Raw genomic sequence first — 142,081 nt, 5'->3', positions numbered from 1 at the left:
AGGCCAGAGGGGGCTTGAGATGAGATAAGCCAGGGTTCCCTCCAGACCTACAACTTCCACCCAGGAGGCAGGCCTGCAGTGACCCATGTGGGGTGACACAGCTGGAGAAGTTATTTGCTGTTTCGTGTTCTTCAAATGTCCTGCCCTTATAGGAGAATGAGTAAATTTGAACTTGCCAAAGAGGAAGAAATTCTTAGTGCTTTGCAGTGTTTCCCTTTGCTCTTATATATTATTCCTGACAACCCCTTAAAGTGCCCTTATTTTTAAGAGAATCAGAGGGACAACGTGACTTCCGAGTCAAAGTGTAAAAACCCAGGATTTTTGTGTCTTTTGTGATTTCACCCTGGTCACCCATCCACAGTATCCACACAGGAGGTGTGCAAGCAAGAGAGAGCAGAGCAAGAAATGGTCAGATAATTAGGGGGCTATAGAGCTTTGATCACTGATTTGATTTCCTGATCAGAGGAAAGGACTTTGCCCAGACCGCAGATTCCTCACCCTTGTCAGTGTCTCAGTTTCCCAGTAATTGATTATGTCCTCTTGTTCTGCTTGCAGCATCTGTTCAGAACTTTCTGAATCTGACATCTGAGAGAACAGCTGGGCCAGAGCTAGTCAGACAGTCACCCCAAGGCACAGAGGAGGAGTTGGAGACTGAGGCAAGAAGATGAGAGCTCATTGTAAGTGGCTAGTTTCAGTGATACTTGGCAACAGGAGGAGGTGGGAGCACATCCCCTATTACTCATGAGGCCGTGGGTGCCTGTGTTTCCCAGCTGCTAAATTGGCATTTTCAAGCCTGTCTCTTTATCACTTAGAAGTGGCAGGGCCTTGTTACTGTGGAGAAGAAAGGTGCAGAATGGCTTCTCAGATGAGAATGGGCAACATTTGGCTTTGAATTATAAGCTACTTGCAAAGCACTGGGTCTGGGAAAGGCTAGTGCTCCCTAGCCACCAGTTATCCCATGTCCTGTTCAGGAGCAGTTTTGCATTCAAGCCTTCTTCAGGCCAGGAGACTTCAGGACCTCTGGACCCCACCTTCTGTGAGCCTTGTCTCTCCCTCCTCCCCCTCACCCCCACCAGCCATGCCAACACACATCACACACTTTTTCCCAGCCTCTGCAAAAGTGTTGAGGGCAGAATAAATACTCATGGATTGGGAGTTGGAAGACCCAGTTCCCCATCAGTTACTGACCAACTTCCCCCATGTGACGTTAGGCTAGCTAGCCCCTTCTCTTGGCCTTAGTTTCCTCATTTACTTAGTGAAGGAGGGGCTGAATTAGAGCTTGGAGGGAAGGAGAGGGGATGGAGGACAGGAATGAAGGAAGATAAAGCATTCTTTCCAGCCTCGTTCACTGAGGGCCCTAGCCAGGAGGCCCAAGTGCACTCTAAGTCTGAGACTTTTTGTCTCCCTCAGCTCCCTTTCTTCCTTCTGGCCTGTCTCTGCCTCAGGCCAGCTCATTCTGAGGAGGGAGGATTCCCTGGGTGAGGCTGGGCAGGTATACCCTCAGTGTTTAGAATATGATGCTGTTCCTACTTGTTTCAGGCATGAATTAACCCACCCAGCTCTGATACTTTGTTTCATTAAGGCTATCAGTTCCTGCCCAGAGGCAGCTCCTTGAATGAGCTGGAATTAGGCCCGGGGAAGCAGGAGTGGAATGTGAACACCCAGCAGGAGAGCAGTAGTGGCAGGTGCCCTGTGGCTTTCTGGACAGGAGAACCCTGGAGTTGCAATCATGTAGTGCATTAGAGTCTTTGTATGTCAGAACTTAGACAACCTATAGATTTTATAGTTCCTTCTTCTGTACAGAAGAGGAGACCCAAGCCCAGAATGTCTTCACAGCTTATGTCAGATCACTCTGCCAATGAGCAGTGGAGCCTAGGACCCAACCTAAGGTCACCTAAACCCCAGGCTTGAATGTTTTCTTTAAGGTCAAGCCTGCCTGCCCAGAATTACAGTTTAGTTCAACTCTGCCTCGTTGTGGAGTTCAGGGTAAAATTCAGATCATTTCATTAGCTATATAATGCCTGCTAATAACCAGGCATTAAGTGCTAGGGATGCACGAATGAATAAGGCAACAGCCCCTGCCCTCAGATTGCTCCACCATATTGTGTAGACATGGAAATAAGAGACACCAAGTCTATTTGCTTGTGCAGTGTGCAAAGGCATGTGTTCACACACGCATGCACTCTGTATAATCAGAGGTGGGGAGCTTTCAAGAAAGGCTTTGGAGAGAAAGTGTTATTTGTGCTGGGCCTTTACCTAGTTGGCAAGGATATGAGGGCATTCTGGGTAAAGGAAACAATCTGAGTTACTGGGTTTGAAGCAGAGAAAGCTTTATTATCAGAAGGGCAGCCCAGTGAAAAGATGGGAGAACTTTCCCAAATCTGCCTCGCCAATCCTGAGAGACAGTTTATGTACTATTGGCAAAGGTATGTAAGGGCAGAAACTGGAGGGACCTTGAAACTTCTTGGAATTATGCACCATTCCCACTTTCTTGTCACTGCCCAGGGGGTTTTGGTATGGTTCATTTTGACTCCACTCTTGTATCAGCTCTGCAACACAGATGTTATCATCCAACATGTCCCCTACCCTGTAACCAGCTTCAGGGAAGAGGACAAAGGACAAGACAAGGTTAATGATTCTTCCAAGGTTATGCAGCATGTAAAGTGACTGCAGAGGGAGAGCCTATGGAGGGAGAAGCCTAAGCAAATGAAGAAATGTATGTCCAGGTTCAAAGCTAAGCTGTGAAAGGCCCCAAGGAGTTCAATGTTAGAGTCTGAAAGCAAGGGAAGGATGTGATTAGGTCGGGGTGTGTGACAGTCTACAACATAGAGAATAAGCTGTGGAGGACCTGATTAGAGCTGAGCCAAGTTCTGTCCTGTGAATACTGAACTAGGCCAGGTACAAAGTACTGGGAGCCTGGCCTTGGACAGCAGTCGTGAGGTTGGGAAGAGGATGAAGAGCAAATACATTTTAAAGGATGGAAGGATTTCCTGACTGGCAACATGTAGACATGGCGCAACAGAGATGACCTGCATAACCCCCAATGGAAACTTTTGAGTCAGGAACAGCAGTAGGAACCTGAAAGTCAATACCAGTTGTTACAAAGAAAAACACCAGCCCAACTTCCCCCAGGCCAAGTCACCAAACCTGGGCTTAATGCCTTACCTAACAATGCACTTTCAACCTCTCCCAGGAGTGAAATTTTAAGCCAATCAGTCTCGAATTTCCCAGTCACTAGTGAGGTCATTCACATAAGACCCCTGCTCCTATAAGGGAGGGTGACTTTGCCTGAAGTAATCCCTCTTTTCTTTTGCTAATTACGTTTTGCCCTACCCTCCTGTCTATAAAAACATTCCATTTTGTACAACCCCTCTGAGCATCTCTCTACCTGCTAGAGGGGAAGCTTCCCAGTTCATGAATGGCTTTATAAAACGAATTAGATTTTCAAATTTTTTGGCTGAATTTTGTTTTTAACACAAGGTGATGGGTGAAGCACTGGAAGCAAGTGAGGTTGCTCAGAAACCTAGTGTGGGTTGGGAGGAACCACTTAATTGGCAGAAAAGAAGAAGGGAAGGTAAAGGAAGATGAAGAATAGACAGCAGCTGACTTCCCTGACACAGAGTGAAAAATGGAGCATGGGAGCAGTCTGCATAAGGGCCCAGGAGAAGGGACATCTTACTTTGATTTCAGTCAGTGTGCCACGTGGGTGGTGGTAAGGGCTTTCGCTTCATTAGCCTGCACCAGGCAGCAGGGAGGGAGTCTCTTGGCACTTGATAAATGTTATAATCTGCATGACTGCAAATGACTCAAACTTTGCTCAACACTTTGAAGGGCTAGGGGGCCCTGGCAGCTGTCCATTTTGATTTTCTGGAGATTGACTATTGGCAGCTGAAGTTGCCCCAGGGTGGCTAATCCTGCCTGTGGAGTGAGCGAGTTTAGGGCCATTGGCAGAACTCTGGCGCCCCGCCTCCAGCCCTCCCCTGCCGCCTGTTTCCCGCCTGCTCTCGGGTTGGGTCAGCCTCTTTGTCAGCAGAAGCAGAGGTGTGGACGCTGTGGATGGTGAGTGCCCCGTTCCTAGGTTTGAACTACCTGAGGTTGGGTACTGAAGGACCATGGTGGGGGAGGGAGGTGCTTTGTGAAGCTCCAGGCTGCAGGGAAGAAACACTCTGGAAATTGAAATGAAGGAGGACTGGGTCGAGTTAGGATGAGGAACCAAGAATACAGACTCCAAAGTGAGCAGTTTCTGATAGACCCACACAATGTCATGGGTTTGCTTTAGAAGCCTTTGTGTTCACCTGTCCAGCCCCCTCCTTTTGAAGTTGAGGAAAATGAGGCCAGGGGAAAGATGAACCCTGCCTGGCAGGGGAGCCCAGCTGCGCCTCCTCCCCCTACCGCCATGCTCTTCCCATAGAGAGCTGCCACTCTGAGCTGCCACAGCTGCTGCTTGTGGTTTTATCACGCTTCACCTTCTGTGGGAGACTACCCGATCAGATAAGTCCCACAGTGGGGAACTGAATACCACAGCTGTGGGAGGTGGGGTGGCTCTTTTGTAAACAATCTTGCTGTTATCTTTCAGAGAAAATGACCTATCCTTAACGGAAGGGGATAGAAACGGGAGGAAAGAGAAGGGACATCTGTCATATGGTAAATTTCCTTGAGAGTAAACATGGTTTGACTGTATTTGATGACTGAACAAGTAAGTCGATCTTTAAAAATTCTCTGTAAGACAAAGGGGGTCATCCCTCTTGATCTCCTCATTTTGGAATTTAAACACACAAATGAGTATGTGGGCAGGCGAGGTATGACGTGGGATGCGCATATCCTTTGGAGTTCTAGTAATCAGGTTCCCGGTAGCATTACTGTTGCCTGCTGGCTCTGTGACTCTGGAGATGGTACCAACTTCTCTGAACTTCAGTGTCATCAGCCACAAGATGGGAATAGCTGCCACATTATGACTGCTGAGTGAGTGAAATTAGGCCATGCCTGTCAAGTGACACTAAGAAATGCCGGTTTACTGGCCTCCCTGTCTCTCCACTTAGTAGCCTTAGAGGCCTACATGGAAGTTGTTCCATTTATATATTAAGGCTCCCTCTCTCCTCACCCGTTTTGTGCATGGGAATAGCAGTGATTCACGATCAAGAGTCAGCTCTCGCTGTGCAGCATGTTGTAGCGGTACATGCTCCAGGACACACCAGCATGGGAATTGCTTTGTAGCTCAGGAGTTTTGTAGCCTTGGCTGAGGGACTGTACACCTCTCTAGGTCTTTCCAGAGCCAATTTTCACTTCTTCCCAGTGGCAGAAGCACCAGCTACCAGAGACCCACTGGGAGCATATGCTCATGGAGAAGTCCGTCTCTCACCTCTAGTGCTAATACTGCTCTCACATGTTAGTGCTACATGGCCTGAGGATGAGGCCCATGCTCCCTAGAGGGGTGCTTCTCTGCCCACATGGAGGTGGAGGTGGGTGGTGAACAACGCTTTGGGAGGTTTCGAAGCCCACATCTTATACTCCAGCTCTTGAACTTGAGTTAGAGCTGGGAGCCTTTGCAGCATGGAAGTTTGCATTCTCAGAGTATCTTAAGCATTGACATTTGCCCCCAGTCAGCCTGCTGTTTCCCAGGCTTATTCAGCCCAGCCCTGGCTGACTCTACCATCCTGCCCCCATGAGTCCTACAATGACTCCAGAGCCACTTTCTTCTGGGTGCTTCTGTGGCCACCCAGACCAGATGTAACTGGCTCTCATCCCTGTACTACAATAGCCCTATGTTCACACCTTGCCCAGGCTGCCTCACCTTCCCACTTGAATTTCTGTTACCTGTGTTCTAGGCCTCTATTAATCAATCTCCTTGAGGACTGTATATCCTTTAGTTTTATGTCCTCCCAAATTGCCATTTTTTGAACAGGCCAGTGCTGAATAAATGTTTGGAAATAAATATTCAGTGTAGTTGAGTCTGATTAATTCCTTTGTATTTGTGAGCAAACAAGCTAAATGACTATTGATGGGCTTTGGGGAGATGGAGACTGCTGGCCTCTAAGAACAGCAGTGGTGTGTGGGAAGGATGTGGGGCTGCCTGCAAGGGTCCCTGGACTTCTGAAATGCACTGCTGTGTTCCAGGAGTTGAAGCAAGTCCTTCTGTAGAGAGATGTAAGCTGGCCTTTGCATGCTGATGCAGAAATGTTATCAGATCTGTGATCAGAGACCACACCATGTGCTCCTGAATCATACACATATGTCAGAAATCCAGGGACGTTTTGGAAGTGTATAAAGGTACAAAAATTGTTCCAGGCCCTGGGAAATCTCCTGTGTATAGCAGGCGGGTGAGAGCTGTGGTTTTCCTCCTGATTGTTCTCTGAACTGTAATCCAGAAATGTGTAACTGTGCCATATAAAAGAATTGGAAGCCAGTCTATGGAAGGTTCTTATCTGCTTGGCCCGAGAACCTTGGTCCTCTGTAAGTTGTCATCTTCATCATCATTCCAGTCCTATTGAATTCATTCAACACAGTTATGGAAAGCCTGCTCTGTTAGGGAACAGGCACTGTGTCAGGCACAGGAGATTCAGAGAGAAACTGAAGAACACAGTCAAAGGAGAGAAAACTGGCAGATCTGTCCAGATCTTGTGTCAGGCACATCAGAAGGATGGTGGGTGCAATTTGGGCTCAGTACCAAGATGGAGTGAATAAGCCTCTTCGAGGTGGGAGCATGGGTAGGCAGAGCCTCCAGCAAGACTTCTTGAAGAGGCATTTGAGTCTTGAAGAACAGAACGAACAACGTAGAACTTTCCAGACAGAGGAGTGAAGACGTGTTCACATCTTTAACTCCTGCTGTCACCATCACTGACCTCCCATGATGTGCTGAGGGACCAGCTAGAGGGCCCAGCGCTCCAAGGCCGGTCCGCCCTCTTGGTTGTACTTAAACTGTGACTAATGTCCAACCAAGTGCAAAATCCCAAATTCTTTGTTGTTAGACAATAAGTCTCAGACTTTAATATGTGTGAATTGCCTGCCTGATCTGATTAAAGTTCAGTTCATGATGCCTTAGTCCCGAGGTAAGCTTGAGATGCTGCATTTCTGTGGCATCAAAGCTGCCAGTCCATGAGACCATGTTTTGAGCAGTGAGGTGATAGAAAACCTGCTCTCTCTTCCAGTCCCTCACATCAGAGATACCCTCCCTCAACATACACACCAGCCACCCCTTCTTTTCCTCTTCCCCAGTCTACAGGTGCCAAATTCCTCTTCAGTGCTGTTTTCACTGTCATTCATACCCCCACACTCCCACACCCCCCTTCCTGCAAGTTCCCTTCTACTTCTTAATTCAAATCTGAACGTCCTAGGCTGGCCTCAACACTGGTCTGACTTGCGCTTCTCTTCCCAAAGTCATCTCTACCAAGTTATGCCTGACCCCACCTCATGGGACCTCAGTGGGTCCCTTACAGCCTCTCCCTTGGCAGTGGCAGCACATGCCCAGCCTTTGCTTAATCTGTTGGAGAAATCCTCTCTCTATCCAGGTCCTGCAGGGGAGAGGTACATCTGGTTAGGTGGGCCACACACACGTGTACTCTGAATCTATACCCGGTGATCTTAGCCCACAGAATTGTGCTGGTACTTAAGATAGGAAGGCCCCAGTATAAGTCAGATTTCAGGATGGCGAGGGAGCCAAATGGAAAGAGGTACTGTAAGTGGTTGTCAGAAGAAAGGCTAGATGGGGTACCTACTGCTGTTAAAGGGGTGGGCTGCTTCCAAGAGCTCCCATCCAGAAGTACAAGACTTCCTCCCTTAGTGAGGTGCCCAGTATGAGCTGGGAACACAGCTGGGGTTCCGCAGGACCAGCCTGGAACTCCCTTGCAATGGCAGAGCCCCTGCCCGATGCAGACGTCTTCTGCTCAGTCCCTCTGAAACAGACACCCCAGCACCTGCTCTTCTTTACATAAAGCTACTCTTTCAAACTCAACTTCCATTCTCGGCAGACATCTGTGTATTCTGTCCACAGGGTAAAAATGTGAGCTTCAACACTGGTGTTTAATAGTGGCCATGTCTATCAAACTAGACAGTTTAATAGGTGGCAGATGTTCAGAGGATATTTGTTTTCTTGTCAACTATGTTTTTATGTATTGCTTTATGTTATTTGTTTTGTTTTTACCATGAGCCTGTTTTATTTGTGTAAGTAAAAAAAAAATGAAGCTGTTCTTGGTTAGGAGAAATGCACTGAGATGGCCTCCCTACCATGAGTGAGGCCCTGCTGGGCACTGCCCCGGGCCTGGATGAATAGGGTATGGGCTGTGTCTGAGGGATTCACAAACTGAAAAGGAAGGATAGGGTAACAGAACAGAGTGCTTGGTATTTGAAGTATCCTCTGATCCCAGACGAGAAGGCTGCCCCTCCCCAGGGAGATGATAGCTGAGACTCCTGGACTGAGAAGAAAAAGCAGGCATTGTCAAGGAGGGGAATGAGGGAGTAGTCAGGGCTCTGCTGCCAGGGGACACAGCGGGGCAGCACCACAGAGCTGGGAGGCGAAGAACGAGCAGTGTCCAGGAGGTCTGTCATTCCCTATCATCGCTCCTGGGCTCCTGGGACTGGGAACTTCTGCAGTCTGTGTGTCCCCGGGCTCTTCATTTTGGCCTGTGCTCAGCAGCCCTGTCCAGTCCTCTCTCTGACGCCGGTGTTCCCCCTCCCCTTGCCTCTAGCCTCCCGGTTGGCTGCCCAGCCAGAGCCTTGCACGGAGATCAGATTCCAGCTATCCTAGGAGCAGTAACATCTTCCTCCTCTCAGTCTCCAGGCATGTCTTTCCTCCAGGATACAAGTTTCTTCACCATGGGGATGTGGTCCATTGGTGCGGGAGCTCTGGGGGCTGCTGCCTTGGCACTGCTCCTGGCCAACACAGACGTGTTTCTGTCCAAGACCCAGAAAGCAACGCTGGAGTATCTGGAGGATATAGACCTGAAAACTCTGGAGAAGGGTAAGCAGTGACCCCACTGGCCTCAGTACTTTTCCAAGGTGCTGGGACACAGGCTTACTAATTTTTTCCTTTCCGAGATAGCTCTTTTTTTTTTAATTGAAAAGGCACTATAGCAACATAAGGAAAAACTTAATAACACATTTGAATTACTGATCTATTACCCTATCACAATAATCATTTATATTTTAGCATATTCCTTTCCAGTGTACACATAATAATATGTAGCTGTGATCTTGATGTACATATTTTGCATTTTAGCTTTTTCTTATCAAAAGATTTTCACTTTCTATTGTTGTCTAACTATAATGAAAAGTGGTCCATAATATTTCGTTAATATTATACCACTCTTTACTGAACTCACCCTCCAGAGTGTACTCTGAGGGATTCCAGACTCCTAGATCTTCATAAAAAAGGAGTTCCTGAGTCAAGTAAGTCTGGGAAACACTGTACGGACTTCCATGTTGCGATGCCCAGCACAGGGATTTGCTTATTGAAATGAGGCGTCTGATTGGCATTGGTATAGTGGGCCAGCCCTCACCTGCAGTGCAGCCTCAGCACATTGTGGGAAGCACAGGGCCACACTTGTGGAATGGACCTGCCTGTCTGCCTCATGTTGGGGGCTGCCTGGAGTCCCTGGTGACATGGCATGGGGTAGCCCTGCTGCCTCACTGTGTGCTCTGGGCACTGGAGTAGATCGGTGGGATTCCAATCCTGCTGATGGGGGGCCGCTGGCATGAGAGTTTGGTGAAAGTTGGGGCTCACTGACGGAGTGGTCTCAAGGCGTCTGTTCAGTAAGTGAGGAAGCTTGTCACGGGAAGGTAGGAATTGTGCCTGCAGATTTATGATGTAGGGCACCTTACTAAGAGACTAAGAAGTCTGCAGAGAGAGTCTGTTGAGCTGTGTTCTACCCAGTTTCCCAATCTCATTTAATCACAGCGCCCCTGACTTCTTTTCACATAACACTCCATAGTGACATGGATTCCTCTGAGAAATGCTAGAATAAGAAGGCTTCATAGTTACTGAACCCCCACTAACTGTATAACTAGACACTGTGGTGATCACTTTTATAGCCATCTTTTAATACTGCCTGCAGCCCAAAGTGGAGCCGCTAGATGCCTGCATTTGCAGATAAGGAAACTGAGGCTCAGAGAGGAGACTTAGTGTGCCCAAGGTCACACAGCTAGAGGCAGACTCAGTATGACTGTGGGGCTGGGCTTGAGCTACGCACTGTACTACCCACAGCATCTCCTTTTTGGGCATCCTCTATGCTCCCCTATGGATAATATTGCAGCCAATGCGTTTAGGTTTAAAAAATTACTTTTTAAATCCCTGTTGACTTAATCCTTTAAATGCTTTTTAAAGAATTTAGGTTTTCTTGGCTGAAGAACAAGATCTCTTTCAGGTTTTGGCCATGTGTCTGCCCTAAAGGATTGTTACAGTGTTCATAAATACCAGCAAAGAAATTCGCCACTTTTCCAAGAGTATTCCAGTTTGGGATGTTTAAACTTGCAAATAGCTTTTTATAGGAGTTAGGCCTTTGGGGTATATAGTAGGAGTCTTAGATTATATTAAGTTTCCTCTGAAGGGTGGATATTCCTGGCCTGTGTTTCCTGTCTGCTTTTTCCCATGGGTGAAATGCCTGTCTGGGTCCTCTGCTAGCCCTGGCACCATTTATGGGGCTGCCTCACGGCTGAGCTGGGCTAGCCTGGGCTGGGAGGAGATGATACTGAATTCCCTTTTCTTCTCCCCAGAACCAAGGACTTTCAAAGCAAAGAAGCTCTGGGAAAAGAGTGGGGCTGTGATTATGGCTGTGCGGAGGCCAGGCTGTTTCCTATGTCGAGAGGTGAGTGCATTTGAGAATCTGTTCAAAGGATCCTAGCAAGTGGGGGTCAGTGCATTTCCAGCCAAGACTAAGGACCTGGAAGGCCCACATTAGCCTTTGATCAACACTGGCCCTCTTATTTGCTGTAGAATAACTTACTCTCTCTTTGTGTTCATTTAAAAACTTACCATGTCCTGTTGTGAGCAACACACTTGACTTTCTTTTGATAGTCTGAAGGCCTTTGATTCCAATCGTACAGTCAGTGTCCTGGACTATCTGCCCACTTAATGAAGGACAGGGACCAGGTCCACTTCCATGCTGTGATGCCCAGCACAGGGATTTGCTTATTGAAATGAGGCGTCTGATCGTCACTGGTATAGTAGGCCAGCCCTCACCTGCCGTGCAGCTGCAGCACATGGTGGGAAGCACAGGGCCACACTTGTGGAATGGACCTGCCTGTCTGCCTTCTCTTGGGGGCCACTTGGATTCTCTGGTGACAGGCATGGAGTAGCTCAGTGGGATTCTAGTCCTCTGATAGTGAGGGGCAGCTGGCATGAGAGTTTGGTGAAAATTGGGGCTTACTGAATAGGTGGCCTCCATGTTGCCCCCTCAAAGGGAGGCCATTATGGTCTGTTCAGTAAATGAGGAAGCTTGTCATGGATGGCAGGCTCCAGTCTTGTAGCTGTACAGATAGGTAAACCGAGGGCCACAGTAGTTTCGTGACCTGTCCGTGGTCACAGTCAGTGGCAGAAGACCCAGGTTCTGCAATCACTGCCTTACTGGGCAAAAACTGGGAATGACAGTACTCCTGCTCTTGAGATAACTGCTTCTCGAGTGGGCCTTGGCCCTGACCTAGCTGTCGTCGTCATTCCTGTGGTTGTCCTCCCTGACCCTGAAGTATTTCCTCTCAGCCTTGCAGATCTCTCCCCTGCTTCTGTGGTGGGCCTGGCAAAGAATCTAGCTCTGTTACATGATGCCTTACTATAGCTTACATTCAGGGCACTTTCCTGCCTATTATTTCATTGGTTCCTCACATTCCCTGGAAAATACACCTTGTTGTTACTATTCTTGTCTTGTAGCAGAAAAAACTGAGGTACAGAGCTTGTGACAAAGTAACACTGCTCTGATGAGGTATATTAATTTCCTTTTGCTGCTGTAACAAATTATCACAAACTCAGTGGCTTTAAATAACAGAAATTTATTAGCTTACCAATCTAGAGGTCAGAATTCTGAAATGGGTCTGTTGGGCTAAAATCAAGGTGTCAGCAGGGCTGCATTCCTTCTGAAGGGTCTGGGAGATAAAGAATTTCTTTGCCTCTTCTAGCTTCTACAGGTCCTCTACATTCCTTGGCTCATGGCCCCTTCCTCCATTGTTAAAGCCAGCAGTGCCTGGCCAAGTCTTTCTTACACTGTATCATTATGACACTGACTCTTCTGCTTTCCTCTTCCACACTTAAGGACCCTTTTGATTCTACTTTGGGACCACCTAAATAGTACAAGAGACTCTCCTTTAAGATCAGCTGATTGGCAACCCAAATTTCATCAGCCCAAATTCCTTCTTGCTATGTAACAAAACATACAGGTTCCTGGGATTAGGATATGGACATTCTTGGAGGATCTTATTCTGCCTACCGTCAGAGTGGAAGCTTAAACTTAGGGCTTTTGATTCGATATCTTAGTATTTGTGATGTCTGCAAATACTAATGTGGAAGCTTGCTGGGGCCTGATTTCTCAAGACCAGTTAAGCCCACAAGGTTCCAATAGCTGCTTCCCTCCCTAATTACACCCTGTCCTCCTGGGCTGTGGTCTCTGCCAGGCAGAGCATTTCATGGAAACATGTTCTTAAAAGGATGGTTGGATGGTAGTCGGAATTATTTTGAGTGGCCCAGGGAGGAGGTATGTGACTGAGCTTCCATATTGTACAGTGACATACCAGAGCAGAAAGCCCAGGAGATGTGAGTAAACCCTTTTATCTCACACATTGGTGGTCTTTGACCACAGGACACCTATAGTCCTCTCTGCTGAAGGGCAAAGTTTGCCACTCACTGAAGCTCTTGATAAATGCATTGTAATGAATTCTGCCTCATTAGCCTTTTTTTCCTAGAAAATAAGTGAAAAATATAATGTAGTTGCAATCATACAGCAACATATTTGTATTGGAGGTAAGTGGGCTACATTTTGAAAGGATTTCCTGCAATTACTTTAATTCCGAAAGCATATTTGAAAAAGGAATTTGTTCTTAAATCAAAGCTTTACCATGACACATGCAGTTTCATTTATTCATTCAGAACAGAGTTCATAGAGGCCAGGATGTCTACTTGTCAACTCAGCTGCATTCTTCCCATTGTCCACCTTTACCTTCAAGTCTTTTCAGTATCTAGTACCTTCTGTATATACGGCTGTGTGCTAGGCACTAAGGGGCAAACAAAGTGGAAGACATAGTTTCTAACCATGAGACACATTTGGGAACTTAAATGACAATGCTCAACTTAGCAGTAACACACAGACTCAGTAAAGAAAAAGTCACCAAGCAGAAAAGACTGGGTATGCACAGAGAATCATGGCTTTATTCCAGGCTGGACTAGCCAGGGGGAACTTTTTTAGAACAGGCTGCCTTTCTGGAGCTGGATAAAGAGGGAATGTTACTGCAGTAGTGGGGAAGCCAACTGAGCAAAGGTGTAGAGGTGGCTGTTCACACGGCCTGTGTGGTGTCTGCTTGGTAGGCCCTTGTGCTAGTTCTGTCTAGGGCAGGGGAGGGACTGGGAGATGACACCGGAGTGAAGTGTGGTGGCTGGGGGTGGACCTAACACCCTATACTGAGCCCTAGTACCCACCTGGGTCAGTTTTATACTGGGATGCACAGGCCTTACTTGTTTATGGCATTCTGTGGCCCTTGTTCTGCAGTCAGGGCCAGCCATGCTCTGGGCCTGTAAGGAAGAGGGTGCTGGTTAGCTGCAGAGCCACAGAGTTTGTGTCCCTGAACTTCCCTGTCTTCTGCAGGAGGCTGCAGACCTGTCCTCCCTGAAGCCCAAGTTGGACGAGCTGGGTGTCCCCCTCTATGCAGTGGTGAAGGAGCAGATTAGGACTGAAGTGGAGGACTTCCAGCCTTATTTCAAAGGAGAAATCTTCCTGGATGAAAAGGTACATGTGCCGTGAGCCTGTCTCAGACAGACTGGTGGGGATTGAGCCTAAGTGTGGAGAGTCTGGTGGCCCAGGGTGTGTCTGGCCTGGAGCTGGAGGCTGGCCTCCCTTTCAGCTGCCCTGAACTTGAAGGCACTTTCCCAGCCCTCTGAACTAAGCATGACTGGACACTGAAAAGCTGATCTCTCAGTTATTACTTGGGCCCTTCCTGTAATGTGACCTGGAAAGGGGAGCCTAGGAAATTGCTAAAACCCCATCAGGTTTCCCCACCATGCAGGTGGAGGCCCAGCATAGGCCCCTATCCCTTAATTCATAGCAGCCAAATTTCTCCCCCTTCTCTTGCCTCTGTGGAATATAGGACTGTTACCACCCTGTCAGGGGCAAGAACCCTATGAGTCTCTAGCAAGAGGTTAGAGTCAGAGTTGGAAGCTGCAGATCTCTTCCCCGAGGTTGGGCTGGGCTCCGACTCCTCGGGCAGCAGAGGGTGCTCCTGGGTGGGCACATGAACCACCAGGCTGTGGGCCTTGTCTGGGAACAAACACCCTGTTGGGAACCTTTCCTCCTTGGGAAAGGCAGGTATACAGGCCATTCACATGGGGTCTTTCTTTCTTTTTCCTACAGAAAAAGTTCTATGGTCCCCAGAGGCGGAAGATGATGTTTCTGGGATTTGTCCGTCTGGGTGTCTGGTACAACTTCTTCCGGGCCCGGAATGGAGGCTTCTCCGGAAACCTGGAAGGCGAAGGCTTCATCCTTGGGGGAGTTTTTGTGGTGGGATCAGGAAAGCAGGTGAATTCTGTGTTCACTTGTAGGTCTGTGGGTGTCTGTCTGTGAGTGCAAGACTGTTAGGGAGCGCTGACTTGCCCTGCTTGGAGTCTCCCAGCCTTCTTTCCAGAAAGCCAGGGAACACAGGAAGGGGGAGGAAGGAAATGACCATTTATCACACATCTGCTTTCTTGGCACCTCACATATGAATCTCTCCGCTCATCACAGCAACATGCTGAGATAGTCTGAGAGCTTTGCCCACGAGTAACTAGGGACTTAGAAGGGGTGAGTGAGGGCCCTGAGGAGCACAGCCCACCAGGGTGCCACTGAGGCCCAAACCCCGGTTTTCTGACATCAAGTGCTGTTTTCTCTTCTTGAACAAAAGCGTGGTTTTTATTCCATTAAGAATTGTAATGTTCTAGGCCATCAAGGAGGGACAGCAGGGAAAACTGAAGAGTAAAGAAGGATTAAAAGCAGGCCTAATTAGGGAGCAAAGCAGAGAAGATGTCAGGGGAGATGATGTTTTCCCTGTGGGAGTCTTGGTGTCAGGGCTTCCCTGGAGAGGTACAGACTTCCCTGCAGATAGGGTGTTCTGGGCCCTGGCTGTAGGGATCCAGAGTTAGCATGGGGCACCCAGGGGAAGCTGTGGAGAGATGAGGTCCCTATGGACCAGGAAGCAGGTGAGTGGTTTTGCTCCTTAGCCGACAACGGGCAGCCTGGAGCTGTGGTGACTCACGGCACTGGAAGGCAGTGCCAGCTGATGGCAGATAGATGCAGAGCAGGCAGGCGGGATGTGGATGCAGCCTCAAGGGCCTGGCAGGACCTAGAGACCAGTGGCCTGGCTTCTAGGCTTGCTCTGCCAGCCTTGGGCCTGACCCTGACCTTTGGCCTCATCTGTAAGAGGTGGGCTGACTGCACTGGTGTAGCTCACTATACACCAATAATTGCATACTTTTCCCAATTTGGGAGGAATAAAAGCTGGTGGGAATAGAAATCCTTCAATTTTAAGCTTTATTTTCTAATCTATTCTTTGTAAACCTAGGACACTGCTTGCCTGTATGGTCATCTGATTTAACATAAACCTATTTACTAACTTTCTGGTAAATAAATCAAAATGTGTTAGTGATAATGGCTGCCCTTGAGTGCCTGCCTTGTTCCAGGTGCTCATATCCGTGATCTCATGTCCTCTTCCTCACAACCAATCTGGAATGGGATATTCTTATTCTCATCCACATGTAGGGAAATGGGCCAAGGGTATGAAATAGCTCAGCCGAAGATACACAGCTAGTAAGTAATACAATGGAAATGAAACTCAGGAGCTCTGATCTGACCTGCCCCACAGACCTACCCTTCCCCTGCCCATGGCCTCTCCACAGGGGTGGTTCCCAGAGACCCCTCCAGTTGCCCTAGCTCTCGGGCAGGCCCGTTCCTAAGAGGGTGGCTCCGCCTCTTCTGGCTGTGGCACTCTGGGATTCCTTCCCTCTCCTATCTCTGCCTTGCCTCAGCCTCCAGGGTAGGGCTTGGCTCACCTGCCAGCCTTCTCTTGCCTGGCAGTGACTCACCTGGTGCTCACGGGCTCCCCAGGCCCGGCTGGCATGCTCCTGGTGTTGCTGGGTGTGTTGTTTGGCTTTGTTGGTACTCCCCAGCGCCCCTGCCTTCCTTCCTGGTGGAAGGCTGACCAGGCTGACTGAGCTGCTGGGCTTGTAGCTGTATTTTTTGAGAGCAGAGTCTGTGCAGTCCTGCTGTGCCAGCTGCCAGTTAGTGGGGATTTCCTTTGTCATAATCTTTAAAGCACACTTATTTTAAAGAAGTAATGTGTTTCAACACAGAAAATCTAAAAATGCATCAAGGTGGGGAGAGCTGTTCTGTAAGTTCAACCATCATGAACAACCCATTAGAATGGAGCTAAGAGGCCTTTTATTTTGCTTTTTTTGAAAAGTGTTATATTACTAAGCTAGATGTTCTTTTTCCAATTAACAGTGTACTATGAACATTTCTCCATGTCATTATATATTCTTTCTCATTGTTTTAAATGTCTGCATACTACTTTATTGAGCATGCAAATATAATTTCCTGATTTGCTTCCCTGTAGTCACCATCAGTTGTTTAGCTTTCAGTCTTTATAATAATGGTACAATGAACGTATTTACAGATTTTTATTTTTTATTTAAGATGAGTTCCCAGCTGTTAAGGGTCAAAGAACTCTAGCAAGGATTCCTGGATGCTGATCTCAAACACATTATTTTATCATTTTTACCACTTTAATGTTCTTTAGGGTATCCTGTGTATAGATGAATTTTCTTTCATGTTATCAGAAGGGAGTGGCCTCCAGTTCCTTAGGAAAACTAAAGAGAGGGTCTCCCTTTTCAGATGGTCAGTCTGCATCTGCCAAAGTGTGACCTCTGAGCCCCACTTCTATGCCTTCAGGCTTTCCTGTGTCAGTCCATTGCTCTCTTTGCCTGGAATGTTCTTGCACCTTGCCTCTACCTGATTGCCTTGCCATCCTGATTGCCTTCCATGCTTTATCATCTGTAAGGTTTTTCTGGTCACCCTATTATATTTAAATGCTCCTTACTTCCTGCTCCCAAAGTGCTGCTTGTACACAGCAAACCCTGCGGTATAGCCTTCCTGGATTTAGTCCCCAAAAGATGGAACTCCTCGAGCAGACCCAGACCTGTTCCAGATTGCTGCTCCTTGCTGCCCAAGCCCAGGGCTTGTCTGATAGCTGCCGCTCAATGTCTATCTCATGAACAAATGACTCAGACTGAGGTCTTCTGCTCCCCCTTGTTTCCTTTTAGGGCATTCTTCTTGAGCACCGAGAAAAAGAATTTGGAGACAAAGTAAACCCAATTTCTGTTCTGGAAGCTGCTAGGAAGATCAAAGTACAGACTTCAGCCTCAGAGAAAAAATGATTGTGTGAAACTGCCCAGCTCAGGGATAACAAGGGGCACACATCTGTGTTCACAGGATGTGTTATGTTTCCACTCATGTCCCTAAGAAGTTAGAAGACCACTTACGCCATATTCTCAGTATAGATCATTAATGTACTTTAATACTGTATTCTGTCTAAGCCCAATAAGGCAAAACAGGTCCCAAACAAGACTGATAAAGATGTGAGGAACTAGTGAGGGTTATTTCAGCTAAAACCTGGAAAAGGTGAGGCTTGAAGTTGATTGCTATACCTCACTACAAACATATATAAGGTTTTTGAGTGCTCTTATTTGAAATGAGTTTTATTTTCATGTCTTCAAAAATCTAAGGAAAGTTAATGATTGACTTGAAGATTGAGATTTTTTGTGAGCATTTAGTAATGTAGATAACTGCTGAATCATTATGTTGTACATCCAAAACCAATATAATACTGTGTATCAACTCTACTTCAATTTTAAAAATTTTGTTTAAATAATATAAGATTTTTGGCTTGTGTATTCTCTATTAATGGCTTGTTACATAATGTTAAAGTAATACATAAAGGAATTGATGTGTTCTAGATGGCTTAATAAAAGTAAATTATAAAGGGAAATCTTTTTTCATTGTCTTCCATTCTAATCTCAGAAGTCTGTTTTTCTAGAAGAAATGATCATCTCTGGCTCTAATAATATTATACATCAGAAATTGCCTGTAAAACAAGTTTTTCTAATAAAACCAACAATAAAAATATTTACCATAATGATGGCTGATTTTAAATCATTGGTAACAAAGACATTGAACATGAAAAATCAGTATTCTTCATTCTCTAGTTCAGATGATGTAAGAGGTTTGCAAATGACCAGAAAAATTCTTCTCGTTATTCATGTTTGTGATTTTGCTCTTTCCCAAAGGAACCACTTTGGTATTTAAAATCTGTAGCAAATTTCCTAATTTTAGCCTAATTTGGTGAATGAGGAGAAAGGACAGGGAGGATGAAGTATAATTAACTTTCTATGTTTCGAATGTTGTTATGAGTAAGCATGAGCTCCATGAGAACACAGGGACCTCTGGCCTAGGGAGTCTGCTCAAGGCCCAGACCTGCCCGGGACTAAGGTGGGGATGGGAGTCCACAGGAGAGAGACCAGGGGACAAGAAGAGCCAGGGGCAGGGAGTCCTTACCCAGGAGAGCAGGAATGGAGACTGAGGATGGAGGGAAAGCTGGGAAAGCAGGAGAGCACTGGCACTGAACGTACGGTGAGTAGAAGCAGCTGGTTCAGGACTGGGTCTCACTTCACTTCATGCCCTCGTGGCTGCACGGTGTGTGCACACGCCCAGGAAGGGCTGGGTTTCTGTGGACTTTGAGGCAACCCTCTTCAGTACTTGAACAGGTCAGTACAGTGACTCACACCCCAGGAACTGTGATCCCAGGGACCCCAGCTACTGATAGGATGACTTGGATGACAATTCTTTGGTGCCTAGAAGACACGTGTTTCTGAAACCATTGGGCAATTGCACCTGGGGAGGCCTCTTCCTGCACACTAGGTGAAGCACTAGGAGAAACCTCAGCCTGGATGGGGGTGGATTCTTGACTCTGGGCAAGAAAGAATTCTCGAACAGGTCCGATGAGTGTGGGTAAGGAAGGAATTGATTAAAGTGGGCGTAGCAGTGAATGGCAGCTGCTTTGTGGGCAGCAGAAAGCAACGAAGAGCAGAGGCAGGAAAGGGAAGCTCACTGAACTCCTGAAGCCAGGGTCACCTGGTGTCCAGTGTCCACCTGAATTTGCCCTGTATGGGACCTAAGTCCATACCACCCCAGGATTTGGGGGAGCCACAGAGCACTGGATGGAGTGAGATTATGTTGTGAGAACTTCCCAAAGGCAGAGAAAGGAGGTTCGGGCAGGCTACCAAGGAGCATGTGACTGTACAACTGCGGTCCTGGTGGAAGGTGGGTCACCCAGGTGACAGGAACTTGCAAGCCCAAATCAGAGATCTCAGTAGCCCCTCCCTACTTGTCTGAAGTAGAACAGAGAGAGAGTGAAGACTTGTGCTTAAGACTAGAAATTGAGTGAAATAGCAAAGTAACAAAGACCCTTAGCCACTGGAAAAGTGCAGAGACAAAATGCAGTCAGTTGAGCAGTGAGAAGTCTTTAAGGCAGAAAGTGCACACATGGAAGAAGGGAGTGCGGGCAACCTCAGAGGTGTGCTTAAGGGCTTAGGATTCTGTCTTTTAAGGCTTTCAAGAATGGGGCAAAGGGGGTGCACAGGCTTGACATGTGGCTTCATGTTGTCTCTCTCTAGTGACAGACACATCACCATCCACAGTCAGTCCTGTAGATAATTCTGTAAGATAAACTTAACACAAGGAATTTATTGATCCTGTTCTTCTCCAAGATAGTGGTTTCCCTCAAGCTCTGGGAACATATCAGTTAGGACTGCTTGCTCTGCCTTAAAACAGGTTGTTGGTTGACTATTAAAGAATATTTTAGGAATCCTACTTCCTAACTCCCTGGTCTTTAAAATGGAATCAGCCTTAAGATGGAGTCCCTCCCGTTCTTACTGTACTATTTATATCTTGGCATTTTTCATCATAGGAAGGATAAGTTTATGATGATGCTTGTCCCATTGTCTCTGCTCTACCTCAAAACGGTTCTCTTGCAACTAAAGAGAAGAGCCTGTGAGGACATCACAGCAATAGATGCATACAGAAACTTACCGTGATCTCCTTCACCAACTGTTTTACTCCTGGATTTTTATGTACAGGGTTATCTTCTCTCCAGTTAGCAAGGCACTATGGAAAGGACACTAGGTTTAGTCAAGAGGAGGGAGGATTCAAGTTCCAGTTAACTGTGTGATATTGAGCAAAGCTCTGACCCTCAGCCTTCTCACTAGTAGAATGGGCATAAAAATTCCTGTCTACCAATCAGGGATGCTTATTAGAAGTCACTGAGGGAATGATAAACATTATATAACAATGTTTCTCAAACTTTACATGCAAATCACCTGAGGATCTTGTTAAAATGGAGACAGTTTAAAGCTGGACTCCAGCTGAAGGCAGTAAAGACAGAATTTATTCAGCAACTACTGCAGTAGGGATCAAGGCCTCTGTGTAGATCTGAGCCCAAGTGGGCTCTGTGCAGAGGTGATTGGAATTTCAAAGGGAGAATGAAGATGTAGGGAGGGGAGACAAGCAGGGGCTTTAGCAGAATCAGAGAAGAGCAAAATTATGAAGTAGGGGGATTGGCCAACGTGTTCAGGCTATCTGTGTCTGCTAACTGGACAGCTTATCATGTTAGGCTTCCACCATCCCACTGAGACTGGGAGACAGAGCTCTGTCTAAATGACATTTCAAAAGGACAGCGAACAGGTTCTTCGGAAAGACACTCCTGCTTTCAGCAGATACATAGAACTCAAAGGTATAGAGAAAAAAAAGATTCACAGTTGTAAATTTTATTAAATAAGAAAAGGGAAGTCAGAGGCCTTTGGGCAGGTGTTTGGCTGAAACAAACTGGTAAATTATATTGGCAGCCTAGAGCTTTCATAGACCCAGGGACTCAAGGGGAGCTCAGTTGTCCCAGGGAAACAGCCTTGAGGTGCTAGAAACTATGCTAGTGTTTGTTCAAATCTCCTAGTGGGGGTTTGGGGAGGGGGGCAAAAATCACTTGTGCTGAAAGTTTTACAGTTCTCAAGACTGGGGTGGGCTGAGTTTCTGCATTTCTAATAAACTCTTGGTGAACTGGATGTTCTACTGGTCCATGGCTCACACTTTAGAAGCAGGAATCCCAAAAGTCCTACAAATCAAAGACATTAATATCTGTGGGCTTTGGGCTTGAAGCTTCAGCAGTCTTTGACAAGCATTAGCAGGCTCCCTTTTCTTTATTTGATAAATGAACTGAGAATCCATAATTATGCAAAGCACCGAGAAAATGCAATAAAGAGTTCTTGCTGGAAAGCTGATGGTTCTCAATTTGGATACACAGTAGAACCACCTGGGGAAGTTTATAAAATTCTGATGCCCAGTCCACACTCCCAGGCCCATTATATCAGAATCCCTCAGATGGGATCCAAGCAACAATATTGTTTAAAGCTCCTGGGTAATTCCATTATGCAGCCAAGGTAAAGAGCCATCCTAAAAGAGCTCAGTGGTCTTTTCAGAAGTTTGAAAGACCAGTGCTCACACATTTAAAAGAACCTACCCAGAACCTGGCTGCTCCTGATAATCTCTGTTGAGTTTTGGAAAATAGTCTTTAGATGATAAGGATCAGGGACAATGTCCGCATGGATGCAAGGGGAGCCCGGGCCAGAACTGAACTTTCAAGTTAAAAAAGAGTTTGATAGATGAATAGGGTAAAGAGGTCATTTCAGGAGGATCAAGTCTCTGAACCGAGATGTAGCCAGAGGTAAAGGAAATAGTAGGTCTAATAGGAGAACAGGGAGGAATCTGGTCTGTTTTGTTTACCTGTTTTACGTCCTTTTCCCCAATACACTGTTTGTACAAAAGTAGTGCCCTTTTCACATTGATAACTATCTACAAATTAAAACTATTTTACTAGGGGGAAAAAAGTGCCTGTGGCTACTTTCTCTCTCTTTCCCAGAACCAGACATACCATTGGAGGGTTAGGGGGAGAGGTGGGGAAGGTGAGCTGTGGGGAAGAGGCTTTCAGGGGCTGTGTGTGGAGAGGACGAAGTCAGAGGGTCCAGACCGAACACTGCTCTTCAGCCCTGGCTACCTACCCTCCCACCGTTCTCAGGGGCTAATGTCCCATCGGGGAAGGCAGGTGTGTATTTATGAGTGTATGTTTGGGAGGAAAGGGAAGGAAAAGTTGTCTTGTTCTGGTTTAACCCCTCAAATCCTTTTATGCTTAAAGGAGAAGGGTTTTTTGGTTTTTTGAGCAATTACCATAAAGGATGATAGTGGGAGGGATTCCTGATTTGGGGGTAGGGGAATACATTAAAGGACAAGTTACTTCCTAGGTATATAAACCTGGTCACCTTTCTGTGTTATAAAATGATGGTCTAGGCTAACCCAACAAACTAGTTAAGAGTAGGGTCAGTGTTTCCCATAATTCAGTAAGAGCACAGGGAGGGGTGGGGTGCTTGTACTACCATACAGGTTGGTCAGGAAGGGCCTCTCATAAAATGACATTTGAGCCGACACCTGAAAGAGTAACGGAGACTTGTGAACAGTGGTGGAATAACGTTCTTGGCAGAGAAAACAGCAAGTGCAAAGGCCCAGAGGTGGGAATGGACTGTTACATTCAGGAAACAATAAGAAAGCAAGTGTGGCTAGAGCAACGTGAATGAGGGGGCTGAGGTAGGAGATGAGATGAGAAGGTGGTGAGATGGCAGGAGTGCATGTGAAGTAGCTGGCAGGCCATGGCAAGGACTTTCCATTTTACTGAGAGAGATGGGAACCCACTGGAGAGTTTTAAGAAGAGGAGTGACATGATCTAATTTATCTTACTGAATGCTTTGAGACAATATTACAGAGGATCAGAGGTTCCACTACAGAGACTGCTTGGGATGCTATGCCAATAATACAGGCAAGAAATACTGTGGGTGAAACCAGGTGGTAGCAGTGGAGATGGAGAAATTGTCAGAAGCTGGATGTATTTGAAGGCAGAGCTAAGAGGATCTCCTGAACAACCAGCTGTGGGATGTAAGAGAGGAGTCAAAGATGACTTCAGGGTTTTTGGCCTGAACAACTAATGCCCCTGAATTTTTCAGGAAAAAAAGTAGAAAATGATGGGGGAGAAGGATGATTTTAATGTGCTACAGCAGTTACAATGAATGAACCAGAGGTATAAGTATCAACTAGGGATGCATCACAACAATGTTATAGTAAAAAAAAAACCAGCTTCCAAATGGTAGACTCAGTAGGATACAATTTACATAAATTTTTAAGACATGTACAACAGTATTGTTTAGAGCACCATATATATGCAGTAAAGTGTAAAAACACATATGGAATGAAGAACAATGTGCAGCCATGATTGTTATCTGGTTGCTTCACACTTTTAAAAATCCTATTGATCAGGCCAGAGCCTAGTCCAGTTAAACCAGAATCTCTGGGGATGGATACAGGCATTTGTATTTTTTCAAGTTCCCTTGGGGATTCTAGTATGGAGGCAAGGTGGAAAGCCACTGCCTTAAATTGAGAAAAAACTGAAACCTTAGAGAAGCATAAGTAATTTTCCCTTTTTATATGTAAACTTCAGACCGAGTTTCTGCTTTACAGTTAGGCAAGAGACACCCATGCCCTAATTTCTATGTTGTTCAACCAGGAAATGTGAAGAAACTCTCTCAAGAGGCAGCCGAGCCCAGATTGTGGTTTTCCAATATCCAAGGAACTCCTTAGAGAAATAGCTGATTGCGGGCTTAGGGCAGAAAAATGTACAAGATGAGTCTGAAACATCTTGTCATACCAGATATCAAGCAAGCTCTCAACGACTATTGAAAGCTGGTAGAAATGTTAGGTAGAAAGGTAGACATGAGCGGCCAGGGAAGGGGAAGATATAAGGTTCAAGGAAAAACTGCCCAGTTTGGGGGTCCCCCTTGAAGATGACAAAGGCTTTGCAGGGAGATAACACCTTGCCTATTGGGACCAGGCCAAACCTGTCCCATCCAAGTCCTAACGCTGAGCAATCGAACAAAACTAAGAACCACCCAAGCCACACCTCCTTATAATCTCATTAAAATAAAATGTGGTTTTGATCCCCCTACCACCACCCATGGGCTTTGCTGTGTGCATTTTGGGAAAAGACGTGCACACCAAGAGGAATGGGTGTGCATTTAAGTAGAACTGTCAATCAAATAACCTCACCCTGTCAATCAAAGAGGCACTGCCAGGCTAGGACATGATATATAGACCTTCCCCTAAACATTTAGGGCATCTGTCTACCTTGACTCTGGTTCACTCCTCCTTTGGAGAGTATTTAAATAAAACTTTTGCTCTGCTTCACTTTTGTGTCTCTGCCTTTCAATTCTTTGTTTTGGCAGGAACAAGAACTGAGGAGAATAAACTTGACCTGTAACAGAAAGAAAGGACTCGGATCTACTTTGAAGAGGTTCTTTCTTGCTAAAGATGGGGCACTCTGAGCATCTATATTTGCAATGGATGAAAGCACATCAAATATGTTTATATTCATAGTTTCATAATGATTCCTTAAAAAAAAATCTTTGGATGATGCTAAATCAATTAATTTTAAGAAATAAAAGAAATTTTGTTTTGGAAAACATAAAGAAATAAGCATTTATAAGGCCTTTGTTACTTCAAAGTAACCAAACAGTTGATGAGAGAAGTTTGTCATTACAGAAGTACTGGCTCAGGGCTGGTCCAGCCATAATTAGAATGGGAGTGGATCAGGGAGGCAAGGGGGAGAGGCCAAGTCCCTGGAAATGCCTCTCCAGCTCTGTCTATAAAGCAGCTTCCTGCAGAGCTTTTCTCCCAGCAGGTGATGCACTTTCTTCATCCAGGAAGATGTGCTGATTCTGTCATAGTAGGTAGATAGCTAGACTTGAGCAGGGAAGGGGGAGGGGAGGGGGAATTCAGTCAGATGCTTGCTTACATCCAACACATTCTGTACAAGCTGTTCCCTTGGGATGGGGAATGAGGGTTTAGATAATAGACCAGCCAAAACTGGCTGCTTCCATTATAGAGGAGAATATGACCCAAACTTCACCTCCAATACATTATATACTCATTAACATAGTAGAAATCACACCTTCCCACACCGTGACAGTTCTGAGGAGAACCAAATAGAGTCAAAAGCCCTCCCCAACCCTACACGAGGGTGGAGCAGGTCCAAACTCCAGGAAGACTGCACCTGTCCCCTTTGAAACCTATCTCACATGAATATTCATCTCCCTTCATGCAAAAAAGCTCTTTATTGTTCCCTGCAAGACCCTCTCTGGGTCTGCCCAAATCCCAACTCTCTGGGTGCGTACTCTCTCCTTTCTTTCAACTCTAAACCTCCAAATGAACTCTTAATGCTCAATGGCTTTTCTGTGTCTGTTCTTGAATTCTTTTTTGCAAGGAGACCTGCCTCTGGTAGTAGTTCCACTTCCTACTTTGCTTCCTTGACACAGATTGAGTCAGTTAAAATCTTGATCCTACCCCCTCACTTTATGGGAAGAAAACGGAGTTCTGGGGAGATGATGTTGCAAGATTCAAAGTGGTCAGAAGCAGCTTTTTTTAAAAATTTTATTTTGGTATCATTAATCTACAATTACATGAAGGACATTATGTTTACTAGGCTCCCCCCTTCACCAAGTCCCCCCAACATCCCTGTTCACAGTCACTGTCCATCAACATAGTAAGATGCTGTAAAATCACTACTTGTATTCTCTGTGTTGCACAGCCCTCCCCGTGCCCTCCCAACACTAAACATGCTAATCATAATGCCCCCTTTCTTTTCTTCCTGCCCTTATCCCTCCCTTCCCACCCGTCCTCCCCAGTCTCTTTCCCTTTGGTAACTATTAGTCCATTCTTGGGTTCTGTGCTTCTGCTGCTGTTTTGTTCCTTCAGTTTTCTTTTGTTCTTATACTCCACAGATGAGTGAAATCATTTGGTACTTGTCTTTCTCCACCTGGCTTATTTCACTGAGCATAATACCCTCTAGCTCCATCCATGTTGTTGCGAATGATAGGATTTGTTTTTTTCTTATGGCTGCGTAACATTTCATTGTGTATATGTACCACATCTTCTTTATCCATTCATCTACTGATGGACACTTAGGTTGCTTCCATTTCTTGGCTATTGTAAATAGTGCTGTGGTAAACATAGGGGTGCATCTGTCTTTTTCAAACTGGAGTGCTGCATTCTTAGGGTAAATTCCTAGAAGTGGAATTCCTGGGTCAAATGGTATTTCTATTTTGAGCATTTTGAGGAACCTCCATACTGCTTTCCATAATGGTTGAACTAATTTACATTCCCATCAGCAGTGTAGGAGGGTTCCCCTTTCTCCACAACCTTGCCAACATTTGTTGTTTGTCTTTTGGATGGTAGCCATCCTTACTGGTGTGAGATGATATCTCATTGTGGTTTTAATTTGCATTTCTCTGATGACAAGCGATGTGGAGCATCTTTTCATGTGTCTGTTGGCCATCTGAATTTCTTCTTTAGAGAACTGTCTATTCAGCTCCTCTGCCCATTTTTTAATTGGATTATTTGCTTTTTGTTTGTTGAGGTGTGTGAGCTCTTTATATATTTTGGATGTCAACCCTTTATCGGATCTGTCATTTTTTAATATATTCTCCCATACTGTAGGATACCTTTCTCTTCTATTGATGGTGTCCTTTGCTGTACAGAAGCTTTCAGCTTGATATAGTCCCATTTGTTCATTTTTGCATTTGTTTCCCTTGCCCGGGGAGATATGTTCAAGAAGAGGTCACTCATGTTTATGTCTAAGAGATTTTTGCCTATGTTTTTTTCTAAGAGTTTTATGGTTTCATGACTTACATTCAAGTCTTTGATCCATTTCTAATTTCCTTTTGTGTATGGGGTTAGACAGTGATCCAGTTTCATTCTCTTACATGTAGCTGTCCAGTTTTGCCAGCACCATCTGTTGAAGAGACTGTCATTTCCCCATTGTATGTCCATGGCCCCTTTATCGAATATTAGTTGACCATATATGTTTGGGTTAATGTTTGGAGTCTCTATTCTGTTCCATTGGTCTGTGGCTCTGTTCTTGTGCCAGTACCAAATTGTCTTGATTACTGTGGCTTTGTAGTAGAGCTTGAAGTTGGTGAGTGCGATCCCCCCCACTTTATTCTTCCTTCTCAGGATTGCTTTAGCTATTCGGGGTCTTTGGTGTTTCCATATGAATTTTTGAACTATTTGTTCCAGTTCATTGAAGAAAGCTGTTGGTAATTTGATAGGGATTGCATAGAATCTGTATATTGCTTTGGGCAGGATGGCCATTTTGACTATATTAATTCTTCCTAGCAAAGAGCATGGGATGAGTTTCCGTTTGTTAGTGACCTCTTTAATTTCTCTTAAGAGTGTCTTATAGTTTTCAGGGTATAGGACTTTCACTTCCTTGGTTAGGTTTATTCCTAGGTATTTTATTCTTTTTGATGCTATTGTGAATGGAATTGTCTTCCTGATTTCTCTTTCTATTAGTTTATTGTTAGTGTATAGGAAAGCCACAGATTTCTGTGTGTTAATTTTGTATCCTGCAACTTTGCTGAATTTCGATATCAGCTCTAATAGTCTCAGAGTGGAGTCTTTAGGGCTTTTTATGTACAATATCATGTCATCTGCAAATAGTGACAGTTTAACTTCTTCTTTACCAATCTGGATTCCTTGTATTTTTTTGTTTTGTCTAATTGCCATGGCTAGGACCTCCAGTACTATGTTGAATAACAGTGGGGAGAGTGGGCATCCCTGTCTTGTTCCCGATTGCAGAGGAAAAGCATTCAGCTTCTCGCTGTTCAGTATGATGTTGGCTGTGGGTTTATCATATATGGCCTTTATTATGTTGAGGTACTTGCCCTCTATACCCATTTTGTTAAGAGTTTTTATCATGAATGGATGTTGAATTTTATCGAACGCTTTTTCAGCATCTATGGAGATGATCATGTGGTTTTTGTCTTTCTTTTTGTTGATGTGGTGGATGATGTTGATGGATTTTCGAATGTTGTACCATCCTTGCATCCCTGGGATGAATCCTGCTCATGATGAATCCCATCATGGTGTATGATCCTTTTAGAAGCAGCTTTTTGATAGGGACAAAAGAGCTCTGAACTAAGCCTTCAGAGCTGGGTCACCAAATTGCCATGAAACCTCAGGATGGTCTCTTATTTCTCTAGGCCTGTTTCTTCCCCTGTATCATGTAAAGGCTATTCTAGACTTGGTAGCCACAAGCCCTATAGTTACTTAATCAGGACCAAACCTATGGCCCAGATTTCTGTGCTATTGCTACTGTTACCCATCCTCCTTTGGATCAATGGACTGGACATTCCAGGAAGGCAGGGAAATATTGGTCTTGCTCATCCTAGTTTCCTCAGTACCCAGAGCCTGGCCTTCAATAAATAATAGAGCTTGGATGGTGAAAATAACCATATGCAAAGTCAAAAGACCAACAAACAGCTGGGAAAAAAAACAAACATTTGCATTGCATAGCACGAAGGGTTGGTTTTCTAAATACCAGCTCCTACCAAATCAATAAAAGGTTAACAAGGAGAATTCCAGTTTATGGTCTCACATGTAAGGAGCTTGGAAGGTAACACCCTATTTTAACAAGTGAAAAACTGAACAAACTAGAAAATCTACAACTCTTCTTAGATCTATAAGAGAAGTGAGTTAACAAGGCAAACTTCTGCTCCCCAAACTGAGAGTCCAACAGGCTAATACAGAAAATCACAACCTACTGAAGCAAGAAGAAATTCATGTGCAGAAATCTCTGTATCAGTCCTGGGATAGGAATATCTAAAATATAATTAATCAATTGCTGGAGGCCCAATGAGGACAAGTCTGAGAGTCAAAAACTCCAGGGTACCAAGTTATAAGGAGGTCCTCACACTTTTGTGAATTTTACCTTTAGAAACTTGATGAGGTCCCCACAGTAATATCGGAGAAAAATTGCCTCTTGCTTCTGGCAGAGTCAAGGAGAAAAGCATTGAAATGTGCCAGAGTGTTTTGTTCTTAACAAGGTGTACCTTCAGGAGAAACTATTTAACCAGAGCCTAACCTGATGGAGTTTGAGTCTAACTGACCTGGGGGAAGAGAACTATAGCAGTTTCCCCTTACCCACTTTTGCTTTCCACAGTTTCAGTTACCTGTAATCAACCAAGGTCTCGAAGCAGATGATCCTCAGAAAGTCAATAATAGCCTGACACCAGGTCAAAATGCCTCCATCATTCACCTCACTTCACCTCATCCCACAGGCATTTTAATGTATGTATAAATTAGGTGGTTTAATGTGTGTTTAATTCCACTCCTTCTACATTGCCAAATTTTACCATCATATTACGAAAGGATTCCTAACAGCAATCCCTTTTACCCAGTACATCATGTCCAGCAACCAAGAGAAAAATTACAAGTCATATTAAACAGCAAAAATCATAGTTGGAAGAAATAAAAAGAGCATCAAAACCAGACTCAGATATAACAGGGATGTTGGAACTATCTGATCAGTAATTTAAAACAATTATGATTCACGCTTTAAAGGCTCTAATGGATAAAGTGGGCAGCATGCAAGAACAGATAGACAATGTAAGCAGAGAGACAGAAATTCTAAGAGAAAATAAAAAAGAAAACCTAGAGATGAAAAACACTGAAAAGCCTTTGATGTGTTTACTAGTAGACTGGACACAGCTGAGGTAAAACACTTACAAAACCAAAAAGCAAAGAAAAAAGACTGCAAAAAATAGAACAGAATAGCCAAGAACCACAGACTACAACAAGTTAGGTTAACATACACATAATGGGGATACCAGAAAGAGAAGAGAGAAACAGAAGAAATATTGGAAGCTATAATGACTGAGGGTTTCCCCCAGATAAAGTTCAGACACAAAAACACAGAACCAGGAGACTCAGACCACCTAGCAGGATAAATACAAAAAACAAACATACAAACATTAAACAACACCTAGGCATATTATATTAAAGTTGCAGAACCTCAGAAATAAAGAAAAGTATTTTTAAAAATCAGAGGAAAAACACTTTACCTATAGAGGAACAAAGATAAGAATTACATCCAACTTCTCAGAAACCATGCCTTTATCTGGCTCTCCTCTTTTCCCCAGTCTTTGTGACTCAAGAGAACCTTGGGGCAACTTCAGGCCTGCGTTGGGTGAAGGTGGGGGACCCCAATCAGTGAAACCCTCACCCTAGTGCCATGGGGCAAGCCCCTCCCACTGAACCTGGGTGGGCTGTGGGGCAGAGCCCAGGACAGACACCCTTCCACACTCTGGTGCACAGACAGTGCAGGTGCTGCTCCCCTGACTGGCTCCCAGCACCCCACAGGGCTCCCTGCAGCTGTTCTCTAGTGCCCAAGGGGCTCTGTGCACATTTTGTACAACTACACACTTTGTCTCATGTGCAATGTAGGGAAATCGAGACAGTTAACATCTCTCTATTCACATGCTATTTCTACAAAATACATCGAATTTTTACAATTTTAACAAAGTATATTCCCTGAATGTTTAAACATGACATGTAATCAATTACACTCTTTCCAATTCCAGTGATTCAGAGTCTCATAAATGTCCCCACACCTTTAGAATAGACAAATAAGAATACAGTCATCACAAAACTCAATCTGCATACTCTTACTAAAACCAGTCACAAATGCTAATGCATTGATATAAATTTGTTTCTTTATTATCTGTAGTCAGCAGCCCTGGTAACAGGCAGGACAGATGGTACGTTCCCACGTGCCACACCAACGCCCTCTCCTGGGAATCTTGCAGAGCTGGCCATGCTACACTTCCTGTTGGAGGCCACTCACCATAGCTCTGTTATACAAACCCTCCATCCTGGGCGGAGTGACTGGGCTAGTTGTGGGGCCTTGTGGGCTGGCCAGGCACCTACAAGGCAGGCACAGAAGTTCTGCCTAAGAAGGGGTATGGATGGTGACAGCCAACCAAATCAATCAGCAACTCAATCCAGGGGCACCCGAGTGCACCTCTCAGAAAGAGGAAGGGGACAAAAGCCAGATTCAGAGGAGGCCAAGGGCAGAAGCCAGGCAGGAAACCTGAGGGGAAATTGTGGACCAGTTGGCCAGGAGCAGCTGGAGAACACAAAAAGTGAGACATCAGTGTCAGAGTATGAATGATACTTTCGGAGCCGGTGATGTGAGGACACCCCAGGCCTTTTCTCCTGAAGAGCCTTGCTGAGGGGCTAGGCTGGGTGGTTTTCTACTTCCCTGCATTTCCTTACACAGGCAAAGGGATTGAACAACGTTCTAGCCTGAGGCCTGAGGTGACAGCATGTGCGGAGGCCAAGTGCACAGGAAGCAGACTCACCCAGAGATTTGTGTGCAGGAAGCAAGGGAAACAGGACAGGGTGTGGGGAGAAACTGAACTGTGAGGCCATTCCAAGGGGGGCCCTGGCTGACCTCACGGGGAGGTTGCTGCCCGGAAATGAGGAAAGGGTGAGCCTTGGGTGAGACAGCACCCTTTTGCCGCGGCATTTCCCTCGGGAGTTATCCAATTCCAACACCTGGTCCTGAAGGCGGCCTGTGCAACCTCCACTACACTAGAGATGGCAGGCTTGGTCACCACGTGTGAGGGAGAGAGGCGTGGTCAGAGATGTGGTTATAGTGACCACGCCTGTGGTCACAAGACGTTCAGTGAAATGAACTAGTGGTTTGGGGTTGGAGATGATGGGGTCAGGTTTCCATTCTAGACTGCGGATGGAGCTCAGGAAGAACAATCTGGAAATAGATAAGAAATATGGCCAGTGCACAGTAGGTAGATACAGGAGCGGCTAAGACCTCAGAGAGCCTGTGGAGATGGGGAGGCGGATGCCTTAGTGTGGAGTCTGGGAAAGCAGCAAAGTTTGCAGGGAGGGGAGATGAGGGTACTTGAGGAGGATGGGTGTGAAATATGTGATCCTTTCTTAACGGGTAAACAGGAGAGTAAGAGAAAGAGTGGTCCTGGAAGGAAGGAGAGATCCACAGTGTTCTACAAGGGCTGAATGCCCTCCTCTCCTTTGCCAACACACACACACACACACACACACATACACACCCCTCCTCTCCTTTGCCAGCCAACACACACACACACACGCCCCTCCTCTCCTTTGCCAACACACACACACACACACACACACACTCTCTCTCTCTCTCTCTCTCTCTCCAGCAGCAGCTCGATAAGCTCCAAGTTCAGCCAACTGCCCCTAGATGGCAGTGTAAGCATGTGGCACAGCTGCCTAGAAAAGCTCCTCAGGTACAAGCAGGGTTCTCCCAAGGGACCAGCTAAAATCTCTGCAGCTGTGAGATGGACAGGGAGAAAGAGACACCTGTGATGCCTGCCGCATACGCCTGTGCCCTGCTCTGCTTCAGGTGTGTGGGGGGCACCTCTCTCTGCTTCCTCTCCTTCTCCCTCCTGGGGGCAGGAGGGTCCTCTCAGGGTCCCTCCTGGCAGGGCCTGAGCTCTGTGTCGTGACTCTCCAGGGGCACAGTCTTGGGTGGAAGATTGAGACAAAGAGGGGACTCACGTCTGGACATAAAGCTGACAGTTCTGGTTTACCACTTAGGGCTGAGTGATTCCCTCTGAACCAACTTTTCACATTTGCTTTACAAATGCATAGCTTTGTGAAGGTCAGTTCACAGGAGATGATTCCCTAAGAAACCCTTTTTACAATGTCGAGTGACTTTCACATCTGTGCACATCCACAGTTCTCTGAATGGACATAGCTTTCAGGGGCGGAGCAGGGGCTGAGCCCAGGCAGTCTGATTCACAGGTCTTACTCTTAAACCTCTGACTTACTCCTTCCCTTGATGTCTTCTCTGGCTGCCTCTGGGGCTTCCTTCTTTGGCAAGACCATTTTTCTCCCATGTGGAGTATTTGCACTATGACTGACTCAGAGTTAGGGCTGACAGGGTCTTGCAAGGTCATTACTGAACAACCTTCTCTCTCACCCTCAGTTTATGGATGGGACAACTAAGGTGAGAAAGACAATGGCATTCCTTGTCGCTGCCATCTGTTACCACATAGTCTTTGCCCTGGTGTCTTGTGCTCACATGTGGTCTTCTGTCACAAATCTTTAGAGTTTTGTAGGGGACGCTGTCTGAAGGCAGAGGCCACATAGCTGAGGCTGCAAACACAAATAGGAGAAAGAGGACCTTGAAAGTTTGAAGATTCTATAAAACATTGTTCTGGAACAAACAGGGCAGGGATTGGGTGACTGGCCAAGAAATCTATTTCTTTTCTGTTCACCTCTCCCAAGGGCACTCTGACCTCTTTGTCAAGAAAGGAAACATCAATTCAAAACTGAGCTTGGAGCAAAAGGTCTACCAAAACGTTGGCACCTGGCTCATTGTCATCACCTGTACCTCAAGTGCTGCCATACATTCACAGGGTGACCCATTCTCATACTGATCTCTTGGTCCTGACTTCCTCACCCCAAGGGTCCCTGATGCCTTCACTCCCTCTTGATCACCCACTCCCTCCAACCTTGTACAACCATCCCTGTCTTCTGCAGTCATTGAGGGCCCTCCAGCCCCATCCCATCTTTTCCTTTCTCCCTGTCTACTATCTAAGAAATGTCTAGCTATCACTTCTCTCCCAGCTTTCTACCAGCTGAGGCTCATGATACAAACACCTCAAGTGCTTTCTTTCCAACAGTCTTTAATCCTTTACACCATTGTTTTTCTATCATGCCTTCCTGGCAAAACCCCAAAGTCTGATCAATACTACTGTCTATGTCCTGTGCACCTGTACTTCCCTTGCTGCTGAGTACTGATGAGGGCTGTGTAATCTCAGCTGTCACTCTGATGCTGGGTCTCCTTTCTTGGCTGGGCTCACAATTCTTCCCCAAACTCTCCTGTTTGCCCTGCCTCAAAAGCTTCTCTCATGTTCTGTTTTTCTGAGATCCTTGGATGCCACCAAATTTCCACTTACCTTCAGCAGGTGACCATTCCTCCTAGTTCCAGAAACAATGGAAGCCTTCACCCACCACCCCTCCCCCAAACCCACAAACATTGGCATCCTCACTCACCTTCACCTCCTTCCTTTTATCTCCACAGAGCCCTTTGTTCTGAGCCCTTATCTTTCCCACCTTCCCCAGCAAACATCACTTTTTTCTCCACTCTTCAATCTCTCTTCCATTGTCTCTTCCACTCATCATTTAAACATATCAATTCTCTCTCTTGTAAAAAAAATCTCCCTCAATCCCTCACCTTCATTATCTCCTAGCCAACAACCTCTCTCCTATTTTATTCTTTAGCCCACTGTTAACAGGCCTGTGACCCACTGCTTCACTGAAACAGTTCTCCTAGGCTGACAGCCACAACGGGCACTCTTCAGCCTAGTCTTGCTGGCCCTCTTTGCAGCACTCGAGACTCAGAATCACTCCTTCCTTCCTGAACATTTGTTTGCCTTGACTTCATCTATGCCACCTGTCGGGTTGTGCTCCTACCTCACTGACTGCCCTTTCTCAGTCCTGAGTGCCTTTCCTCTTCCTTTCCCAGGTCCTCCCAATTTTGTATTCACCAGGATTCTGCCTTAGTCCTTTTCCTTCTCATCTCCCAATCCTAGGATAATTTCCTCTACTTCCCCAGTTTGAATTATCATCATGTGCTGCTTTCTCAATATCCATTCTTCTTTCTCTCAAACAGGTTCAGGGATCTAATTTTTTAAAGTTACATTTCCCAGCATCCCTTGGAGCTAAGGTTTGCCATGGGACCAGACTTGGACAATGAGGCATCTGCAGCAGTCTGTGGGGATTCCTGGGAAAGTTTTGCTTTCCTGACACAGGTTCTGCTCCTGCATTCTTTTTGCTCTGTCCTCTGCCTGTCTGGAATGCATGTGGGAAGCTGGAGCTGGAGCAGCCATTGTACGATCACAAGCTGGCACTGAGGATGAAAGCTTCCCAGTAAAAAGAGCCAGAGCAGACCTCCAGAGAGGACCTGGGACCTAAATGACACTATGGAGCTGCTGGCCAGCCTTGTTCTGCTGGCCTTTATACTTTCCTTATGTCAGTTTTCAACAAGAATAGCAACAAAGCCCATTTGGTTAGAGCAATATAGTTGGGTTGTTGTTACAGGAGCTGAACACAAACTCGAATACAAAGTCCAAATTCATAGCTTCTGCTTAGATGTCTCTCCTGAGCTCTGAACAGCAAATTGGGCCTGTCTTCTCTGTTCAGAGACACTTCAATGGTCAAAGAGGTCCAAAGTGTCACCCCTCACCAAACATACATGCAAGGTTACCTGGATTCCTTGTCTCAGTGAATATCACCGCTTAGGCAGCCAGAACATGTTTGTTTGATCTTTCCATCCAGTTAGCCACCCCTCAACTCTACTTCCTAAATGTTTTTGAATCTGTTCATTTCTTTCCATTTGCTCATCACTGACTTCCTGAACCACTGCAACAGTTTCCTTCCTAACTATTCTGTACTGGAATCCTGCTCCCTCCAATCCATGCTTCTCTGCTTTCAGCTATAGCCTTAGGGATGCTCCTAAAGCTGGAATGTAATAATGTTTCTATTCTGCCTAGTAATAGACTAGGGCAGTGACTAGTGACTGCTCCAGGCCTAAGGAATACAGGGATATAAGACTTGGTCAGGAGTTAAGATGTTGGTTCTACACATACTCCCTCTTCTTTGGCATAGGTGCTGCTCCACTGACTGCCCAAGCTAGTCCGAGTGGGTGTTTTCTCACTTCCAGCCAAAGCATCCTAACGTGAAGATACTCAGTAGTCTGGTCCTAAAAAGGCATCATTTCCAAATAACAAATACCCAGTTCCTTACAGTTTACAAATGCTACTTCATTTGATTCTTACTGTAAGTTTGTGAGGCAGGTCTTACTGTTATCTTGATTTTACAGGTAAGAAAACTAGGGCTTAGAGATGTAAAGTATTTTGCCCAAGATCAAGAAGCTGAGAATTAGGAGAACTTGAACACCAAGTTCCTCTTCTATTGAAGTTCCTTGTCCCCAGTGCCCACTGCCTGGCCTAGGCACCTACACAGAGGTCCTGCAGAGTGGAGCCCAGGGTGAGCAAGAGCAGCTCTAGGGCTGGACTGGGGCGGGGGGTGAGGACGGTGTCAGAGAAAATAAAGGCCAAGCTTTCCCACGTTAGATTTTATTTATAGTCAACTCCAGGACTAAGAAAGAGGAAACTCAGCTTCTTTGTGTTCCTCCTTCCTCTATTGTTTTTTGTTCTCTAATCCATACCTCAGGCTTGCAGTCTGCACTGTAATTCAGCTATAGTCTTGGCAATTACAGTTCTTGGGGCTAGTTTCGAAGCTAAGTCACTGGTTACAACCTAGCCTTTTTATGAGTTGGGACTGCCCATATCTCAATTCTTTTTATTTATTCTTTAAATAAGGAAAATAAAATGGGCCTGCTCTGCTGAGTATTCCTGATGCTTTCTGAAGCCACTCCACATTACTGTAAAAATGGGTCAGATAAAGCTTAGCGGGTCTCATACAGCAGCAGGGAATGGCAGATGAGCATTATAAGAGTGGGGGGCAAGGGGTGGAGGCCATGCTGGCCTTGTGGGTATTTTTCTCTCCCCTGTTCATGCCCTGTAGTGGAGTGGCCAACTGGTCCAGAAAGGAGCTGGTCCCCAGAGGTTACCTGGGCTGGCAGGACTTCCAATGTATCTAGTCTGAGGCTCATAAAGTTGGCTTCCCCCCTCTTCTTCCTCCTTGTTCTAAGCTCACAATCTCCTCCACATCCAGGATTGAGCAGAACTCATCAGGTATGAATGGTCATCTTTCCAGTCTCAACCTTCACTGGAAATATCTTCTCTGCTTCCAACACCCCTTTCGTAATAGTGGTTGGGGCATCTGTTAGAGGTGTCCCCTCCACTAGTGCCCATAGCCCATCTCCTTTCACCTTTTCTTCAGAAGCATCACTCCTGGATCATTCCTATCACTCTGCAAACATACACTAGTAACTTCCATATTTTAACAAAACCCTCTGTATTCTAACAAAAGTTACAATTACCCATGGCTACAAGCACCACAAAACAGGAATAAGCAAGACAGAACTTTCTTTCTCTTATATACAAAATCAGGAGGTAAGTAGCCCAGAGCAGGTATGTGCTCCCTAAATATAAGGAATCTGGATTTGTTTTAATTTGTTACACGAAAATCCACAACACACGGTTTTCACTGCAAAGTCTAATATGGCTGTCTGAGCTCCATTTCTATATTTATGTATTTGAGTGAGCAGGAAAGAGCAATGTTAAGGAAAGCACACCTTTCCCTTTAAAGCTAGTTCTCAGGGGTTGCACATGGACACCTCCACTTACTTTCTGTTGGCTAGAACTGAGTTATTTGACCATACCTAGCTGCAAGGGAGTCTGAGAAACTTGCTTTACTTGAGAAGCCATTTGGCCAGCTAGAATAGGAAATTCTATGATGAAGGGAAAGGGGAAGAATGGCTTTTATGGTTGTCTAGCCATCTCTGCCAAAGCCTCCTATGATTCCACATCCCTTTCTAGACCCCTCCAGTTCTCTTTTCCTTGTTAGACAAGTTGTCCAAATGTGATAGCTCTACTATGGTCTAGCTCCCATCCCACTACTCCAGGGACACTGCCCATATCATGTTCACCAATGACTTTCACGTTGCCAATGGATCCTTCCTGTCCTCAGATGATCTCTAGGCAGTAACTAACATAGCTGACCACTCCTTTCTGGAAACACCTTCCTCCCTCAGTCCCTGGGATATAGTGCTCTCTCGGTTCTCCTCTAGCCTCCTAGCCTCTTTCATAGTCTTCCTTTCTGTTCTGGCTCCCCCATTTCCCTTTGGAACCCTCTCCTCTTCTGCATCTACCTCCTCACCCTAGGTGATTTCCTTAGATCCCATCTTTTAGGACCATGCCTCCCAAAGCCCCACTCTAGCCCAGGCCTCCCTTCTGAGCTCTCAGTAACTGGAACACTGTTGGGCATCTCAAACTCAACATGACTAAAACAGGATACTGGATGCTCCTTCCTGAGCTGTGGTCCCTTTCCTCCAGGCTACCCCATCCAATAAATGAGGCTGTTTATCAATTACTCCAGCCAGAAACTTGAAAGCTATCTTTGGTTTCCTCATTTCCTCCCTGCACATTCATTCTATCAATATGTCCTGTCAAGCCCATGTCCAAACTGCTCTCCAGCTGGAATGTCTGCTGGCTTTTCCCAGGGCTATCTTCTCATTCTTTTGACTTCAATTTCAACATCACCACTTCAAAGATGCTCCGTGGAAAGTAGCTCTTATTCTCTATTCCAGTCCCTTGTTTTTGTCCCAGCATTTACTTCAACTTGCAATTACTTGTCTTCTCCACTGAAAACAAGCTTATGGAGCAAGAGGCCTCAGCTGTCTTGTTTACTGCTGTATGCCCAACATCAAAAGAGGGCCTGGCACGGATCAAGCACTCACTATCTGCTGAAAGGTGACTGAATGGACAGGTTCCCAAGGAAGTCTTTGAGCTGCCTGGTATGTCAGAGGACACATCCTCCTTGGTAAAAAATCTGGAAACGGGCTTAACAGTTTCCTTTTCAAGATCTCCTTACACTAGATGTAACCTGATTGCTTGTCCTAGAATGCGGTGCGACTAGTCTGTTGGCCCAGTTTTAGGTAGATCCGTGTTTCCTGTTCCAGCAGAGCAAACCACCTAGCCCTCCTCCACCATCGATGAGTTTAAAGATCAGCAGTGTGCCTGCTGTCTCACTTCACAGCTAGTCGGCTGAGCCCGCAGAGGTCAGTCTTTTTAATACCAGAGGCCACCAGTAGCGAGTACCCCTACACCACAGGCCTTCCCTCCAGTCTCCTCTATGCCCCTCAAGAATCCTCTCAGTTAGACTCAGGATGAAGGTGAGGTACAAACCTCAGGAGGTGGTCAGAAGAAAGCTTGGGATTTTTAGCACTAAGGCTAGAAGTAAGCAAGCCTTTACTGCCCGGTTTGCAAAGAAATAAAAAATGGTTATCACCGTTCTTGAAAACCTTCCCCACCCCCAGCCTGCCAGGCCCGGCAGGAACGCCTTCTCTTTCCAGTACAGCCATTTTTCTAACCCTGCGCTCACCTCTACCCGATCACCCCCGTATCCCTGGAGATGTGGCCTCCCCTCGGCCCCTACAACTCGCGCTTCTCCCGGGCTCTGGGCGAGCAGGGTCAGAGAAAAGGCGGACGCGGCTTCCGCGCGGTGCAACGCCGCCCAGCGCTCGCTGCAGCCTCGCAGCCGGACAAAGGGGCGGGCGGGGGCGGGGGCCCCAGCTTCCGCGCGAGCTGGAGGAGGGGCGCCGTGGGGGCGGTGCGGTGCGGGGGCGGTGCCAGCGCGCGGGGCCGCACCCGGCGGCCCGGGAAGTGGCGCTAGTTTCTCGGCCGCCTCCGGCGCCGCCCCCCGCGCCCCGCCCCCGCCCCTCGGACGGCCTGAGTCGCGCCCTCCCGTCCCGCGCCACCGAACTTGCTCTAACTTCGTCGTCGGCCGAGCACGGCCGTGCTGCACTCGCCGCCACTTCCGCGCCCGGGTGAGTAGAGCGCGGATCCCGGCTGGAGCGATGGGCCCTGCCCCCCTCATTGTCTAAAGGCAGACGCCTCCGAGCGCCCTCTGGGGACTAGGACTGCTCCCCAAGTCCCGACTGGGCCCCTCAGGCTCCCTAGTCCCTGCCCTGGGGCGGCCCTGCGGGCAGCACTGGCTTTGTCTGTCCAGATCGCACTCAAGGGACTGAGGCCTTCGCCCGAACCCCGCTGAGCCGAACTCGGTCCCCGGGAGGAGTGAGAGCCGCAGTGGGTGACCTGGCTGGTGCTCGGGGTTTTGTAGCCCTCGCTTGTCCCGGTCCCCTGACGGGTGCGCTCCGCGGCCGCGCTAGGCTGGGAGCGCACTGGAGGGAAGGGCTGGACCTCTGCCGCCGCCGTCCCCGAGTTCCCAGCAGCCAGCCCTGGAATGGGCACTCCTTACGGCTACGTCGCGGACCCTTGGCGGCCAGGAGCTCGGGCCCGGGGTAGAGGGTGGGTGCGGACCAGGCAGACCCGTCTCCTCCCCCGTCGTCCACTCCGGCTGTGGGTCCCGTACTGCCCTACACGGGCTTGGGAGGCATGCGTTTGAGTAGGCGGTGACCCAGCTTCTCGGTGTTGGTCGCTTGGGGTTGAGCTCGGGAGCAAAGCCTGACTCCTGACCTAACAGGAGCTTCCGTCGAGTTGGGTCTGTGTCCACGGGGTTGGCTGGTTCCGGGCCGGAGGGGTGGTGGTGCGGGTGGGTCGGGAGTGTGAGTGTGTGAGTGTGTGTGTGTGTGTGTGTGTGTGTGTGTGTGTGTGTGTGTGTGTGTGTGTGTGTGTGTGTGAGTGTGTGTGTGTGTGTGTGAGAGTGTGTGTGTGTGAGAGAGTGTGTGTGTGTGTGTGTGTGTGTGTGTGTGTGTGTGTGTGTGTATGTGTGGACTTCGGTCCCAGGACCGCTGTTGTCCTGTCGTATTTCAAGGACGTGAAGTTGGTTTCCACAAGAAGCCAGCCATTCATGCCGTGGAGAGTTGAGGGGAAGTCGTCAGCCCTGGTACTGGCCTGGTGGCTGGCTGCCCAGCAGAGATGAGGGCGGCTGTGTGTACAAGCTCGGTGGCTGTCCTCAGGCGCTGTTGTCTGGGGGTATCAAGTCGTCCTGGGCGGAGTGCAGGGCATTGCATGAAGCCTCTGCAAGTGTGCTCTCTCCAGCGGTCAGCTACCGAGGGGTCTTCCTTCTGAGATGGGGAGCTGCCCCTGGGCTGATATAAGTGGGTGGAACTGTCTGTCAGATCTTTAAAAGTAGCCTTCCCTTTAACCCTGGACCTCAAAGGAGGGGAAGTTAGTGCCTACTGAGGGCCACCCTTCCCTATTTGTGAAGGAAAACCTGGGGCCTAGGCCATCACAGTACGCCAACACCTCTCTATACCCTCTATATTCAGCTAGCCCTGTGGCTGGCTGAAACACCCTTCCAGGGATCCTCCTGGGTCCTGGCACCGTCAGAAAGAAGCACATACCATTACGTCCTGGACCACTGTGCCCTTCTAGCTCCTCTCTCAGCTACCCCCAAGCTTTATCCCGTCCTGAGGATCCCTAATGTCTGGAAGACAAGTCTCGGAAGGCTAGGCCACTAGATGGATTTTCCCCACCCTTCTTACTTTGTCTTCTTTTGACACACCCCATCTTCAGCTAGACATTTTCTTGACCTCTCCATCCCCACATCTCTGAACCCCAGTATTTGGACCGCCAGATGTGATCTTCAGCTCACTTAATAAAGCATAGTTGCGAGTCACGGGTGCCTAGGGTGCCAGGTGCTGTTGCAGGCAGTGTTGCAGGCTCACAGCTCCCTGACTGGCTGTAAGGTCTGTGTGGTCTTAGAGCACACGCTGGACATAGGCAGTAGGTGCTCAGGAATGTTTATTGGTCTGAGCTTGATCTCAGCTTACCAGCATTATTTAGGCAAAGAGGAGTCTTGAGCCCACTGGTGCTTCTAGAGGTTTGTGGCTGTCTCTAGGAAGAAAGGGCATGGAGGGGAGGGGGCCACAGAAGAGTTGGCTGTCCAAGGAAGTTCCCTCCTTCAGCTGGGCAGGAGTGCTAATCTTGGAGGACAGGTGGAGGTGCCTCCCTTCCTGTGTTTGGGAATGGGAGGACAAAGCACATATCTGAGTAGGAAGGGAGGGGGGTGCCTATACTGCAAGTCATAGTGGCAGTGGAGGCTAGGGGGCAGAGATTTCTGGAAGCTTTGGGTTCTAGAAACATTTCCTGAGGCCTCACTCCAGGCCACCATGGGCTTAGGGATTTGTCTTGTTACTTGTTTAACTTCATCTGAAGTAGAATTTAGTTGGCAGTGTCTACAAGGTGTCATTGCCCCAGTCCTGGGAAAGCTCTGCTGGTTTTAAAATCTAGAGGAGGTTATGGAAAAGCTTACAGCAATTATGCAGAAGATTCAAGAGTTCATAATAGTTTATTGAGGCTAGCTGTTGAAGCTCACACCAAGCACTGTCCTAGAAGCTTTACTTGCATTAAGTCATTTAACTCTTGAAATAACACAGCATGGTAGATAAGGTTAAAGTTCCATTTTATGGATGAGAAAACTGTGGCTTAGACAAGTCGGAGAGCAAATTTGCCTACAGTCTTAATGTGATCAGGCTTTCTTGTTTCTAATTTAGATAATGCCTTTGTATTAAAGTTGATTAGTATGCTGAACAAGCCTAGGCCACAGTGAAATTAGTAAGTCCTCAGGTGCCTCTATATCCCCTGCTTCTGAAAGCTGCTCATCTGTCTGGGCACATAGCAGGTGCCCTGCACCCCTGCTGATGGACTGGTGAGGTAGCTTTTGTCCCCCTAAGGCCAGGGAAGGGAAGACCAGCACTGCCGAGCCCAGAAGACCGGGGAGTGAGTCACTGCCTGTATCTGCCTGGATAGATCAGGGTTTGCTGTGGGGGCAATCCCCAGATCTCAGAGGCTTAAAGGAATAGAGGTTTATTTTGTGCTTTACCATATCCATTGCACATCTGCTTTATGTTGCTCTTACTGTGGGATCCATGCTGATTAATTGGAACATTCCTGGTCACTTGTACAGAGGGACAGAGAGCATGATGAATCTCATCCTGGCCCTTAAAGCTTCCACCCAGAAGTGGCATTTCACTGGCTGAAGCAGTCACATGTCCATACTTACCTACAAGGGGGAATAGGGAAAAGAACTGGAAACACTTGGTAAAAGAGCATGAATGCCAACCACCTGCCTGCCGCTGTGCCTTTCCCTGTGACTTCTTTCCATGATCTGGGCCCAAGTGTCATATGATTCTGTGTCGCCAGAAACATTGATCATAAATTAGTTGAAGAATACTATTTAGGTTAAAGATGAATTGAGATGTCACATTCGAAGGGCAGAGGTATGGTTGAACAAGGTGAGGGTCGTAAGAGGTGGTCTGCAGAGGCAGCCTGCTCCTTGGACTCTGGACAAGTTCCCGAAGTTCCTTAGGGCTTTTGCACAGTCATTTATTCATTTGTCCATTTGTGGGCCCAAGGACTAGTGGTGAGTCCCAGGCTAGGGATTCTTACAAGGGGCATGTTCAGCTCCTAACCTGGTGCCCGGGACTGTGAACAGGGATGATGAACCCTGTTCCTTGTGCTGGGTCTGGGTGGCCTATGTAAAGAGGGATGTTAATGCCTGTGGGAAGGGAAGTAGGCTCCTGCTCCCCCTCGCTGCTCTGGCACATCAGCCCTTGGACCTCTTGGCCTTCCTCATGCTCTGCCTGTATGTGGCTAGCAGGGGCGGCCGCTAGAAGCAAGAGCAGGCAGCCACACCCTCCCATAGGCTTTGCCCTTCCCTTTCCATTCCTGGGACTCTGAGGCTGAGCTGGCCAACTGAGGGCTGTGGAAAGGAATGATGGATGGAGTCACATGGAGAACAGGCTGGAGTGTGGGGCTGGGATGGTTCTGTGGCTTATAGAAGGGGGTAGAACCCCTTTGTTAATTGTGTGTTTCCACTTGGGCCACCGTTGCAGGATGTTAAAGAGCTGGTCACACTGTGGACCTTTCTTTTGTGCTTCCTTATCTACTTGAACTCTGGTGACTTCCAGTAGGGCCAGGAAGCACTCGTGGAGGTGGTGATACTGCAAGAGTCTTCTGCATTATGGATAGTTCACTATCCTTACTTATATTTCCTCTCTTTTCAGAGCCTCTGTTTTCCCTTCTAGAATAGAGGAGGAGGCAATGGTGGTCCCACTCTTGGCTAGTCATCAGGGTTCCCAGGGGACTGCATAGACCAGTGCTTTGAGAACCTCTGGTTCAGGTGAGTGCCAGCACTCCTGGTTTGTCTTACCTTCCATTACAGCCGTGTCCTTGCGGACAGAGTTGGTGTGGGGTAGTCATAATGTCTCCACATCCACTTTCCCAACAGCATATTTGGTTCAGATGAGGGCAAATCGCTGTGTTAGAACAGCACAGGGCCTGGCTGGTGGGCAGAGTCCAGTGCCTCTGCCAGTTATATGTGAAGATGAATAACATTGTCCAGCTTGTAGAGTGGACAGTGGCGAGGCCAGCTTTCAAGTTGTGTCTACTTTCTAGACAAGTCTCTGATTTTTGTTTTTCCTACTGAACTTGGTTTTGTCATCTGAAAAGTGAGAAGAATCTGTCCTTCCTGTCTCTCACGGTGAAGCATAAGCACGCATTTCAGGTTTAGAAACAGAATCTGAAGCCTCTAAGGTAGGCTTGACACTCTGTTCTGGGACTTCTGGTGTCACGCTGACGTCCGTCAGTGAGGTGCTCACCAGCAGCTTGTTCTGGGAACCCCACTTCCTCCACTCTTGGGCTTGGTGGGTGGGTGGGGTGGGGCCGGGCTGGGCTAAGCTGTGGTTTTTTTCTTAGAGGCAGTAGGTCTGATAATCTGAGTTTAAGTGGGCCTGGGCAGGCTGGAGTTAAATCTCTTCACTTCTTGAAGTATGTTCTGACTCCCTCCCCGAGCAAAGCTTAGAGCCCTGAAGTCCATGAGCTAGATAGCTGGAGGGACCGGCTCCTGCCTGCTTGGGCTCAGCCTGTGCTGTGCAGCTGAAAGCCAGGCAGCTGCCTCTGAGGTGGACTCTGGGGTCCTGAGTAAGAGCTGAGCTCCTACTGCCTCAGACTTGGTGTGTTGTCTGGAATTTGGGAGAGCTGAGACTGGCCTTTCCCACGTGGGTAAGGTTTGGGAGGGGCTGGTCAGGACAAGGGCTGGGCAGGGGGGAGCCTGAAGGGAGATTTGGTGAAGCCCCTCTCTGGATTTTCCCTGACTGTTTACCAGCTGCTGGGGCCTGTGCTAATCTACTCTGTAGGGCTTAGAAAGCATTAAAAAAGAGGCTTTGAGGAATTCCTTAGTCCTTACACCCAGGAGAGGGGCCTTCAGCAGCTGGAATTAAATGAGTATCTCCTGAATTCCTTTCATCTCCTCCCCAAGTTCTGCATGGTGAACCTAGGGGGGTGGCATATCCCAGGGTGTACATCAGAAGCCCACTGGGGCGCCTCAGAAAACTGGGGCTTACTGGAAGGTGGCAAGGGGAAATAAGGGAAAGGGCCACGTCTGTGTCAAATTTAGGTCTTCCAGCAGGGGCGACTGGGCTCCACACACCTTCTGTAGCAATACAGGCCATAGTGGGACTTTGAGCAACAGGCATGTTGTGATCCCCAGTCTGGGGCACCCGCTCAGCTCTGCTCACAGCCCTGCTGCATCTGTGCCTCCCAGCTGCTGCCACCGGCTGCTCCAAGGGGAGGCTCTGGTTGCCCGCGGAGTGACCATTGCCACGGAGAGGCTCTGCTTCCTCTCCAGATGACCTCCGTAAAGTCTGGCCACCCTGCAGGTTGGCTGTGTTATTTCAGTCCTTCACCCCTGGGCCAGACATATTTATCTGTCCTTGGGGCTTGGTGCGGGAGGCCAGCTAACCGAGTGGTTCACACACTTTGAGTCTGGGGTCTAGGAAGACTTGGAGCCCTGCAGTGTTGAAGAAAATTATTCTTACCCTTGTTAAAACATCAGTGCAGACTTTAATTCAGGACTGTCACAAATGGGGGTTTTGCAGTAGGGGAGAGTGATTGGGCTCAACCCCAAATACAACAAAAGTGGGAATTTATAGCTAAGGAGCAGAGTGTGTGTGAGGGGGTGTGGGGTGGTGTTGGTGGGTGGAAAATTTCTAAGAGGGTGGGGTTGTCTTTTGTTAACTGACCTAACAATTGTTGCTGAAGGCAGCCTAGGGTCATCAGATATCACCTAGGGGTAACAGGATGAGGAATTCGGTCAGATATGGAGGGTGATCACATGTGGAGGGTGGGGATTCCAGCTAAAGGACTCACCAGGACTCTTGCTAAAAGTGGATTCATCTGAAGATGGAAGCCCAAGGTCAGCCCCAGTCAAGCAGAGGGCTCAGAGGAGCCCAACTGAAGTTTGGTCCCGGAGAGACTCTGTCAGCATCCCGAGGCCAGCAGTGGTCTGCATGCTGTCCTGCTCTCACCACTCACACTTGCCCCTCAGGAGGGACATCCCTCCTTGTGGGCATCCCTCCCTTGCTTCTCTGAGTCTGAGCCCTTATCAGCATCTCCTGGCTCCTCCTCACTCTTGGCCGGCTGGACTGCCTCTCAGCACCCAGAAAACAGCGTGGACCTCGGGCTGTGTTCCCTGCTGCCCACCAACACTGGCTTCCGTTGTCAGATCTGTTGGGAGCCAAACCACAGCCGCCTGACCCTGGGCCGCCAGCCCTGCTTAACCCTCTTTCCTTGGCCTCTGTACTCTGTGTTTCCTGCTCTTCCCATCCTGGACAAACCAGTCTAACCACGCACGTTGTTTCTCCCCCCATCAGCCCAGGGGCTGGGCCGCCTCACTGATCTGAGCTGGGCCAGGGAGGTGTTGAGGGGGAGCTTCATCCTTGCCTGGACTGGCTCCTCCTGGGACCTCCAGCTTCCTTTGCCTGTCTGAGGTCTGCCTGTCGCTACATCAAGCCCACCTGGTTCCTCTTCTTTCATGCGTGAAGCTCCTTGTTTTTTCTCTGCCCTTTGGTCAGACTCTGCATGATGACTCTCTTTCGTGTGTCTCTTACTTCTTCTCACCCAACAGCTAGCTTTTTAGGAACCAGGTCACCTACTGTTGTGAGAAAAAAGGGTGTGTGCAGAAAACCTTTTGGCTGCTGGTGGGGGCCTTCCTCACTTCCTGAAGGCTCCCCGCCAGTTGCCACCCCTGCAGGGGAGTGGTGGTGACAGAACTGGCTCTGAACAGCCCTTCTGCCTGCCACATCACTGTCTCCTGTTTTTCAAGCTGCTTCCTGTGAAATACAAGTGATTGTGTAAGCGCCGATGAGTGTTGAGGGGACATGTCAACAAAGAGTCAGTGGTAGTGGTGGAGTATTTATTCCCTAGGGAGCAAGGAGGCGGGATCGGCATGTACCCGGTACAGGGTGATCAGGGCCTTCCTGGTTTAGGGTGGCTCTGAAGCTCTCTCTGTGGGAAGACAGATGAGGAGGTAGGGAGGGTAGTGCTTGCAGGATTTGGGGTGTTGAGGATCCATGCTTACCTGGGTGTGGGGGCCTTGCCTACTTGTATAGCAAGATGGTTCGAGAGGGTCTTGATCTGATGGAGGATTGGAGGATTCTAGGGAAGGGCTAGCTGGGGCTCTTGCTGGGCCCCCTAACAGGGGTTCCCAGCAGCTGAGGTATGAGGGCTCCAAATGCGAGCTGATTCTACTTGTGAAATCTCATCTGTGCTTAATTTGGGGGCTACTTGTTGAACATTGAGCAGTCTTGCAGAACAAGGAGTCAAACGGCTTTCTTTGTGACTGGGCAGTCTGTGAGCTTTAGGGCATTAGGAGATCTTTGTGCTTGCCGGGGTGGTCTGGGGATGGGGCATGAGGTCTGCTAGGTAGGAAGAGCTCCATTCATGAACCACTCCCTGCCTCCCAAACAGTCTGGCCAGTCCTGGCTCTAATAGGCTTGTGTCATACCCCTCAGAAGCTGGAGAGACTGGGATGGTTATTATATTGTTCCTTAGGGAAAATATCACTTGGAGGAAATACATCAGTGCTTCTGAGCACAGAGTATTTATTGATGTGTCCGTTAAAGGAGGCTTTTAAACAACATATATGTATCCCTTTAGTAAGGAATAAATATACAAACCCATTGCACAACTCCATTTTGCAGCTTCCATTTCCTGAAAGGTACATGGAGTTTAATGGTTAAGAGACTGGGGTTTTGAGCTGGGATTTTGAAGAAACTCTTTTTAGTCTGTCCTTGGAGCTGGGCCAGGCCTAGAAATCTGTTCAAATAGCTTTCTTTAGCTGCTGAAATTGGGATGGGTCTGTAACACTAGGATCTTGAGCTTGGGTGATACCTGGGAAGGACCTTGAGGAGGGTCCGTGCTGGGGCCCCGGATGCCTGTGGTTCAGCCTCCCTGACACCTCTTGCCTCACCTTGGTGGGGGTGTCTCACAGTCTGATGACAGAGTGGACCTGCCTGCACATGGTCCTCCTTGTGGAATGACATCAGGTTTCCTTTCTGCCCTTATTAGAATCTGCTCTTGGTCTTCCTAGGAAACTCTATTCTTGGGACTCCGGGAGGAGTTGTGAGCTGCGAGCTCCCTGAGTTGGTAAGCCTTTATTCCAGAGGCTGACACTCCCCTCCTCCCCCAACTATTCCTTGTTCTAGGGAGGTACCAGAAGCTGTCTGCAGAGAGCCACAAGTGAAATTTTTTGTTCCTCCGGCCACAAACTGTAGTGATTTTAAATGTCAATATAGGTTTAACTGTTCTATTTTTTTTAAAAAAGGATACATGATGAGAAACACATAAAGCTGTACAGTGAAGATCAGAGTTTCCATTCCTGATACCTTCAGTTCTGCTCCCCTGAGGCCTGTGCCACCAGATGTTGGGCACCTAGTCAAGCGTTTCTGGCCTCTCTTGTTTATTCCCATGCTGGTATACTAATCACGCAATCACGCTGCTCTGCACTTACTGATTTTTACTCTGAAGTTTATCTTGACATTGTTTCATCTCAGCACACAGTTTAGTCCATTCTTTTTAACAGTGGCTTGTTACTCTGCTGTATGCTAAACCATGGTTTACTGTATCAGCCCCCTATTGATGGACAGTGAGGCTGCTTTCAGTGTTTTGTCTCTATAAGCCAGGGTGCAGGACAGGACAGCCTTGCGTATGCTCATAGGTCTGTAGTAGATAGGGCCAAATGAGGAGTCCGGGCATTGGGTGCTTAACAAGAAAAATAACACTATTTTGATTCCAAGATGAATAATGAAAGTTTTTGCACTTTCCTTCTGGAGGGTTGTTGTGTTTCTGCAGCCAGAGTCTAGAGCTGCAGGGCATACAGTGGAGCTGGTGTCCTGGTTCCCCTCGCAGTCTGTCTTCGGTTCAGCTAAGGTTAGCCTGTCTCCCTGGGCACCTGTTGTTTGCAGGCCTTGGCTGTGCCCTGTGGCCAGGTGTGGCCAAAAGTGTGATACAAGTATGTGAGGAGGCAGCTGGAGCCAGGTGGGGTCAGAGAGTGAGGAGAGGCTTCTCCTATGTGGGTTCTAGCAGGCCTCAGGAGTATGCGGGACTCAGGTGGGGCATGAGGGGAAGTCTTGGCTGAGAAACAAAAGCGGGAGCTGGGTTGGCATCAGCGTTTAGAAGAGCGGATTCTCCCTCAGTTCCAGGGCTTGGTGTGAGGGTCAGGCCTCTTGTCCTGGCCTCACAGGACCTACTGTTGCTCTGGGATCCCCCACTTTCTGCCTGCTCTGCAGATCAGGCTTGGTGCTGCTTCAGGCTGCTTTGGGACTGGCTGTCCTGTGATTTTAAAAGTCTGTGTAGAATGTGCCTGGTGTAAATAGATGGGTTTTCTGTTTTGAGCAGGCAGCTTCCTTTAGAAGAGAAGCAGGAGGTGAGGGCAGATGAGGTTTTCTTCCTGGGCTGGGCTGGGGGGAGCCTCCTGGAAGTCTTGGGTGCTCTCTGGCTCTTTCCCCATCCTCATGGCCACTTTGTCCCGCTGCAAGGTCTGTAGGCTTCCCCTGTGTGGCTCTGGCTGCCCCATACCTGGGCAGGGCAGGGCCAGCAGCAGATTTTAGGGCTGGTTGGCAGGTAGCCCTCCTAAATGGAAAGGTGGCTGACATGACCCTGACCCTGCTGGGTTTAGGCCTGTGTCCTTGCCCCATACCACCAACTATTGCCATTATGGGCTGCCCTGTGAGAAGCCCAGAGCTTTCCATGCCCATAGCTCTGTTGTTTGGAGCTTCGGGCTTCAGCCACACAGAGGTTCCTATTGTGGCTGGGTGGCAGCTAGGGCTGACCTGTGGAGCTGAGGAGGTGGGGTCTTGGTACTCACAGTGGAGCTATTCAGGGGCTGTGCCTTGGTTTCCTGCTGGCCTCCCATTGTGGGTTTTTTGTGGGGGAGGGGAGCAGAGGAGGAGGGAGGTGGCCAGGGCTGCTATTGTTGCCGGCAGCAGGAGCCCATTATGCCTGAAAGAAGTTATTTGGTGGACTGTTCTTAGCACTCCAGAGAGCCCCTCCTGTGTGTTGTGAGGCCACGTGAGCTGCTGTGCCTGGGCTCTGCCCTCTCCCGGCGCCCCCTGCCCCATCCCTGGAGTTCTGGAGGGGCCTTGCCCATTGTGAGTACCTCTGTCTTTCTCCTTCCCACCTCTCTGGTCCCCAAGCTGTGCCTGAAGCCCCTGGGTGTGAGTTCTGAGCAGCTTGGTAAGGAATAGAAGGGCCTGGTGCTGGGTGCCCATCTCGTCAGTTACTGCTTGCTGCTGCCTCTGGGAGTGGGTGCTGCGTGAGCTCTCTACCCAGTTGTGCCCTTGGGTGGGGTGTCTGGGGTGCTGTCAGTCTCCCACTTTCTTTTGTACCTCTGTGTTCAGCCCACTGTCCCTTGTTCTCCCTCGAGCACTCAGCTGCAGAAAAGCCTGCTTGCTGGCAAGCTAGCCCATAGCCTCACTGCCTGAGCCACAGCCATTTTCCTTTGTTCTGCCGTAACCGGGCACTTGAATCTCAGGCAGGCGGCAGGCTGGGCAGGCAGCAGGCAGCGGCTGCAGAGCCCCAGCGAAAGCCCTCATGACATGAATATTCTCACTGAGCCAAAGGCGTGCAGACCCTGGCCATATTCAATTCCCCCAGCTGTACCCCATCTCCCCAGTGGTGCTGAAATTTCTCTGTTTAGAGAGGATCTCCCCTTTACTGGATCAGTGATGGGGACTTGTGCAGTGGGGAGTTAGAGAAGCCTCACCTGTTTGTGGCAGCAGGTGTGTGACAGGCAGGGGAGGGAGGGAGAGAGCATGCACACTGGCCCGTTTGGGAGCACTGGCCTCCTGGTCTGGCGGAAAGAGCCACTCTGGGTGCAAAGTGTGATCTTGATCTTCATTTACCTCTTCATAATGTCCGTTCAGGAAGAGCTTTTAGTTTAGTGGCAGGGGTGGCTGAGAAAAGTTTCTTTTTATTGTGGTCTTTGTGTGGCTGTGGGACTTCTCCAACTGAGGGGAACCATCCCCTGGCCTTTCATGTCCAGATGTCTCTCTTCCCCCTCAGAAGAATTTTTGTCTTCTTAGTGGGGGTCCAGTTTCTCCCAAGTATGGGGTTGCAGGCAGAGCTGAGGGCCACTCTGGCATCTTTATCTGGAGGTGTGCCTGCCCCAACACATAAGTCTCCTGCTTTCCAAACAGCAGCCAGAATCTGAAATAGTTACCTGCCTTGGAAATAGAGTTGTTTTGTATGAGAACTTGTAAATCTCAGTATTTTTCTTGTGTTTAGCATTTTATTTTACCCTTCCAAAACCCATCCATCTTGAGATCAGTGTGGCTGTCTTATCTGATCCTTGTAGGGGATGAAAAATGATTTTCCCTCTGCCCTTTTAGGTTCTTGGCTGATACCCCCACCCCCTTGTAATATAAGATTAACAAGAGAAAAATGGAAGTTTAATAACATGTATACCTGCCATATACATGGGAGAGACCCAGGAAAACTGCATAACCCTCTGAAATGGCCCAAGCCATTACCTTAAGTACCTTCTTCAGCTAAAGACACAAGAAAGATTTGGGGGTGGGGGTGGCGATGTGGGGGTATCACTTGCCAGGAAAAAGCCTGGTAAGCAAGGGTAAGGCTGTTAAGCAGATTTAAGTTGGGTCCCTTCTCCACTGATAAGAATATCTTGTGATTTAGAGTCACCCTTCTCTTTCTGCTGCTGAGAGACATACTTACAAATGGAGATTTCCCTTATAATAGGGTAACTTCTCAGTGTTCAGAGCTCCTCCTGTGACTGCTCTTTTTAAAAAGTAACTAGCTCACAATAATCCTTCTGCCAGAGACATATTTTGGGGTGGCATGTTCTGCTCCCTGTCACTCTCATCAGTCAAGACTGACCAATGAGGAATCAAGCTCTAACCCTGGACAGGGCTGCACCTCAGAGTGCCCTCATTTTGGCAAATGTACGGGACTCAGCAAAAAGCTAAATTCACTGTCAAATGCATTGAAACACAGATGCTACTTTTAGGGTAGCTGGGCCCAGGAAAGGTCATGACTGAGGCAGGTTGATACTCCAGAGAAAACATGGAGGTAGGAGGCCGGGGGAGTGCTGTGCCACTGGCCCTCCGGATGACCTGGGCAAGTCATTTCCTTGGGCATAGGTCTAGAAAATGGAAGGGTGGTTCAGATGAACTTTGGAAACTTTTTAGCTGTAACTGAGTTATATGACTTTAACTCCAGAATGGTTGGTCACTACCTTGAGCACCCCTTGCCAACTCAGGATCTTTTGGGGAAGAAATGTAATCAGATGGGATTAGCAGAGCACATATCTCCTCTGGGATTTTCTTCCTTTGGTTCTTGAGGGGTGGTGGTGGTGATGGTCACCTCCACAGGTGTCCAGTTTTCACATGAAAGCCCCTGCCCCTCCACCCCCAGACCTGACAACACTTTAGTTCTCAGGGCCTGGGTGTGGCAAAAGGAGCCCATTTGTTACGGGTTGCATCTGTTTTCCTCCTTTCTTGTACCTGCTGCAACAAAGAATTGAAAGGCAGAGGCACAATAGTGAAATAGTGGAAGTTTTATTTGAATACACTCCAAGAGAGGAGTGGGCCAGAGTCAAGGTAGATGGACTTTAGGGGAAGGGCTCTTTCTCGTGTCCTAACTGGGAGGCTATAATTTAATTGACAGCTCTAGGTATATACCCATTCCTCCTGGTGCGCATGTCTTTCCTCAAAATGCACACAGAAAAGCCCATGGTGGGGGGAGCAAAACCGCAGTTTTATTTTAATGAAATTATGATGAGTTCTTAGTTTTGTTTGATTGTGCCCATGGTGGGAGCTGGATGAGACCTGTATGGCCTGGTCGCGATAAGCAGAAATTATCTTCCTGCCAAGCCGTTGTTTTCAGGTGGGACCCCCGACCTGGGCAAATTCTGGGCAGTTTTTCCCTTAAACCTTATCTTCCCCTTCCCTGGCTGGTCATGTCTGTCCTTCTACCTAACATATTGATAACATAGTTGTGCCTCAGACCTGGCGATGGGAGTTTGGGACTTGTAGTGAGGAACTCTTGCCTTGGCAAAGCTGCATTGCCAGTCTGGTAAAACTGACCCTGGGGAGAGAGAGTAAAGCCCTTATTTTACCTCCTGCCAAAGTAAGACCAGGCTGTTAAGACTAAAAACAAAAACTAGAAGATAGAGACTCCCTTGTACCTAAATACCTCCTTTCCTTTTCCTGGAGGCCTAGGTTTAAATCTGTGCCAGTTAAATTTTGTCTCCTATTTTGTTACAGATTCCAGGAGGCAAACCTGACTTTTGGCTGATGCCCCTTCAGGGTGGGTTTCTGGACCTTTATCTATCTGTCTTCCCTCTCCCACCCTCCATCCCCAGGGCCTCCCATGTCTGCCCACTCAGATGCTTTCCTCCCATTGTCAGCTGGGCCAGGAACAGCCTCTGTGTCACTGCTTAGGGCTGTGTGTTTCTGCCATGCGTCAGAGGAGGTCTGTGGTCCTGGAAGATGCCCAAGGGGCTGGGAGTCCAGCTTCATGGATCATTTGGTTAGAGTAGCTTCCACAACCGTGAAATGGGAATAAAAATAACCTGTGAGGAGCCAGTGGGATGCACTAAAATACTGAACAAATTCCAAAATCAAAGTATTCCTCCAGAAAAGCTGATTACATCCCTGTAAATCGACCCACAATAAAGGTAGGTGGGCTTTCCTCCCAAGACTGGCCTATAAATAGTGGTTTTCCTTCATCAGTGTTACTGCTTTTCTGTTAGGTATCTCCCACCCTCACTGGTAAAGTATTGCCCCCAAGGCCTGTCAAGGACAGCACTGCAACACCTGGGAGTTTGTTGAGCTGCAAAGTTCCCAGGTCTCACCCCACACCTGCTCAATCAGATTCTACACTTAATAAGGATTCCCAGGTGATTTGCATGTACTTTCAAGTTTGAGAAGCACTGGCTCTGAGGCCTTTAGTCCCGCCCTCTTGTTGCTCTCGTGCTTTCTTCAGGCTGTTCTGTGGTTTTGTGTTCTTCACCCTCTTGCTCTGTTTCAAGTTGGTCGACTTAAAACAGTTCTGGCAGCTCTGGCTCCACGGCTCCTGCCCTCTTGGGTGCACATTTTACAGCAGGTATCTGTGGGCACTGGGGGTGTCCTGGAGGTAGGGCTGGGGACAGAGGAAGCCCTCTCGCGGGCAGCTGTGGGCACCTCCCCCATGCCTGCCGGCGAGGTCATCTTTGGGGCACAGAGCGGAGGGGGTAATTGGATCCTTCCTTTGTGAGAGGTGCAGCACGGAGCCTCCCTCGGCCATCTGGTGCCACTCTCTCGTGCCACTCACCCCACCCCGGCTGTCCCAGCTGGACGAGAAGATCAGAATCAAGTTGTAAATGTTGTTTGCTTTTCATAGAAACATAAAGCATTCTATATAAAGACATTTTGTGTATGTTGAAGTTCAAAGAAATAGTTCAGAAAAGGGGAATATAAATTTATTTTTTGTAGTATTTATGTAGAAGGAAAAAGTTTGAGATGACTCTCTTGATTTCACTAGGATCGCCTACCCACCCCCAGCATTCTGGTGGAGTGGGTGTGGGATGTGGGGTGGGGTGAACTTGTGTCCCCGGCCTGGGGGTGAGCCCCTAGTCCTGGTGATGCCGGGGTTCTTGTTCACGAAGCTGAAGAATGAGCTTCACAAACACTCAAGGTAGGAGAGCAAGGTACAGGCTTTTATTTAGAAATAAAGTGAGAGAATAGAGCTCCTGGCTCACTCCAGGAGGGGACAAGAGAGCCCGTAGTGGTGTGTTGTCTAGGGGGTTTTGTAGGCAGTTGAGGATTTTTCGAGAATTTAGGGGTGTGGACTTGCATCACCTGCCCTGTCAAGGTGGGCTGGGTCATAGCCTTTTGCTAGGGCTTTTGCTAGGGCTGACAGCAGAGTCACGGGGTATACTGATAGATACCCTTGCAGAAAACTTAAACATTCTAGGCCAAGTTACTCCTGGCCTTTTGACCTTTAACTGATCTCACTGAAGATGTCTATATTCTTAGTATCTTTCCCTAGAGAATTAGTGTGACTTTGACTTTGCATAATGCTTGATAGGGTTTCAATGGGGACTTCTTTGCCCATTGTTACATTGCTCTGACTGTAAATATTCCACCCTGCTTTTCCTGGAGGCTCTCACCCTACTCTGACTACACTCATGGTCCCTGTCTCACTGGGGGCTAGAGGAGATCCGGGCTCTGGTGCTGGGGTTGCCCTTGGTCTTCTGGGACTCTGATGGCCTGAGCTACTAATCTGACCGTTTTCACATTCCTCTCAGCCTTTTTCAAAAGTGTCCCACCACTGATTTGCATTTTAAAAATATCTGCTGCTCCTCACACCCAGTCCTTTATTTCTTTTCTCTCTATATTTTCAGTGCCTTTAGTTTTATATTTCTCCAGCAGGCTTCACTTTTTCTAGCTTGTCTGGGAGATTGGTTTTGTATTTTGCTCTGTGAACTTTTTTCCCCAGGCTGTTTGCATTGCTCAGAGGAGGCCAGGAGCTGGGCTCTGCCCTGGCCTTGGAGTGTTCCTGGCCCTGGGCAGGATTAGGGAGTTGCCCTCAATGCTCTCCTTGGAGTGAAAGGGGTTGTTTGTCTTAAAACACAGTATATTGTAGTCAACTCTGCAATTTTGAAGACAAAGATTTTTGACATCCTTAGAGCCATAATCTTTATTCTTTTCAGGCATGGAAAAATGGAGGAAAAGGAGTAAATGTGTATAATTCCAAGTTCTCTTACATAGTTTTGTTGGGGGAGAGGCGTTGTGTGTTTTCCTCGGTTCTTGTCCCCACCGTGACAAAGAATTGAAGGGCAGAGACATAGTAGTGAAACAGTAAAAGTTTTATTTAAAGTTAATTAGAGAGAAAGTGCAGGAGACCTTAGAGAGAGAGGAGTGCCCTGAAAGGTTGGGAAAAGTTAGCTACTCACTCTTAAGTGCAGGCGACCTCAGAGAGAAGCACCTTGAAAGGTTGGGGGATTCCCTCTTTTAAGGATTTTTCAGAAATGTGACAAAGGGCTAGGGGTGTGGACTTGTTAAGTGGTCCCAAGTATCTTTGATGAGACATTAAGTTTCTTATCAGTCCTCTAGGCAATTCTGCAAAATTACCTAAACACAAGGAATATACTGCTTTGGTCCCTTTCCAGAATAACAGCTTCCTGGTTTGGGAGCAGATCAGTCAATCAAAACTGCCTGCCCTTCCTCCATTTGTTTGTTGTTTGCTAAAGAGTATGTTAAGAATCTTTCTTCTTAAATGATTTTGGCTTTAAGGTGGGATCTCCCAGTCTGTATCATGCTGTTTATAGGTGGGCTGGGCCTTTTAGCAGGCTACAGTAAATCTTACAATGGTCTAATTGACATGATGAAGAAATGGGCTGTGCTCAGATACTTCTCTTTATCTTGGGAATATTCAAACATTCAAGGCCAAGTTGCTCTTGACTTTTTGAGCTTTAACCGATTAACTAACTCTGAGTCTTTTCTGACTTTCTAGTTTTAACTGGTTAACTGAGTCCTTTCTAGGGGGCTTTACTGACCTTGTTCTCTTTCCACCCTACTTATATCTATTTTCCTGCATAACAGTTTCTTTGTGTGGGGGGCAAGTGTGGGTAGGCCAATTCCTACAAAGAGAACATTTCAGGTCTGCCTTAGACAGGCAGGTCAAATCCTTGCCCCATCCAGGAGCATCTCCTGTAAGGAATGCTGAAGACTCAGTTACTGGAGCAGAATTCATTTCTCCCCAAGAGCAGGGCTTCCCTCACTCACTATCTGTGGTGTTCAGCAGCGGCTCCCACCCCACCTGTGTCAGCCCTGCGAGGGCAGCCACACCAGCTGTGTCTTGGTACCACCTACAGGGCCCGGCCCAGAGCTGGAGACTTGCTCCTCTCCAGTCAGAGTTGGATGTGGTGACAGCTGGCCACCAAGACAGATGCAGAGCATCCTCATCTTGGGGCGCAGCCATTCCTCCCAACCTGGTGAGCATCTAGATGTGGAACACCATCTAGTTCACACTTACAGCATCTGCTGGGTAGAGCTTTCCTGACCAAATTTTTTGCCGCCTCCTTCCTTTACTGATCCTGCCTCCTGGCACCTGACTCAGCATTTAGTACAAGGAAGTGTGTCCTGAGTCCCCTGAGTCAGGCACAGGTCTCACTCTGAGTTCTTGGTTTCCACAGCCTCATTCTGGGTGACTTAAATGTAACAGGTGTCCAGACACGTAGAAACAAGTCCTGAAGTGTTTGTCTTCCACAACGAAAGCCTTTTCACCCTGAGTGACTCGCAGAGCAGGTTTGTGCGCTGATGGATAGTGGCACACATTGTCTTCAGTCTCCCCGATGTAGGGAGCCCTAGCCTCAGGCTCCTAATTGGGAACTGATAGTGGACAGAGGGCCCAGCCCAATCCTCCCAGGTCTAGAGGTCACAGTCCGTTGGAGATGTTACTGTAAACTGGGCCTGGATTCTCCCCACTGTGTCAACTGGCTTGTGGGTCTGGACATTTCATGCACCCTTAGGTTTTCAGAAACAGAGCTCCATGCCCCATGGCAGCGGGGGCTCCCTCTCCCCTGCGCTCACAGCTTCATCTTCAGGGGCAGAGGGAGGCCAGCACCGTGCCAGGGGTCCTTTCACCCCACTTGAGAAGCTGAAGGGTCTGCCGCTGTGGGTGAGCTGGGTGGGCCTGTCCTGCCTGTACTCCCCTGACGATGTTGTTGCACGTGAACGAGGTACCTGGTGAATCATTCTCAAGATGTCTGTCTGGGCCCCAGGCTTGAGTTTTTTTCCCCCTAATATTTTATTTCCTCATTTTTTTTTTTTTGAAGAAAACGGCCACAAACTCTACATTTTGACTTGAGGCCAGTTATTTTGTTGAATCTCCCTTAATTTGGATTTCTTTCCCAAATTCATATATTGCAATCTTACTGCATGAGTTGATGGGCCATTGGGAGATGCTTAGGTCATGAGGGTGGAGCCCCCATGAATAGGGTTAGTGTTCCCCTGAGAGATCCCACAGAGCTCCCTTGGCTCTTGGCACCACTGTGAAAACACAGCAAAATGGTGCCAGCTTTGAATTGGGAAGAGGGCCTTCCTCTCACCGTGCTGGTGCCTTCATCTGAGACTCCCCAGTCTCCAGAACTGCGAAATAGAATCTCTTCCTTTTAAGTCACCCAGTCTGTCACATTTTGTTACAGCTGGAATTGAGTAAGACAGAACCCACTGATGATTCCTCACATAGTGAAGAATCATATGTCGTGGTGGCTGAATGGTGATGATTTAATTCCATTAATTCCTTTTACATTTATAATTTGGCATTCTGCTGTAAAGAAGAACTTTCCCTTGTCCCTGTTTGTTTACACACTTACTTATGTATCTATTTATATAAAAGAATGGCCTTGCGGATTCTTATTTTATTCAATAGTTAAAAAACTATTATTTGTTTTTATACTCAGATTGTTCCAGAATTGGCCAGTGGGGGGTCCTTTCAAATTGACTGTTGTTAGGAAGCACAGCTCTTAAAAATAAGAATTTCCAGATCTGTCACAGTCCTGCTGAACTGGCTCCATGTACAGTTTGGAAAGAGTTCCCTGAATGATTCTAATGTTCTGTGGGATTTGGGATCCGTTGGACCAGGCCCATCATTTTCAAGTGTGTACCTCGTGGAGCCTCCCCTCTTCTCCCCAGCCACCTGAAGAGAAAAGTGACTTGCCGTGCCTACCTCCATGCTGGGTTTCTGGGTCAGAGTTTCTTTGAACAAAGGCTCCTGTAGCTTACAAAGTAATAAAAATAGTAAGTTTGAAAATTACTGGATTAGGTGATCTCCATTCCAAGTCCTGCATTTCTCCTTGTGAATCCTCACCTCCCCGCCTCCTCTGACCCACATCCATCCCTCCCCTCTGCTTCTTTCCTAATGACAGCAATGAGGTAGATAAATGTCTCCATGCCAGATCGACCAGAAGGCCCCTCAGCGCTCCTTCAGTCAGCAGGTTGTGGGGTTTTGGTGGTGGAAACTCATAATGCTGTGCTTGCTAAGTTCAGGGTTTCAGACAGGAAGCCAAGCACCACACCCACTGGAGCTCCTGGTGGGGCTTAGAGCTGGTGGACTGGGCTTTCCTGGATGTCCACATGGAGGCCATCCCAGGGCTGGTGGACAAGGGTCTGAGTGTGTCTGAACTCTGGGAACCTCCCTTCCTCCATATCTGTGTGCTGGGGACAGTGCTTGTGACCCTGTGCAGCTTTGTAGTATCTTCCTGTGGTGAAGGGTCAAACTTCTAGATACTTGCAAGTGTCTGCTGCCACCAGGTCCAAGTTTGCACTGTTTCTGGCAGACCCTGGGTATGTGGAGTTGGGTTCTAAGGGATGTGGGTCAGAGTAGGGCATACATACTTCTGACTCTTAGGATGACTCAGCTGAATTGGGAGCCCATGGATCTGAGTTCCTCTTTCCCCTCTGGCAGTGCTTTGGGGCTGAGGCCACATCTTTCTTCTGCCTGAGATTCCCATGGTCAAGGAGGCTGCCTGCTGTGGCCTGCCTTTGTGACCCTCTCTCCTGCTGGATCTTATTTCCCATCCATATTCATCTGTCCCGTTAGACATCGCTCCTTGGGCCTGCCTGTTCTTTGGTCAGAATGTTACCCACTATCCAGTGGGCTCTGGGGACTCCTTTCTCAGATGGTAGGGATGTCCAGGACCTAACATGTGTTGCTTGGAGGACAGGAAGGTCTCCCAGCTCCCTTGGGAATATGGCTGCCTGGCTCTGGGATGGGCCTCTGACTAGTTCCAGTATTGGGAGATTTGAAGGCCATGTGGAATGGTTGAATCTTGGTGAATGGCTGATTGGAGAGAGAGGAGAGAAGAGACAGAAAGGATAACTTGGGGAATCTAGCTCAGGGTATGGATGGATGGTGTTATCCGGGTATAGCATAAGCATAGTTCATCTGGGTTCTCTGCTTAGGGCCTCACATGGCCCAAATCACGATGGTAGCAGGACTCCATTCCTTTCTGGAGGCCCTGTGGAAGAAACTACTGCCAGACTCAGTCAAGTTGTTGGCAGAGTTCCTTGCTGTTTTAAGACTGAGATCCTGTTTTCTTGCTGTGCAGCCAAGACTCCCTGTAATTCCTGGAGCCTCCCTCTGGTCTTTGCACATGGCTTCTCCAGTTCAGATCCAGCAGTAATGCCTTGCATCCTTCTTGTGCTTGGAATCTCCCAGACTGCCTCTGCCCTCAGCGGGTAGGGAGCTCTGCTCTTCAGGGAGCTCTCAGTTATTTTGGACCCACTCAGTTTTCCCATTTTTAAGGTCAGTTGATTAGTTACCTTAATTACATCTGCAAAGTCTCTTTTGCCCTTTCTTTTAGATGGTGATAAAATATACTTCCTGCTTTTTTCCTTTCCTCAATGAAAAAAGATGACAACCAAAAATATTTTGAAGTCTTCCTAGAGATCTGAGTAAAAATGGTAGATTGAGGGCATACAACTAATTTCATTTTATCCTAAAACCCCACAAATGAAGATAAATGGAATTTTTAAAAAGGAATCTATGAAGACAGGGAGAATGGGAAAGGAAACAATAGCAAGAAAAACTTTGCAAGCCAGGAAGAGATGGATAAGTGAATGACCTTTTTAAAATGTAGGGGTTGGTGTCACCACATTACTATTTTTGTGGGGGGTGGGGGCAGGGGGGTGACCATCAGAGGTAGCTAAATGTAAGAACTGTTTGAAAGCTGTTTATGTGGTTAGAAACCTAGATGCCTTTCCTTCCTTCATGATTCTTGGTGATGGCCTCTCTCTTAGCTGCACATTGGAGAGGTATTCTTCAGAGGGAAAAACCAAGGGCCTGGGAGCCCTCTCTGGGTGTTCTTGGAGGTTCCCTATGGAGATCACCTCCATTCCTTGCTTGGCTCTTCGAACACTGACAGACAGCCCCTTACCTTCTAGGTAGGAAATTAAAAGAAACCTCACTGGGGAAATTTACTGGCCTGAACAGGAAGAACTAAAGATGCTATGAGAAAAGTAATGAGGCTTTCCCAGCAAATGGCCCAGCCAGATCGCTGTGCTCAGACACTCACCTGCCTGAGGACTCGGCGCTTCCAGTTCCTGCTTAGGCATTTACTCCTTGTCATGAGAATTGCTGAGTCAAACAGCTGAAGAAATGCCTGCCATGAAAGGAAGCACACCAAATAGGGAAAAAAGTGGCTTAAAAGGAATTTGCTATTTAGAGAGAGGAGCACTTTTTTTTTTTTGAGAGGGCATCTCTCATATTTATTGATCAAATGGTTGTTAACAACAATAAAATTCTGTATAGGGGACTCAATCACAATCATTAATCAACCCCAAGCCTAATTCTCAACAGTCTCCAATCTTCTGAAGCATAATGAACAAGTTCTTACATGGTGAACAAGTTCTTACATAGTGAATAAGTTCTTACATGGTGAACAGTGCAAGGGCAGTCATCACAGAAACTTTCAGTTTTGATCATGCATTATGAACTATAAACAGTCAGTTCAAATATGAATACTCATTTGATTCTTATACTTGATTTATATGTGGATACCACATTTCTCCCTTGTTATTATTATTATTATTTTAAATAAAATGCTGAAGTGGTAGGTAGATGCAAGATAAAGGTAGAAAACATAATTTAGTGCTGTAAGAGGGTAAATGTAGATGATCAGGTGTGTGCCTATAGACTAAGTATTAATCCAAGCTAGACAAGGGCAACAAAACATCCATGGATGCAGAAGATTTCAGAGAGGAGCATTTTGGAAAAAAAAAAAAAATGTTGCGGCGATAAGAGAAATATTGTATCCTTGAAATAAGGACAGGGTAACTATTAAAAAGGAACATTTGGAAATAAATTATTAAAAATTTCAATAAAAAATTTCAATAAAAATAGAGCAAAAGTATCAATTATTAGAAGATAAAATTAAAGGAGTCTTCCAAAGATAGATAAAAAAGATGAAGAGAAGGGTAAGAGAGTAGAAGGATCTGCCAAGGTTCACATATCTCTTAATAGGTATTGAGAGAACAGAGAAAAATGCAAGTGGGGAAGAAAAAAGCCTTATTAAATGAGCCAGGTGATAGAGCCTCTGGACTAATACCTGAAATTTTAGCATGCTGGGGAGAAAAGGATGATCCCACAAGTTCACAGAGAGAAACAGGTCCAATATAAAGATCAGGAATCTGGGTGGTTTGGGGCTTCTCCATACACTGAAATATGAAAGATGCAGAGTGATGCTTTCATCCTCACTGAAATCGATTCCCAACCTAGAATTCTGTATACAGTCAAACTTTTATTGAAGACTGAGGGTAGCATAAATATGTTTTCAGATATACAGGATCTGAAAAATTTGACTTTTTCATGTGAAGGATTTCTCCATGAAGGTGAGCAAAGACTGGGTCTCTTGGTAAAGGGGATTCAGTACACCAGTTCAGATGAAAGCAGCTCAGAAGGCTCCAGGAGAGATTTTCTCTGGAAGAAGAAACAGAAATAGACCATGTGATGTGAATGGACCTACTGAGAGGCGATCTGGACAATGGGCATTGAATTTGGAGTTGAATATTGATAAATTCATACAAAATGAAGAAGACAGAAAAATAGAATTATTAGCTCTAGAGAACAAAAGGAACAGGAAAAAAGTAATCGTAGTTTATAGGTCTGATGGCTCCCGTGGTCATAATTATGTGAACTTTGAAAGTCACACCAGCCAGTGCTCTGTGGGAAAGGAGAAGTGTGGGCTGGTTGCTTTAGGGGGAGAGGTGGTTTGTATGGGACTGAAAAAGAATTATGTCCTCTTCTTCCAGGGTAGGAAGTGGATAGGTAATACCTAAAACTGAAAAACCACGGCAGAGTAATACAAACATACTATGTACAGAAATTTCTAAGACAGATTTGGGGTGTAAACATCAAGACTGACTAGAAGTTGAAAGTGTTGTCTGGAAAGGGGAAGTCCTGGCCTGGGACCTAGGGTCTGCTGTTTTTCTCATCACAGCTTTTACAGTAGTTGATTCTTAGGTTATGTGCAGGGATAATTTCGGGAAAAAAAATTAAAACAACAGCAAATCTTTAGTGGATGGCAGGTAATAATAAGTGCAAATATTTCATGAAACTCATTTTAGTTGTATGTGTGAGTATGCACACTGGATTGATTTTGTTAAATGTGTTGCTTATTGTGGACCATGTTAAAACCTTTGAAAACTGTTGTTCAGTGGTTTTTCATTCTCAGTTCACTTTTCACACTTTTGGCATACTGTTCTTATATTTTATAGTTGAATTTGTGCTACTTAAAAAAAAAAAAGGTGGGGAGAGGGAGAAGGAAGGAATTTTGCAGGTTTGTATAATCCTAAAGTAGACAGGCTCTGTGTATAATGACTGTGGAGGTCTTCATACAGTGGGCCCATCATTCTCTGTGGCAGGCACCCCACCAGCCCCTGCCCCCTAGCAGTGGCCTTGATTTACATTTATAATACAGTGGTGGTGATGGTAAGTAACAACGGAAGCCTATTTAGAAAATCGCTTCTAAGTCCACCACCCCATGCGACCATTTTCATGCTTTTATAGTCCGTTTTGGCCTTTAACCATACGCCTACAAATTGTTTCATAATTGCAGATCATGATCACATTTCATACTTAACGCGTAGTCTCTTTTTTTTTTTCTTGAGGCAAATTCTTAGTCTTGAGTTTATTGGATTAAAGATACGACCTTTTTTATTTTATTTATTTTGGTTTTGAATGTCTAACCATACAGATTGCTCTGCTGCCAGAAAGTCATGAACACACCAGCCTCACTATGGGCTTGCCAGCAACAATGGTGGTTATTTTGTCAAAAAGTGCAAAACTGTTATCTCTACACTGATTGTCTTTAAATCTCATTTCCAGTGAAGTTGAATATTTTCCTGTTTGTTAATTATATTGTCTTTCCATTTCAGTATAATGTCCGTATCTTTTGTCTGTTTGTGTAAAACGAGTCTTTTGTTTCAGTAAGTCTGAATTTTTTTGTGTTGTTGGTATTTACCCTTTGTCATAACTGCTGCCGCTGCAGATAACTTACCATTTGTGTTTCCTTTTCTATGTTAATGTTACTTGTAATTGCTTGGGAATTTAAAAACTTTTAATGTTTTCTATTGGTATTTTTATACTTTGTATTGTTTTTTTCTGTTAGCTCAAAAGTGAAGGAGATTGACATAGTCCTGAAATACCCTGCTCTCCTGTGTGTGCCTGCAACCTTTACTGTTTAGATTGATTTTGGCGTATTACTGAGTTCTCAGATTGCTGACTAGCTATCTCAATGCTATTAAATAATTCGAATGTCCCCCTTGTTTTGAGAACTTGATGATTTGACAAACACATGCCTCTAAGATATTTGCCATGTAATTATTTTATTCTGTTTTAATAAGTTTTGGAGTTGAGACAGTTTGAGGACTTGGAATGTTTTCTGAGAATTGTGTTTGTAAAAAAAAAACCAGAAAGCTTTTGTCCATTCTTCTCTTGCTGTGGTAATTAATATTTGTGGAAAGCTTATCCATTGTTTAGGAAGCTAAGATCATTAGTCTATTTGTGTATGTTTTAAGGTAGATGGTCTTGGTGTTAACTGAATTCATTAGTTGGTAGAGAGCCAAGTTCTGTCTTCCTCTGATATGATTTGGTTTAGCAAGTAAAGTGAGGTGTCAGGGACCACAGCCACTTTGGAGTCACTTTGGTTGATTTTGGGGGGTCAGATCTGGGGTCCCGTTTCAGCGCTATTGTCCTTATCGCTTTCTTGGGTCCTTTGTCAGTGCGGTAATACCTTGGGTGGTAGCTCAGGAGTTCTCCTCAATCCTTTTTATTTGATTGAGGTTCTGAAGCTGCTGAGCCAGACCTCAGGAGCCTGGCGGTGGCCTTATGCACCACTGCATCCTCACCCCACCCCACCCCACCCCACCCCACCCCACCCCACCCAAAACTGAAAGCCTTTGGGCCCTGCATGGGAGGATGTGGCTTCTGCTGGGCTCCAAACAAGTCTTCCCATTACCTCGTTCAGTTTAATACTGGGACATGTCCCTGTGTGATGCCAGGGTTCTTGTTTGCAGAGTCGAAGAATGAACTTAGTGAACAGTCAAGGTAGGAGAGTCAGGGAGACTTTTATTGAGAGATACAGTGAGAGGACAGACAGAGCTCCTGGCCTGAGCCAGGAGGGGACAAGAGAGCCCGTAGTGGTGCGTTGTCTAAGGGTTTTCTAGGCAGTTGAGAATATTTGGGAACGTGAAAAAAAAGCGTAGGGGTGTGGACTTGTTAACTGGTCCCCAAATGTTTAGGATTAACTTAACACAAGAAATTTACCACTTTGATTTCTCCCTGGGATACTAGGGTCTTGGTCTGGGAGCATATCAGAAGGCTGCCTGCCCAGCCCCCAAGGTGGGCTGAGGTATTGTCTGTTTGCTAAAGGGTAAGTTAAGAATTTTACTTCTTAAACTTCCTGGGTGTTAAAATGTAATCTTATCTTTAAGGTGGAATCCTTCCTGCCTTTTACTATGTTGTTTACAGCTGGGTCTGCATGCTAAATTATTTGCCCAGTTTGCGAAATCACCTCATCAGATCTGAAGAAGGAAAGACAGCACATAGGCCTGGGGCTTTAGTATGGTAAGGTGAATCTTACACATGATTACAAATGAGTAGCATAATAAAAACGTGCTGCTCTTCTTTATCTGGGGAATATTAACTGATCTCACTGAAGAATGACTCTAGGGCTTAACGTTCAACACAGAGTTTTGGTAGCAGGTTTCCTTGCATGAGGTTACATTGCTCTGACTGCAAATATCCTGCCTTGCTTTTTCCGGAAGCCCTCACTCTATTCTTTCTAAACTTACAGTCCCTGTCTCATATGGACACTGGGGTCTTTTGGTGACTTGGAAGTTCAGGACCCGCTTCTCCACCCACTGGCAGTGAAACAGCTGCACAAAGGGAGGGATGGCCTTTTCTTGCTGCTGCTTAGGCTCAGTGGGGGAAGTAGGTGGGGTGGGGTTACTCTCCGCACCTTGCTAGTTAGTTGAGCACCTTCTCTTCCCATGGGGGTGGATACACAAGTGAGTGAAGAAAGACTAAAATGTTTCCTTTGCAATAGCTTCCTCTTCTGTGGGTTGGAATAGGGAAGTCCGTGCCCCTGGGACATCCCCGTCCCTAGACCTTGTAGGGTTTACCTGGTCCAGCAGCAATGGCCTCTGGCCCATGGGCCTGCTCTGGGTTGTGCCAAGGAACGTGTCTGAGTGTGATGCACTGCGTCCTGAGTGGTGAGGATGTTTCTTTCTCATCCTTCCCTGGAGTCAAACTGGCTAGTATAATTCTGAGCGCTTTTGCCAGGGAGTGAGGGCTTGGAGTTGATGTCATGGTTTTTGAGATTCTCTGGTGTGGTTTGGATCCCCACATCTGTGAAAGCAAAATTGTCTCCTGGTTGGCTGTGTGGGGTGAGGCCCTGGGGGCCCATGGAAGAGGGTAAAGCACATGGTGAGGGAGGCCGGGTGCCCTGTGAAGAGTCCACACTCCTGGCCACTGGTTTCCCTAGTGCCTGTGTGCCCATGAAAATCCCTGTGGCCTTTCCACATTCTGCATGCTTACCTTACCTACCTGGCCAGAGCTGAAGAAGACTTGGGATCTCCAGCCTAGAGGGCCCCTCCCCTGCGTTATCTCGGGGTCATCATTTCCCAAAGGCCCTGGGCAGAGGGCAGGATGAGGCTGCCAGTGCTGTGGAAAACAAAAGAACCTATGCTAATCAATCAGCTGGTCTCCCTGTGGAGAAAGGAGGGCTTTGTTTCCTGCTTCAGAGCTTTGGGGGAGTTCTTTACCATGGTTGGGTTGAATGTTGTCCAAGGAGTACTGTCTTGATAATGGGTTTCAGCTTGGGCAAGTACGCTATGGATTCAGCGTGACCAAAGAAATTGACCGCAAAATGCTCTTCGGGGTGAAAGGGTCTTACAAAACTGCTGTCCGGTCCATCTCTCTCTCCTGCTCAAGCAGCAAACACCGGCCTCCCCCTCACCTCTCAGGTACAGATAAACCCTCTGTTGCCCAGGTAATCACCCATTGATATGGAGATGAACTCCACCCCTGAGGAAAGATGCAAATTCACTAAAGCCATACCTCTTTCCACCTCTGAATGCCTATTGATATGCAGATATACTAAAGCCAGGTGAGATATTCTGGAAATGTTTCAATTTTACCCACAATCCACCCTTCCAGAAATCTCGCCTTACAATTTACTCCATCTCCCTCTTCCGACCAATCTAGTAACATGCAATAGCAACAGCAATAAAATCTTGATAATCCTCAAGCCAGAGGATTCAGCTAGGTTACTTTATAGCACAGTCTCTCACTAAGCACAAAAATACGTTTCTACACGTTTACTCATTCTTAACAATCATGCTAGATTGCTCACAAAACTTTTACCAAACATTAGAACAAAGTCAAGCCTCTCTTTAAAATTATTTTCTTGACAACAGCAACACAATTGTAATTCTCAAGCCAGAGGATTCAGCTAGGTTCAAAGTCCCATGCAGATTAAGTCCAAAGCTAGTCCATTCCAGCCATCACGTGGCAGTTGCAGCCAGGGGGGCGCATCCAGGACACAAAGACTGTAGAAGCAAATAACCGTGATTGTTGGGGGCCAATTTGCTGTTATTACAGGAATACACAGAAGGCCAGCTTCCAGGCCTTTTTCCCAAGGTGCCAGAAGAGCCAGCCATTGCTGATCCATGTGTTGAAATGTCCAGGGCCACGTTCCATTTTACTCCTAATTGCTGCACCCATCCTTGCAACACATGTCCAATAAAGTGGGTACCTTGATTGCTCTCAGCAACTGGCGACTGACCATAGGCTGCAGAGAGACGCTCTAGGCCTCTCTTGGTGGTTTGCTGATCTGCACAACGTGCAGGGCACTCCTGGGCTCGGCTGACTTCTTCAAAGGTGAAAGACAAGTGACACTGATGGGCCCACATTGTCTTTTGAGATGTCTGTGCCACGCCACTCCGTGGCCTTTGGGTCCAGTCTCTCACCCACCCCGCGATGGGATAGGAGGTTATTACCTTGGTTGGAGCTGTTCTGGCGATGGGCTCTGTGGCCAGCAAGGCGAAGTACACAGCAGCCAGTTGCTTCAAGGTGACCCAGGACCTCTGCTCCTTTCCATGGTTGTGGCCAGGCTCCGGCTGGCAGCATGAGCAGCAGCAGTGGCAGAAGCAGTAGCCTTAGGCTCGGGCCACAGGCCAGGGTCTGTGTGGCCAGCAGCGGTGGTGGTGCTTCCACAACCACACGAGTGTAGACACATGTCCATTGGTGCAAGTGCCGCTTCTACCCATCATTTCTAGGGGCGGCCCTCCCAAAGGTGCACCCATTATAACAGATTTCGGGTTCACAGGAATCCTGCCAATACTACGCCAGTTGTAAGTCTGGGGAAAGGAAATCCTGGGGCAAAATACCCCTAAAAACCAAAATCAGTCAAAGGGAGAAATAAAGTTTAAAACCCGTTTATTGCTCATGAACTGAAGTCCCAGCCGTCTTTCTTCTCTGCTCCAGCAGCAACCACACCAGCCCTCCCCCTCACCTCTCAGGTACAGATAAGCCCTCTGTTGCCCAGGTAATCACCCACTGATATGGAGATGAACTTCTCCACCCCTAAGGAAAGATGCAAGTGCACTAAAGCCATACTTCTTTCCACCTCTGAATGCCTCTTGATATGTAGATACACTAAAGCCAGGTGAGATATTCTGAAAATGTTTCAATTTTACCCACAAGTACCTTGTGGGATTCCTGAACTTTGGGTACTGTGCCTGCTCAGCCCTCCCAGGCCCTGGGCCTAGTTTCACTGAAGGCACGGCCATCCACTTTTAAGGCTTCGCAAGGGACCGTAAGGCAGGGTGGGGGTTCAGTGGGCATTCTAAGGACAGGATTGTATTGTCCATAAAAAGGAACAGGGCTTCTACCGCTTAGAATATTTTCTTGTCATAGGGCATTTCCGGTCAAGTCAGTTGTCCTCTGTGATAAACTTGCTTGAGTTTTAGATTAAAAAATTTTTTTCTTAAATGCATGAACCCCGTCATCTGTAACTAGGAAAAGACCCAGTGCTTTGGGGCTTTGTAATCTGCGAGGCATAAATGGGTGAGAGTTAGTTACCTTCGGCTAGTTGCCCACCAGGAGCCGCCTCTGCCACACTGCCAAGTCTGCGCTACGCCACAGCTAACGAGGTCTGTCTGCCTCTGCAGGAGCCCCAGAGGTATGGGAGCCTTTGGCACCAGGCTGATACTTGGTCCACTGGGGATTGGAATCACCTGGGGCATTGGCCAAAAATGCAGATTCTGAGCCCCAACGCAGACCCACTTATTAGAACCTCCAAAGGGTAGGGCCCTGAGGTCGGTTTTTAGGATGAGTCATTCTGGTACTGTCAGCTGGGTACCTCAGTACCAGAGACATGAGGGGTTGGTCACTAAGAGCCCCACTTCAGTTGAGGATGCTGTGGCCTGAGAGGGTAGGAACCCGCCCCAGGCTCAGGTCGTGTAGCTGAAGGAAGGAGTCTCAGCCTGAGAGCCCCCGTACCTCTTCTTGCAGCCACTGTGTGTGGCCCAGGCTGTGTCTGGGCCTTCTGCGTGTCCTGTGCCCAGCAGTGTTCTTTGGCACCTGGGGCTGTCGTCACATGTCCTTGGAGGGGAGTGTTGTGGCCATGCTATTCTGGTGGTGGGCAGTGGTGTGGGGAGGTGGGGACAGGCTGCTGGGGTGCTGCCCACTCCCTGTTTTTTGAGGTCAGGCAGGCCAGGCTCTCCCATCCCTCTGAGGAAGGAGGGTGAGTGGATGGTGACAGTCAGGCTGTGCCCGTTGGTTCTGCAGTGCCCGAAGGATGGTTGAGCAGTCCCAGTTCCCGTTTCCTGAGGGATGTGGCTTTTATGTCCCTGCTTGGTGCTACTTTCTCAGAGCATTGCACACCTATGCTGGGGTTATTGAGGCCATCTCACAGGAAGGGATTTCGAAGTAGCCACTCGGCAGCAAGGTGGGCGAAGCCGTTTTTTCTCTGGCGTTTTTGGGTGGGTGTCTCCTCACTGCAGGTGGAGTTTGTGCCTGGGCCCCTCTCCTCAGCTCAGAAAGTGGGATCTGACAGGGGACTGGGAGTATTCCCCAGTGAGCCCCAGATCCCGCCCTATGGGTCAGCTTGGGGCACCTCCCTCCTTCCACACCTTCCAGGCTTTCTTAGGAAATGCCGGGTGAGTGAATATGAAGCCTTAATTCTCTAACTTTTCTTTACCAGCCATGATTAGATCATGTCCAAACCTGGCCGTTCATTCATCACTTCTGCCCAGATGTAGCTGTCTCCTTATTTGGCTCTCTGTACTCCTGGCTGCTCTGCCCTGGCTGGTGGTGGGATCCCCTGTCCTTGGTTCACACCCTGGGACTTGTCTTTTTGCCGTGGCCTTGGACAAGTCACATGACCTTTCTGAACTCCTGACTCCTCAGCCATGAAGTAGACAGGTCAGTCAGAACCCAATGGAGAGGAGGTGAGATAAATGGGGAAGGTTCCAAGCAGAAGTCCTGGTATTAGGACATCCTTTAGAAACTGCCATTTCTCCATTCTTTCAAAAATGCCCCTCTTACTCATTTGGCTGTTTCCGGAAAGTTCACTTCACATGCTGTTTGCCTAACCTATATCTGGCATTGGATAGTAAACCTGTGCCCAAGACCCCAGGGAAATTTTGGAGGCCCCTGGAGTGTGTGTTTGAGCCTCAGCTCTGTTTCCTTGGGGAGCAGGTTTTGGGGAGATGTCTTGAAACCAAACCTGGTGTTTCATCTTTGCCACGTCTCTCCGCAGATCTGGCTTCTCAGAAGATGCACTATTACAGATACTCTAATGCCGAGGTCAGCTGCTGGTACAAGTACCTCCTTTTCAGCTACAACATCGTCTTCTGGGTGAGTTAGTAAGAGCGGCCACAGCCCTTGCCTCATCCTTTATTTAGTAAATGGTGATTCTTAAGTTCTTTTGGTTTGCCAGGCCCGCTGTGAGGAGGCTCAGGATACGACCAGGGGCAGGACCGATGAGCCTTGTCCTCACAGAGCCAGCAACAATTCAGTTATTAAATAGACTGTTAAGTGCTCTGACAGGGAAGGCCAAGGGGATTGAGAACCAGATTAAGGGCTCATACCCCAGCCTTGGGGGCTCAAGAAGCCTTGGGGCTGTGGTCCAGATGTGTGTGTGCGTCTCCCCCTCCCTCTGCCCCTGCCCCAGGAATGCCTCAACAAGACAGCAGCAGCAAAGTATTTTGTGCTCATGACTGTGGGCCAACCCCTGTTCTAGATTCTGGGAAGTAGAGAGTAGAAAGGGGCAATAAAACTCTGCTGCTTGTGGTGCTTGTGGTGCTTGTGTTTAATAGACAAAATGGTATTAGCCTACTGAGCAGCAGAGCAGGGAGGGAGAAACTCCACAGCTAGAGTGGTCAGGGAAGGGCATTCCAGGTGGTATGTTAGGGACTGAGGCCCAGTGGAGAGTACTAGTGAAGAGGCAGCCAGTCGGGGATGGGGTAGAGAGCCAGGCAGGAATAGCAGTATCTGCCTGCAAAGGCCCTGAGGCAGGAATGAACTTGGCATGTGTAGGGGAGAAGAACGATGACCATGTGTCAGGAGCTGAGTGGGTACAAGGGAGAGGGGACGCAGGTGGGGACAGAGACATGAAGAATCAGGCCGTATAGTATCGTACAGTTCTCAGAAAGTAGTTGGAATTATTTTCTACTTCTTTTAGTAACTCTTGGCAGGTTCGTAAGTTGAACGGTGTGATCTAGTTATGGAATGATTCTGCAGAGTGAAGGAATGGATGGTGTACGAGGCTCAGGTAGACTCTGGGGGGCAGAAGGGTTTGAATGGTCTCTTAGCCAGTCACATGGAGACGTCAGTTTCTTGTGTCAGTGACCATCCTGGAGATGAAAGTCCTGGCCACCATCACAGGAAGGGGTGGCCCAGATGAGATCACTGAAGGAGAGTGTGTTGGTTAAAAAGAGAGGTAGAACATTGAGTTCTGGGTGGCCTGGAATAAATGGAAGCCCAGGAGTTTTGTGTTATGTAAGCCACAAGAGAAAGCCTTTGAAGCAGAGGACCAGTCAGCTGGACAGGGAGGTGAAGTACGATGAGGACAGAAAATTGGCATTGGCTTTGACCAAGTGGAAGCTGTTGGTGACCTTGGCCAGAGCCACTGTGTGCTCTTAGGGGATGGAACCCCCATCTTGGGGCTGCCCAGGGAGCCAGTGGGACATGAGAAAGTGGAGACTATGATGGGTGACAGTTCTTTCAAGGGCTCTTGCCATAAAGAAGAACAGAAAAATTGGACACTTGGCTGGAGATGGCCAAGGGGGGGAGGCATGTGTATGCTGACAGTGGCATTGATCCAGGGAGAGGCCGTCATCGATTCTGCAGGAGGGTGAGGGGACATGGTCACACACAGAGGCTTTTGAAACTGTTAAGCAAGCATTGTTTCTTGGTGTCTCGGGGCGGGGGGCGGCGGGCAGATGGAGAAGGAAGGACAAAATGAGTGGCCGTGACACCACATTTTGCCTCTTCTGTAGATCTGTGTGTTGTGTTTGGACTGGAACTCTTGGAGAAAAAAAAAAAAAGACAGTCTTACAAAGACCTTTCAGCTTCTACCCTTGATTTTACAGCACCATCTCCTGATGATTCACCTCAAGTTCTGGGGTTTTTCTGTCCTGGAAAAATAGAGTGGGCAGTGGCTTGGCTGTTCACCCCAGGTCTTTCCTGTGCCCAGACAGCCTATCACCAACAACCTCATCATTGCCCCTGAAATGGGGCAATACTGGACATTTGATGTGGTTCCTGTGGGCCCCTCCTAATGGGAACATGGTGGCTGCCCCAGCCTTGCGATGTGTGGCTTCCCAGACCAGCATTCCCCTGCCTGGAGGAGAGCCCTCTGGCCACACCTGGAGCTCCCCGCCCTGTCTACCCAGCCAGGTGCATGGTGGAGAGTCACTTGGCCTGGGCGGGCATTCTGACAGCACACTTGTATACCCAGCAGTTGTGTCCTGGTTTTCTTCCCACCCCTGCACTTGTGCTTTCTTGACATTGTGCCTTGACCTCTGACTCTCATCCTGATATTTGCAGCTGGAGTGAAACTCTCCCTCTGAGGCTGTGGCTAAAGGCCCTTGTTATTTCCTTTTCTTCAGAGGCTTTTCAGAATATTGGTTCTGCTCTTGGGAAGCTTTACAACTTGCTCAGTAACACATTCGTATCCCCAAATTCAAATGGCAGAGTATGTGAGGACAGAATTATAGCAGATCTACTTGGTGACTGAAGGGTGCTGCAGTGTTCTCGGAGTTTTGCAGAATTGGCACTGTGTGTAGTTGAGAGTTAATCTTTTTTCACTCAGTGTGCACTGGGGCAGAACAGGAAGGAATGGAAAGAAAGTCAGGAAAATGCGGCATGAGAGAGCATGGTTAGGAAATGAGAGGAAGGCCCAGTGCCTTGCTCCTGGGGAAGCTGCCTGGCCCTTCCCTGCTGGGTCCTTGGTGGTGATTTGCTGTCTTCATTGCAACAGGAGCTGGGAGTGTGGCCTGGGTCCTGGGAATTGGGGTGCAGAGGCCCCTGGGATGCACATAGCAGGAGACACCTGTGCACCAGTCAGGACTCTCAACTGAACTCAGTGACCTTGATAAGCCTTCCTGTTTTCATTGTGAAATATTGCTCTCACCTGCCTTACAAGGTTGCTGAAAATGTAGGAAGTGATATGCCAAGCCCTTTACCTCCTCAGAGAAATGTTCTTTTTTAAATGGTGAGACTACAAAAATAGAACAATATAATGAAGCCTCATGTTCTCATCACCTAGTTTCAATTATTTAAATTCATAGCCAATCTTTTTTAACTTATATTGTTAGCAAAGCAGAGAGAGATCTTTTTACGCAGAGAATTTTTGTGTTTGTTTTGTTTTAATGAAGTAACAGTGAGTAGTGGAGCTGAGGACTGTGTTTTGTTTTAATGAAGTAACAGTGAGTAGTGGAACTGAGGACTGTAGCGACCTGGGCTCAGCAGACAGGTTTGAATGTGCAGAAAGCAACCAGTTGTTCTTTTGACCAGTTTTAGATGCAGAACAAGTACAAGGTTTAATTTAGCAGTTTGCCCCACTCAGAATTATTTTCACAGTAACATTCCTTATAGCAGACTCCTGTAGCTCTCTTCACAGTTTTTTAAAGCTCCCTCCCTCCAACTTCGGGGCTGAGGACTTTCCAAGGGACCGTTAATACACACTTGGAGTGAGAATTGTTGGATGACGCCGATGTCTGTGTACCAAGTGAGCATGGAGCTGGGCTTCACGGGGTTCCGTCACAGCGGTGTCAGGGAAATAATGCTTTCAGACAAAATAGCATTGTGAGGGCACTAGCACTTTTTCTTTCTTAAATCATAATCATTTTCAGTTGTATTAGACGTGTTTTTAGTGCAAAATTTTACTTAGGGAAATGCAAATCAATGCTTTGCAAATGGAAATGCAAATCAACTTAGGAAATGGAGTGAGATACCACTTGAAACTATGCATTATAAAACATAATAATAAATGTTGGCAGGAATGTGGAGAAACTGGGACCCTTGTGCAGTGTTGGTGGAAATGTAAAATGGTGCAGCTGCTATGGAAAAGAATATGGTAATTCCTTGAAAAGTCAAAAATAGAATTACCATATGATCCAGCAACTCCATTTCTGGGTATGTACCCTGAAAGAATTAAAAGCAAGGTTTCCAAGAGATATTTACACAGCCATGTTCATAGCGGCATTATTCACAGTAGTCACAAGGTATATTGAGGAATGAATGGAAAAACAAGATTCGGTCTATACAAGCAGTGGAATATTATCCTTTAAAAGGAACGAGATTCTGACAGATGCTACAACATGGATGAACCTTGAGGACATTATGCTCTGGAAGTAAGCCAATTGCAAAAGGACAAACACTGTACAATTCCATTTATATGAAGTACTTAGAATAGCTAAATTCATAGAAAGCAGAATGGTGGGGGATGGGGGAGGGGCGAATGGGAAGTTACTGTTTAGGGCACAGTGTCCGTTTCGCAAGATGAAAACAGCTCTGTGGGTGGGGGTGATGGTTGTATTGCACTGTGAGTGTCCTCTTGCCACCAAGCTGCACACTTAAAAGGTTATGATGGCAAACTTTTTATTACATTTATACCACAATTAAACATTTAAAAAAAACCCTCTGACTTGCAGAGGAAGGGAAGCTGGAGGAGCAGTACACAGCCCTTTCCTTGTTCATTCTAACCCAACCTGGTTCTACAAAGAACTTGAGCTTTTCTGGTTTGCTGAGTGAGTCCCGTGGAGGGATGATTGAGATGATGTCTGTATCTCCAGGACTGCTTCCAACCATAAGCATTGAGTTTACTCTGCAAAGGTTCAGATAAAGCCTTTGTGTGGTTTAAAGTGAAGAGCTAGGCCCATGTAGACACAGACGTAGCCTGTGTTGTACAGAGAGGTGGGCCCCCTGCTCCTGGCCTTCTCCATTGGGCAGGTCTGAGCCACAGTTTCCCTGCTTGTACAATGTGGATATTAGCTCCTGAGCCTAATGTGCAGCCTGTTTCTGGGTGCAAGGAAAGCCATGGACATTTGTGCTCTGGCTTACTTGCAGAGCATAATGTCCTCAGTGTAGCTTAAGGCCCCTTCCTTCAAAGTAACAGGTGCTTCCCGTAAGTAGGGTGACTATATGGTCAGTGGTCCAAGTTGAGAAACTTTCAAGAGTGGTACAGGTTATTAAGAATTTTGCTGGACATCTTACTACACTGATGGACAGTGACTGCAATGGGGTATGGTGGGGGGACTCAACAATAAGGGTGAATATAGTAACCACATTGTTTTTCTTGTGAAAACTTTGTAAGAGTGTATATCAATGATACCTTAAAAAAAAAAAAGAATTTTGCCGGAACAACAGTTGTACTCCATCACTGTCCAGGAGAGGAAAGCAAGTCCAATGTGGAAGGACCTAACGGTCAGCTTCCTTCCCTACACCTGTTTGCAGCATCTTTGTGGCTGGAGAATCTTAACGTGTTTTGTCTGTCCTTTATTGTACTCTCCTTTGATAGGGACCTCACCATGTCTCACAATGGGCTGCTGTCTCTGGATCACTGTGATAGGGAATTGCCCTTACTTCAGCTGACTTCCATGTAATAATCAGACTACAAGACCTGATCTCCAGGCCTGAGTGCAGACAGATGCTCTGCTTGTATCTCCTGGTAATCGATGCAGTCAAAAAGGAAAAGTAATAATGTGTGTAGTGTATTTTCACTGTCACTGCTAGGAAGTGGTGCCTTTTTTTCTCTTCAGGTTTTATTTAATGAACTTTGTAGTTGCATGGAAATTCTAGAAGACTACACAAAGCATCCCAGTTTCACTGCGTCTCTTCACACTCCGTCTCCTGTCTGCTGTCACACAGTTGCATATCTTTGTGAGAGTTTTTTTTTTTTTTTTTGGAAGTTGGTAAATTGACAAGCAGGCTTTATTGTGGCAGTTATAGAAAAATGTTAAATAAAGCAAACTTGTTGTATTCCGAATCCAGGGAATTTCAAGTATCCGATAAGCATGTCATATCTGCATTAATAAATGTGGTTTAAGAGGCCTTAACCATGAAGTGAAGACTTAGAGTCATAATACATCAGTTTTTAAAAAAGTCATTAAACCAGAAAATTGTCAAAAAATGATCCATATATAGTTCAAACATTTGAGTTTGACTTAAACCAGATAGATGCACAGGTATTACCCCATCTTTGGGGCAGGGCCCAGGCCTTCTCTTGGTGTTTGGGTCAGCTGGTTGGAATTCCTTGTCTTTTTTGCCTAAGCCACACTCATAAAGCATAGTCCAGGTCTTCTGATTTTGGTGCCTTGCAACAAGGACTTAGACTGTGGAGTAATCTGAATGCAGAGTCCCTGCAGTTTTACTATCTTTTTCAACCTTTGATATCTCACTTGACAGTTAAAAAATTACTCTATGAAGTCTTTCCAAAGCATTCAACTTGATTCTCTTATAATCAACTAATGATTTTAAGAGTTCATCTTAGATTTTACACTTATATTTTATTAGCTTGCACCTTATTTAAGTTATATGATTACTGTAACAAGTATGATGGACCTAGAAGTTTGGCTACGGTAGAAGGAGGCCTTGGCTGTGGACATCAGACCCTGTAGACCCAGCCTTGAATATTTATAGTGCTTCATTTCTGCTTCTTGCAGAGTGTCAGTGTGTGAGAGTGTTTTTAAGTCTGCTGTGTGAGAGTAACTATTCCCATCTTGTTTGTGACCTTTTTTCTCCCAGAAATGTTTTTTTTTTTCTTCAATCACCTCTACTGAGATATAAATTAGATAAAAAAACACGCATTTCAAGGTCTGTGTTTTCATAGCAGGATCACCTAGTATAGAATATTCTAGGTTGCTGCATAGTTTTCCTGATTTTATTTTTAGAAATTCCCATATTGGACATTTAGGTTGTTTCCAATTATTTTTTTTACTCTCCTAGATAAGGATGCAGTGATTAGTTTGTGTAATACATACTGTTCCCTTTGGGGAAAGGAGGGAAATTATTTGTGGGGTAGACTCCCAGGAGTGCAATTAAATGGGTTAAAAGGTTTGAACATTGTTTTGACTGGCCTGACATATTTATAAAATCCAAATTGCTTCTCCACATGGGGTGCCCCAATTAATAGGAAACAGACCACCTTATCTTGTGGTATATAGGGGTGTGTGACCTGTAGTTTTCCACGTTTGGGCTTGCCAAGAGGGAGGGCAAGGATTGCTTAACCAGAGACTCTGCCAGAACTTGGAGTTGCCTGTGGCGTTGATTTCTTCAGGTCTCATGCCTGATGTCACCCGCACTGGCACGTCTGAGGCCGGGACCACCAATGGGGATATCCAAGGAAGGCTGGTCACTGTGCACTGCGGTTATTGCCCTGCAAATGTGATTAGTACATGCTCATGGGGTAGTGTCAAGTCTAGTAAGTGGTGTGTTTCACTCACTCTGTGTCCTTTGCCACTAAGTAGTCATCGTGGCCCAGTCTGCTGCTGAAGTGATGAGTCTTCTGGGTGAGAGTATTGTGATCTTTTTCTTTTTTTTTCCCAGTAAAAAAAATCAACTCTGTTGAGATATAAATTAGATAGAAAACATTTACCCATTTCAAACGTACAGTTCCATGAGTTACCATCTGTATACTCTGCCTAACCACTCTAACTACAAATGAAGATATTTAATAAATGTTCCCTTCCTCAGATAACCATTGATCTGCCTTCTGTCACTAAATTAGATTTGACTCTTGCATCTGACTTTTAGTTTAGGTGATGTTTTCAATGTTTTTTATTTTATTGAGTTATTTGAACTTTTCTTAAAAGTTATTTTTAAATTATATTTTTAAAATTGTAAAACATACATAAAGCAATCATTTTTAAGTGCACAGTTCAGTGGTATGAAGTATGTTACCATTGTTTTGCAGCCATCACCACCATCCATCTCCAGTTTACTTCACTGATTTTTGCTCTTTAATTATTTCCTCTGTTCTGCTTTGGGATTATTTTATTCATTTTCTGGCTTCTTAAAATAGAAGATTAGATCATTGATTTCAGATTTTTCTTTCTTCCTCTAAGTATTTGATGCTGTATGTTTTCTGCATCCCACACATTTTGTTATGTTTCATTTCACTTGGTTGAAATATCTTGTATATGCCTACTCTGTATGTGAAGTGTCTTTTCTTCACCCCTCTGGCTTACTTCAAGAGTTTCTCTTTGTTACTGGATTTCAGCAGTGTTACTATATGTGCTAGTATGGTTTTATTTATTTTGGGATTCATTGGGCTTCCAATTTGTGGGTTTGTAGCTTTCATCAAATTTGGGACTTTTGACCCATTATTTCTTCAAATACACACCCTGCCCCCTTTTTTCTTGGCCTCCTTGTCCCACAGATCACTGAGGATCTGTTCAGCCTTCCTCCACCCCCATCTGTCCTTCAATTTGGATACATTCTATTGTTTTGTCTTCAAGTTCCCTCATCTTTTCCTCTGTAATGGCTGTTAAATCCATCTAGTGAATTCTTCATTTCCAGTGTTGCATTATTCTAATAGTTCCATTTGATCTTTTTTATATTATCTATTTCTCTGATTATGTTTATTGTTTCCTTTAGGTCCCTGAGCATATTTACAGTATCTGTTTTAAAGGCTTTGCTAATTCTATCTTCTGTCTTGCCTGCATTTTTTTCTAGTTACTGACTTTTTTCCCCCGGTTGTAGGTCACATATATTTTTTTCCTTCTTGCTGATCTAGTAATTTTTGATTGCATGTGAAATACAGTTTTTCTGCCTAAGTGTTCTTCCTGTTTTCGTCAGCTTGTAGGCTTGTTGACTTAAACAGCAGAAATTTGTTTTCTTACATTTCTGGGAACTGGAAGTCTGAGAGCAGGGTATGGTACCAGCGTGGTTAGGTTCTGGTAAAGGCTCTTTTGTGGCATGCAAATGGCTGATCTCTTGCTGTGCCCTGCATGGCAAAAAGAGTGGGTTCTGGTGTCACCTCTTCTTACAAGGACCGTAATCATGGAGGTGCCACCCTCATGGCCTTCTCAAACCCTACCTCCCAAAGGCCCCACGTCCAAGTACCAGCACATTAGGAGTTGGGGCTTTAGCATATGGATATTATGGCCCACAAGCATTCAATCATAATGCTTCCTGAACATTATTACTATTACATCTTTTGAGTCTGACTTCTTTTGTTCAGTATTGTGTGTGAGATTCATTCATGCTGTTGTATGGAATGGCAGATCATTAATTCTCATTGTGTGTAATATTTCATTGTGGGAATGTATCATTTGGGTTCTTTACAGTTTCAGGCTATTAAGACCTATTCAAATAATATAAAAACGTACCAGGTTGGAGACCTGTTGAATTGCAGGGATGTCTCAGGGTTCATTTGGCTGAGCTGAAGGAAATCCTGTCTTTCGTCTCAAGGTCCAGATGGTTTTAGTGTGATAGTTCAGTGCAGGACTTGGCACGCTAGAGCTCACAGGCCAAATCTGGCTCTTGGCCTGTTTTTGCATATACAACTTTATTGGAACACAGCCCTCATCATTCGTTTAAGTGTTCTCTATGGCTGCTTTCCTGCTATCACAGCACAGTAGAGAATTAAAACAGAGATCACCCAACACAGAAGCAGAAAATACTTGCTATCTGGCCCTTTCCAGAAATGTTGACTGCTGGCTTATTATCTGGGTTTTCCACCCACTGTTAATCACTGACTTGTGCCAGCAGTGGCAGAGACTGGGGTAGGGGTTCCTTCTCTTAGTTGCCTGCGGAGCTGCCTGTAACCTCCCTTGGAGGACTCTGCCCCTTCCTTTCTTTCAAAGGCCTTAATACGGTCAGGTTCCTGGGCGGGGCGGGGTGGGGGTTACAAGGGAACTCTGGGATGTCCTTTCCCTCCTCACCAGGGCCCCTAGCATGGGTTCCCTGGCTGTGCTGAGAAAGGCCCACGTGCTTCTTATTTTCAGAACTACCCTTCCGGCAGGAGGAAAAGCTGGTGTGTGATAGCTGTGTGACCCTGTGTGAGGCACCATCCTGCCCGGGGTCCTGTTTCCCTCTATAAGGAGGAAGCTAGGCTCCAGCATCCCTTCTGGCTTCCAGAACTTTCAAACTCCCACTGAGAAATGATCTACTGTGGACTCTTTAATGTGAAACTTTTTTGAATGGGGCTTTCCCTGCTCTGTTCAGAGTGGTCACAGTGTTGAGGGGCAAGGCCTCCTAACTCCAACAAGTACCCTGAGACTCCCCCTCAGCCCACAGGGCTCTCAGGGACAGGTAGGGTCTAGGGTCTGTGCTCTGGTGTCCTTCCTGGCTAGTGAATAAGTTGTTGGCATTTCAGGTGACCACGAGCATCCCTGGTGTTCTCTGAACCCACCAGGCCTGCGGTCAGGCCTTCCTGTCCTGGTGAGTGCCAGAACCATGGGGCTTCCACCCGGCATGACTTACGGAAGGCAAAGCACAAGCAGCAGGAGCTGCACGGGCCTTCGCAGATCATTGGTCTCCAGTTGCTCAGTTGGCCAAGAGAGAGATGGATTGCTCAAAACCACAGGGTTATTGGGAACAGAGCTGAGACTGTTCTGGCTTCTTCCACTCCCTGCCTTGTTTTCTTTCATCCTTTCCTACCTTACTTGAAAAGTCTCCATCCAGATCGTCCCATTTCCCTAAACTCTGCATTACTGTGTGTCCAGAGGCCAAGTTAAAGATGCTTCTGCAAAGGAGGATCTTGTTTTAGGACAAAGACCAGTGCTGGGAGTTACTGGGAGTTACTGAGAGTTACTGAGGCAGAGAGTCTCCAAAGCAGCAAATGCTGGTGGTATATTGAAGGCCCTTGCACGCCTCCACTGCAGGAGGGCAGGACTCGTGTGGATTGGTCCTGTGCCCTGGGCCATGTCATGTATGATAGTTCCTTCAGTCCTTACAACCCTCCTATGACCCAGGAAGGGGCGTCTGCATGTTGCAGAGGAAAACTTAGGTGCAGAGGGGTTTCTGGACATGCATGAAGTCTGGTTGCCCTAAGTTGCAGAGTGGAGATTGAAACCACAACCGCCTGGGCTAGTCCTTCAGTGCTGCTCTGGTCAGCCTTGAGTTTGCCTCACTCTTGGGTTAGCTTCTGGTTTTCTCTGAGACTCCCATGAGCAGCCCAGGGGAAGGGGCTCTGTGCATGTCAGACTGTGTCTGCCAGGGAAATATGTAAGAACCAGGGGCCAGCAGGACAGAGCCTGAATGTGCTGTGGTGGCTGCTGGTGAGCCACTCTGAGCTTGCTGAGGACAGGCCTCTAGGGCCTGCAAGGGTTGCTTAAGTACTTCGACACACAATGAAATGAAATCTTGCAAGGGGCCAAGGTAACTAAATTGTGGGTGATCAGGGGCTGTTTCTGACCTACTTTTGTTGGAACTCTTCTCTGATGTAGCAGGTCCTGGCCAGGTGCCCACATTTTTGTTGTGACTTGAACCTGCTTGGGTAAAGTGCCACAGGCCTGTTCATGTGGTGAGTGGATTCTTTGTGGCTTCCAGGACAAGGCAGGGCTGGAGCAGCCCAGAGCACTCCACGAGGGCCTCTCTCCTGCTTTCATTAGGACCTTTGCCCTAAGGTGGAAAGGCCAAGACAGCTTTACAGTGACCCCCAAAGAGGCCCTTCTGCCCTGGCCACCTGCCCTGGTGGGGACGTGGAGTGATCCTCACCACCTGGCAAGGTAGGTCATGGACTCTAGAGTTGCACCGTCCAGAAGCCCCTTCTGTGGAACTCCCACACCAGCGGCCCCTCTGCCTGCCCTTCCTGGTGAAGGGCCAGGCTGCTGCTGGCTCCCCTTGGCCTGGGTTATGGGCAGTGAGATATGTTGGGAGGTTAGAGACTCCTGGGTTTGGTTAACTCTGCTGTCAGCTAGCTGGGTGACTTCAGGCAAACAGTCATGTCACTCTGCATCTGAGCTTATCCTATTTGAAAGATGGGGTAATAGTACCAGTGTTGTGGGGTGTGGAAGGTGTGTTGTATGTTTAACACAGCGCATGGTGCCCAGGAGAGGGCGGCTGTGCTTGCCAAGCTGAGTACAGCAGTGTGTGTGCCTGGCAGCCCAAGGCTGGCCTCCCTTTGGGCGTGGTGGGAGTTAGGCCTCATTTTTTGGGAGGTTATTTCATCATCATAGAAGACAGGCAAAGAAGTTACTCGGGCTGGAAGGCACCCACTGAATCATCACTGCCAGGTGGGGCAGCCCGGCTCCATGGGCCATCTGCCCCAGGAGAGTTCTCGGAAAGGGGCTCCCGTATGAGGTCCCAGACAGCCACTTCCCCTGTCTCGTCCTCCCTTAGTCTCTGCATCTCTGAAACTGCTGTTGGCCCGCAGTTCCTGCCCTGGGCCAGTGTTGATTGAGCCTGTGATCTGACATGTGACGCCCCCCTAGTTCCTGTCTTTCTGGAACAAGTGAACTTTAGTGCTTCCTTTAAAACAGGGTGGAAAAAAACAGAAGCCCTTCTTAGAGCCCAGACCTTGTGAAAGGAGAGCTGCGCTGTGGGGCTGTGAGCTGGCTTCTTGAGCTGAGCGTGACTGAGGGAGGGGTTCCCTAGGGACAGACATTTCTTACTCTCCCACACGGTGCCAGGGGTGGGTGGGCTGTCATGGAAAGCATTTAGGCAGGGGCTGGAAAGCTTGCTGGGGACACTGGATGGGGGGGTCGCGGGATGTAGACAGCCTGCCAGCCCCATCCTGCTCTGATGCTAGTACCCCCATGGGCCTGGGCCAGGCTGGGCTCTTGCTTGGCCCTCAGGGATTTTGGACGCCTTCAGGCTGAGTTAGGCCTGGAGGAACTGGGAGGGCCATAGGCAAGGAAGGGCTGCTCTGGCCTTGGAGCCCTGGTGACTCATGTGGACCCACTCTACCGGCTGTGGCCGGGTCCTTCAAGTTTTTGGGATACAACCCTGAACAAAACAGAAATCGTCTCTGCCCTTAGAGGGCTTACTTAAGTGGAGAGACACGCTAGACAGCTCACGTGGTCTAGGATAAGTGCCATGAAGAAAAGCCAGCAGGGAAGGCGGTCAGGCGTGTGGATGGGGAGCCATCCTCCTGGGACTGTGCAGGGTGGTGTCTCTGAGGAGATGAGATTTGAAGAGACCTGAATGAAGTGAGGGAGGATGCCAGGCGGGATATGGAGGAAGAACATTCTAGGCTGAGGGAATATATCAAGGTTGTGAGGCAAGGATGAGTTTCCGGAGTTCAAGAAAGTAACAAAGCCAGGGTAGCCCAGGGCATGGGGTGGGTGGTGTGGCTGGAGACCTGGGCCACAGCAGCGCTGCAGAGACCCATGTGGGCCATGGCAACAAGTCTGAATTTGGGAAGGGAAGTAATTGGGAGATTTTTGAGGGGGGCAGTTATCTGATCTGTGTTTTTAAAGGATTGCTTGGGGTTCTGTGAGGAGGCCCCTGCAGGATCCTGGCCTGTAGGGGTGGAGCATGCACAGATGGGAGCAGAGAGTCCAGACAAAGACCAGTCCGATGCAGTACGTCGTTTGAAGGTAGAACCGACCCAGTGTCCTGCTGGGGTGACCGTGGAGTTAGAGGGAAAGAGAAGCAGCAGGTATGAGGCTAGGTTTTCTATCCTAAACAAATGAGTAGGTGGATGACCTGGTGCTATTTAATGAGCAGGAGAAGAGTCAGGGAGGAGCTGGTCGGGCTGGGGACACCAAGGGTCTTTTAGGGGCACATTAAGGTTGAGATATTGTTAGGTACTATCTTAGGTGGACAAGTCAAGAGGACATCAGGCTGTTTGGCTCAGGAGTGCTGTGGCTGGAGATTGGGATTTGTGAATTGGCGGTGAAGCTGGTATTTAAAACCATGTGAATTATGAGATCATCTAGAAGGCTGAGGGAGGGGTGAGGGGTCTCAGACTGAGCAGTGAGGCTCACCAGTATTTAGAGGAGTCAAAGAAGGGGATGAGCCAGTGGAGACTGAGGGGTGACAGAGGGTAGAAGACAACTGTGAGTGTGACTCGTGTTCCCAGAGCTGAGTGCCTGAGGAGGGAATGACCAGCTGTGCCTGATGAGGTCAGAGACACTGAGAAGAGACTTGACCTCCAGCCTTGGCAATTGGGGGCCTTGAGGAATGGTAGGGGGAGCCTACTGGAGCCAGTGGGCAGTGACAGGTCTCCTTCGGGCTTGCTGCCCATGCAGTCTGAGACGCTCGGGGGAAGAGAGGTAGACGCACCCTGTCAAGGAAAACAAAGACCCTCACCAGCCAGTTGATCTTGTGGGGGGACTGAAAAGGAGGAAGCCCAGTGCAGTGCGGTGGGAGGACCCTGTGTGGGCCTGGCTTCCTGGGGCAGAGGTTCCCACAGCACGGGGATCGCGGCCTGCGTGCCTCAGTGCTGGCTCTGGGTTGGAGGCGGTTGCCTGGCACTGAGTACGTACTCATCAGGATTTGATGAATGAGTGAGTAAGTGAGTAAATGAAAGAATTAAATACAGGCTTGGGATCTAGGCCCTTTGCCACTGCTGCTGGGGTTTTGGTCTCAGCCTCCTCAGGGCTTTGATCTCGGCTCCTCTGCTTTGTAAGTCAGAGGGATCACGTCCTGGCAGGGCATCTTCACTTGGGGGCCGCAGACTGCAGTGGGAACAGGGGACTGCCTGGGGACCCGCTGAAGTCCTGCCCAAAGTTTTGGACTTGGATGCATTTTCTAAAGGAGGCCTGTGATCCAAGAGGTTGAGAACTCCTGGGGCTTTCTTTCTTTTTTTTTTTGTAGATAATTAATTATTTTTTATCGAAGGGTAGTTGACACACAGTATTACATTACATTAGTTTCAGGTGTACAACACAGTGATTCAACATATATATACATGATAATTCTAGGTACCAGCTATCACCATACCAAGTTGTTACAATATTTTCACTATATTCCTTATGCTATACATTACATCCTGGTTACTTATTTATTTTACAATTGGAAGTCTGTACTTTTTTTTTCTTTTTTTTTTTGTGAGGGCATCTCTCATATTTATTGATCAAATGGTTGTTAACAACAATAAAATTCTGTATAGGGGAGTCGATGCTCAATGCACAATCATTATTCCACCCCAAGCCTAATTTTTGTCAGTCTCCAATCTTCTGAGGCATAACAAACAAGTTTTTACATGTAGAACAAATTCTTACATAATGAATAAGTTACATAGTGAACAGTACAAGGGCAGTCATCACAGAAACTTTCGGTTTTGCTCATGCATTATGAACTATAAACAGTTCAAATATGAATACTCATTTGATTTTTATACTTGATTTATATGTGGATACCACATTTCTCTCTTTATTATTATTATTTTTAATAAAATGCTGAAGTGGTAGGTAGATAGAAGATAAAGGTAGAAAACATAGTTTAGTGTTGTAAGAGAGCACATGTAGATGATCAGGTGTGTGCCTGTAGACTATGTGTTAATCCAAGCCAGACAAGGGCAATAAAACATCCATGTATGCAGAAGATTTCTCTCAGAACAGAGGGGGTGAGGTTCTAAGCCTCACCTCTGTTGATCCCCAATTTCTCACCTGATGGCCCCCCTGCGACTGTGCCTGTCTTAGGTTGTTCCTCCCTTGAGGAATCTTACCCGTCTCTGGCTAACCAGTCATCTTCCAGGGCCATACAGGGAAATGTAAAGTTGGTAAGTGAGAGGGAAGCCTTATTGTTTGAAAAGGTTAGCTTTTTACTTCTTTGCATATTTATGCCCTGTGGCTTCTATGCCCAGCATTTGTCTTGAGGTATCTTTACCACTTGGAAGAATTACGTTACTTGGTAAATTTGATATGAGGCACGAATTCTATTTAAGGGTTGTAATTAGGAAGGAAGAAGAAAAGCTATAGAAGTAGCAGGCGGAAGAAAACATGGGAAGATTGATTATTTCTTTGACCTACCTTCTTGTAGAGTAACTTCAGCATGTCCAGGTTTTAAACTACTACTTAAATTGCACACACACATTAACATAATAGGAGTATAGTTACATAACCAAAGCATATCTGTAATTACCAGCCATCTCCAGTGAAACCAAGAAAACCAGTTAGGCACCTTAGGCATTTGTGAAAACTTATCTATGACATGGTGGATATTGTCCAACTGAACTTGAACAGTCTGAGAGAAATCAGACAAATTTAAACAACCCATTCCTGGGGACTGTTCACATCCCATATGTTCTTTTAACAGTAAATAGTCTGTAGTTGTAAGATTTTGGAGCGCTACAATTTGCACTTCTCCAAATTCTTGGTTGAGTTCCAACAGTATAGATCCAGTCAAATTTGTTGTTTTACTGTATGCACAGGCCAGCTTAGATATCTCCTTCATCATTCCCATGGCAAGTCCAGAAACTGGTGGGATGAGTGCATCTACAGCTGTAGCAGTGTGTGGATCTTTGTTGGGGTTTTTTGATGATCATCTTCTGGCATGAGTCTTCCAGAGAGTGCTGATGTTGGAAGTTCTTTTTCATATCGTATCGTAGTTCATTTTCGGGGTAGCCCAATTAGGCTTTGATCCTCTGTATAAACACAAACAGACCCTTTGCCTACACTTTTATATGCCCTTTATACCCTTGTGTAGAACTCATTGGAGGTCACCACACAGGAACTGCCTTTTTTTTTTTTTTGCTATCATTAATCTACACTTACATGATGAATATTATGTTTACTAGGCTCTCCCCTATACCAGGTCCCCCCTATAAACCCCTTTACAGTCACTGTCCATCAGCATAGCAAAATGTTGTAGAATCCCTACTTGCCTTCTCTGTGTTGTACAGCCCTCCCCTTTCTCCCACCCCCCATGCATGCTAATCTTAATACCCCCCTACTTCTCCCACCCCTTATCCCTCCCTACCCACCCATCCTCCCCAGTCCCTTTCCCTTTGGTACCTGTTAGTCCATTCTTGAGTTCTGTGATTCTGCTTCTGTTTTGTTCCTTCAGTTTTTCCTTTGTTCTTATACTGCACAGATGAGTGAAATCATTTGGTATTTCTCTTTCTCTGCTTGGCTTGTTTCACTGAGCATAATACCCTCCAACTCCATCCATGTTGCTGCAAATGGTAGGATTTGCCCTTTTCTTATGGCTGAGTAGTATTCCATTGTGTATATGTACCACATCTTCTTTATCCATTCATCTATCGATGGACATTTAGGTTGTTTCCAATTCTTGGCTATTGTAAATAGTGCTGCGATAAACATAGGGGTGCATAGGTCTTTCTCATACTTGATTGCTGCATTCTTAGGGTAAATTCCTAGGAGTGCAATTCCTGGGTCAAATGGTAAGTCTGTTTTGAGCATTTTGAAGTACCTCCATACTGCTTTCCACAATGATTGAACTAATTTACATTCCCACCAGCAGTGTAGGAGGGTTCCCCTTTCTCCACAGCCTCGCCAACATTTGTTGTTGTTTGTCTTTTGGATGGCAGCCATCCTTACTGGTGTGAGGTGATACCTCATTGTAGTTTTAATTTGCATTTCTCTGATAATTAGCGATGTGGAGCATCTTTTCATGTGTCTGTTGGCCATCTGTATTTCTTTTTTGGAGAACTGTGTTCAGTTCCTCTGCCCATTTTTTAATTGGGTTATTTGTTTTTTGCTTGTTGAGGCATGTGAGCTCTTTATATATTCTGGATGTCAAGCCTTTATCGGATCTGTCATTTTCAAATATATTCTCCCATACTGTAGGGTTCCTTTTTGTTCTTTTGATGGTGTCTTTTGCTGTACAGAAGCTTTTCAGCTTAATATAGTCCCACTTGTTCATTTTTGCTGTTGTTTTCCTTGCCCGGGGAGATATGTTCAAGAAGAGGTCACTCATGTTTATGTCTAAGAGGTTTTTGCCTATGTTTTCTTCCAAGAGTTAAATGGTTTCATGACTTACATTCAGGTCTTTGATCCATTTTGAGTTTACTTTTGTATATGGGGTTAGACAATGGTCCAGTTTCATTCTCCTACATGTAGCTGTCCAGTTTTGCCAGCACCATCTGTTGAAGAGACTGTCATTTCGCCATTGTATGTCCATGGCTCCTTTATCAAATATTAATTGACCATATATGTCTGGGTTAATGTCTGGATTCTCTAGTCTGTTCCATTGGTCTGTGGCTCTGTTCTTGTGCCAGTACCAAATTATCTTGATTACTATGGCTTTATAGTAGAGCTTGAAGTTGGAGAGTGAGATCCCCCCTACTTTATTCTTCTTTCTCAGGATTGCTTTGGCTATTCGGAGTCTTTGGTGTTTCCATATGAATTTTTGAATTATTTGTTCCAGTTCATTGAAGAATGTTGCTGGTAGTTTCATAGGGATTGCATCAAATCTGTATATTGCTTTGGGCAGGATGGCCATTTTGATGATATTAATTCTTCCTAGCCATAAGCATGGGATGAGTTTCCATCTGTTAGTGTCCCCTTTAATTTCTCTTAAGAGTGACTTGTAGTTTTCAGAGTATAAGTCTTTCACTTCTTTGGTTAGGTTTATTCCTAGGTATTTTATTGTTTTTGATGCAGTTGTGAATGGAGTTGTTTTCCTGATTTCTCTTTCTGTTGGTTCATTGTTAGTGTATAGGAAAGCCACAGATATCTGTGTGTTGATTTTGTATCCTGCAACTTTGCTGTATTCCGATATCAGTTCTAGTAGTTTTGGGGTGGAGTCTTTAGGGTTTTTATGTACAGTATCATGTCATCTGCAAATAGTGACAGTTTAACTTCTTCTTTACCAATCTGGATTCCTTGTATTTCTTTGTTTTGTCTGATTGCCGTGGCTAGGACCTCCAGTACTATGTTAAATAACAGTGGGGAGAGTGGGCATCCCTGCCTAGTTCCCGATCTCAGAGGAAATGCTTTCAGCTTCTCGCTGTTCAATATAATGTTGGCTGTGGGTTTATCATATATGGCCTTTATTATGTTGAGGTACTTGCCCTCTATTCCCATTTCGCTGAGAGTTTTTATCATGAATGGATGGTGAACTTTGTCAAATGCTTTTTTAGCATCTATGGAGGTGATCATGTGGTTTTTGTCTTTCTTTTTGTTGATGTGGTGGATGATGTTGATGGACTTTCGAATGTTGTACCATCCTTGCATCCCTGGGATGAATCCCACTTGGTCATGGTGTATGATCCTTTTGATGTATTTTTGAATTCGGTTTGCTAATATTTTGTTGAGTATTTTTGCATCTACGTTCATCAGGGATATTGGTCTGTAGTTTTCTTTTTTGGTGGTGTCTTTGCCTGGTTTTGGTATTAGGGTGATGTTAGCTTCATAGAATGAGTTTGGGAGTATCCCCTCCTCCTCTATTTTTTGGAAAACTTTAAGGAGAATGGCTATTATGTCTTCCCTGTATGTCTGATAAAATTCCGAGGTAAATCCATCTGGCCTGGGGGTTTTGTTCTTTGGTAGTTTTTTTTTTTTTTTTTTTAAATAATTATTTTTTATTGAAGGGTAGTTGACACACAGTATTACATTACATGAGTTTCAAGTGTACAACACAGTGGTAGAACATTTATATACATAATTCTAGGTTCCAGCTATCACCCTACCAGGCTGTTACAATATCTTGACTATATTCCTTATGCTATACATTACATCCCGGTTACTAATTTATTTTACCATTGGAAGTCTGTCCTTTTTTTTTTTTTTTTTTTTATGAGGGCATCTCTCATATTTATTGATCAAATGGTTGTTAACGACAATAAAATTCTGTATAGGGGAGTCAATGCTCAATGCACAAGCATTAATCCACCCCAAGCCTAATTTTTGTCAGTCTCCAATCTTCTGAGGCATAACAAACAAGTTTTTACATGCAGAACAAATTCTTACATAATGAATAAGTTACATAGTGAACAGTACAAGGGCAGTCATCACAGAAACTTTCGGTTTTGCTCATGCATTATGAACTCTAAACAGTCAGTTCAAATATGAATACTCATTTGGTTTTTATACTTGATTTATATGTGGATACCACATTTCTCTCTTTATTATTATTATTTTTAATAAAATGCTGAAGTGGTAGGTAGATAGAAGATAAAGGTAGAAAACATAGTTTAGTGTTGTAAGAGAGCACATGTAGATGATCAGGTGTGTGCCTGTAGACTATGTGTTAATCCAAGCTAGACAAGGGCAATAAAACATCCACGTATGCAGAACATTTCTCTCAGAACGGGGGGGTGAGGTTCTAAGCCTCACCTCTGTTGATCCCCAATTTCTCACCTGATGGCCCCCCTGCGACTGTGCCTGTCTTAGGTTGTTCCTCCCTTGAGGAATCTTACCCGTCTCTGGCTAACCAGTCATCTTCCGGGGCCATACAGGGAAATGTGAAGTTGGTAAGTGAGAGAGAAGCCTTATTGTTTGAAAAAGTTAGCTTTTTACTTCTTTGCATATTTATGCCCTGTGGCTTCTATGCCCAGCATTTGTCTTGAGGTATCTTTACCACTTGGAAGAATTATGATACTCGGTAAATTTGATATGAGGCACGAATTCTATTTAAGGGTTGTAATTAGGAAGGAAGAAGAAAAGCTATAGAAGTAGCAGGCGGAAGAAAACATGGGAAGATTGATTATTTCTTTGATATATCTTCTTGTAGAGTAACTTCAGCATGTACAGGTTTTAAGCTACTACTTAAATTGCACACACACATTAACATAATAGGAGTATAGTTACATAACCAAAGCATATCTGTAATTACCAGCCATCTGCAGTGAAACCAAGAAAACCAGTTAGGCACCTTAGGCATTTGTGAATGATTTGTGAAATCTATGATATGGTGGATATTGTCCAACTGAACTTGAACAGTCTGAGAGAAATCAGACAAATTAAAACAACCCATTCCTGGGGACTGTTCACATGCCATATGTTCTTTTAACAGTAAATAGTTTGTAGTTGTAAGACTTTGGAGCGCTACAATTTGCACTTCTCCAAATTCTTGGTTGAGTACCAACAGTATAGATCCAGTCCAATTTTGTTGTTTTACTGTATGCACAGGCCAGCTTAGATATCTCCTTCCTCATTCCCATGGCAAGTCCAGGAACTGGTGGGATGAGTGCATCTACAGCTGTAGCAGTGCGTGGATCTTTGTTGGGGTTTTTTGATGATCATCTTCTGGCATGAGTCTTCAAGAGAGTGCAGATCTTGGAAGTTCTTTTTCATATCGTATCTTAGTTCATTTTCGGGGTAGCCCAATTAGGCTTTGATCCTCTCTATAAACACAAACAGACCCTTTGCCTACACTTTTATATGCCCTTTATACTCTTGTGTAGAACTCGTTGGAGGTTACCACACAGAAACTGCCCTTTTTTTTTTTTTTTCTATCACTAATCTACACTTACATGACGAATATTATGTTTACTAGGCTCTCCCCTATAAACCCCTTTACAGTCACTGTCCATCAGCATAACAAAATGTTGTAGAATCACTACTTGCCTTCTCTGTGTTGTACAGCCCTCCCTTTTCTCCTACCCCCCCATGCATGTTAATCATAATACCCCCCTACTTCTCCCCCCCTTATCCCTCCCTACCCACCCATCCTCCCCAGTCCTTTTCCCTTTGGTACCTGTTAGTCCATTCTTGAGTTCTGTGATTCTGCTTCTGTTTTGTTCCTTCAGTTTTTCCTTTGTTCTTATATTCCACAGATAAGTGAAATCATTTGGTATTTCTCTTTCTCCGCTTGGCTTGTTTCACTGAGCATAATACCCTCCAGCTCCATCCATGTTGCTGGAAATGATTGGATTTGCCCTTTTCTTATGGCTGAGTAGTATTCCATTGTGTATATGTACCACATCTTCTTTATCCATTCATCTATTGATGGACATTTAGGTTGCTTCCAATTCTTGGCTATTGTAAATAGTGCTGCAATAAACATAGGGGTGCATCTGTCTTTCTCAAACTTGATTGCTGCGTTCTTAGGGTAAATTCCTAGGAGTGGAATTCCTGGGTCAAATGGTAAGTCTGTTTTGAGCATTTTGATGTACCTCCATACTGCTTTCCACAATGGTTGAACTAACTTACATTCCCACCAGCAGTGTAGGAGGGTTCCCCTTTCTCCACAGCCTCGCCAACATTTGTTGTTGTTTGTCTTTTGGATGGCAGCCATCCTTACTGGTGTGAGGTGATACCTCATTGTAGTTTTAATTTGCATTTCTCTGATAATTAGCGATGTGGAGCATCTTTTCATGTGTCTGTTGGCCATCTGTATTTCTTTTTTGAAGAACTGTCTCTTCAGTTCCTCTGCCCATTTTTTAATTGGGTTATTTGTTTTTTGTTTGTTGAGGCGTGAGAGCTCCTTATATATTCTGGACGTCAAGCCTTTATCGGATGTGTCATTTTCAAATATATTCTCCCATACTGTAGGGATCCTTCTTGTTCTATTGATGGTGTCTTTTGCTGTACAGAAGCTTTTCAGCTTAATATAGTCCCACTTACTCATTTTTGCTGTTGTTTTCCTTGCCCGGGGAGATATGTTCAAGAAGAGGTCACTCATGTTTATGTCTAAGAGGTTTTTGCCTATGTTTTCTTCCAAGAGTTTAATGGTTTCATGGCTTACATTCAGGTCTTTGATCCATTTTGAGTTTACTTTTGTATATGGGGTTAGACAATGGTCCAGTTTCATTCTCCTACATGTAGCTGTCCAGTTTTGCCAGCACCACCTGTTGAAGAGACTGTCATTTCGCCATTGTATGTCCATGGCTCCTTTATCAAATATTAATTGACCATATATGTCTGGGTTAATGTCTGGATTCTCTAGTCTGTTCCATTGGTCTGTGGCTCTGCTCTTGTGCCAGTACCAAATTATCTTGATTACTATGGCTTTATAGTAGAGCTTGAAGTTGGGGAGTGAGATCCCCCCTACTTTATTCTTCTTTCTCAGGATTGCTTTGGCTATTCGGGGTCTTTGGTGTTTCCATATGAATTTTTGAATTATTTGTTCCAGTTCATTGAAGAATGTTGCTGGTAGTTTCATAGGGATTGCATCAAATCTGTATATTGCTTTGGGCAGGATGGCCATTTTAACGATATTAATTCTTCCTAGCCACGAGCATGGGATGAGTTTCCATCTGTTAGTGTCCCCTTTAATTTCTCTTAAGAGTGACTTGTAGTTTTCAGAGTATAAGTCTTTCACTTCTTTGGTTAGGTTTATTCCTAGGTATTTTATTTTTTTTGATGCAGTTGTGAATGGAGTTGTTTTCCTGATTTCTCTTTCTGTTGTTTCATTGTTAGTATATAGGAAAGCCACAGATTTCTGTGTGTTGATTTTGTATCCTGCAACTTTGCTGTATTCCGATATCAGTTCTAGTAGTTTTGGGGTGGAGTCTTTAGGGTTTTTTATGTACAGTATCATGTCATCTGCAAATAGTGACAGTTTAACTTCTTCTTTACCAATCTGGATTCCTTGTATTTCTTTATTTTGTCTGATTGCCGTAGCTAGGACCTCCAGTACTATGTTAAATAACAGTGGAGAGAGTGGGCATCCTTGTCTAGTTCCCGATCTCAGCGGAAATGCTTTCAGCTTCTCGCTGTTCAATATAATGTTGGCTGTGGGTTTATCATAGATGGCCTTTATTATGTTGAGGTACTTGCCCTCTATTCCCATTTTGCTGAGAGTTTTTAACATGAATGGATGTTGAACTTTGTCAGATGCTTTTTCAGCATCTATGGAGATGATCATGTGGTTTTTGTCTTTCTTTTTGTTGATGTGGTGGATGATGTTGATGGACTTTCGAATGTTGTACCATCCTTGCATCCCTGGGATGAATCCCACTTGGTCATGGTGTATGATCCTTTTGATGTATTTTTGAATTCGGTTTGCTAATATTTTGTTGAGTATTTTTGCATCTACGTTCATCAGGGATATTGGTCTGTAGTTTTCTTTTTTGGTGGTGTCTTTGCCTGGTTTTGGTATTAGGGTGATGTTAGCTTCATAGAATGAGTTTGGGAGTATCCCCTCCTCCTCTATTTTTTGGAAAACTTTAAGGAGAATGGCTATTATGTCTTCCCTGTATGTCTGATAAAATTCCGAGGTAAATCCATCTGGCCCGGGGGTTTTGTTCTTTGGTAGTTTTTTGATTACGGCTTCAATTTCGTTGCTGGTAATTGGTCTGTTTAGATTTTCTGTTTCTTCCTGGGTCAATCTTGGAAGGTTGTATTTTTCTAGGAAGTTGTCCATTTCTCCTAGGTTTCCCAGCTTGTTAGCATATAGGTTTTCATAGTATTCTCTAATAATTCTTTGTATTTCTGTCGGGTCCGTTGTGATTTTTCCTTTCTCGTTTCTGATACTGTTGATGTGTGTTGACTCTCTTTTCCTCTTAGTAAGTCTGGCTAGAGGCTTATCTATTTTGTTTATTTTCTCGAAGAATCCTGGGGCTTTCTTTAAAGGGCCTTTCCTTCCCCCTGCAGCCACCTGTGGCAAGCAGTGAATAAATTAGGCAGGAATATGTTAACGTGGGAGAAAACACCTTGGAAAAGTTGAGGGTCATAGAGACACCTAGCCCTGTTATTTATTGTGAGGTCCTGATAAATGGCAGCTACATGCCTGCAGGGTATAGAGTAGTTAAGCAGAAAAGTAGAAGGCCACTGAATTTCCAGAGACCCCGAGGTTCTGTAGCTTTTTTATGGGAAAGCCCTTCCTGGTTCAGGAACCTTGTGATAAACTTGTGGGGCATGAGAGGCAGGCTACCCACTGGGCTCCTGTGGGTAGGAGGTCAGGGTTGAGGGTACACTACTTTTCTCAGGCGAGCAGATTGCTTGGTAAAGGTCTGTTTTTCATTCAGCGCATGTGGAGCGTGTGCCCTGGCAGTGCCCCCTGTGGCAGTGCCTAGTTCCTATGCAGAGCCTCAGCTGCACTGGGAGCTGGTGAAGGCCCCAGGGGCAGCCGTCACAAGGGGCAATGTCTTCTTATATTCTAGACAGTGTTGAGATGAGTTGGGGGGTTTGCAGGAAGGGGGAAGATTGTGGCCTGATTGCTGCCTTCAACTCCATAGTCTCTCTAGGACAGACTCAACTCTGAGATCTTCACCTCTGCTCTCCAGAGCATAGGACCATCCGGGTTGAAGGACTTTGTCCATATGTTTAGGAAAGGAAGGGAAGGTGTGGGTTATCTAAAGAGCCTCACCATCTCTTTGCTCTTTGGTGGAGTCTCTGTCACCTGCGGGGACCGAGGGGCCGCCCCTGCTCCACCCAGCACGGACAGGAGCCAGGAGCATCCTCTGACTAGTAGTGTGGACTTCATATTAGCATGTTCATAGTGCTCGTTTCTGACCTAACTTTCTCTCTGCCTCTGTCCCTGCCCCCTGCTCAGTTGGCTGGAGTCGTCTTCCTTGGAGTTGGACTCTGGGCATGGAGCGAAAAGGTAGGTGTACCTGTCACTACGATCCTGAACATCAGGCAGTCGAAAATCAGGTTCCTTTGTTCAGCTTTGTTGGTCCCCCCAAACTCCTCCTTGACAGGCGTTTTTTTGCAAGGTAATGGTTTGTTGTCAGTCTTCAGAGCTTAGGATCCAGCTCTGGAAATCATTACTGAACACACAGTGAAACTGGGGGCCAGCCACTGGCTCTGCTTCCCAATGGTGGGGGTCCCTCTGGAGGCTGAGATGATGGGGGTTTTGAACTCCATGAGCATGAGAACCCTCTTTTCTGTTTCCAGAAGCCCCAAATCGCCCTGGGGCTTGTGCAGCTGTGTTTATTTAGCTCAGGCCTGGGGTCACCTTCCTGATCCTGTCTGTGCCTGTGGGAGCTAGCAGGTCCCTGAACGCAGTTGGTTTGTTCCTGAAGCTCTTTTTGCCACAAGAAGAGCCCCTGAGATCAGGGAGAGGGGCTCTGTGCTGCAGCCTAGGCACCCCGTGGGGCAGGGGCAGCTCTTTCACCACCTGTGAGCCTCCTTGCCCAGCCTGTGGTGGGGAGACCAGACGCTTACTGTCCAGAAGGACAAAGGGCAATTGGGAGTCTGGGAAGGGGACTTGACTGGATGTGGGCAGGGCGGAGCTGTGGTGCCACCTTCTGTTCTCTGGGTGGGTGGATGCTGGGGAGGTGTTGAGGGCTGGACAGGCCCCTCACTGGGGGAGGTGGAGCAGGCTGGGCAGGAAACAGTGGGAACTAGTGTTCCTCTTGACCCTTTGGCCCAGGGTCCTGTGTTCCTTCAGAGGGACCTCCCTTTCCTTCCAGGAGTAGGAGGAGGCAGGAGCACTTGGATCTGTGAGCTTTTTCACCATGGTCTTAGGAACCAGATAAAGCCCGCTTTGGGGTTTGGGCCCCTTCCTGCTGGCTTGTGATCCCTGAAGGACAAGAGCTGAAATGCAGCATCACTGGGCCCTAGTGACCTCGAATTGGGTGTAAACCACGACTCTGTGGCACCACCGTGTGACCATCTCCAGAACAGCAACAGCTCAGCAGAGCTCTGAGCAGAGGTCCTGCTGCCCTGCTGTCCTGTCCCAGCTGGGTGCTCGGTCCGGCTATTCTTTTTCCCTCCTCCTTTGAATCCTGTATAACCTCTCTCTCTCTGTCCATGTCAGTAGCCAGTGCCACATGTGGCTATTTATTAATTAAAATGAAATACAAATTAGAATTCACTGAACTTACAGTGAAACTGGGGGCCTGCTGCTGGCTCTGCTTCCCCATGGTGGGGTCCCCTCTGGAGGCCGAGGCTGTGCTGATGGGGCTTTTGAGCTCTGTGAGCACGAGAACCCTCTCTTCTGATCCCGGAAACTCCAAGTTGCCATGAGACTTTTTGGCCCATGGCCAGTGGCTCCCATTTGGACTGTGCAGATACAGGGCTCTGCCGTCATCACAAACAGTTTCATGGACAGTGCTGTCCACCTGCCCTTGGTGGGTGTTTTCCACAGGAGTGTTCTGTTGAAGCTCATCTCAGGGTAGTGGGGTTCTCCATGAATTGAGACAGAGTCGGCCCCCAGATGGCCAGAGGCTGGGATGAGGCTATGGCCCCACAGTGCCTTGGCCACAGGGACCCCCTCCACCTCAGGCCTGGCATAGCACCTAGCAGGCTACAGAAGAACAAGTGTGGGGTCCACCTGGGAGGAACTCCTGCCTAGATGGAGACCAGGAGCTCTGTAGGTGAGGGTCCTGGGTGGGCAAGGATCTGCTTGGCTGAGGAGCCGCCAAGGGGGCAGGCAGCAGGGACCATGCTGTGGCCTGGCTTTTCTGGACACAGCCCAGCCCCCTAGGGTCCCCCTGATTCCCTTGGAGCTGATGCTACCCTGCTTTCTCTGCCTCTTTCAGGGGGTGCTGTCTGACCTCACCAAAGTGACTCGGCTGCATGGAATCGACCCCGTAGTGCTGGTCCTGATGGTGGGCGTGGTGATGTTCACGCTGGGGTTTGCTGGCTGCGTGGGGGCCCTGCGGGAGAACATCTGCCTGCTCAAGTTTGTGAGTGGCCCTGGAAACGGGGAGTGGGAAGAGAGAGGGAGTAGGAGTGGGGCTCTTCTGCTGGGCAAGCTCTTCCCTTACTTGGTTGGGTTGGGTACCAGACGCAGCAGTGCAGGAAGAAGGCAGCCATTTGTAATTGCTGCCCACCGAACGGGAGGGTTTCAGGGAACAGTGAGATGCTAGTTTCTAGTCCCTGGTGAAGTTGGGTTTTCAGCTGCTAGTTGGAGGAGTCTGCTGCTTGCAGGCCAGCTCCCCATCCCCTGCTTGCCTTTCATCTTTCCTCAGAAGTCTGACGGAATTGTTTGTTTGCAACTCACCTTTGCCCTTCCTGGCTAAGATCAAAAGATGTTGCCAGTAATGTTAGGGAATCATTTCCCTCCTCTGGGATGTGTGGATATGTTGGATGTGCAATGCAGAATCCTTAATTTCCTGGAGCAATTGCTAGTTACTAAGAGTTTAGTTTTATATTTAGATACAAATTCATTTTGAAATGTATTCAGTTAAAATTAAATAGCACCTGGTGGGGGAAACACGTAACTGTGTTTCCCAGTGTATTGTTGAATTTATTAGATCAAGTGTTCTCTTTCCTGGGCTTAATTTAAAAAGCAGAACATACAGGGTTTTTTTTCTAATTGTTTTCCCTTAAAAATGTTATGTTTAACACCTTTTGTGTACATGGAGATTGCATTTTGGAGTGCCTCGTGTGTATGTATGTTTGTGCGTGAGTGTGTTTCTCGGATGTTATTCTGAGACACTTGCCTGTTGCGGTGTAGCTGCATAGGGTGTGGGGCAGTGGGAGGGGGTGTGGACCCGTGGCTGCAGTGGGCCTTGCAGAGTGCTACCACTGTTAGGGCCAGGGGCAGCTGTGCTTCCGGGGAGGTATTTATGCGGTTGGCTGTGAGGTACTCACATACAGAGTAGGTAGGCACTGGTAACATTGGTAATTCCAGAACTGTAAAGAGCCCTTCCAGGGTACATGAACTACGTGACTGCAGGCAAGCTCTATGCCTAGTGAGCCTTGCTTTCCTTAGCCCTACAGTGGGGGTAACAGATTGGATTTCTGGCAACTCAGATGGTTGTATGTGTGAGGAGAGTGGCCTGTGTGCTGGGGTACTCCTGTGCCCTGCGGGAGCTGATAGCCTAGTTGGGTAGGCTAGCCGTTCAACTCTTTGATGGCCTTTCCTTGTCGGGGAGACGGGGTACTTTTTAGGAAATGGTGGGCATGTTGGCCTAGCTTTCTCCTTCTTTCACTCCTTTGACTGTACAGCAATGCAGTGATGTGGGTAGGGATGAATGTCCCCATTTCACAGATGAGGCAGAGTTGCTTGGAGCCACCCAGCTAATAATTAAGTAGGGTTCCCTGGGCTGTAGTGTCGGCCTCTCGGGTGCACAGCCCATCTCTATGTGACAGGCGGTGGTTCTGGGTCCAGTCAGGCTGTGCGTCCGACCGGGAGGCTGCAGTGCAGTGACCCCGCTCCCATCCTTATGCCCCTGCAGTTCTGTGGCGCCATCGTGCTCATCTTCTTCCTGGAGCTGGCTGTGGCTGTGCTGGCCTTCCTGTTCCAGGACTGGGTGAGGGACCGGTTCCGGGAGTTTTTTGAGAGCAACATCAGATCCTACCGGGATGACATTGACCTGCAGAACCTCATCGATTCTCTGCAGAAAGCTGTAAGCACCCTCTGAAGCTGGCTCCCTGATGGACTGCAGGCTTTCCTGGATTCGTTCTTTGTGTGCTGCTTGGCAGCTGGGGCTGGTGGGGAACAGGGGCCTTCTGTCCTTGGCACAGCCGGCAGCGGGGGCTGCGGGAGGTGTCACCTCGGCCTCTGGTCAGTTTGGCTCTGCTGGCTTGTGCTGGCCTCGCGATGCAGGTGTGCTGTCAGTGAGCCTCCTGCATTTGCACTGGGCAGGCAGTCCTGCTGCACCTGGGCCCCTTCCCCAGATGCTGGTCCTCTCTTCCCCCTGCAGGACCCAGACCATGCCAGCCTGCCACTATGGGTACCCCAGGCAGAGCTCTTCTTCCCAGGATGCATGACTCACTGAGGCTATTTCTGTCCCTTTCCTCCCCAGGACCTTTTCCCCTTCCTGTTTGAGAGGCAGAGTTGCCTGGAGGAAGCTTCCTCAGATGGAATGTAACCTCCCTGGAATGTGTCCCCGGGGGTTTGCTAAGCCAGCCCAGGCTGTGGCTGTGAGTGCATCTGGCCTCTTGTCTCCTCTTGTGTGCAGCTGCACCTGAGGCTTGGACCGCAGCTATTCCCCACCAGGGAGGAACCCACTCCCCCACCACGGTTTGAGCAAGGCCCTTGTTTGATCTGCCCATGCTGCTCCAGAAAACCTAGCTTCCTCAGGAACTTTATATGGAACACTTGGTTCTGAGAAGAAAAGAAATCAGAAAGTATTAAAAATAACTCTGCTCTGCTTTCATTACTAACTTGTTTACCTTATTTCATGTATCATGGGATCCAGCAAAACCCATTTCTGTGAGCAGAGGTCCTTCCTGTATGCTGGGCAGTGATCTGTAGTGCCTGCCCGGCCACTGTGTGGGCTTCCCCTCTGCCTGACCTGGTCAGTGCTGCAGTCCTCTGTCCATTGTCCCGGGGTCTTGGGATTGCTGGGGACAAGCAGCTGCAGTGATTTTTCCCTGTGTTGGCCAAAAAGACATCGTAGTTTTCTCTTTTGTCTTCCTTTCCTTTAAAAAATAATGTTTCCCAGAGGATATTTTTGATAAATGATGGAGCTTCCTCACAGTGAAATATTAGGCAATTGTTAAAGCAGCTTGGAACCACGGATGGGTATGGGTCGGGGAGTTGGGATTTTACCTTAGAGATTAGAAGTAAGGCAGAGACCCTGGGTGCATGTGGAGTAATGATGGCTACACCCATGTCAGGTGCGTGAATGAGTTGCTCTTGGATTGGGGTGCTGTCGGCATCGCAATGCTGCTTCAGTGCATTTGGTCTCACAATATTTATAGACAAGTGTGGGGTTCTTTGCAGCAACACCATATGAGGGGGTAGGTGGGAAGGGACGGCAGAGACCTGAGGTGCAGGGCAGAGCTTTGACCCATGTTACCATTCGCCCTAGTTGTGGAGTAGCATTCAGCAACTGTTTTGTAAAGAGGCAGAAAAGGTAACATGGTTCACCTCGGGAATTTCTTGGAGGAGGAAGACACATTGCCCAGAGGAGGGGTTCTCCTGCGGGGTAGTAGAGGACCGTACCAGGTGCCGAGTGGCCTCAAGGGAGGTGGAGAAGCCGGCCCTGCATGTTGGACCCAGTTTCCTTCTTAAAGAGCTCCCTGGGTCATGTTACTTAGCATCTCTGTGTGTGCGGGAGGCCCGTGGGTGGGCCTCGATTTCTCTGTGTGGCAGATGGGATGCATTTAACCCCAAATCCCCAAGGCTGATACTCTGTGGGTGGCCACAGCCCTAAGAGCCATGGATGGTTCTTGGCTTCTGTGATTGCAGAACCAGTGCTGTGGGGCATATGGCCCTGAAGACTGGGACCTCAATGTCTACTTCAACTGCAGTGGGGCCAGCTACAGCCGCGAGAAGTGCGGCGTACCCTTCTCCTGCTGCGTGCCAGACCCTGCGGTGAGTCGGCCTGCCCTGGCCATGTGGGGATGTCTCTCCTGAGGCGGAGCAGAGCCTGACTCCCTGGAGGTGCCGGTCTACTGCTCTTCTAGACTCAGTGAGCACCCTGTGCTCCCTCCACGTGTCACTCCAGGGGTCCTGCAGCTTAGAAATTCTAAATGTATAAATTGCAGGGCTAGTTACAGTGGCTAGTGGCCCTGGTGTTTATCCCTCTGTCAGTGGGCTCTCACTCAGGAACCTGGATAACATGCTTTGGGTGTAGTGAACCCTACTGTGCCCTTCTCACTCTGCTTTCTCTGGAGAAAATGCCTAGTCCTCAGAAGCCCACAGGGGCTGTTGGGAGTCCCCCACCATCTGGGGTGGTGGAGAATTCTTTTCTGTTCTTTGTTCTTCACTTATTTTCATTCCCAGCCCACAGCCCAGGTCCTTGGGTTCCAGGAACAGGGCTCTTGGGGTGACCCATGAGGAGCACTGGTTTTTGCCAAGCTGAGCCTTAGGGTGCTTGGCACAGTTACACACGGCCCTCTGTGGGCACCGCGCTCTGAGCAGGTGGGCATCGACTCCATGACATGGGCGAGGTCCTGGCCCAGGGAGCCCAGGTTTGCCGAGGTGCATGATGACTAGAGACAGCAGGTCTGCCCTGACTGAATGCTGAGCACGAGTGACTGATACCCCCTCATGCAGGGACTGGTGAACTGTGGTCCCTGGGCCAAATCTGGACTGCTTTCTGTTTTGTATGAGCCGTGAGCAAGAATGGTTCCAGCCATTTTTAAATGACTGAAAATAAATCAAAAGAATTATATTTTATGACATTCCAAAATTAGAAGAAATTTAAATTTCAGTGTCCATAAATAAATAGCCATGCCTATTCATTTACAGATGGTCAATGGCTGCATTTATGCTACCACAGTAGAGTTCAATAGTTGCTACATAGATGGGTCTGAAATACTTATTGCCTGGCCTTTCATAGAATGTGCTTTGCTGACCCCGTCCTAGCATGAATGGTTGGTTGGAAGCAAAGTTGAAGGGTATGAACTGTAATACAGTTTGTGCAGGTGTTTGCTAGTGTTTGGTTGTGACTTTTCTAGAGTCTTCTTTCTACCACCAGCTTCTCAAGAGAACGAAAATGACTGATTTTTTTCTGTTTTTTTTTATAGCAAAAAGTTGTGAACACACAGTGTGGATATGATGTCAGGACTCAGGTGAGCGCCCTCGTGCATACAACTTTGAGTTCTTCACGTTTATCCCCTCTGGTCCAATGCCCTGATTTAGTACAAGTGCAAATTGGAGTGGGAAAATTAGGGAAGATGACAGTCAAAGGTGCCATCTAAGCTGGGTGTGGGCTGAGAGGAGCACGCTACCATGCACCCCCCTTCCTTAGCTGTGGCAAGACTCAGGGAACAGTGGTGGGTGTATTTTCGAGCCCTGTGAACTACAGTCATGGCTCTAGCAGTTGCTGTGGAAAGAGGTCAGATGAAGATGTGGGGCAACAAAGACTACATTTTTCAGAGACTGCTCAGAGTCCCCAGAGTCTCAGGGTTGAGCTGCAGGAGCTTACGGGTGGGTCCAACTGCTGCTCAGGCCTCTGTGCATCATACAGGCCACAGGAGTGTGAAGGCACGTGGATGTGAGGAGAAGTGAGTTCCCACCCCAGGCCTTGCTCTGCTAGCCTTTGGTGATACGAATGACTCCTGTTCTGAAGGATGAGGATCTCAGGGAGCCGTCAGACGCCCCCTCCTGTTGGCCAAAGGCACTAGGGGCATAAACCTCCAGCCTGAGAAACCTGAAGTCCTTCTGCGGTGACCTCTGGTACAGGGATGGGCCTGTATTAGCACCAGCTTCTCCAATTAGGGGCTTCATTGCCGCTTGGTTTGGTTGCTCAGGCTGCCATAATAGACTGTGTGCTTTAAACCACAGAAATTTATTGCCTCAGAATTCTGGAGGCTAGAAGACAAAGATCAAGGTGTCGGCAGGGTGAATCCCCTCTGAGGGCTCTCTCCTCGGCGTGCGATGGCTGTCTTCTCTTCCCTGCATCCTCCTGTGGGCCTCCTCTGTATGTTTGTGTTCTTCACGTTTATCCCCTCTAGTCCAATGCCCTGATTTAGTACAAGTGCAAATTGGAGTGGGAAAATTAGGGGAGATGATGGTCAAAGGTGCCATCTAAGCTGGGCGTGGGATGAGAGGAGCACGCTGCCATGCACACCCCCTTCCTTAGTCTCTTTTACAAGGACACCAGTCGTATTGGATTAGGGCCCACCCCAAAGATCTCATTTTATTTACTTATTTAAAGGCCCTTTCTCCAAATATAGTCACATTCTGAGGTCCTGGGGATTAGGACTTTGACATATGAATTTCTGGGGGCAGTGTCCAGCCCATCACACTACTGAGTGGAGCGCTGTCCCATCAGAGGTGCTCAGGGCTGGGGTGGGGCTGACTGCTCGGGGGGCGTGGGGGCTGTGTGTTTACTGAGCCTCCGCCCGGGGTTGGGGTTGGCTGTGACTCTTCTGCCGGCTCTGGCTCCTGGAGTGGAGCTTACCTGGGCTGGGGCACAGACTCTGAGAAGCAGCTGTCCCTCCTTTATCCTCTGACTCAGAAGATCTGAACCCCTGGAAGATGCTTAACTCCCGTCTTACATTTTCTCTCCCTTTAAAGGCACATCTTCCTTCTCCAAGCCTTCAAGCCCTCTCCCCTTCTCCAGATGTGGCCTTTGTAGGTGTGTTGAGCAAGATGGTCGTTAAAACTTTGGAGGCCCAAACAGAAAAGGGTTAAGACCATAGCCAGGGAGCTACAATTTGGGTAGGCAGCTTATAAAATGCAGACTGCCTAGGGATGGGGCTGAGACCAGTGCTCCTAGGTGTTGCCTTTAGCGCCTGCCTTCCAGATCCCTCCCTCCCACCTGGATCCCCCTCGGGAGCCGGGCTGGTGATGTCCTGCACACTGTGGGCTCAGGCCGCTCTGGTGTTTCCCTGCAGCTAAAAAGCAAGTGGGATGAGTCCATCTTCACAAAAGGCTGCATCCAGGCACTGGAAGGCTGGCTCCCGCGGAACATCTACATCGTGGCCGGCGTCTTCATCGCCATCTCACTGCTGCAGGTTTGTCCCCACTGCTTTTTGTGGCTTCCTGTTGCCTTGTGGGCTGGGCCTGTTCATTTGAGCCAGATGTGCCACGTGGAAAGACACTGGTGACCGAGGGGGCAGTGAAGGCTGGGGTGAGTAGGCAGGCTGATGTTTGGCCAGTGAATCAGAGCAGCCTGGAGCTTTTCCAGTGCGCTCTGGGCATGTGACAGGAAACTGGCAGCCCCGAGAAGCCCCTGGGATGGCTGGCCCTGCTGCTCTGTGGAAACACACCAGTTAGAAAATGTTTGGCTCTGACCTGAGGGTCACATGGATCTGAGGCCACTGGTCATCCACGTACATACTCTTTGCTCCTTCACTTAATGAACATGTGTTGAGTAACCTCAAAAGAAGAGTGAGAACTGGAAAAAAATATCTGCTTGCAAAGTGGGCAAAGGAATCAGACTTCAGAAAGAGTGGCTCATCAAATATGAGCTACAACAATAATTTAAAGGGGGTTAAAAAAAAGCTAAGTTCCTAAGGTTACCAAGTTCACATCAGTCTGTTCCTGGGAGAAAAACATCAGATTTCCCACTAAGGTCAGATAGCATCCCCACAGTGAAAATCAGGGGCAACCTTGGTTTTTACTATGGAATCCAGGTTTACAGGAAACATTCTCAAGACTTATTATTTTGAACTAGAAACAGTTGGAATCACCCTTCTACATTGGGCTTAACCCTGGGTGTGAAGTGTGCCCTGGCCATGGTGTGTGACTTGCACAGTCAAGTTGGAGGTAGGCCAGGCCATCTGTTTGCTTCTGTGGTGCCTGCTGTGGGTTTCTCTCAGGCTGTAGGGATACAGCACAGTAGATCCGAGGACTTACTCTTTTATCTCTGGGTAGGTCTGTTTTGCCACATGCCTGATTGGTGCTTTTTGCATCGTCAATCTCTGCAGGGTTGGTGTGGGGGTGCTGTGCAATGGGGGATTGTCCCATACCTTGTCCTCTGTGCCTGCCCTCTCCCTTTGGGCCCCAACACTGACAGCGCAGCCTCTGTGGCTTTGCTTTCAGATATTTGGGATCTTCCTCGCAAGGACCCTAATCTCGGACATTGAGGCTGTGAAGGCAGGCCATCACTTCTGAGGAGCAGAGATGAGCGAGCAGAGCTGAGCCATGCTGGGGAGGCCAGAGCCCTTCACTGCCATCAACTTTGCATCCAGAGGGACAGCAGCGGATGCATCCAGCCGGAGCCAGCACCCGTCTTCAGCATTGGTGTGACATGACCTATTTCTGCTTGCTGGTGCTGAAGACAGCAGGGTCTCTGCTTAACCTGTGCAAACTTGTGACCAAGACCCTCAGGGTCTTCCCAGAGACAGAGAACGTGTCTTTAAGTGGGGGTGGTGAATGAGGGACAGACAGCTCCCCTGACTGCGAAGAGGGCTCGACTCAGTCCCCTTGGAGCCCAAGTACGTCAGTAGGGCACCCTGGCCTCACCATCCATGCCATCGTGCTGGCCTCGGGGGCGGTCACATCTGTGATGGGATGTGGGTGGAGGGCCAGTGGGGATGGACAAGGCTTCTCATAGCAGCACAAGGTGCTGCCTGTAATTGAGAGCAGAGGGGCATGGGCTGTGGTGTCTGCAGAGTCCTCGGCCATGTCCAAGTGAAGTGAACCTGAGCCAGTGGGTGGACTGGTGCTGGGAGAGTGCTGTCTGCTGCCCGAGTCTGCTCTCCCCTTCTTAAAGCGTGTAAATAGTTTATTTATCGGGGTAAGAATGTTCTCATGCCATTTCTTCATTTCCTCTGGCATTCTCCTCTAAGCAGCCTTACATGGTGTCTGGGACGGAAGCCGCCCCTTTCGGTTCCTTCAAGTGTCTCAAGAACCAACCCTGTCAACTTCTCCTTTCGTCCCTAACCACCCAGGTGCACATACTTGCTCCCCCTTCTGTGTGCCCCCAATACACATACACCCACTCCTGTCCCAGCCTAGCCTCATTGTCTTCTGGTCTTGGTGCTACTGAAACTGTCACCCAGAACTTGAATCCTGTTCCTGCCTCCCCACTGCAAGGCTAGGGAGCCCCAGCCAGCAACGGCCAGCCTGAAACCTTTGGCCAGGCTCCTGTCTCTCAAGGCCACATGCTGAGGGCCAGCGGGCTGGCCTGGCATTTGCCTCTCCCTGGAGATGTAGAGCCTGCAGCCAGCTCCCTGTGCTGAGCCGTCGACCCCAGCCTGCAGCTGCATAGAAGTTCTGGGCATTTTGTTGCTCACTTCTGTGATGGCTCCCCCATCACCCCCTGGATATCTGTGGTCCCTGTGCCCATCCCTTCCTGTCATGGCTATTCTGGGACTTGCTCTTGGAAATGAAGTATGTTCTGTGGACTGAATACCCCCCCCTACCCCCAACTCCCTCCCAGGGATAGTTGGGGCATTTTTGCATCTTTGGCTGGGCTACTCTCTGGATCTTGAACCAGTTCTGTCCTTGTCATTCAGGGACTGAGTGTTACCTTCACTTACTTGCCGAAGTGTACATGCTAGTGTGGTGTATACATACTGGTGGGTGTTCATTGATGATGCTAGAATTTTTTTATACAATTTTCTTTGTAGGCCAGGAGAAGAATGCTTGTGTTTTTAGGGAGTGTGATGCTTTTCTTTGACTGCCAAACTCTTTTATGGATTATACCTTTTTATTAATGCTGTTGTTCCTGGTGGTTTTGTTTCAGGCGGCATCAGGATGGCATTGCACCACCTCTGGGGTAAGCGGCTGCCCAGGGAGCCAGTGGGGCAGGCTGCGGCTGGCTGTGGCTGGCCAGGGCAGCGGGGTGGACAGTGAGGCAGTCAGTGGTTGGCGCATCTAAAACAAATTTCACCAAATGATATATTTTAGATTCTGTGTGCCACTTTCAGTAGTCCTTCGGCACAAGCTGGCTGATGTAGTTGTGCCTAGCTAGAAGCATGAGGTGGAGAAGAACTTTGACTCTGCAGGCCTGAAGGAAGCATTAGGTTATCTCTTCAGCCCCAGGCAGAGGGTGGGGGAACTCGGGGCTGGAGTCTGGGCACTGCCTGCTGGCCCTTGTGAAGGGGCTCTGTGGCAGTGCCCACCTCACCAGGCGCCTCTGAACCAGCCTGCCCTGTGGGGAGTTGGTGGCCCCAGGCCTTCACTGCCAGGGTATGGGCACCAAGAGCTCATGGGTGGCTCCTGCTGTCCTGTCTGTGCAGGCAGACCTGGTGGCTGGACCCTGCAGATGTCTTCACAGGTCTTAGCCCAGTTCAGGGTGAAGTCCAGCTGTGCCTTTTCCTGAGTTGGATCTATTTTTCAATTAGTTTACAAAACTTGTTGGCCGTTGTCAGCTATCTCATTTGACTTTCAGTGGTTGGATGAGGTAGAAAAGAAATGCAGGATAAGGAATCCACACATGACAATCTCCACTGCCTGGGATCCTGCTTGGTGCCATGTGCAGCCCTTCCTGCTCACCTGCCTTGACTTACCACCTGCTTCCTGTCCTCAGGCTGGATGGAGGCCAGCGAGTGATCTCTGCACTGCCCTGCTTGGCCCCCATTCACTCTCACTTTAAAGAGTCGGGGTCTTCCCACGTTTCCCGTGGCCTTCCTGCCCACCCCCCCTTCGGACTTTGCCATTTTCCCATCTCCTGACCCTCTCACCCTGTTACATGTATCTGCATCCCAGAAAGCTTGTTTGGGCTCTCTCTACTCTTCCCGCCATAGCGCACTGCTCACCTCACTTGACTGAAAGCTGCTTCCTGTGGTCACCAAATTCAGTGCCTCTTTGAGCCTCTGCAGCACCTGAGTGACACTCTGGGCACATCCCCATCAGTATGCGGTCCCAGCCAGCCGGGTCACACCTTTGGCTGTGCCCACCATTGCCCAGCTCACCAATCTCTGGGGTTCCCATTACTCATGGGGCAGGGCTGAACCAGGCAGCAAAACCATCTATGCTGGTGCACAAGAAGCCTGCACTCAGTTTCCCCACGTGAATGAACCATAAGCGTTAATGGACACCGAACTTACCTGGAACAGAGAAAGTGCCCAGAGTGGCTAACAGTTAATAAACTCATACAGTCACCAGAACAGCTCTCTGGGGAAGCTGTCTTCGTGTCCAAATCATAAGCTTCAGAGAAAGGTGAGTTCACTGTCAAGGATTTGGAAGATCGGGGTTCAAAGTCTGCAAGCCTTGCCCTAGACCCTGTACATGCAGTTAAATTGGGAGATTTGGTGCCTGCCAGCCCTGAATTCTGAATCTCTGGCTCCTGCTGAGTAAAACTACAGCACAGGCAAGCTTGGGAAGGGATAGTTCCCTGAAGATCCATGTAACTGGGCTCTGTGGCAGGTCGACTGGCATTGAGGGAAGGCTCACCACTGTCCCTACATCTGGATTTGGGTGTCCGGTTTTGTTTTGGGGGCCAGTGAGAGAGCATGACTTTGACCCCAAGAAGCTCAGCCTCACCCTGCACCGGAGGCCTGGCTCTGGACAACAGCCTCACTGCTCTACAAGCTCCCATCCACCCACAAGCCCATAGAGGGTCTTCTGTGCTGGGCAGTGAGGAAGCAGACACAGCCTCTTTCTCGGAGATCCTATGCAGGTGCCCTCGGTAGGGGGGTGATAATGGGCATGCTTATGAGTGTAGGCCACTGTAATCTTGGGGACCCTAAGGGAGAGCCTCCCCAGAAGAGGAGGCTGAGGCAGAGACCAGGAGAGGAGGGAGGGCCTGAGTCTCAGCCTGAGGGGCCCCCTTGGGCAGCAGCCTCAGGGCATGGACTTCAGGGCACAGAGAAAGGGAAGGACCTATTGCAGGAGTCCCAGCACCCAAGGCATTCTGTTGAGGGAGGGTCCTGCCCAGGTGTCAGGTGTTCAGCCCTGTCACCCAGTGGTCCATTGTCCCAAATGGAACCAGGTAAGTGGTATGGCTGTGAGACCTTAAGAGCTGGGCCATTCCAGCTCTAGGGTCATGTGTGGTGTCTGTTCACAGAGCCACAGGGCTTTTAGCTGGTCTATCCCTGCACTGTGGTGACGTGTCCCAGATGATCTTGGTAGAGGCACTTCCACATGCTTGTGTCTGTCCACCAGGTGATTGCTGCCTGGCCTGCTGGGGAGCCTGGGCATCCTGAGGTACTTTTCTTGTTCATGTGGGCATCCCCCCAAAATCCAGAGAGGCTTACACCTTTAGGGCCTTCTGAGCTCCTTATAACTCAGCCAGATCTGGCTTTTCCCCCTCAAAGACTGTAGTAAAGGTATATTCATTCTCAAAATGCTTTTGCAGTCTGGCATGCCTCAGGAAAGCCTTCAGGGTATAACAGGGCTGTGCTGTAACTTCAGGAGGAAGAAGAAAAAGTCAAGGCTACTACTTTCAAGTGGATACTATTCTGGTGAAGTTACCGATTTTAGAGATCCTAGCTTTGGAGGAGGAAATAAGGATTCCCTGCAAAGGTCTGAGGCACTGACTTCTTCACTCAGCTTTCTCCCTGAGCATTCTCATATTTCAGCAGGGGCTTCCAAGGATTGGTTCAGTAACCACCACCATAAACTGTCACCTTGGACTGTCATTTTGTCACCGCAAACAACTTTGAAATTTGTCTGTTTTCATGTGTGTATAAGGAAAAGCAGTCGACATAGGTGAGTGCACAGTGAAAAGTGCATCTCCTGCTCTGCAAAGGCAGTCACCATTGACATTCCAGAAAATGTGCGTGCATGTTCAGATAGCTTTCACACGAATGAGAATTATATTTTCCATAGTGTTCTACAGTTAATTTTAATATATGTCAGAACTGTTTCTCCAGCAGGGCATACCTGTCCATGTGTAGCTCACTGTCGCACTATGTTGCAGGCCTGCCAGGGGTGAATGAACTTTAGCTCTGCATGGGGGAGTATGTTTATAGTCGCAGGTAACAGAAAACCTAATTCAGACTGGTCTGAACAATGAGGGGAGGTTTTTGGCTCCTGAAACTGGAAAGTCCAGAGGTGGGGTGAATTTCAGGGTTGGTTTGGCCTGAGCAGCTCTGAGGCCAGGAGGATCTGGTTTCCTTGCCTCTCTGCTCTGCCTACTGTAGTGTCCACATCACCCAAGGCAGAAGGAGAGAGGACTGGCCACAGACAACTAAAGGCTGTTGGGGCTGGCATGGTGGCTAAGCCATTGAGGGAAGAGGCCCGCCAGCACCCCTGTGCTTGTCCATCCCCCTTAAACCTCGTGGCAGGGTATTTACGGGCTCCTGTGGAAGGGGATGAACACTGGGCAGGGGGCTGGCAACCCTCATTACACTTCTGTGGAAGGATGTTCTCTTATAAGGACTTAAAAAACTCCATGGTATTTTGTTACTGGGATTACTTCCTGAAAGCTTTCATAAGAAAAACATGTTTTCAGAGTTCTTCAGGGAGGTAGGCTGACATTGTAATGAGTGGGTACCGGGGGCTGGGGTGGGCCTGTGGCTGCCAGGCCGCAACTGGTGTGTGGTGAGGGTATCCTTGTGTCAGTGATTGGTGTATGGGGTGGTTCTGCGCCAGGGGGGTGATTGAGAGGGGACCAGTGGCTCAAGGATTTGCTCCCAGTAGCCATTGGCCCCCCACAGCACGGGTTTCATAGCGAGGTGGGGCATGATGCGCAAGGGGGCCCTAGCTCTCCACCTTTGCCTGGGAGATGGCTGGCTGTGTGGGAACGGACTGTCCCATGGAGCGTCCTTGTGGGTAAGTAAAGACATGCCCTCGGAGTTCACTGCTGCCCTCGAGATTGCGCAGGATGGAGCTGCGGAGCCCGGCAAACAAGCCTGGCTCTGCCAGCCCGGCATAGCTCTAGGATGTGGCATTGGGAAGTCAAGGAGCCGCCTCATCTCAGCGAATGCCCTGGTTCCTTGCCATGGGCTTGGGGTCCAGACAGCTCCTTGCCTCACTGCTACCCCGACAGCGGGGTTGGGCCCGCCTCTGCGGAAGGCCGCAGCTGCTCTGGGCCCCCTGTGCCGTATGGCTGCCTCCTGAGAGGCAGTTCGAGAGGCAGTTCACGGGGAGGCAAAGGTAGCTGGGTGGCCCCAGGCTAGGTGGGGAAGGGGCTGGAGGAGGGCTTCCCTCCGTGGAGCACTCCCCATGGAGAACAGGCCGGGCCGGGCTGACACCTGGCCTGGCTGACGCCTGGCCTGGCTGACGCCTGGCCTGACTCCTGCACCACCGGGCTGCTCTGTGGTAGTTGCAGGAGAGGAGGTGGAACCCTGGACCCACAGGCCTCTGGGTTAGGACTTGTGCTGTGCTGTGCTGTGCTGGGAAGAGGACAGTCTGACTGAGTTTGGGCCCAAAAAGCCCCAAAGCTTAGTGCCCCAGTTTCTTCATTTGTAAAGTGGAGATAATTATTTCTCGGGGATTCCAGGAATATTACATGAGTTCGTATAGATGAAAGAGCTTGGTAAACTTGAAGGGTTGGTATAGATTCCCCAGTCACCTACTACTCACTAACCCTACAGCCTTGGGCAACTTACACAATCTCCTGGAGCCTGTTTTGTGAAATGGGGATAATAGAACCCCACATGGGGTTGTTTCAAGGATTAAATAAGATGAAGCAGGTAAAGCATTTTAACATAGGACTAGATAATTTGGTATGCATTCCCTAAATTATTGCTAATGAAATTATTACAGATATTGGCTACCAGTCCCCGCTGGGCAAGTTGCCTAGGTTATATGTAACAGCTCCAGCTTCCAGCCAGTTTGGAATGACACGACCAACTCCCCTGTCCTTTTAGGAAGAAAGCTTTGAAGTCTGCGAGGAGCCTCAGAGGGCATTTGGAGTTCAAGATCTGTTTGCTTACTGTGTCATAGGGGTGGGAAAGCCACAGAGGGGATTACTCCTTGTCTGGAGTGTCATTCTTGCCGGAAACCAACACAACTGGGAAGTTGCCCCTGGAATCCACGGAGGAGGCAGAGGGACCCTCCCATGCCAAGGGGCCAGGGCTGTCTGCAGGGGCTGTAGCCTGCCACAGATTGGCCCAGGAGACTTGATCTGTAGGGAAATGCAGTAGAGGAGCTTGGAATGGGTAAGAGGAAAAAGGCCTGGAGTCAGGTGTGGCAGATGAAGCCTCTGAAAACAGGACATCTTGTTTAGGTGTGGCCAGTGGATGCCATCTAGTCCCACTCTGGTAAGGAGAACAGAGGCCCAGGGAAGTGCTGGGAAGTCTCCAGTGAGAGACATGGTTACCATCCAGTCAGTCCTCCAGATAATTATGTAAGATAAACTTAACAAAAATAATTTATCTATCCTGTTCTCCAAGATGGTGGTTTCCCTCAAGCACTGGGAACATATCAGTTAAGACTGCTTGCCCTGCCTTAAGATAGGGTGGGTTATTGTCTGATTATCAAAGAAAATGTTAGGAATCTTACCTCCTAACTCCCTGGTGTTTAAAAATGGAATCAGCCTTAAGATGGAGTCCCTCCTGTCCTTACTATACTGTTTATATCTTGGCCCTTTTCATCACAGGAAGAGTTAATCGCGGTGCTTGTCCCACGTCCCTAACCTATCTCAGTTCATTGGGGGTCGGGTGGGGGGACGCTGTTGTTTTTTTTTAGTTGTAGATCTGTTCTGTTTTTTAAAAGCACAGCTGTGGTCCTTTATAGAAGGAATTGAAGTGGCTCTAGGAGGGACTGAGCACCCTGTCCTTGGAGTTGTGCAAGCCCAGAATAGACACCCCTGGCTGGAGTGATACAGATGGGGCTGGGAGTGGGGTTTGTGTTGTGGACTACGGCAAGTCTCAGCTCTTGAGAGGCAGTGGTCTTAGTGTGGCCTTTGCTGGAGAGAATTCTCCCTCAAAAAACATCACTCAAATATTACATGTACATACGTTAAAGATTTTACTTAACTCATTAATTAAATGAGGTAGCTGGTAAGAACCATTTCAAAGAAGAAATCACACTTAGCCATAAATCTATATGAAGTAAAGGAATGTTGAGACTGGCTTTTTATAATGGGGGGTGGGGGACCAGTAAGAGCCTCATTGGAATATACTGTATGCACGTCCACAGACAAGAAGTATTTTGCATTAACTCTGCAATTTAGAGTTGTAGAACAGCTCAAAGGCAATGAAATAAAAAGTCAGAGGCAGATACCTGGAAGGGTTTGCTCCAGCCAGTACATGGTTTCACTGGAGACACACAGACTCTTTGCTTATTCCCAATTTCCTTCTATTTTTCTGTCTGATAGGGCTCACCTTTAAAATAGAACCTAGGCAGGGAATCCAAAGAAGGCAGATTCTCACTGTAGAAAGATGGAGCCTGGGGGTAAGGGTACCTCCCGAGGGCTGTAGGTTAGGGTCAGGCCCTGTGGGAGGTATCCTGGGGGCACTGGCTGCCCATGGCAGTGAGTGGGTGGCTTGAAATGCATCTGCTGCCCAGATAGCCAGGTGTCAGCAAAGCTGCTTTAGACCAGCTACCTATCCATTGCTGCTACATCTAGACCCCACTTTGTGTTCACTTCCTCCAACCCCAGGTCCCTCACACTGAACCTGCCCCTCAGCCTTCTCAGCAGAGGGAACCCCCATCCTACCCGTGGCCAAGTCCGGGAGTGTGGGTGTCACCTGGGCTCTGAGGATGAAGTCAGCTTCTCTGTAGTCAACAGGGCGTCAGGTCACCCATTCTGAAAGTTAACCCCCGCATGAACTAAGAGGTTAACGCTTCACTCCCAGGAATAACTGTCCTGAAAAATGTCTGCGGCATCCTCCCCTTTTTTCTTCTGAACAGTTCCTGGGATTCCTTGGTGGCCATGCTTGCATTTGAGTCTTCCCTTCAAGCACAACCACATTTCGAAGTGAGTTGACCTCCCCTGTCTGGAGCTCAGCCATTCCTGGAAGCCTGTATGCATCCCTGGGTGCAGGGCTTTGATTGTGTTCCCATACAGCAGGGCCTGTAGTGGCTGTTGTGAAATGGTTTAGTGCTGGCAGCACAGTCCTCCAAAAGAGCCAGCAACCTGTACTGGTTCTCTCTGGAAATGGGTGGAGGGTCCCAAGCCCCTCCTTCCTCTCTATGGCAGAGTTCCTGTACCTGGTGAGGACATGCATTTAAATTGTACCACTGGGCGCTTTCCCCCCTACGAACCTCCCTCCCCCACCTCCACCCAAAGGCTGTATCAGGGTAGACATCAGCTGCTGGCCTTAGAGGCAGCAATAGCAGACAAGATTCCCCTGTGGTCTGACACGAGGCTGGAACAGAGCTATCCAGGACTTCTTTCCTTCAATCCCAAGTATCAGACAACCTCATAGAAAACAACACTGCTGGGCTGGTGGGGTATGGGATTGAGGGCAGGGGAAGGGAGGTAAAACTATTTTTTCCATTTCCTGTGAGAGGAAACACCTTCACCAGTGCTGCACAGCTGGGGAGTGGCAGAGCTGGATTTATAGCCCAGGACTTTCTCTTTGGGGCTCTTCTCCCTCCCTCTAATGACACTAACCACAGGGAGCAAGGATGCGGGCAGGTGTCGGGGGCACGCCCTGGTGTAGCACAGTGCTGCTGACAGAGCCGGACACCGGGTCAGTTCTCTCAGTAAAATAGGGGTGGTACTTGCCACACTGGAGTGTGGACAATAGTGCAGTGGCTCTCAGAGTCAGTCCTTAGACGAGCAGCTGCAGTGCACCCAAAAACTTGTTAAATATGCAAATTCTGTGGTTCCATTCCAATCCTGTTGAATCAGAAATTCTAGGATGGAGCTCAGCAATCTGTTTTAACCAGTCCTTGGGGGATTCTAATGCATGCTCGAGTTTGAGGGTAGAGTCACAATAGACTAACCCCTGTAGCAAACACCCTCTAAACTTTGGTGACTTTGAAAAACAAATACTTGTTTCTGGCTCATGTCACAGTCTCTGGTAGGTTGCCAGGGGCCTGTGGTGCAGAATGTTCTCCACACAGTCTTTCAGGGACCCAGGCTCCTTTCATCTCCTGGCTCCACCTTCCTATTGGTCCTTGGAGTGGTCTCTAATCAGGTGTTTGGGGGAAGAAGATGAGAACAGATGGAGGGAGAATCTTAGGATGAGGCCTGGATGGCCGGCACACTACTTGTGCTCACATGCATTTGCTAGAATTCAGAAGCCACATTGAACTGCCAAGGGCTGGCAAAGGTCTGGCTGCGTGCTGAGGAGGAGAGGTCAGATACTGGAGGACACCAGTGGTCTGTGCCCCCAGGGTACTGGAACTAGATTTCCTGACTTGCAGAATCTACCTTGGTAGGAACTGAGGTCCCAGTGTGCCAGCCTACAGCTTCTGCTCAGCCTTTCACTGCTTCAGAGTGGCCTGGAGGTGATGGGCACCTCAGCATGCTGGGTGAGTGTGTGGATTCCCCGGGGCTTAGAGATGTGGCCTGTGAGATGGGGGACAGATGGCACACTAATGCCCCTCAGGGCCCTCTAGATTTGACTGCTGGGGAAGTTTGAGCAGAGCTGCAGGGCCCTAGAAGGAACGTCTAGCTCAGAACAGGTGCCCAGGGGGTGGAGTGGGATGGGAGGGCAGGAACCTTTAGAGCTCTACAAGCTGGGTTTAAGGTCTGGATCCATTAGCAGCTGTTTGACAGTAAAATTGACCTTGGGATAATAAAATTGCCTGCTTCAAAATCTTGTTTTGAAAACTAAATGAGATAGAAAAAGCCCTTGGCACAGAGCCTGCTTTCACAGAACAGGCATGTAATAACTATTGGCATTTCTCTGATGGGGATGTGGAGAACCTCTGGTGCCTGAGAACCTGGCCTGGGGAGCCAGGCTCACATATTCTCAGTGTCCTGCAGGGTGAGGGCACTGCTCCTTTGCTGGTCAGGATGGTCTAGGGCCTGGTGGAGAGGGCTCACAGTGAGGCTGTGACTGTCTGCAGCTGAGAGGGTCCCAGGGGACCTTGGGAGGGCTTTATGGGCGGCTGCCTACAGCATCAGCCTGTTTGCCACTGGGGGCCCCAGAGCTGCCTCCTACCCTGTGAATAAATAAGAGTTCGTCCTGGGTTGAGACATATCAATGTTTTACTTGGGCTAAGCAGCTTCATTCCAGGGGAATTCAGATGGAGTAGAGTGTTTTCTAATTAGCAGGACTGGGGCCTCCAGGAGAGGTTTAGGGGGCAGGATTGTAGGCAAGTGTAGGTCATCCGTCTGTGCCAGACGGGGGTAGAAAGGTGGCAGGCAGCTGGTTCAACACTCCCTGTGCCCTGAGGACCCAGAGCTTCCTGCTCCACTAGCTGTGTGCAGGCACAAAGGACTCGGCATCCTGTGAGCAGGGGACTCAGCCTCCTCCAGAAACTGCCTCTTTCTTTGCTGTGTCAGTCCTTGGGGCAGCAAGGAGGTGGGGAGGCTGCATTCAGGGAGACCCGGGACCTGGGAGGACTTCTTGTGGGAAATGAGACATCAGGAAGGGCCCTGTGAGAGTGTCTGGCCCTTGGTGCCTCACCTTTTTAGTGCCATGTCCTATCCACCCCTGAGGCATTGTTGGTAGGACAAATGCAGAGAGCCAAGCCACTGAGCTGGTCAGGACACGGGTTGCAATGACCTTAACTCAAGGTTAAGCAAAAGGGTTTACCTGCTCCTGTGGCAGGGAGGGCCAGTGGGACAGATGTTCACAGTGAGGAAGGGGGCCTTGGGGGCTAGGATGGGACTTCATACTACCAGGGTGTTTTTTCTCTAGCAGTGTTTCTGTTTCTCTCTGCATGTTGCCCCTTTCTCTCATGCAGACCTCCCCTACACAGAAACATGAGCACCAGCAGCCCCAAGTGAGAACTGTAGTAGAAAATCGGCTAGTTTCTTCCAGTGTTTGTATATTCATCCAGGGCCTGAGTCCCATGCCTGTCTGGGACTCAAGACTTTTTCCTTAAAACCAGAAAGCATCTGGGGAAGCTTGCTGGACAGACAGAATTACCTACCAAAACCCATGACCCCCACCTAATACTTTGATTCACCAAGTTAGTGAGAAACCAGGTCCCAGATTAAGAAGCAGGTAAAATAACTCATGTTGTCTCCTACAATGTGCCTGGCCAAATTTGACAGGACTTACCTCATCCATTTACTGCAGACAGAAGCTCTGGGTGGAGCCCAGATTGCTTCTACTTACAGGAGGGGAAAGCCAGTGTGGAAATGAGAAGCATCACCTGGAAGGTCAGGCCTGGCTGGCTGCAACCCTGGGCTCTGCCGCCATCATCAGCAACGTGTTTTCTGACTGTTACCTTGTTGCTTCCAAATGTCAGCTTGGGCTTCCTTGCCTTTTAGAGGTACTTGGATCCCACCAATACCACGGTGGGGAAAGCGCCAATCCCTCCCTGTGACTTTTGCTAATTCTGGGGACTCATGCTCCTAGCAGCCCATGTTCCCTTAGTGGTCAGTTTTGTCCCTCCTCTGTCCTTGCTGAGCTGGACAAAGTTTACTTTTTTAAAAAAATTGAAGTATAGTTGATATACAATATTGGTTTTGAATATACAGCATAGCAATTTGACAGTTGTCTACATTATTAAATGCTCACCCCAAAAAGTGTAATTACTACCTATCAACATACAAACATCTTACAGTGTTGTTAACTATATTCTCTATTCCTGTAACTAATTTGTAATTGAGATTTTGTAGCTTTTTTCCCCCCTAAATAAGAAATCTCAAGTGTTCTGTGAGTTAAATCATTTTGATGGAGATTTGGGGCAGTGTGGTCTATGTCCTCAGGTTGTGGCCATCTCCCTCTGCCCTTCCCCTACCGTCTGCCACTCAGGAACCCTGATTTTCTAGCCTGTTACATAGAGCAACTCCGCTCACCCCAGCAAGGCCTCCCAAATATGCATATCCAAACCCAGTAAGGTTTCTAGAAGACCACGGACCTCAGCTTCTCTCAGCTGATCCTTACAGGGTGGCTGTGCCCCGGCTTTCCCAACACCACAATGGTGGCATTTTGTGGCCATCACATGATCCTACTTTGGAGGGAGCCATGTGGTTGGGGCATGCAGGGAGAGCCAGGGCAGGCCGCCCATGGCTGGGCCATCAGTCCGCCTAATTCCCCACAGATTTACCCTATCTGACCATGACAGCCAGGTCCAAGTCTCCAGCAACCTTGCTCTAGCATCCTATTCTGGACGCCTCCCCAGCATTTACACAGGTTCTACATTCCACCCCCAGTGTCTTAATTCATTCTCTTTTCCAATAGATTTTTATTGGTATGCCAAGCAGTGTTCTAGGTACTGAGGACTAAGTGAAGTACCTTCTTGGTGGTGCTTTTTATCAGGGAGAGAGATACAAAAACACAAGTAAGTAGAAATGTTATTTACAAGGTAAGTGATAAGGGAAAAATTGAGCAGAATGGCCGGGTGGGTGTGGGGGTCAGGAGTATAGAGGAGTTAAAAGTTTGAACAAAGACTTGAAGGAGGTGATTGAGCCATGTGGTTTCCGGACAGAGGGAACAGCCAGGGTAAGGCCTTGGGGCGGGAACAAGTCTGGGGTGTTTGCTGAAAGCCCAGTGGGCCAGCAGCCTGGGGCAGGATGGAGGGAGTGGGGAGGGGCTATCTGAGGGGCTGGGCAGTGAGACAGAGGGCCTTGTGGGCTTTGCCTCTGAAAAAAACGCGAGCCATTGCAAGGTTTTGAGCACAGAATGACATAACCTGTTTTAAAAGGATTTTTAGATGGAAGCAGATATACCGATAGGAGGCTCTGGGATAAGGAATCTCCCAATTCTGCCCCTCTTGGTCCCCACTGGCAACTCCTGCACAGTCCTTGTCACCCCTCTCCTAGACTTTGGCCAAAGCATGCTGGTTATTCTCCCTGCCTCCTGCTCTTCCAGTCTCCTCTACACATCCACACCCGTGCCAGAGAAACGCTTCCAAGCCCTTCTGCAGCATAGGAACCTCTGGGTCATGAACAGTTTATCCATTCCCCACTTTATAGCCTTGCAGGCTAGGAAGGTCTAGCTTTGCCCGCCCATCCCTCTCTGGGTGGTGCCTGAGCAGACGAGGCTGTGCCTGCGGGTCCCTGCCCTACCAGCACTGGCCTCCAGGGCCAACATTTTTGGAATCATGTTTTAGGACTTTTGAAATACAATTTATTTCAGTCACATGAATTATTTCTCTTACTGTATGAAAAAATAGGGAAATGTCTAAAGTGCTCCCCTTCTAAGAAGAAAGCATAAAACCCGTGTGTGTTCTTCCATATTTTTTCCTTTGTCTACACAAAGTAGTAAGAGTTTACAAAATGGATTTTACTGTGCACAATATTCCGCATGTCGCTTTTCATTTTATCTGTCACGGAAATTTTCCCTCACCAAAGCAGCCAGATCTACCCCACTCTTTGTGACAGGTGTAGTGTTCCTCACTGGGTGGTTCCCCACACCACAAAGGGGCATTCAGGTGGTTTCCAGTCACTTGCACAACATTGCCTGGCGTGTCCCTCCAGCCCCAGAAAGAATTGCATTGGCATGCAAAATTAAACAGCACACAGGCCAATGAAAAATGAAAACAAAACCACTAGAAAGGCGGCAGAAAACCGTGTTTGAATACTCAGGGACTCCTTCGCCTGGTTTTCAGTGGGTACTTCTCTAGATCGGAACCGCCGCGGGCTCCCCTGTCTGCGTGGCCCTTGCCCCTGGCGTCCTGGCTATTAACCGCCGCCGTGTCCCCGCCGCACCGTACGGGAGGCGAGGAAGGGGACCCCTCCACCCAGACACAAGCGCGTCCAGGCGCGCACAGCCGCGGTGGCCGACCTCGCGCGGGGTCCCTGGGCCTCCCCGCGGCGTCCCCCTGGTCTCCAAACCACGCAGGCTCTCCCACGCCTCGCGGCTCCTGGACCGGCCGCCAGGGGGCGCTCCACGTCGGGCCAAGCGGGAAGTGCTGACCGCAGGCGGAGGTGGCGCCGAGCGGCCGAACAGCTACCGCAGTCCCCGCCACCCCGTGCCGCCTCCAGCGCGCCTTTCCAGAACTGGACCCAGCCTGCGTCCAGGCTGCGCTCCGCGGCTTGGCCTCCTGCCCCACTGACCTGGGATTGCGCGGGAGGACCGTCATCCTCCGGGGTACCAAACGGGGTACCAGATGGGGTCGTGTTTCTCCTGCCGCCACCCACCGTCTGCAGACAGTGTCCTCACCGCTCTGCTAGGGAACTGGACCTCACGGCCACGTGCAGCCTGCCCATTCCTGCTGCTCCGGATGGTGCTGCTCTGTGCCCTCGTCTTACTGCAGATGCCTGGGAGACCCAGAAAGAGAGAAGGGCGCTGCCAGCCGAGGCTAGACTCCGGTCGCCCCTTCCCGCCCTTGCACTTTGCACCTCTTTGAACTCTGGGCTTCCCCCATCGGTTAGGGCCTGAAAGATCAGAGCAGTGCCTGAGGCACGAGGAGGCTGCTGCAGGCCTTCCTCTCAGAAACAGAGGGGCGGGGACTCCAGGTGGCCGGCGTCGCTGAAAGGTCTGAGGTGGGGAGGGCAGAGAATCTATAGCTCTGTGCGGCAGGAGTCTCTGCGTGGAGGCTCCAAGGTTTGGGGCACACGGGGACAAGACTGGGGAGAGGTGGGGTGGGGGGTAACAGCCTGGCCCTCCACACTTCTTTTTGACCCTGAGGACTTAAAGCTCATCTGAGTTTACTTAATCCTTCCTCCTGTTGCACATTTTCCTTGCACGGGGAGGAGGGGCCCACTCACACCTATGTTCCATTGGACTTCGGTGCCTGACCCACCTGGTCCGCATGGGGCGGGAAGGGGACATGAGGAGCACCAGTCCAACCAGGCCACAATGCCTAACCCTGTTTGTTTATTTTTCCTCCTGATTGGGTTACATTTTCAAACCATCAAAAGACTCTTAGTTGCTAGTGGATGTCAAATTTGAAAATTGCATAGAGTCCCATATCAGCAGCTTATCAGCTGGACAGCCATAGGCAAGTCACTTACCTTCCCTGGACCCCAATTTCCTTGTCCCAGTACAAGCTGAGGTGCGAGTAGCTCTGTGCACCCATTCGGCTCCTATGCATCTGTAAGCACCATCTGCTCCATCCAGGTGCTTCAGATTCCAGGCACAGAGAAGACCATCTTGTTCGTTTTGGTGGATCTGCAACAAATAACAAAGAGATGGACAAGAGCAAACAAAATTGACCCCAGGAGGGTTAATCTGTCAGCACATGCATAGCTTTAGAGCCTCATTATAGGGAGAGGGGTGGGCACTGTCTGCCTCCTTCCTGTGACATGACAAAGACTTCAGTAATTCTGCTGAATCCACTTTGTCTTCTTGCTTGGCCATAGCACAGACAGAAGGACAGCTCTTTCCTCCCCCCAGGCAGAGTTTAAAAAGCATGACTTCAGGAACCAAGTGTTCTGGAAAAGAAGAAGGCTGGCCATATGGAGCAGGTGGAGGGAGAGGCTGCGGAGCCTAGAAGCTCCTGGCTGGCTCCTCTGGCCAGTTTGAAATTGGCTCAAAAGGCATGGAATTAGTAGGCAAAACTGCCTCCTCCTCCTCCTCTTACCTGTGGAGGAGAGATCGGTTCCTGGCTTGCCAGGGCAGTGTCATTGATACAGCTGGTGTCATTGTTACCTTCCACTAACAGATCACTTGACACCTGCCTGACCAGGTGGGGCTGGGCCTGGGCATTGCCCTTCAGAGCTGGAGGCTTTGACTCTCCCCATCATCCCAGAACCCCAGGGGAGGCCCAGACACAGGCACCACTGAGATGTGGTGCTTGGTGGCGGAATAGCAGGACTAGACTGCTCCTGGGGCTTGCTCTCCTTTTCAGGGGCCCAGCTGCCCCTTTGCTTTCTGCTGCCTGGTCCCTTCTGCTGTCCTGGGCATAGGAGGTGAGTCTGTTGCTGGCTGGGAGCTGGCGCGGAGTGATGATGCTGCACAGGGAAGAGGCACTAGGAGCGGCCTTGGAGTGAGGAGCCCAGCGTGGGGAGCAGCCTGAGGTGTCCCCCTGGCTGGGCTTCCCTGACTGGCTGCCCTTCTGGTGTGTACGTCCCAGGTGGCATCATGCTGCAGCAGATCCTGCATGACATGTACATTGACCCTGAGCTCCTTGCAGAGCTCAGTGATGTGCAGAAGCACATCCTCTTTTACAAGATGCGGGAGGAGCAGCTGAGGCGCTGGAGGGAGCGTGAAGCTTGGGAGGCCCTGGCCCAGGTGGAGGACTTCAGACCTCCAAAAGTCAAGCAAGGTATGTGGCCAGGAGTCAATGAGAGGCCGACCACTAGCTTCCCAGGAGGTGGAAAAGTTACTGATGTCAGTCTATGTTCTTTAAAATGGGCACTTGTGTAACGGCGGCTGGGGACTTGAAACTTGTTCTGGGAGCATCAGGTACCATTAGCCTGGGCCTGTATCTTCTGACCAGGTCTGTAGGGCTCTAAGGCTGCAGAGGGGGCTACCCAGGGACCATGATGGGGTTGGGGAATGGAGACTAGCTTTGTCTTGTGGGAGGCCCAGGTTCTGAAAACACACCATTGGGATCTCACATTGTGTTCAGACACAGGTTATGATTGCCTGGTGAGGGAGATGGCATGTTCTTGAACCTCACCAGTGGCTCTGGGTCAGAGGGCCCTGTGCAACTAAGACATGCAGGTCCTCCTTCTTTTGTATGTGTGGTGGGGTGCTTCTTAGTCAGGGCCAGCGCCAAGCATTGTGCCCTGCATCCCTACCCTCATGTGTGGGTGCCTGGATTTCCACTGGGCATCTGGACAGCGGGTGGCAGGGCATGCCTTGCACAATGAGTGACCAGCCCCAAATGGCAGTGTTAACTGCAGACAGGAAGCAAGGGCCCAGCCTACGTTTCAGGCGGGTGATGTGCCGTCATGTGCCCATCAAGCCTGTGCACTGGTGTACCCGTCAATGCAGGCACACCCAAGCAGTCCAGCTGCCGAGGCTCAGTGCAGGACTCAAGCTGCTGCTGGGAGCAGTACTTTATGTGGACGCCACACCCTACAGTTTGCAAGCTCTCCTTCACTTTCCACAACAACCCTCCTTTTGGCCTTCATACTGTTCATCAGAGTGAAGTGTAGACTTGATGTGTTTAAAGTTTGCAATCAGCACAAAGTCCTATTTCTGGACTAGGCATGCAGGCTTCTTGGTGGCCTAGCTCCTGCTCTCCACTTCAGGCTCCCTGCTGGATGGTCCCTGGCATGTGCCATGGGCTCCACTCACACCCATCTGGACAGGCTTGCTCTAGAATCTGTGCTGCACCCCAAGCTCTTCCTGTTGGGAATGTCCCCTGCCTTCACCTGCCTCACAAACGCCTTCAGGACCAGCCCCACCCCTGGGGTCTTTGGGGAATGCACCTGAAACAGGGAAGTACTTGCTCCTCTGCAGCTGCTTGGCATGTAGGACACATCCCTACCCTAACTGTTGCCACACTGTCATTGCCATCCATCATCTGCTTGCCTGGCTCTCCCAGGGGACGGCAAGCCACTGGAGCAGGAGACCATTTTCCATTTTGTTTTCCATCCTTGGGTCTAGCACAGTGCTGGCACCTAGTGTTAAATCCCTGTTCTGAATGAGACACAGCAGGACTGCAAGCAGAGAGAGCTGTGACTTGGCTGTGTGTGGCTTTGCCAGGGCTGGCCTTCCATGCTGGCTGCACTGGCAGCTGTGTCACTGGTGAAAATGACAGGCTGCCTTTCCAGCCCCACCCGGTCTGAGTCCTGTGGCCTCACATCATCTGTGCAGTGGCTCTTCAGGGAGGAAGACAGATGCCTAAAAATTTGACTGCAAAAATATTTTTACGGTGATTTGTCTCACATTGACATCTACATTTTCATGTATAAATTATGCATTAAAGTCATTCGGGTTTCTGGTTGCAGAAGACTCTTTTCTGGGTAATTAATTTTCTGATTTATAAAGAATATAACAGTGGAAACACACTGAGGAATGTGTGTATTCCAGGTCAGGATCCCGTTTGGAGCTCCGCTCTTTGCCTCAGACCGCAGGGAAGCCCTGGGGGGCTGGCTGTGCCCCAGAAGGCTGCAGAGCTTCTCGTGTGGGGTCCAGGATGCACAGTCCTGCTTCCTGTCCTTGGATCATGATGAAGGGTTGCAACCAGCCCCACCTTGTCTGTGAGCTTTGCATTCACCAGACGCCTGTCCTCCCTGAATGTTCTCATAGCCCTGCGAACCCATTTCAGATGAGGAAGCCACACCTTACAGAAGGGGCACACTCCATTCAAAACCACCTAAATGCTCAGCAGTGGAGTGTGGACACTCATCCTGTTTTTGCTTTGACCTTGGCTTTGGTGACCGATGTTTTTCCACTCATTAACTTCTGAACTTGAACTTCAACAGATGAAATGTGCATGCATTCATTTGTTTATTTATTCACTCATTCATTCCCTTATCCAACATTACAAAGGGCTGACTTGGGTGAACTGCACAGAGTTCTGGCTTTTGAGACCATGGGTAGGTAAATCACAGGGAACACAGCTCCTGGAGTGCCAGGAGCAAGGCTTGGTGCAAAGCCGCTATAAGGTGGCTCAGGGCAAGAGTGCATGGGGACAGGCTCCACCTTTTCTCTCCTTTTTCATTCATCCCCTTCCCAGGTTTTGCATTTCCCCTGTCCCCAATCTGTTCTGAAGGAAGCATCAGTTGTACCTGGCCAGCCGAGGTGTGTGCTGCTCCTGGGAATCCCTAAGCACAACTTACTCAGTTCTGGTCAGCCTGGAATGACTACCTCCTCCTGCCTACTGCCCCAAGTCCTGTCTATCCCTTAAGGCCTCCCTCCCACCCTCTCTTTTCCGAGGACGTTTCCCAGCTCCTAACAGGCCTGACCTCGCTGACCTTAGGGCCTGGGATGCCCTCTCCTCAGAACTTCTCTGATGTCCAGTTCTGCCTGTAGACACTGGTGATATGGATCTTTTTAGTTTATAGATCCCCAGGGGCTTTATTGATCCTGGGAGACACATTTGGGGCCCACACAGAAATAAGCTGGGGTGAATATGATAGTCATGGTTGGGCACATGTTACTCCCCACATCTGAAAGTATTTTTTTTTTTTTTGGTAAAATACACACAACATAAAATTTACCCTTGTAACCATTTTAAAGTGTGCAGTTCATTCATTCAAAATGTTTTGCAACTAGAAGACATTCTAGTTGCAAAACATTTTCATTGCCCCAAAAGGAAACCCCTTACCCATTAAGCAGTCTCTCCCATCCCCTTTTCCCTGCGGCTTTTGGCAATGCTGATCTGCTTTCTGTCTTTATGGATTTGCCCCTGCCTTCTTTTTTCTAATGCATCTGTTTGCTCGTTTATGGTCTGTCCCTCCATTCATCTGAAAACGCCCTGAGACCATTAACATTGCTGCATGGTTTCTATCCCATCTTCTGGAACAAGGCCTGGGAATATGGTTGTGGTCATGAGCTTGACTGAAGGGGCAGGTATTAGAAGATTTCTTTTTTGAATGAAAGGTTGTGTCCTGTGCAGTGTGACCCCTCCCCTTAACCTCAAAAGTCTTCAGTAGAAATATAAAAAGACTATTACACTTGTGGTCTGGGACATGCTGTAGAAGCCAAAATACAATCTATAATATATAAGTAATGGCAATTCTTTCTCAATATCACCTCTTCACTCATAACTCACTCATTTTCATTTCTTATTTTAGGATTTTGACTTGGATTTTAGGTTTGACCAATGCTTCTTTTTTTGTCTTTGCATCTGCTTAGTGTATATTTGCCTCTTAATTCCTCCCTCCGCCCCAGCCTTTTGATACCAATTTATCTTAGGAGAATCTATTGGACAGTGTTTATTAAATAGCATATGCTACTTTAAAACCAATTTTTTTCTCACTTTGTAAGTTGAAGTATCATTGACATATAATCTTATATTAGTTTCAAATATACAATCCAGTGGTTCAACAGTTACCCATATTATTAAATCCTCACCCCCAGTAGTGCAGTTACTATCTGTCAACATAGAAAGATGTTACAGAATCACTGGCTATATTCTCCATGCTGAACTGCCATCCCTGTGACCAATGTACATTATGATTGAGAATTTTTGTGCCCCTTTATTCCCCTCGCCCTCCCCACCTACCCCAACCACTCCCCCATAGTAACCACCAGTCACTTCTCTGTGTCTATGTGTCTACTGCTCTTTTGCTCATTTTGTTTTGCTTTGTTTAAAACCTATTTAAAAAATGTACTTGAGCCCATTTTCTCTGTCTATCAGGAATACAACATTATCTCCTGGACACGAGAAACATAAGGGCAACTTTATATTCTTCTCCATGATTTTGGTGGTATAATCAGGAATTTTAGATTGCTTTTGTTTACATTACTTATTTAATCTTTCAAGATCTATATTTTGTGCTTACAGTAGGGGTTTCATAATGAGTTCCTAATAACAGTAACTATGTGGACATTAACTCCACTCTGTACTGGTGTCATTGCTCCCAGAAGTTTTTTCCCTCTGAGGGGGAAAGTGATAAATATTTTATTCCCCCCTCGCCCCCTTGCACCAGTGATCTGGCCAGTCTAGCAGCATGTTCCCCGTTGGTAGGAGCCTCAGTGTGTCACATACAAGTCACTAAAGGTCAACGGAACTCCTTGCTTGGAGCTATCCTCTGCGGCATCCTGTTCTTGCTGACATAGTGTGGCGGGACACCACTGATGAGGGCACACTGATTTTCTTCAACCCCCTTCTTCATCATTTCTGTTAGTTCCAATGGTCTTTCAGTTGATGCACTTGGAAGATATAGGGGCTATGCCTGCAGAGGTGCACTGCGGGGCTGGAGGAGGGGATGCCCCAGTTTCTGGACTTCGGAGCCATTGTTCATGGCCCCTTTTCCAGGGCACAGGGGACAGTGCATCTGGGGCAGTGCCCTGGGGGGAGGGGTTGGGGAGGCCACTGACAGAATCACAGACGGAGTGCCAGATTACCTACCATTAGTGGCCCATTCTTTTTTTTTTACAATTGGAAGTGTGTTTATATATATATTTTGTGAGGGCATCTCTCATATTTATTGATCAATTAGTTGTTAACCACAATAAATTTCTGTATAGGGGGGTCAATACTCAATGCACAATCATTAATCCACCCCAAGCCTAATTTTCGTCAGTCTCCAATCTTCTGATGCATAACGAACAAATTCTTACATGGAGTACAAATTCTTACATAGTGAATAAGTTACATGGTGAACAGTGCAAGGGCAGTCATCACAGAAGCTTTTGGTTTTGTTCATGCATTATGAACTATACACAGTCAGTTCAAATATGAATATTCATTTGATTTTTAAACTTGATTTATATATGGATACCACATTTCTCTATTATTATTATTTTTAATAAAATGCTGAAGTGGTAGGTAGATACGAGATAAAGGTAGAAAACAGAGTTTAGTGTTGTAAGAGAGCAAATGTAGATGATCAGGTGTGTGCCTGCAGACTATGTGTTAATCCAAGCTAGACGCGGGCAATAAACATCCATGTATGCAGAAGATTTCTCTCAGAACATGAGGGGGGAGGATCTAAGCCTCACCTCTGCTGCTCCCCATTTTCTCACCAGATGGCCCCCTGCGACTGTGCCTGTCTTAGGTTGTTCCTCCCTTGAGGAATCTTACCCGTCTCTGGCTAACCAGTCATCTTCCGGGGTAGTGGCCCATTCTTTTTGTTGAGAAAATATTTCCTGTCAATATGCAAATATTCAAGGTACCATTTTGGTCAGAGGGGGAGTGTTTGATCTTTTTCAGAGAATATATGTGTTGAGGAGAGAAGAGGTATCTGGGGGTGGGGGGTGGGTGTCCAGAGCCTGTGGAGGACACTGATCAGTGCCCAGCAGACATGAGATGAAAGGTCTCCTGTGCCAAGGTAATTGAGAATTTAGAGCTGAGTGTGGGTCTGAGGGCCCAGTTAAGGTAGCAGATGAGCACCGAGGCTGCTCTAAGCTTCTGAATGGAAGCCCTGAAATTAGGCAGGGACATCATGAGAAGCATGTCTGTGGCGACACAGGGCTGCCCCACCAGCCCAGGGGAGCACCCATCACCTGCGGCTAGGGCCGCGCAGTTCTCAGCAGACCACATTCACTCTCTGGACTCTGCTAGATCTTTTCTTGAGGGAATAGCAGTGTCACAGAACTTCTCCACTGTTTGGTTGGCTGATGCTATTTTCAAAATGCCTCCAGCATGGTGGAATGGAATCAGATCACCTGGGTTTTCATTTGGGCTCCATTTTGATCTTGGAAAGTCACCTGTGCAATGTGGATACAACCCTTTCCAATGGTTGTCGGCAGGATTCAAAGAATTTCTTCAGCAAGTGGAAAAATGTCTGCCACTCCGTGAGGCATGTTAGACTAAAGTTATGTTCCTTTCCTTCCTTTCCTTGGCCCCTTCACCCTGGTTGTGAGGGTGTGGCTGGGTGTGGGGCCCCTTCCTGGGCAAGGCAGTGGCACAAAGGCTAGGGATCTGAGAGCTGTGTGTGCATGTATGCATGTGTGTGGGTGAGTGGCATGCGCTCTGCTTGTTCTTTGGGGCGTGGACAGAGACCTTTTAGCTCCATCTGCCTGATCTGTGAAACCCAGTGTGGGCCTTCCATGCAGTAGGTTTGTGGACTTGACTTTGATGGGGCCCTACTTCTGGCTTCCTAGCCCCATGCTCTGCCTCCAAATTGCAGACTGAAAGGTGGACAGCCATGCTGGTGGGTGAGCTCCTCATTGGTGATGTTGCTCAGCTTCCCTGCAGTTCAGCCCCTTATCTGTAGTGGGGGAGGGTTTCTGGGCGGTTGTGAGGATGAATGAGTCTCTGTGCAAAGGTCCTGAGCCATCCCTGTGCGCTCAGCACTGGCTGTGGGCCTCTGCTCCTTGCAGCCCACCACCTCGCTCCCTCCCTTCTCCTTCCTGCCTTCCCTAAGCCCAGTGGTGTGGTTCTGAGGCCACTCTGTCTAGTGCGGGGCACCAGGGTCCATGCCAGCGCTTTCAGAAACTGAGGAGCCCAAACACCCAGGTAGGAAGCAAGAGGAGGCTGGCAGAGGCTGCTGTGAGAGGACGCGGGGACACACACAGTGATGGCTCTTGGTGCCTGGCAGGTGTAGATGTCCTCAGGGGTGAGGCAGCAGTTTTCTTGGCTGTAGAGAGAGATAAACTTTATGTGGAGCCCTTAATTGTTGGCTCTGAGCATTCTGTATCTAGAAGGAGAGAACTGAAGACATGGCCTCCTCCAGCTGAAGGCCTTTGGCTGGGGGAGCCTTCAGGGGATCCCAGAGAGGGGGCCTAGGTTCTGGAAGCTAAGGAGGAAAGGCCAGGCAGAGCAAGGCCTAAGAAAACTCACCCAGCTGGAGGCCTCTTCTGCTACTGGCCTGGGTCCTTCAGTGCCTCATTTATCTCACTTAGGGAACAGGGAGCTGGGTCCTTGGCATTTCAAAAAATCCAAGACAGTCATAGCTGGAAGACACTATTATTTAAAAAAAATTTTTTATTAAGGTATGATTGATATACACTCTTACGAAGGTTTCACATGAAAAAACAATATGGTTACTACATTTACCCATATTATCAAGTCCCCACCCATACCCCAATGCAGTCACTGAGCATTAGGGCAGCAAGATGCCACAGATCCACTATGTGCCTTCTCTGTGTTACACTGTTCTCCCTGTGATCAATCCCCCACACCATGGAGACACTATTATTTATAAATTACTAAGAAAGCTTTAGATTAAACCGTGATACACCATTGTTTTAAGACACAACCTGATTTCAGAAGTGTTAAAATGTGTATCTTCAAGTTGGTGAACTAAGTGATTTATCAGTTTACTCCACCTGGGTTGAGCAAACTGAATCTCAGGAAGGTTAAGCCACCTCCCTGGGAAATGAGTGGGACGTGGGTTTGGAATCTGAGTGCAGGACTGCTAGGGTTCAAGTTCCCATTCTTCCCACTGCAGCACACACAGCATTTCCTCCTCACAGCTGCTCCCATGGGAAAATGATATGGTGCGTGTGATTAACAATCAACATGAGAAAAGCAGAAACAAATTTATAGAAGTAATAAAATATGAGAGAATATTGGGGAGAGTGAAGGCTTTCTTGTAAGACTCAACAAGAAGGAAAATAAAGATAAATATGATGAGATTAAAAAATTTTCTTCGTAAAAGATACCAAACGGAGTTGAAAAAGAAAACGGTAGAAATGAGAGAAAAATATTTGCAACATATGGTATGGGCAGAGGATTAGTATCCAGAGAATATAAAGTTCCCCGAGTTGGTTGGCAAAAGGCAAACAATAGAATAATGGGGAGAAGATATGGACAAGCAATTCACAGGAGTAAAATTTCAAATTTTGAACCACATGACCACGTGGAAAGTTGTGCAACCTCTCTAGTCAACCCTATCAATGTAAATTAGAACAGTAAGTTAAGCAAAGGTTAAAATAGTTTGGTAGTTATGTTAGTTCTGTTGTTGATGATCCAGGGAAAGATAGACTCTCTCTCCTACACGGCCTGGAGTGGACATATCACAAGGGGCAGGGTGCTTGTCCTTTTCTGATGTTTCTGCCACTCCCTGCTGCTCCAGGTTCCCACCTCCCTGTTGCCGCTCCCAGCAGGGAGGTCAGCAGCGGCAGTTTCTGAGAACAGCCCCCTGCTGGTTATCTCCTCACTGCCTGTAACCCGACCCCATGTCTCAGCTCCAGCTCAGGGTTGCTGGGCTGAAGTAACAGGTTGCAGACAGCTGCCTGTCCTCCTGCTGTCTCTCCTAGTGGCTAGTGTTACTGCTTTCGAGGTTTTTCTCATATAAAAATTAGCGAAGCTTCTCTGGTTTTACCGTTTGGACCCAGGTTTTGCATTCGACTTTGGGGCCTAAATTCTTTGGGTGCCTTTTCACAACTATTTCCTCCAGGTTCTTACAAAATTACATGGCTTTAGGCCTTGGGCATCATTTCTTTTTATGCTGTCATTTCCTCATATGTTTATATGCTGGCTACTGTGACTGGGTTCTCACAGTTGGACTCTTGGAGATGCTAAAGATTAGGACTTCTGGTCCCTGTCCCCCACTGTGTGCACCCCTTCATTTTACAGATTAAATTGTTTGTGCCTCGGATGTTCCAGAGCAAACTGAGCTGGCAGGGAGCAGGAGTAAGAGCAGGGCCCAGAGACCCTCCCTGGCACTTTGACTGGGCTGTGTCTCAGGACTGGAGGGAGTTGGGTTGAAGGAGGGGCACTGTGGATTTCCCAGTGGTAATTACACCAAGTCCTAATGCATATGGAACATTGCGGTCCTGGTGGAAGATCTTGGATTTGTCCCTTGTTCTCACAAGAGAGGTGGAGGCTTCTGTCTGAGATGTGGCCTGGAGTGTGGTGAACCATTTTAGCAGCCATTTGGCAGCCACAAGGCTGGAGGGAGTGAGGGGAAGCTGGTTTAGTGTGACCCGACTCCATATCTGTGTTGCAGACTCACAGCGAGGACAGTTCTGAGTACAACATAAGGCAGTCTGGCATTCTTGATGATGTACCTTATGCCCACACCATGCTGGCCTTCATATCCTTTGTGCCAGAAGCAGTGTGTACGACGGTTGGAGAGCCTGGGTTCAAATCTTGGCTCTGACCACTCCTTAAGGTGGCTGGTTTCCACTTACTAATTTGAACTTCACAAGTCACTCAAGCCTTCCTGAACCTCAGTGTTCTCTTAGGTACCTGGGGGGTGATGATACTAGAACCTATAACCCAGATCTGTGGGGAAGAGAAATGAGATGGTCTAGTAGAGCCTTGCATGTTCAAGCACCTGATAAACATCAGTATAATCACATCTCTTGTGTGTCTAGTGGAGTTTTTTTCTGTTTTATCCAAGATTAAAATTTGTAACTTAAAACCAAAAGTATCTATGTTAAGGGACCACACTAGCTTTTGGGGCAGCTACCTACCTGTTGGATTTGTTGGAAAGCACCATTTTATCAGTAGCGGTCTTGCCCTTAGGAGATACCTACTTATTATCCATCCATCTATCTATCTAGATTTATTTTAAGGAATTGGCTTACATGATTGTGGGGGCTGGCAGATTCAAAATCTGTAGGGTAGGTTAGCAGGCTGGACACTCAGGCAGGATTTCTGTTTCCATCTTGAGGCAGAATTCTTTCTTCTTGGAAAACCTCAGTTTTTTGCTCTTAAAACTTTTAACTGATTGGATGTGGTCTGCCACTTATGGAGGGCAATCTGCTTCACTTAAAGCCAACCAACTGCACATGTTAATCACATCTACAAACTATCTTCACAGCAATATCTAGGCTCATGTTTGACCAAACAATTGGGCACATAGCCTAGCCACAGTGACACATAAAATTAACCATCACAGTCTGTAATTGATTCTACCTGTATGTAGTAAACATCTACTGTATGCAGTGTGCCTCCACTGTGAGAGGTATTAGGAGTTTGCTCATTAGTCCCCTCAATCTGGCTGGGGTAGCCAGACACTTTGGTAAGGCCATGCTAGGTAAGGATTCTTCCAGCCTATCCCCCAGAATCCAAGAATAGCAAGTATGGTCTGGAATCAGAAAGCTGTCTGCATCTAGAGTTGTTTTTCTCCTGGTTTCCTGTTGGTGCTTCTCTCAGCACAACTGCTCCAGAAAGTCCAGTTTGCAGTGCTGTTCACCTGCAAACACAGTCTCCTTGTGCTAGCCCACATCTGAATCCAGGTGGCCTTTCCCCTCCAAGAGCCATTCGCACTCATTCTGTTTCTCAGGTTAGATTCTCTTCAGGGGGCATCTGTTGGCCCAGCTCTGCTTCCCATCTGTGAGCAAAGAGGCTGGGGTCAAGGAGAAGGCAAGGCTGCTGCCTTTCAGTTAGGATGAGAGCTAGAAGGGAAGTGGGGTATGATGGGTAAACTGAGAATATCTCTACCCTGGGTGAACCTCCCTGGTTTTAAAACTGGAAATTCTGCATCTCAGGAACTACCCGTCACTCTGTCTCTGGTATAGTACACACACTCCCATGAAAACTTCAAAAGAAAAATGTGGGTTTAAGGAATGGAAGAGTTGGTGCCATGTGAGTGCAGAGGAGGAGTCAATGAGAAGGGAAATCTTCCAGGGCCATTTCTGGAGGCCATGACCCTACAGTGGGTCTCAGAGGAAACCTAAGTCAGACAATGGAATGGGCATTTATGGATTGGGCTTCCCAGCACTGAACACCCTTTCTAATTAGGGAGATTGGAAAATAAGGGGATGATATTACATTTCCCACTCCTTCACTGCTAGAATACGAACATATATATGGTGCAAAGTAAAGGTCCAGGTTCTATTTGCTGGAAAAAATCCTTTTTCCATTGCATTACCTTGACACTCTTGTTGAAAGCAATTGACATATATGTGTGGGTCTATTTTTGGACTCTATTCTGTTTTACCCATGTGTGTATCTACCTTAAGCATGACACTATCTATAACTTTATAGTAAGTGTTGAAATCTTTTTTCATAAAAAGTTATGTATGTATAACAGATTTGCCATTTAAAAAATAAATATAAAAATTCTGTTTTAATTTTGAATATGGTAAATATTGGTAGATATGATTCACATAAACAAAAGCTCTTTGAGATACTCAATATTTTCAAATAATGTAAAGTGGGCCGGAGAGCAAATTATTTGATAATGGCTTCCCTACAGGATACATTGTATGTAATGAGTTAACTTTCCTGCAGTATATCTAAGCTGGTGCTATCTATAGGCCATCCTTGGGCGAACTGAGAAAAATCATCATTCAAATTACACTTTATAGGGCTTATTTCTCTCACGGGGCCCCAGTAGAGAAAGATTGTTCTAGACATTAATAAGTTAATGCATGTAAAACATGTTGAACTGTGATTAGCAGATAAGCCCTCTGTAAATGTTAGCTGTTACTATTGCTTTTATTTATTAATTGTTGTAATCATATGGTAGTTATGTGTATTCAAATGCCTTCTCTTAGTTGGTGGCTTGATTTTTAATTGCCTTAATGGTGTTTTTGTTTTTTGCATAGAAATTTTAAGCTTTAGTCTGTATTCAAATGTACCAACATTGTCTCATATAGTTTATTCTTTTTATGTTTTTTGTAGAAGAAATTCTTCCCTTTGCCAAAGTTGTAATGAAAGGTATGCTTTTATATTTTGCTCTAAAAGTTCCCAAATATTTTTTTCACAAACTCATGAAACCACTTTTGTCCATATCACCAGTGACCTCCACGTTGCGGAGGACAGGGCTCAGTGCCCAATCTTCAATCCATCCACCTGTTAGCAGCCTTTGACACAGTTGGTCCTGTCCTAATTCCTGAAATTCTTTCTCCCTTCGGCTTCCCGGACATCATTCTCCTTTGGTTATTCTCCAGCCTCACATGCGTCTCTGTCCTTTTCTCCTCTGGGGGTTTTCCTCCTGCCTGAGTGTTGGCATGTCCTAGGCCTCCGTGCTCGGATCTCTTCTCTTCTCTATCTTTACCCACTCTCTTCCTGCTCTCAGTCACTTTTGTGGCTTTACATATCCATACACTGATGACTCCAAAAATTTATATGTGAGTTCCAGCTTCTCCTCTGGACTCTTATTTTATTCAATTCCCTATTGGATATCTAATAAGCATCTCAAACTTAATTTGGCTGAAACAGGCACACTGATATCCCCAGGCTGGTTCTTCCATGTTACCCGTTTCAGGAATATGACCATTTATCCATTGCTTCAGCTGGAGTATCTGAATTTTCTTGTTCTCATTTTTTTCACAATTCATATCTAAAATTTAAGCACATCCTGCCTTTTCCTTCAGAATATACCCTAAATTTTAACCTCTTTATGCCTCCTCCAGCAGTACCACTTCGTCCAAGAAATGGCTGTCTTTCACCAGGACTATTCCAAATGCTAACTGGCCTACAGGCTTTCTGGTTCCCCATCTGTTTTCCACGCAGCAGGCAGAGAGAACATTTTGAAATATAAGTGAGATTGCATCACTTTCCCCACTCTGCCTTTCTAATCACCTGTCACCTCACTCTGAATAAAACCCAAAGTCCTTATCAGGGCTGCCAGCACCTGGCATGCCTGGGCTTGCAGTGTCTCCAGCTTCACTGCTAGCTCTCCCACGCCGCTGCACCCACCGCAGCCTTCTTGGTGTTTCTTGAAGTGGCCAAGCACATTGCCAGCATCTGGCTTCAGTAATGATCTTATTTAGGTTCCTGTCTCACCTTGAGAACTTTTATTCCCCTTTTCCCTGTAGGAGTCACACATTCCTGGCGACCACTATTTGCTTTGGGACCCACATGGAAGCCTGAGGCTTCTATCCTTCTCAGTGTTCACTTCTGTTATAGATTCTGTGAAGGCATTTCTTGTATTCCTATGCATTTTTTCATGTTATTTTCTATCTATTATTGTTAAGTGTTTGGAGAAGAGAGGTGTATCTTCATGAGGGCATCAAAAAGAAAGGCCCTTAAGCCTGTAATTTTTCTTTTTACCTCACTGTTACCTATGGCCATATATTTATATACTATATATATATTGCTACATTTTCTACCCTACATAATATGTAATTTCAATTTTGATTTCCTCTAAGATTCATAGGTAATCAAGGACATATTTTCTTTATTATGCAGTAGTTAGGATCTTTAATGGCAATCCCCCGACCACTGATTTCTAATTTTTGTATTATTATTAGTGAACATAGCTTATACAATTTTTTTCAACAAAAGAAAAAAATATATCCTCAATGTTTAAGGACTGAAGTTCTACACGTGTTCAGTGAAATTTGTTGATTATGTTATTCAAATCCTCTGTGTTGTTAATTTTTTTTTTTAACTTTTAAAATAGGTTTAATTATTAAAGTAATAATGTACTTAGAAAAAATTATGTAGAAGTATATGAAATAACATATGAATGATCTTCTGCCTACTAATGCCACTCTTCAGAGTCATTACCAGTTGGTCTATATACATACACACACACATACGTGTGTGTGTGTGTGACTGTAATACATGGTTTTTTTTTTTTTTAGAAAATTATTTTTTATTGAAGGGTGGTTGATGCACAGTATTACATTACATTAGTTTCAAGTGTACAACACAGTGATAAAACATTTATATACATAATTCTAGGTTCCAGCTATCACCCTACCAAGCTGTTACAATATCTTGACTATATTCCTTATGCTATACATTACATCCCGGTTACTTATTTATTTTACCATTGGAAGTCTGTCCTTTTTTTTTTTTTTTTTTTTTTTTTGTGAGGGCATCTCTCATATTTATTGATCAAATGGTTGTTAACGACAATAAAATTCTGTATAGGGGAGTCAATGCTCAATGCACAATCATTAATCCACCCCAAGCCTAATTTTCGTCAGTCTCCAATCTTCTGAGGCATAACAAACAAGTTATTACATGGAGAACAAATTCTTACATAATGAATAAGTTGCATAGTGAACAGTACAAGGGCAGTCATCACAGAAACTTTCGGTTTTGCTCATGCATTATGAATTATAAACAGTCAGTTCAAATATGAATACTCATTTGGTTTTTATACTTGATTTATATGTGGATACCACATTTCTCTCTTTATTATTATTATTTTTAATGAAATGCTGAAGTGGTAGGTAGATACAAGATAAAGGTAGAAAACATAGTTTAGTGTTGTAAGAGAGCAAATGTAGATGATCAGGTGTGTGCCTGTAGACTATGTGTTAATCCAAGCTAGACAAGGGCAATAAAACATCCACGTATGCAGAAGATTTCTCTCAAAACAGGGGGGGTGAGGTTCTAAGCCTCACCTCTGTTGATCCCCAATTTCTCACCTGATGGTCCCCCTGCGACTGTGCCTGTCTTAGGTTGTTCCTCCCTTGAGGAATCTTACCCGTCTCTGGCTAACCAGTCATCTTCCGGGGCCATACAGGGAAATGTGAAGTTGGTAAGTGAGAGGGAAGCCTTATTGTTTGAAAAGGTTAGCTTTTTAATTCTTTGCATATTTATGCCCTGTGGCTTCTATGCCCAGCATTTGTCTTGAGGTATCTTTACCACTTGGAAGAATTATGATACTCGGTAAATTTGATATGAGGCACGAATTCTATTTAAGGGTTGTAATTAGGAAGGAAGAAGAAAAGCTATAGAAGTAGCAGGCGGAAGAAAACATGGGAAGATTGATTATTTCTTTGACATATCTTCTTGTAGAGTAACTTCAGCATATATAGGTTTTAAGCTACTACTTAAATTGCGCACACACATTAACATAATAGGAGTATAGTTACATAACCAAAGCATATCTGTAATTACCAGCCATCTCCAGTGAAACCAAGAAAACCAGTTAGGCACCTTAGGCATTTGTGAATGATTTGTGAAATCTATGATATGGTGGATATTGTCCAACTGAACTTGAACAGTCTGAGAGAAATCAGACAAATTAAAACAACCCATTCCTGGGGACTGTTCACATGCCATATGTTCTTTTTACGGTAAATAGTCTGTAGTTGTAAGACTTTGGAGCACTACAATTTGCACTTCTCCAAATTCTTGGTTGAGTTCCAACAGTATAGATCCAGTCAAATTTGTTGTTTTACTATATGCACAGGCCAGCTTAGATATCTCCTTCCTCATTCCCATGGCAAGTCCAGGAACTGGTGGGATGAGTGCATCTACAGCTGTAGCAGTGCGTGGATCTTTGTTGGGGTTTTTTGATGATCATCTTCTGGCATGAGTCTTCAAGAGAGTGCAGATCTTGGAAGTTCTTTTTCATATCGTATCTTAGTTCATTTTCGGGGTAGCCCAATTAGGCTTTGATCCTCTGTATAAACCCAAACAGACCCTTTGCCTACACTTTTATATGCCCTTTATACCCTTGTGTGGAACTCATTGGAGGTTACCACACAGGAACTGCCTTTTTTTTTTTGCTTTGTTTTTGGTATCACTAATCTACACTTACATGACGAATATTATGTTTACTAGGCTCTCCCCTATACCAGGTCTCCCCTATAAACCCCTTTACAGTCACTGTCCATCAGCATAGCAAAATGTTGTAGAATCACTACTTGCCTTCTCTGTGTTGTACCACCCTCCCTTTTCTCCTACCCCCCCATGCATGTTCATCTTAATGCCCCCCTACTTCTCCCCCCCTTATCCCTCCCTACCCACCCATCCTCCCCAGTCCCTTTCCCTTTGGTACCTGTTAGTCCATTCTTGAGTTCTGTGATTTTGCTGCTGTTTTGTTCTTTCAGTTTTTCCTTTGTTCTTATACTCCACAGATAAGTGAAATCATTTGGTATTTCTCTTTCTCCGCTTGGCTTGTTTCACTGAGCATAATACCCTCCAGCTCCATCCATGTTGCTGCAAATGATTGGATTTGCCCTTTTCTTATGGCTGAGTAGTATTCCATTGTGTATATGTACCACATCTTCTTTATCCATTCATCTATTGATGGACATTTAGGTTGCTTCCAATTCTTGGCTATTGTAAATAGTGCTGCAATAAACATAGGGGTGCATCTGTCTTTCTCAAACTTGATTGCTGCATTCTTAGGGTAAATTCCTAGGAGTGGAATTCCTGGGTCAAATGGTAAGTCTGTTTTGAGCATTTTGATGTACCTCCATACTGCTTTCCACAATGGTTGAACTAACTTACATTCCCACCAGCAGTGTAGGAGGGTTCCCCTTTCTCCACAGCCTCGCCAACATTTGTTGTTGTTTGTCTTTTGGATGGCAGCCATCCTTACTGGTGTGAGGTGATACCTCATTGTAGTTTTAATTTGCATTTCTCTGATAATTAGCGATGTGGAGCATCTTTTCATGTGTCTGTTGGCCATCTGTATTTCTTTTTTGGAGAACTGTCTGTTCAGTTCCTCTGCCCATTTTTTAATTGGGTTATTTGTTTTTTGTTTGTTGAGGCGTGTGAGCTCCTTATATATTCTGGACGTCAAGCCTTTATCGGATGTGTCATTTTCAAATATATTCTCCCATACTGTAGGGATCCTTCTTGTTCTATTGATGGTGTCTTTTGCTGTACAGAAGCTTTTCAGCTTAATATAGTCCCACTTACTCATTTTTGCTGTTGTTTTCCTTGCCCGGGGTGATATGTTCAAGAAGAGGTCACTCATGTTTATGTCTAAGAGGTTTTTGCCTATGTTTTCTTCCAAGAGTTTAATGGTTTCATGGCTTACATTCAGGTCTTTGATCCATTTTGAGTTTACTTTTGTATATGGGGTTAGACAATGGTCCAGTTTCATTCTCCTACATGTAGCTGTCCAGTTTTGCCAGCACCACCTGTTGAAGAGACTGTCATTTCGCCATTGTATGTTCATGGCTCCTTTATCAAATATTAATTGACCATATATGTCTGGGTTAATGTCTGGATTCTCTAGTCTGTTCCATTGGTCTGTGGCTCTGCTCTTGTGCCAGTACCAAACTGTCTTGATTTCTATGGCTTTATAGTAGAGCTTGAAGTTGGGGAGTGAGATCCCCCCTACTTTATTCTTCTTTCTCAGGATTGCTTTGGCTATTCGGGGTCTTTGGTGTTTCCATATGAATTTTTGAATTATTTGTTCCAGTTCATTGAAGAATGTTGCTGGTAGTTTCATAGGGATTGCATCAAATCTGTATATTGCTTTGGGCAGGATGGCCATTTTAACGATATTAATTCTTCCTAGCCACGAGCATGGGATGAGTTTCCATCTGTTAGTGTCCCCTTTAATTTCTCTTAAGAGTGACTTGTAGTTTTCAGAGTATAAGTCTTTCACTTCTTTGGTTAGGTTTATTCCTAGGTATTTTATTTTTTTTGATGCAATTGTGAATGGAGTTGTTTTCCTGATTTCTCTTTCTGTTGGTTCATTGTTAGTGTATAGGAAAGCCACAGATTTCTATGTGTTGATTTTGTATCCTGCAACTTGGCTGTATTCCGATATCAGTTCTAGTAGTTTTGGGGTGGAGTCTTTAGGGTTTTTTATGTACAGTATCATGTCATCTGCAAATAGTGACAGTTTAACTTCTTCTTTACCAATCTGGATTCCTTGTATTTCTTTGTTTTGTCTGATTGCCGTGGCTAGGACCTCCAGTACTATATTAAATAATAGTGGAGAGAGTGGGCATCCCTGTCTAGTTCCCGATCTCAGAGGAAATGCTTTCAGCTTCTCGCTGTTCAATATAATGTTGGCTGTGGGTTTATCATAGATGGCCTTTATTATGTTGAGGTACTTGCCCTCTATTCCCATTTTGCTGAGAGTTTTTATCATGAATGGATGTTGAACTTTGTCAAGTGCTTTTTCAGCATCTATGGAGATGATCATGTGGTTTTTGTCTTTCTTTTTGTTGATGTGGTGGATGATGTTGATGGACTTTCGAATGTTGTACCATCCTTGCATCCCTGGGATGAATCCCACTTGGTCATGGTGTATGATCCTTTTGATGTATTTTTGAATTCGGTTTGCTAATGTTTTGTTGAGTATTTTTGCATCTATGTTCATCAGGGATATTGGTCTGTAGTTTTCTTTTTTGGTAGGATCTTTGCCTGGTTTTGGTATTAGGGTGATGTTAGCTTCATAGAATGAGTTTGGGAGTATCCCCTCCTCCTCTATTTTTTGGAAATCTTTAAGGAGAATGGCTATTATGTCTTCCCTGTATGTCTGATAAAATTCTGAGGTAAATCCATCTGGCCCGGGGGTTTTCTTCTTTGGTAGTTTTTTGATTACCACTTCAATTTCGTTGCTGGTAATTGGTCTGTTTAGATTTTCTGTTTCTTTCTGGGTCAATCTTGGAAGGTTGTATTTTTCTAGGAAGTTGTCCATTTCTCCTAGGTTTCCGAGCTTGTTAGCATATAGGTTTTCATAGTATTCTCTAATAATTCTTTGTATTTCTGTGGGGTCCGTCGTGATTTTTCCTTTCCGTTTCTGATACTGTTGATTTGTGTTGACTGTCTTTTCTTCTTAATAAGTCTGGCTAGAGGCTTATCTATTTTGTTTATTTTCTCGAAGAACCAGCTCTTGGTTTCATTGACTTTTGCTATTGTTTTATTCTTCTCAATTTTATTTATTTCTTCTCTGATCTTTATTATGTCCCTCCTTCTGCTGACCTTAGGCCTCATCTGTTCTTCTTTTTCCAATTTTGGTAATTGTGACATTAGACCATTCATTTGGGATTGCTCTTCCTTTTTAAAATATGCTTGGATTGCTATATACTTTCCTCTTAAGACTGCTTTTGCTGTGTCCCGCAGAAGTTGGGGCTTAGTGTTGTTGTTGTCATTTGTTTCCATATATTGCTGGATCTCCATTTTGATTTGGTCATTGATCCATTGATTAATTAGGAGCATGTTGTTAAGCCTCCATGTGTTTGTGAGCCTCTTTGCTTTATTTGTACAGTTTATTTCTAGTTTTATGCCTTTGTGGTCTGAAACGTTGGTTGGTAGGATTTCAATCTTTTGGAATTTTCTGAGGCTCTTTTTGTGGCCTAGTATGTGGTCTTTTCTGGAGAATGTTCCATGTGCACTTGAGAAGAATGTATATCCTGTTGCTTTTGGATGTAGAGTTCTATAGATGTCTATTAGGTCCATCTGCTCTGCTGTGTTGTTCAGTGCTTCCGTGTCCTTACTTATTTTCTGCCCAGTGGATCCTTTGGGGTGAGT

At 47.1% G+C, this 142,081-nt stretch overlaps 2 protein-coding genes across 15 annotated transcripts in view; both read left to right on the top strand.

Annotated features, from left to right (window-relative positions):
• PRXL2A (peroxiredoxin like 2A) overlaps positions 1–18,348 on the top strand; it is a 20,232-nt gene extending 1,884 nt beyond the window's left edge. For 2 of the 9 annotated variants that reach the window (XM_036883940.2, XM_057505857.1), the window contains exons 2-7: positions 556–677; positions 8,791–8,953; positions 10,705–10,796; positions 13,776–13,916; positions 14,538–14,702; positions 17,477–18,348. In XM_036883940.2, the coding sequence (XP_036739835.2) occupies positions 8,809–8,953; positions 10,705–10,796; positions 13,776–13,916; positions 14,538–14,702; positions 17,477–17,590 (657 nt within the window). In that variant the 5' untranslated portion in view covers positions 556–677; positions 8,791–8,808 and the 3' untranslated portion in view covers positions 17,591–18,348. Of the gene's footprint in view, positions 1–555; positions 678–3,903; positions 4,060–4,677; positions 4,697–8,681; positions 8,954–10,704; positions 10,797–13,775; positions 13,917–14,537; positions 14,703–17,476 lie in introns of those variants that run through there. The other 7 variants (XM_036883935.2, XM_057505856.1, XM_036883934.2 and 4 more) reach the window with 6 other exon arrangements.
• Positions 18,349–39,581: 21,233 nt separating this feature from the next.
• TSPAN14 (tetraspanin 14) lies at positions 39,582–107,346 on the top strand. 6 transcript variants are annotated; one of them, XM_036883933.2, is made up of 9 exons: positions 39,582–39,714; positions 70,959–71,056; positions 95,942–95,992; positions 97,875–98,021; positions 99,519–99,689; positions 101,480–101,605; positions 102,763–102,807; positions 104,578–104,697; positions 105,728–107,346. In XM_036883933.2, the coding sequence occupies exons 2-9, from the start codon at positions 70,976–70,978 to the stop codon at positions 105,797–105,799; spliced, it is 813 nt and encodes a 270-aa protein (XP_036739828.1). In that variant the 5' UTR covers positions 39,582–39,714; positions 70,959–70,975; the 3' UTR covers positions 105,800–107,346. The 6 variants fall into 6 exon arrangements, with proteins under 6 accessions (XP_036739828.1, XP_057361838.1, XP_057361836.1 ...); XM_057505853.1 differs by lacking the exon at positions 39,582–39,714 and adding an exon at positions 43,868–43,973; XM_057505854.1 differs by lacking the exon at positions 39,582–39,714 and adding an exon at positions 54,233–54,253.
• Positions 107,347–142,081: the final 34,735 nt, after the last annotated feature.

This window comes from Manis pentadactyla, chromosome 8 (assembly GCF_030020395.1).
Source record: "Manis pentadactyla isolate mManPen7 chromosome 8, mManPen7.hap1, whole genome shotgun sequence".
NCBI classification, from domain to species: Eukaryota; Metazoa; Chordata; class Mammalia; order Pholidota; family Manidae; genus Manis; species Manis pentadactyla.
This window is presented reverse-complemented; position numbering and strand designations above follow the sequence as displayed.

Bases quoted from the DNA above. Each gene is read 5' to 3' on its own strand.
- TSPAN14 (XM_036883933.2), top strand. From the start codon at position 70,976: ATGCACTATTACAGATACTCTAATGCCGAGGTCAGCTGCTGGTACAAG. The intron at 101,606-102,762 runs GTGAGTCGGCCT...TTTTTTTTATAG, and splicing joins GCTGCGTGCCAGACCCTGCG to CAAAAAGTTGTGAACACACA. The intron at 102,808-104,577 runs GTGAGCGCCCTC...GTTTCCCTGCAG, and splicing joins GATATGATGTCAGGACTCAG to CTAAAAAGCAAGTGGGATGA.